Source organism: Coffea arabica, chromosome 7e (genome assembly GCF_036785885.1).
Source record: "Coffea arabica cultivar ET-39 chromosome 7e, Coffea Arabica ET-39 HiFi, whole genome shotgun sequence".
Lineage (NCBI taxonomy): Eukaryota > Viridiplantae > Streptophyta > Magnoliopsida > Gentianales > Rubiaceae > Coffea > Coffea arabica.
In genome coordinates, this window is record NC_092323.1 from 10,142,093 (window position 1) to 10,263,938 (window position 121,846).

Here is a 121,846-nt window from a genome sequence, read left to right on the forward strand (position 1 = left end):
TCCCCTGGGCTACAGACTTGATTGTCTCCTATTGCTCCTCTTCATTTTGCATGTTATCACTTTATTCCAATTATGCCATTTGGTGCTGGCTTCTTTGTAATTTTGGCTGTCAATTTTGTACTTTGTGGTCTTTAGGCCATCATCTCTCTTTCGCATTGTTTCTTTGCTTTCATTTGTTGCATCTTCAATTCCCTGATGCCAGCGAATCTTTTGTGTCTTAATCCTATACCGTCAATGACTATTCACAGGACTGGTGGCAACAGTTTGAAGAGGCTGATCAATTTCATGTGGTAAAAGGCGCGGTATGAGCAGCTACTAATGTTTCGTGCAATATTACTTCAAGATTCCACGCCTTTGTCACAAGTGGTTAAAAATTAAAACGGGGAAGGGAATATATTCCCATAATTTGCCGCAAATAACCCCAAAAAAAAAAAAAACTGGCAAGCACATTAAGATATATTTCTATCCTTTTTTCTTTTATATAGTACTATTAAACGATCACGACCAAATAATTGTCACTGTTTTTACGAATATAACTTTTCATACTTTATATAATCCTGATTTTTGAAAAAACAAGAAAGAAATAAAAAAGCGAAATGAATGAATAGAACTGAACCAAAGTAACCCACCATACTTTCTTCATTTCTGACACTTCTTTTATTTTACATTTTAATAAAATGAAGATGAAGATATGCATAATCCCCTCAACTTTAGAAGAATAAAATGTTAAGAAAGAACAAGTTGTCAACAAATCAAGCACAATCTTCTCGGGGACCAATGTATCCCTTCGGACATGGACCATTAATTTTGTCAACCAGAAACTTCTCACCAATACCCTTCAGCTCACGCACAAAACCCTCTTTTTCTTATTCCTTTTTCATTCTTCTTCCAAAATATTGGGAAAAGAATCGGGGGATGATTGATTTACCAAAAAACCCAACCTTCTTAATCCTTGTGAAATTATTGGCTGTTGTATATTTTACATTTGCTTTCCTAGTCTTTGAAGGTTGCAAACAAACAAATATTGATTCCTCAACAACATCTCACATTGATAAATAGAAATTCGAGAAATCTGAATTAATTAAATATTACATAATTTTTTAGATAAAATTTATTCTAAAAAATAAGTAATAAGTAATTTAAATATATTATATTTAGTATTTCATAATTTAATGAATTCAAAATTATTAATTATTAATTATAGTTTTTTGACGTGAATTTTATCAAACGCATCATCCATTGTCTACATCATTCTTTTTTTTCTCCTCAAATTTTATCTTCCCAGCTTTTTACCTTTACCCATGGACTTTAAGGGGCCTTGATTCTTTTCGTTGTCGGGCGGATTTTGGATTTTGTCATTTTTTAAATTCAGATATCAATTGATTCATATTTTGACCACTTTAATTTGTTACTACTAGTATTTAACTACTAATTAAAACAAACTATTCATGCCCTAAAATAATAATTTATTAGTTATATATATATATATTTTTTATATAGTGCGCATTTAATAATTCTACCCATTTCGCCACACCCTTTATTTTCTTCCTTTCTTCTCCCCCGGCCCCTTCCCTTTCGACAAATTAGACTCTCTCTCTCTCTTTCAATCCCCCAATTTGTACGTTTGAATCGAGCTAGGGTTTTCGATTCGATCTGTAATTCAATTCCAGTTCCTAGTTTCTTCTTTTTTCTGTTTACATATTATATTCGGCGATTCTTTTTTTATATTTTATATTTTATTTTTTGGGAGCTAAATTTGGGACCTCCCGTAGTGGTGGTTGGGGAGGGATTAAAAACTATGGGCGGCGGAGATGCTAGTAGTGCTGCGGCGAACAACAGCGGGGATGAGAAGAATAATAGCAACGAGGACGTTGTTATTAGCGGCTCCGGCGCGGGCAGCGACGGAGTGACGGTCAACGTCCGCTGTTCGAATGGTTCGAAATTCTCGGTGCAGGTCAGCCTTGAGTCGACCGTCGGATCTTTCAAGTCGGTTCTGGCGCAGAACTGTGAAATCCCTGCCGAACTGCAGAGACTGATCTACAAAGGCAGGATCTTAAAGGACGATCAAACCTTACAAAGCTACGGTACATATCTCAATCAACACTGTTGACTAATTTTTTTGCCTGATTAACATGTAGATTAATAAGACAGATATTGGGGATTGTGTTTATTTAGGATTTTGGTTATCTGTGTAATTATGTGGTTGAATTTCGTAGGTTTCGAGATTTCGATTTGTAGAAATGATAAATTGATGCGGTATCTGTAAAGGAAAAGGAGCAAATGAATTGATTTCGGGAGCTTGGGGAAGTTCCGCAGCTGTAAGAAAGAATTAGCATGGGAGAAAATTTAAATATAGGAGCGTGATGGGTGCAGGTTTGTTTTTTGAGGTTGAAACTCAAGTAAAAGACTTTCAGCAATGGAGATCTTTAGGGCAGGGGCTGACTGGGTATATAAGATCAGCTATATCGAGATAAGGTCCGGTATTTGTTGACAGTTAAGGATACTAAATTGCGGTCTGCCTTCTCTTGTAGAAGGCTGTTAAGAAGTTTTGTGGACAGGTTGTGTTAAATAGTTTGATATTTGGATAGACAATATGGTCATTAAAATGGTCGTTTCCAGGTATCAAACTTCAGTCTTAAAGGAATTTGTTGTTGGGAGATGTAATGTACTACCTGGATGATAGAGTAGCTAGTGGTTTATTAAGATACTTTATTTATAGCATGATAAATGCTATTTTTGGTGCTTGTACATTAGTAACCTCGAGTCTTCTGTCTAGTGCTCGTATAATGCCTTTACATAACTAGAATATGTAAATGAACATGTTTTCATATTACACGCTCTCTGAGCTGTCATTTGGGGACCTTCAGAAAATCAGTTATCCTTAATCCATTTCCAAAGCATGATGTTGTTTTGTTGCTTTTGTTTATTCTTACTTTTTCTTTTTTCTTTTTGGTTGATGATAGGTCTCGAGGCTGATCACACTGTTCACTTGGTTCGTGGGTTTGCCGCAGCTGCTGCTGCTGCTGCAAATGCTTCAGCTGCAGGTAATAATGGGGCTACAAATGCTAACCCAAATGCTAACCCTAGTGCACCAAGGGATGCTGCTTCTGCTGCAGGTGAGCCATTTGGTGGATCTGGTTTAGGAGCTTCATTATTTCCTGGACTTGGGTTGAATGGGTTGGGAAGTGGTGGCGCCGGTGGAGGATTATTTGGAGCTGGACTTCCAGAGTTTGAACAAGTGCAGCAACAATTAACTCAAAATCCGAATATGATGAGAGATATTCTGAATATGCCTCTTGTCCAGAATCTAATGAACAACCCAGACATTATACGCAATTTGATCATGAACAATCCTCAGATGCGTGAGATCATGGATCGCAATCCAGAACTTGCACATATACTAAATGATCCTGCTACTCTCCGGCAGACCATGGAGGCTGCACGGAACCCTGAGCTCATGCGTGAGATGATGCGCAATACGGACAGGGCAATGAGCAACATTGAGTCATCTCCTGAGGGGTTTAACATGCTCAGACGCATGTATGAAAATGTCCAAGAGTCTTTTCTTAATGCTACAGCCATGGGTGGAGATAACAGAAATAATTTGGCTTCAAACCCTTTTGCTGCTCTTCTTGGCACCCAAGGTGGGGCCCCAAGCGGAGATCAGTCGACTAATCCTACCACAACGGCTCCTGATTCAACAACAAATGCACCTGCTCCAAATACAAATCCTCTTCCTAATCCCTGGGCATCTGGTGGTGGTGGTGGTGGTGGTAAGCTTTGGTTCTTCTTAGTTCCTGCTTTTCTTTAGTTGTCTAGTTTCCTATTTGCATTTGTTTGTTTGATAATTGTGTAAACATCTTCCCTTGAGTCCTTTGTTTTGCCTGGTTGTTGTGTGGGTAATTCATTTAGCTTTTGCTAAAATCATGTTGGTTCTTTGCTCCAAGTTTTTGTCTGCAAGATGATCTCAAGGATCCTTCAAGAATGACAACAAAGCATGGCTTTGATTCAACAGACTCCATATATGGCATTTTTTAAAATTAAGAATCTAGTATTTGTCTTTGAAATTTTCTGTTTATATCAGTGCATTTCTTCAGGGTCTAAGTGGATGAAATGGTGTTACCATTCAGATAATGATGAGTTTTTGCAAAATGATGAGTTTATGCAGACCTGTGGATTCAAGTGTATTTGGATACCATTTATTGAGCAATTATCTTGTGAAACTGCAAAAATCTGATTATGTTTCCTGCATTTTGCTGTCATTTTGCTTAGCTGAAAAGAGTTTTGTTGACCACATGTGGCTTACTAGCTAATGATTAAAGTACAAAGATCTGGAAAAGCCAAAAACAATTCTGCAGCTGTTTTTGTGTTTAGCTGGAAGAAGGGGAAATAAGGGCAAAAAAAAAAAAAAAAAAAAGATAAGAAGCAGCTGCACCGACACTAGCCAGAAAGAAAAGGATCTGATTAAGTTATTTTCTTTCGAAATAACTTAATATACAGTTGATGCCATGTTATCTTTCAACAAGAATGAGCTATTGTTTCGCTGGTACTTATCAACTGTATTTTTTTTTCTTCCTATTGATTTTGTATATGGAGTAGCTCAAACAAACAGTGCTCCAAGGTCAAATCCTGCTGCGGATGATAGGGCACCACCGCTTGGTGATTTGAATGGTGTTGGTTTTCCAGATTTTGAGCGAATGCTAGGTAGTATGCCTGACCCCAGCTCATTGAGTCAAATGATGCAAAACCCTGCTGTATCACAGATGATGCAAAGTCTCCTATCCAACCCTCAGTACATGAACCAGGTGATATTTCTTATTCTCATGATTTAATTGTGCTCGATCATTAACGCTCTCATGTTTGTTTCATGTCTTTCCTTCTTTGCCATTTGTAAGATCTTTTGATGCTTATATTTGATATGTCTTGACTTTCAGGTTCTTGGGCTTAATCCACAGCTGCGAGGCATGCTTGATTCCAACTCTCAGCTCAGAGAGATGTTACAAAATCCTGATTTTATTCGACAATTGACTTCTCCAGAGACAATGCAGGTAAATTACTGTAGCTGCCCCCCCCCCCCCCTATTTCTCTTTCTTTGTATGTGTATGTGTGTCTGTCTGTCTGTGTGGCAATCTATCTGACTTCATCCTATCTTTCTATCTGTGTATGTATGCTTTACTGTTTGAACAAATGTCACACATGCAGTTTGGCTTGTTCGTAGTCCCAATGATTGGACATTAATATGTTGAGCAACTTTTTCTTTCCCTCTTTTGGGTTGAGTTTAGTTTTGGGCTTGGTAGCGTTAGGGATTTGACATTGACTACAATAAGGTTTGTTGTTTTTGACTGAACTGACCTTTATTGTTTTTGACTGGACTGTGTATTGAAGCATTTTTACTCTTAGAACTGAGCTTGCATCATAACCTTCACAAACAGCGGCCTAGAGTTAGTATTGATACGTGCTTTGTTGTCATGGCACTTGTGGTATATAACTATACCTTTAGTTTCTACGAATTATATCGTCATGGTATCTTTTAACAAATTGTTGGGCAATTGGTTCTCTTCCGGCAGGGACAACTATAGGGCAAAGAGCCATGGCTCCTTGACTTTTGAAGAACTTTTTTAACTCTTACTCTCTTGTTGCCAAGCAGAGAAAATACTTTTAGACATGAATCGTTGTATTCTTGTATTGGGGAAAACAGGCTAGTCATGGTTCCTTTTACATATGGTTCTTTCTAGCCACTTGGTAGAGCAAATTAATTTAATATTGTGTGGACATATTATATCTCTTTATATATAAAGCATGAGCACCCTTTGGTGTTAAAATTTTCTGCCATTTAATAGACTTCCTAATATACCCTTCATCTTTTATACTTTTACAACGCACTTCCTCTTCTTTCTCTTGCCCATTCTCCTTTCTTTTTCTCAATGGTATTTAGTATAACTTCCTCCAAACTACCACTAACTCATGACACTCATATAATATTTCAAAAAAATGATAACTGTAAGTTGGATAAAATTTTCTCAGCATTTGTTCCTCTAATTAATTTGATGTTCTCTGTCTTTTAAAATTTATTTATTCATTATTTTCTTCTTAATATGCACACACGTGTGCCTTACTCATTAGCATCAAGAATGGAAAGTGCGAATATGGTCGAATGGTAAAATTTCTCTTTGCCAAGGAGAAGACGCGGGTTCGATTTGTTCTTTCTAGCCACTTGGTAGAGCAAATTAGTCCTGGCTATAATATTTGTTGCACAAATTTTGGATCAATTCATCTTTGTCATCCTACTGTCTTTGCCCATCTCTGAGTTTAATTTGTGTACTTCAATGTTGGAAACCAACAAAGTAGGCTTCATGAGTATTTAATTGTTAAATTTTTAATGATTCACAAATTGAATTGGTAAATTCTCATATTGTTTCTTGTCTTCCACATCTTTCCTAATTCTGTATTGTTTTGCTTTACTTTCAGCAACTTATGACATTTCAGCAGTCACTTTTGTCTCAACTTGGTCGGCAACAGAATACCCAGTAAGTTCAGATGCCCTTTATTGTTTCTCTCCCCAACCCCCCCCCCCCCCCAAAAAAAAAAGAAAAAAAAGAAATGGGACATCTTGCAGCCTGTTACTAATACATAAATGACTCGTGTCTGAATTTTTGGATCTTCGAATGATGTTTTGGGTCATCTCTCATCCTTCCCTAGTTCTTGATATTTCCTGATGGATTCGTCTTTTGATGTGCAGAGAATCAGGTCGGAATGCTGGAGGAGGAGGAGGTATTTATTGTTTCAGAAATTCTTTCTTTTCTTCTTTGGAACTGGAATAAAGCCGATACTTATCTACCATGTCCAAGTTTTAGGAGCTTATATCTTATGTTTGTTAGTTGGATCTTTTAACCTTCTAGAATAGCTAGATAGTTGGCTCAGTTGGGGCCAAGGTATATGTGCATCTCTTTTATTTGCTAAATCAGTTACGAACATTTCATTGCATAGAGCACTTGGGTAGATTGTTAGGAACCTGGGTTCTCTATATAGTGTGTTCTCCGCATAAAGCAATAAATTAATTGAATGGCTTCAATTTGAAAGCAAAAAGAATGTTATGACATGTATTACTGGAGCTCAGTGAACTGAAATTTGTGTGGCAGTGATCTCGCATGCATACCGTTGTTTATATGTATAACAATGTCTTCAGCGATAGATGCGATTCTCAACATCTTTAAGAATGATGCATATCCTCTGTCTACTGCAGTTGAATACTTAAATTTCCAGCTCAATTCGTCCTATAGCAACTTGGATTACTAAAACTTAATTCAAGTGTCATACTTAAAGGAAACAAAACAAATACCCGTGTTTCTTTCCTCACACTTTTGTTTGCCCATTATAGCCACAGGAACACTTGACAACACAGGATTGGAGATGCTAATGAGCATGTTTGGTGGACTTGGGACTGGAGGCCTGACTGTTCCGAATAGATCCAATGGTAGCTAATTTTCCAATCTCATTTGTGCTTCTTTTCTTTGGGTTTGACAGTTCTTTGTATTTGATGGTATTGATGTTATTTTGTAGTGCCACCAGAAGAGCTTTATGCAACTCAACTGTCACAGCTACAAGAAATGGGTTTCTTTGATACTCAAGAAAACATCCGGGCACTGGTTGCCACTGCTGGCAATGTTCATGCTGCGGTTGAACGACTATTAGGAAATTCTGGCCAGTAGAATATGAAGGTGAAGGTATTCTACTTGTGACCGTATGGTTTTCACCAGAGGCAGAATCTGGACGTTCGGACCCTGAGGAATCTTTGTTCTGAAATAAGCTATTAGGATCTGATTATTTGATATTTCCTCCCCTTCTTATTTCGCTGGGCCAGAAGGGAAATAGAGAAGAACAACAGGATCTTGAGTGCCTTGTACATACAATATCATTGGTATTCAGAATTACTTTGCATATACAATTTGTTGAATTTTGGTTCATCTTTGTACTGTTATCCGTGTTAAAAGATTTGCATTCGACTCAGATAAGTGATCTAGTTTAGCATAGAGATACACTGTTGTTGTCTTGTTTCTATTCGTGCCTATTGCGCCATCGAGTTGAATTCATGTTGGAACTTGGAAGTTGCTAGTTTAAACAAGATTCGTTTATGAAAGAGAGAGAAGCGTGAAGAGAAAAGACACGTGACCTGAAGACTCTTGATGAAAAATATGATGGTCGTGGTTATGGTTCCTGAGCTAATTAACCAGTATATTGAACAAGCATAATAAATACATTTGGACGGAGGGACTGGTTCTCTGTGCAAATAAATGTGTGAGAAGTCTTGATTCGGGGTACTACATACAGGCTTGAAGATTGTCTAAAAGTAAACTCCACGTCATCTTTCAAGTTGTTGAAGTTCTGTTGCGTGTTGATTCAGTTAACTGGTATCTTACTGGGAGAGATGGGCACCTCGGATGTGCGGCAGACTATGGATTATAGGAGGTAGAATGCACGGGCGATATGCCGTAGGGCGTGAAAAGAGAGACGATGGGGCTTTAATGTTTCCGTAACCAAAAGGGTTATGCTCATCACTGCAGGATGCACAATGTCGCAATACTCTCTCGCTTTTAAATAGACGATGCAGCCTTTACAAGTCGTCCTATTAAAATTTTTCTTGGTTGGAAATTGGAATGGTGTGGGAGAAGGAGAAGACTGTTGTCCTTGGTCAGTGGCCTCTCTCCTTCATACGCTTCGATTATAGCACAAAATGAGATCTTTCTTCCTGGTGTTAAGGATAAGGAGGGCAAAATGACCTCTTTCTACGTAATTAACTATTGCGCGGTTCGCCTTACTAACTTTATATTCTTTGCCTATGTTGCACTAGAACGTAAAATATCGAGTATCTGCGGTACATTTTTGTCTACAACAGGAAAAAGGAATGAAAGGACGAACAAGCTTGTATAATACAACAGATTCTTGAACTTAATACTTCATTTACCTACTACATTAGAATGTAGAAATTTCGAATTGAGAATTGAGCATTACTTCGGATTCAACGAGCAAGTGTAATCAATGAAAACAATTTTCGCAAGTATGGTTTAGAATTCTACTCGAATTTCTTTCTACAAATTTTTTTTTTTTTTTTTTTGGTGGGTAAGATTTTATTAATATCTAAGAAAGACACAAAATACAAGGGATATACTTCAAGCACAACGTACCCAATCAACAAAATTACAGACTTCTCAACAAAACACCCATCAAAGGTAAAAACATCCAGTACCAACAAACATAAACATCCTATATAGTAGCAAATAGACTCGCTCATATAACATCCTACTTCACTGTTGACAAATCATTTACAAAACACTATCCAATTTTTTTAGCTGCTCATTTGAGTTTGTTCTCTTCACGTTCGTAGGGACAATAATTTACATCTTACCAATTCTGCAAGTTGTTTGTTAGCAGGGCCTTAAGTATAATCTAATGCAACTCAAAACAAGTGCAATTCTTGAGCAGCTCTAAGAAGGGGCAAATTTGAGCTCATGTATCATGATAGAACCATCCTACTAAATCGAATAATTTTTCAAAAAGCAAATGCATGTAGGATTCGCAGTATACATACATATATATATATATATATATATATATATATATATATATATGTATATATGTATGTATGTATATGTCTATATTTGCGTGTCAAGGAGATGGCGAATAAAAAGTTATTTTGAAAGATAAAGATCAGAATAGCAGCAAGATGTTTTGCATAATAGGCCAAAATTTTCAAGATTGGGGCATTAATTGATGACAACTTGATGTTGGCCCTCATTTGCTTCGACAACATACTCCGCACTTTCAAGATTAGTTGAATTCACAACAATGGTACGCTCATTCCAAAAGAAGTCTATATCTAGTTTTTACATTGAAGGACTGGAAAAAATCAAAATTTTGACTGAACCCTCTTACCAACTATTATCTTCCACTCTAAATGCAATACCTTGAGATTTGTTAAAACAATCAAATCCGGGACATCCCAATCCTCAAATGCTGCATCAGATTTTGGGCAGGTGAATAGTTGATTGCACAATGCAACAATAACTTCTGGTAAAAATATCAAGTTGTTGGACTTGGCATAGAAGTGCAGTTGATATCATAAAGTCTAGCGATGACCCAAAACTTTCATAGACGAACCAAACAGACAGTTCAAATCTTCTCACTGGAGCTCCATTTCTTCTACAAGTTGTCAATTAGCAAACTACGTAAAGCCCATAAGTAAAATCTAATAGAACTCAATTAAAAAAAAAAAAACAGTCAATCCACGTGCAATTCATGAGCAAATTCCAAGAAGGGGCATAATTGAGTTCATAAATACTCCCTCTGATTCATTTTGATAGTCCTAATTTTTTTTTCCACACAGTTTAAGAAAAAGTAGTTAATTTTGTTGGAAAAATAAATTTAGATTGCTATTTTCCTAAAATACCTTACATTAAATAAAGTATAACTTTATAGTAATTATTCATGGAAACTTGAATTGATAGTTAAGAAAGAGTCAATCCTCATTTTACATTAAATGGGGTAGGTTCTATTCAATAACAATCTATATTAAATAAGGTAGTTTATAGTAATAACAACCTACATTGAATAAGGGTATTTTAGAGAAATTAAAAGATAACTATATTTTTCAATTGAGAAGTGGACTACAATCTGGAACAGACGAAAAAGGAAAACAAGACTATCAAAATGGAACAGAAGGAGTAATGATTTTTAGTTTCTAGGGAAAGTAAAGTAAAAACAAAGAAATTACCATCCTACTAAATCAATTTATTGTTATTTTTTTTTAGAAATCAATGTACATAGGATTCAAAACTTTTTGGTTGTACGTTTTGTTCATTATTACAACGTGTCGAAGAGAAGGTGAAGAATTAGAATGTTAAAATTCATTCTGAAATTGCCCTTTTCAGTGTAATTGCTGGTGAAGTGCACTACGTGCAATGGTTTTTCTTAGGTTTCATATGCCAATTGGGTTTGAAAAATCTAGTGGAAGTATTGAAATAACTAGAAGATCGAAGTTCTTTGTTTTGCATGCTTTCTTTTGGTTTCGATCAGTTGTTAACTGTTGTTGTTATTATTTTCTTTTCTTCGTCTTTTCTTTTTGGTATTCCAATTAGAAAAACTTGTGTTGTCTAAAATGTATAAGACATTCCTCTCAAAAGTCTTATAGTCTAATGCAATTATTTTGGTTTCGAATGATTTGATCTCTTTTGCTTCACTTATTTTCTGTATTTTCTTCTTTTTTTATGGTGTTTTACTTGATTACGTGTTGCTTATGACATTTTCAAATCTCTATTAATGTTCATTCTGTAAAGGAAAGTGGTATCGTTGTAGAAGGAAATTGTAGTATAATTCTAGCTAGGATGGGCTGGGAAAAAGAAAAAAAAAAAAGCAATTATGGGTAAAGTCCTTGGAACTTGAACAAGATTGAATCTATAAATTGCCCATAAATCATGTTCTTAGTGTATTTTTTCTTTAACAAAACATTTTTTCTTTCAGAATGATATGGCACAATTTAATCAAATGGAATTACTGCAGTTATCCTAATGTGTGATTAAAGATGAGTTCAATTTTTTGGTGCCAATTAACTAGACACAGCTATTCCAATTTTTTTTTCTCTTTTTAAAGCCATTTTGCTTTCCAATTTCCGCTCGTATACATCTTCTTCACCTTTCATCAGGGTTCGCGTCACTTCTTTTTTTTTTTTTGTTTTTGCTGTTTATTCCATTAATTTCTTTATTTTTTGAGAATAATTTTTAGCTAGTAATACACTAGAAGCTCAGGTTCTACCTTTGGTGTACAATATGGACGTGCAAATTGGGTGTACAAATTTTAATTATCTGAAGTTGGCATCAACAAATAATTTTAGTATCTCAACATATATAGAGCTCAACTCACTCCTTCATTATTTACAAGTACTCCCGACGAGTAAGAGCAAGGAATAACTTACCACAAAGTCTCAAAATAAAAGAAATTATTAGTTTGACATGTTTCCCATACCAATCAACTAAATCCCTTCTTTCGCCTGTGTTATCAAAACCTGATTGACTCATCTGAAGCTACATTTGGGTGGAGGAAGAGAAAACCTTTTCTTGGTTACAGGATTACAAATGTAATACTCTGCATAATAGCTATAATATTACTTACAATTGTTCCCCATACTTCCGGAGAACTAGGTACAGGAAGTATATACTTATTATCAAAATAATCAAACATTTTAGAGCCCATAAGGTTCGCATTGCAAGGAAGAATAATGGCCAGTGGGGGGGGGGTGAATTCTTAGTTTATGATGAAAAAAAAAAATCATTCTACAACTGGGGCAGTTTTTGCAGATTTTTCTACAAATGGGGTGTTCGCATTCCGGGAATGCGAGGTCTCTTACAATGATGAGGCTGGAGCAATATAATACCAAGGAAAATTAAGAAGGATCAGAGATCACCGCCAGCAATTCATTTGAACCTAAAAACACATTTAACAGGAATCCCATTAGAGCATTTCTATCAAGAACCATTCTGGCAAATCACCAATATCTCTAAATCCCATCGACGGCAATGTCCCATTTCCGCATTTTCTTGCTTTAAAATTCATTTCCATCTGCGAGAAATGAAGAGCATTAATAGTTAGATTTAAACTTAGACTTTGGTAGCTCTCAAAGCCTTTATACATCTCAAAACAAAAAGAACAAGAAAGACAAGACAAAGTCTAGTTTGTACGTATCCTATCTCGTTTGCCCACATGCATAATTGTCACTTCGTCACATTTTGCAATATCATGCAATACAAAAATTTATGTAGTTCGTATCTTTATGTTGGAATGGCTAGTGAAGCCTGCGTGATATGCCATAAACAATCCTTGAGTGAACTAGCACGGGAAGTGCACGTAACAGGAATTTCTTATATTTTGCTGATCAAATTTATGCATATTGTTGCTAGTTGATTTTAAAATTTTGGAGTAGGAAAATTCCAAGTAACAGTACATTTGAGTCTGTAATTCAACCATGTAAAATATTTGCTCATTATCCACAAGAAATATTGCACTAGGCGATGATTTAAAATCTAGGCAAATTTCCATCTTGACTACATATTGGCAAATGTGGTAATTTATTAACTACCAATTTAGCTTGTATCACTCCAAATTCTCGACTATAAAAAATAAGCCTCAAGGGATACGTTGGTTGTATCACTCACAAACTCACTCCTTCACCATGGAGAATACCCCAACAAACTCTGTTGCTCAAAAACAACCCTTCTCAACCAAAAATTCCACCCAGGGATACTGAAAGTAGCCCTGTTGCTAGTGACCAGCAACCTCCAACTGGTGATCAGGTGGATTTGCCGGCTGATAACGTCCCAATCCAAGTCCCTGATCACCCCGCTGGAGCCCTCGACCAAGAGGGAAACTTCCCTTGCTATTTCTGTTTTAGTTCGTTTACAACACAAAGAGCCCTTCTCAAGCACTTAAGGATTAACCCACCTCCTCCAGTGTACTCTAGGGAAGAATTGATGCGTCTCGGATTACTGCACAATCCTGAGGCGGATGATGACGATGAGGAAGTTGCAGCAGACGTTGGTGGTGCAGGGGAGCTGTCTGAGGAGGTTCCACCAGATCAGGCAACAGCAGAAGCTGACCAAGGAGCTAGAGCTACTACTAGAGCTCCTCTTGGGATTGATCTCAATGTAGAACCACCGCCTGAGCTGCCTGATTTGAACCTTTCTCCTCCTTCAAATGATGGCAACAACTAGAAGAAGTTCTTTCTTTTTTCTCCTTTTTTTTTTTTGGTTTGAGTTATTGAGTGTGTTATTGTCGTCGTCGTTGTTTTTCATGTTTCTTTTTGGTATTTTAATCAGAAATACTCAATGTTGTCTTAATATTAGAACACATCTGCCTCAAAATCTTATTCTAATATTTCGGTTTCGAATGTATTGATTTCTTTTGTTTCAGGTATCTTTTTCTAAAAGATTAACGGGATCAATTTTACCCGAAGTGCTAATGAAAGATAAAAACTTTGTCTTCAAAAATGTTCTCCAAAATATGGACAATAATTAAGATCCACGCAAACCGCACGAGGTGGTATTTCGTCCATTTCTGAAACAAATGTGCTTTGCCATTATAAAAGCTGTTGATGAGAAAGAACAATATCTGCAGACTTCTTGTGTAATAGAAAAAAAAGGTGTTTTTACACACGTCTGTTGGGTTTCTAGGGGTGCTGACAAAAGCAGGGCAGCAGCTTAGAGAGAAAATGGTTAGTGTAGGCTGGATTAAGTTCTTTGCAATCACTGGTGTGATTGTAGTACGCTGGATTAAGCTCTTTGCAATCACAGGTGTGATTGCAGAAAACAATTCACTGTAGGAGATAAATAAATTTGAATTTGGATGATTATGACTAAATTTTAGACACAATTTTTAAAAAAGCGATAATATTTGTTGTGTTGTTACATATAATTACTAGTTTTAGCACTTACATTTACTATTTTAATGTCTGTATTCCTTGTATTAATGTGTATATTGCACGGTAGAATTGTCACTGATAATTGTAGAAGTCTAGAACCCAAAAATGGGGATATTCATCTGCTACGGACGTGGGCTTCTTTCTTGTAGCTTTGTGGGTACTGAGTTGAGTCCTATTCATTCTCCAGATATCGTCAACGTCTATTTGAATACCCTTTTCCTTGTGTCACTAAATTGAAATCATCATGATTTTTAGATCCAAGGCAAGATACATAGTTTTGGAAGACGAGATTCTTTGACATCCATGAAATGAAATATCAAAATGAATTATAGACATATACTTTGAGAATTTAAGTAAATTGCAACTTCGGAAAATGAAAAGGACGAGTTTAAATGCAAAATAAGAGATTAGTTTCAGCAAATAATCTAATCAAAGACCAAAATTTTTAGCCCTCAAAAGTGTTCCACAGAACAACGATAGTAAGATCCACGCCAACTGCACGACATTGTATTTAGTCCATTTCAGAAGCAGTTGCGAGGAGAAAAACTTGGAAAAGAGCCGTAGACTTGATATATTATGGATCATAAGCTCACAAGAAGTGAACCCCAGATGAGCTCCATATGACATGAGATATCAAATTGAAGCCATGGTGCCTGTAAAAAGATGATCCTAATGATTTCTAAGCACATTTGGCATGTCGAAATCAAGAAAGAAACAAGGGCAATTTGTTTTCAGCATTTGTAATTTGAGTTGTTAATTGAGAAACTAGTTTTAAAAATTATGAACAAGTTTAGCCACAAGAAGTTCGTTTTTCTATTTTACATTGATTCCTCTATTTCATCCTAATCTTCTTTGACCATAGAAGAATACTTGGGGCTACACATAAGAAAATTAGTTAAGGGCTAATTCCATTAACAAAATATAAATTTCGTTTCTTATTCTTATTTAGTTTCAGAAAAAAATTTCACAAAAAGGTTGATTACTAATTCTTTTGTTTTTCATTTAGTCCAATATACTATGTTTCATCTATAAAGTGACAAAAATGCCTCTACAAATGTAGTGTGAGATCACGTGTCATGAATAACCGAGCAAGATCGAATGATCCAATTAATCACTTTTAGGAGCTTAGTTAGTAGGGGTGCATTCGAATCGAGTTGAATTTGAGTAGTGTATTACTCGAGTTCAACTCGAGATAAAATAATTGAGCTCGAATTCGACTTCAATTTACATTACTCGAGCTTGAACTCAAACTCGAGTTTAATTAAATCTAATCAAGTCAAAACAAACTCAATCGAACCTATTCGAGTTCAATTGAGCCTATTCAAGTCTAATAAAACTCACGCAATAGAAATTAATATTTTATATATAATTTTAAATAAAAGATATTATCGATATTTCACAATAATAAATATAAAAAATTTTAAAATATATATTGTAAAAAGCTCGATTAGGCTCATCAAGCCTTCGAGTACAAAATATTGGAATTCAAACTCGACTTATGAGTTTAAACAAGTAATCCAACTAGTGTTCGAGCTTGGTCAAAACAAGCTCGAGTCGAATTATTGACTGAGTAGCTCGCGAGCTTGAGTCGAACTACTTGGTTCAGTATCACCTCTATAAAATAGTATAGTAAACTAGATGAAATTTTGAAAACATTTGGTGAACGATGGTGCAATTTATTCTTTGATTCACACATATAATCTTCTTTTAATGCTTTCTTCAGCTCAATTTTTTTATTTTTGAAAAGTTGTCAATATAAACTTTTTTATAAATTTCATAAGCTATACAACTAACACAATTTGGTCATACTTCACTAAAAAATCCAATGATATCTTACTATCCGCACCAAAAATACTGTGTTTTTTTTCTCAAATTTTATAGCTAGAGCAATAGTTAGAATTACTAAAGTATTTTGTTCCCAAAGAATTATAAACAAAAAAGAAAGTAATTTTAAACCCTATTTAACTGATATTGAATAGGTAAATGAGCTTATCTTCAAGCTTGGATTAGTTATAGAATTCAGACCAAAAAATTTAACAAGGTCCAACTTTGACTTTGTTATCCCCCTATGATTTTCGTTTTTACAAGGAAAAAAATCTAAGCACATTAATTTCAAATCTTGACAATAAATGTCATGCAAACCCTTAAGATTTTGAGTATTGATTCAAATTTGAAGGACTAATTCCATTGTGCATTCACCTAATAACTTATACTCAATTCTAATTTTGCATCTTAAATTTCAATTTTGAACATATTGCGCTATAAACTCTTGGATCTAACCCATTTGAATCCAGTCTAAAGAGTTTCTTATGTTGCCAATGTCATAATTTGAGCAATAATTCAATTTGCCAAAGTTTTTTAAATTAAGCTTGTTAATTATTGGATCAAACTCAAATATACTTTTATCAATTCAAACTTGAGTAGCCTGAAATTTTTTACGCAAATCTCAAATTAGCATAAGGTTGAGTTGAATTTAAAAATTTACACACTCAAAATGCTATTCATTTCGGTTTGATTAGTTAGTGATCCTCTGAAATGAACTCTTATTGAACCGTACTCAATTTGAATATCAAATAAATTGATTTTCTCTTTCAACCCTAAGTTTAAATACGTATAGGCTCCAAATGGAAAGCATTAATAAGCTCCAATAATGACTTTCTTGGTCTTTATTAATTTCGTTCTTACAAGGAAATAAATCTAGGCCCATTAATTTCAAAATGCGACCATAAATGCATGCCATGCATGCAAACCCTCCAGAATTAGTCAACTTGAATGAAAAGCACTAAGCAGTATCATTTACATCTTAACTACATATTGGCAGATCTGGTAGTAATTTAATAACTACCAATTTAGCAAATCTCCGTCCAATTTTTTGACTATAAATAAGCCTCGAGGGATACGTTGGTTGTATCACTTACAAAATCACTGCTCCATCATGGAGAATAGCCCTACAAACTCTGTTGCTCAAAACAACCCTTGTCAACCAAAAATTCCACCGAGGGATACTGAAAGTAGCCCTGTTGCTAGTGACCAGCAACCTCCAACTGGTGATCAGGTGGATTTGCCGGCTGATAACGTCCCAATCCAAGTCCCTGATCACTCCGCTGGAGCCCTCGACCAAGAGGGAAACTTCCCTTGCTATTTCTGTTTTAGTTCGTTTACAACACAAAGAGCCCTTCTCGAGCACTTGAGGATTAATCCTCCTCCTCCAGTGTACTCTAGGGAAGAATTGATGCATCTCGGATTACTGCAGAATCCTGAGACGGATGATGACGATGAGGAAGTTGCAGCAGACGTTGGTGGTGGAGGGGAGCTGTCTGGGGAGGCTCCACCAGATCATGCAACAGCTGAAGCTGACCAAGGAGCTAGAGCTACAACTAGAGCTCCTCTTGGGATTGATCTCAATGTGGAACCCCTGCCGGAGCTGCCTGATTTGAACCTTTCTCCTCCACCAAATGATGGCAATGACTAGAAGATCAAAGTTCTTTGTTTTGCATGCTTTCTTTTGGTTTCGATCAGTTGTTCTCTGTTGTTGTTGTTGTTGTTGCGGTGTTGTTATTATTTTCTATTCTTCTTGTTTTTTTTTTTCTTTTCGGTATTCCAATTAGAAAAAGACTCATGTTGTCCAAAATGTATAACACATTTCTCTCAAAGTCTTTAGTCTGTAATGCAATTATTCTGGTTTCGAATGATTTGATCTCTTTAGCTTCACGTCTTTTTTGTTTTGTTTTTCCTTTTTGTTTAATTTTTTTGGTGTTTTACTTGATTACATGTTGTATATAATATTTTCAAATCTCTATTAATGTTAATTTTGTAAAGCGAAGTAGTATTTTGGTGGAAGGAAACTAGTATAACTCTATCCAGGATGGGTTCCAAAAAAAAAGCTATTATCAATAAAGTCTTTGGAACTTTTTTTTTTTGCAGCGTAAATTGGGTGCGTTTGATAAAACTGAAATCTGAAAACTGAAGTCTAAAATCTTAGTGCATTATGTTTTTTTTTAACAAACCATTTTTTTTTTCAGAATGATATGGCACAATTTAATCAAATGGAATCACTGAAATTATGTATGTAATGCTCAATAATATTCTTTTGGACTCTAGACCTAATACACTACCATTTGATTGAAGGTGGGTTCAATTTCTTTGGTGCCAATCAATGAGGTATTATATACTACCATACGTGCATGGCATGGCATTCAAATGCAACGTGTAGGTTAGTAAGCTGGACTGTTGCTGGGAAACTCTACTTAGAATATGCTCTAAACCTCTATATAAGGTACAAAATGGACATTGCAAAATCAGTCTTTCACTTGTATGCACGTGCCCCAATTCCCTTCATTTCCCCCATTACACCATAATTCTTAAGCAATAAATTGCTGCAGAATAATACGAGACAAAATAGATAATGGACCAAATGTGCTGGCTGCTCTGAATTTTTTTTGAAAACTTATCCATGTCAAGATTAATGGTATTCACATAATATATTTTGTGGACCTAACTTTCCAGTTATTTTTCCTCAAAAATTCCAGCCTCAAAACTTCTTAAAGCTTTCCCTTAATTTTGGCTAACTTTCTGTAGCCTCAAATTTTGAAGTGTTATCTATAGAGTAGCCGTGGCGTCATTTTTACCGAAAAATTTGCCTATCTGAGTCCAGACAAGAGAATTATAATCTCCTACTCTAGTTGCACAAACACCCATTCCACTTTGGATTCATCGAGCCATAGATAACTCTTTCCATTTTTTTGTGTCAATTTGCTCAGAAAATTATTCTACGTGTACTAAATTGTGTATTTTCTTTTTATTTATGGCTTTGATTATTATATGTTATGTCATTTTTTCTATTAACTAAAGGTAATGTTATCACTCTGAAATATGCGTTTTCAAAAGAGGTAGTATTTTTTTCTTTAGATTTTATTGAAAATATTGAGTGTTATAAAGTTTGAGAAACAACTTCTAATTAAAATAATCAAAACAAGAATAAGAAGCTCGAAGAATACATATTCAATAATTTCCATCCAATTCCAATGGAAGAAATTCCGAAGATACATTTACTAAACTAATCGGTTTGGCGTATCAGTTGCACTGATAATAACATTAACCCAAACACCTGAAAATCCCCACCAATCTGCTATTCTTATAAGGGAAAATGATCAGTTTCATCCTTCACATTTCACAAAAATATTCTTTTCATCCTTCACTTTTAAAAGGAAGCAATTTCCTCCTTGACATTTAAAAACTGAAGTTCTTACATCCCTGAACCCAAATTTCAATTTGAATCAAACCACCAATCAACTTGATTACAAATTTTGGGGGTCTAATTGATAAATCACTTAGTTAACTCAACTTGATATTCATGTAAAATTTAATGAACCCAAAAATAAAAAATAAAAAATTATAACATAAAAAAGAAAGATTAATCTTTCCTATATTATCATTGTATACACTGACGATTTTATGTATCGCATATCATTTCAATTTAAATTTAAACATCAAATTTTGTATTTATGATACACATCTAGATTCGCAAGTCGATATACTAACGGTGTATGAAAAGATTTACCAAAAAAAAAACTCTACTATTCCAAGACAAAGAATGGTCTTTTATGTTATAATTTTTATTTTTTTGATTTAATAAATGTCATGTGAATATGATGAAATTGATCGAGTTATCTATCAATTCTATTTCCTAAATTTATTACTGGGTTATTGAATGGTTTGATTCAGATTGAAAATTTGGTTCAGGGATGTAATAACTTTAATTTTTAAATGTCAGGGACGAATTTGTTTTATTTTAAAATTAAGAGACAAAAAGAATATTTTTGTGAAATGTGAAGGACGAAACATATCATTTTCCCTTCTTATAAGCCTAATCCTTGATCATGGCTTACTAAAATCAAAGGGTCCATCAGATCCAACGGTCTGTGGACTTTTCTAGGCGTAAGGGTTGTTCCAGAGAAACTTAACTACCATCGACGAAGAATATAAACGGGCCGTGTGCCATTCCCTCCTCGTAGTTCGTACTCAAACACTTAGAGCCCAAAATTCCTCTGTATCTTCTTTTCTTCAACTAAAAGGGTCATCAATGGATCCTTACAAGGTACAGAATTTCATTCAATAATGCTTCAAAAATGTTTCTTTTCAAGTTTTCTCAGTTGGGTCTTCAGTTTAAGTACAAAAATTTTATTGTTTTAAGCATCTTTGAGGCTGGAAAACTAGAAATAGTGATTCGTTTCTTTAAATGTGTAGTATACTATTTTATATTGCCTTTAGTTTCCAATATTTTTGGTGAGTGGCTGTGGCATTTGGATGTTTTTGTGAAAATTTTCTCAGTAGTGATTATGCTTTTCTTCATGATGTGGTGCAGTTTCGTCCATCAAGTGCATACAACTCTACATTCTTTACTACAAACTCCGGGGCTCCTGTTTGGAACAATAACTCATCTCTGACAGTTGGATCAAGAGGTAAGTCTTATGCTTCATATGGTTTTGCATGGTCTTTGTGCTTGTGGACTTCATGTCATTCATTTTGCGGCTTTATGAAGAGTAATTCTTTCTGAACTTTAGTGTTCCACCAAAATTGGTTAATTAATGCAGCAAAGTTTTTCAGACTTCTAAGAGAAAAGAAATGATACATGGAATCATCCTCATAGCGTGCAGACTCTTCCGTCTATCATCCTGTAATGAAAGACCTGCAAATAGGGAGGAAGAGCTAAAACAAGCAAAGAAAATAAATGAGGAAAGGCCAAAATTGAGGCTGATATAAGCTGATTTTTCTTAATAAACATACCTATTATCAACTTAGAGTATGTAATCAACAAACCTTATTCTGCATTTATATAATTATTTGAGTAGCTAAAGAATCTTAAGTGAGGTATATGTTTGTACGTTTTATTATAGAGGCTTCCAAGTTCCGCTTTTGGTCTTCAGCAAGATATATCTTGATCTGACTCGTTGAAACATTTTTTCCATGAGAAGAGGGTTGCTTATATTGAACTGAGCTCATTTATGCATTGATGTTAATTCTTAATTCATGTGATATGCAGTCTATGTAACGTTTCATTTCAAATTTTGACATTGACGCCCCATATATTACTGTCTCATTTATGTTCATGCTTGAAGAAGTGCATAACTCATGAATATTAGATTTATTATAAGAAATAAAATGATAAAGTTGATAAGCTCATCTAACTGCACTTAATTTTGTTTCTTTCACATACAACCAATGATTCGAAAACAAGTGATGCATTGAATTTTTCTCAAAATTTTTCCAGGTCCAGTTCTTCTGGAAGATTACCATTTGGTGGAGAAACTTGCCAATTTTGACAGGGAACGGATCCCAGAACGTGTTGTTCATGCCCGAGGGGCTAGTGCCAAAGGGTTCTTTGAGGTCACACATGATATATCTCAGCTTACTTGTGCTGATTTCCTTCGTACCCCTGGTGTCCAGACCCCTGTCATCGTGAGGTTTTCAACTGTTATACATGAAAGGGGCAGTCCTGAAACTTTAAGGGATCCTCGAGGTTTTGCAGTGAAGTTCTACACCAGAGAGGTGTGACATATAGTAAATTGCGAATGGCTTTTCTCTTATACAATCTTCATTTTTCTCCAACTTTTTGTCTTTTGTGGGTCAAATATAAAGGTCTCTACAAGGATACCAAATCAGTATTTTGGCTCGGAGGCATGAATGCCAGGAGCTTGCTGGTGCGAGACACTAGCACACAATCACTAATCCTATTTTAAGTGGTTGTCAGCTTTGCTTGATTTTGTGTCAGAGACAGATTTCAGGCTGTTCTTTGGGTGTTTACTGATGCATGTGTAGCTCCAATTCTAAACATATTTCTATTTTCTGATTCGATGCAAGAAAGAGATTTTCCCCCTTTTTGATTGACAAGCACGAACACGTACTGTACTTTTGGAGCTACAGTATTTCTTTGTGATAATATGATGTATTAACAGAATGACAACTGCTTCTTTCATCAGTATGCATGCAATAAATTATGTATTTAAGGAACTAGTTTTACTTTCCTTGGTAAGCATGCCTACGCGATACATACTAGTATATTATCTTCTTGCCTGGTAAACATGCATAACAGTATAGATTAACTCTATTCTCCTTAATTTGCATGTTTGTTAACAATGAACAGTTTCATTGATGTTGACTTTAATAAGCCTCTACATGGTACTATGCCATTGTTATTCTGAGGAATGAATGCTTGGGTTACCAGAGTGTTAGCTTCTTAGTTTATGACTAGCACACTCCATTCAGACCTGTTTTTATATGCTTTAGTTTATCAGACTTGCTGCAGTGTATTAGCTGTCTTACTGATTCAGGCAGTATTGATATTTTGAATCATGCAGCAGATACACAGCTTGTGCTGTTTCTGTTTGCATGAACCTACGAGTTTCTGCATGCTTAGAATTTTGCTTCACGTTGTCTATAATCAAGAGGAATCTTTAAGTTGTTCATTTAATACTATCCATTCATGATGCTGTAGTCATTATGGAATAGATGTTTATGCACTTAATACATATGGACCCGTAATGTTTTTCTCATTAAGCATGTGTGTTTTATACACACACCAGCTGGTATCTTTTCCCAGATAAGCATGTCAAAACATTTTTAGGCAATGTGTGGTTGTTCATCAATTGTTAATTCAACTGAAACCCTGTTATTCAACGAGTGTTCCATCATGATATTAAGCTTATCCATTTGATCTCATTTGAGTTTTCCAACTTCTGAGTGTGATTCTTCTTAATCAGGGAAATTTTGATCTGGTGGGGAACAATTTTCCTGTCTTTTTCATCCGTGATGGCATGAAGTTTCCTGACATGGTCCATTCTCTGAAACCAAATCCCAAGTCCCATATTCAGGAAAACTGGAGGATCGTTGACTTCTTTTCCCACCATCCTGAGAGTTTGCACATGTTCACTTTCCTCTTTGATGATATAGGTGTACCACAGGATTACAGGCACATGGATGGATCTGGTGTTAACACATATACATTGATCAATAAGGCAGGGAAAGCACATTATGTGAAGTTTCACTGGAAGCCCACTTGTGGAGTAAAGAGTTTGCTGGAGGAAGAGGCTATTAAGGTTGGTGGAGCAAATCATAGCCATGCTACTCAAGACCTCTACGACTCCATAGCAGCTGGAAACTACCCTGAGTGGAAGCTTTTCATCCAGACAATTGATCCTGATTATGAAGACAAATATGACTTTGACCCACTTGATGTGACTAAGACTTGGCCTGAGGATATCTTGCCCCTGCAGCCAGTAGGCCGTCTAGTTTTGAACAGAAACATTGATAATTTCTTTAATGAGAATGAGCAGCTGGCTTTCTGCCCTGCTATTGTGGTGCCAGGAATACACTATTCTGATGATAAGTTACTCCAAACCCGTATCTTCTCCTATGCTGACACACAGAGGCACCGTCTTGGACCCAATTATTTGCAGCTACCCGCCAACGCTCCCAAGTGTGCTCACCACAACAATCACCATGACGGTTTTATGAACTTCATGCACAGAGATGAGGAGGTTCTCTCTCTCTCTCTCTCTCTCTCTCTCCCCACAACAGATTGCACATTTTGTCCTTGTGTCACATTGTTTTACTTGCACTAGGTAAACAATAAATGATTTATTATTTTAGCATATCAACATCAATCTTAGTAGCAGAATGTTCATTATAGTAGCACTCAAAAGTTATCTGATATGTGCAATCTATATATGTTAATACTACCATTTTTACTCCCATCAGATCCTCATTTTGCAAGTTAGTTTGTTTGTGTTAGGTAATCTGATGTGATATCAATTTACAGGTGGACTACTTCCCCTCGCGGTATGATCCTGTCAGGCATGCTGAGATGCACCCAATTCCTTCTGCAGTTCTCACTGGAAGACGTGAGAAGGTACATTCCTTTTGCTGGTGCTCCTTATAGATGAGAAGCTGAACTGGAATATGGTTTATATTGCATTGTGCAATCTTCATCCTTTTCTAGAACTTGTTTCTCTGTAATTCATTTTTGGGCCTTTATGTGGTCTTGTAACACTTAGCTGCAATATTTTTATATGTTTATGCCAAATAAAGTCGTTGCATTTTTCTTCTTCATAGGATTTTTAAAACCTGCTTGTTACAATTCATTCCTGAGAGTGAAATGGGGTGATTAAATTTAAGCATCTACTCTGTTGTCTAAATGCTTATTGCTCTTATCTCAGACTATAATTCCAAAAGAAAACAATTTCAAACAACCTGGTGAGCGCTACCGTTCATTTGCACCAGACAGGTTTGTTCTTTATTCATGTCCATTGGGTGTGTTATCAAGTGATCTCTTGTTTTCTGCCTGATACAATCTAATTGTCTTTGCAGACAAGAACGCTTTATCTGTCGCTGGGTTGATGCCTTATCTGACCCAAGGGTCACTTACGAGATACGCAGTATTTGGATCTCATACTGGTCTCAGGTAAACCATCTCTTTCTTTTCCTCTTTCAATGCGTCACATATGTTTTTTGCGTCATTCTTGTTCTCTCGACTTTTGCAATGTGCTTTGCTGGGAACTTGTAATTTCTTCATGACACCAGCCTTGTCATGGAAAATGCAATACTTGCTTGATGTGAAAAGTGACTACAAATATGTTACATGCTGCAGGCTGACAAATCTCTAGGTCAGAAGCTTGCTTCTCGCCTCAGTATCAGACCAAGCATATAAAAACGTTACTGCAACCTGCGCCATTCCCTTCTCGAGAAGGTGCTGCAGAAAAAAGAGGGAAAATGGTAGTTTTTGTATGATGGTCATCCTGGTTGACAGAACCTGCAGTAAAGACAGTATTCATTCGGGTGCTGAAATAATTTCTTTTGTTGCTAGTCCAATTAGGTACAAGATTAACGGATATTTTTACTGTTCGATGCCTTATATCGATGTATCATTGTTCGTTCATTTGGTTGGTTGATATACTGATTTACAGCCACCCAATTTTCTGAAAGTATAATGTTAACAATGATGCAGGTGTATAAGCAGTATCATTTCAAGGTTTTACTGCTTATATTGCCAGTGTAATACCTTATCCTGCCAAAGTTTTAGCCTACAAGGCAAACATTAAGCTGCTATAATCCAGCAAACTGGCTGCTTGTCAACCAAATTTATTGTGTTAATTACTTAATTTGGTTGATCGTTAATTAATGAGACTGCACAGTGAATTGAAACCTTGGCTAACTTGGTAATAACCTCAAATTCATGGCATTAAGCTTTTTAAAGATTTCAAACTTGATTATAGTTGAAACCAGTGTTGCCTAAACTGGACCGAATTAAGCAGTTATGTTAAATTCTTGGAAATTTAGCTAGCAAATCCTCTAGATGTGGATGAGACATTATTATAGTTCATAGAGTCACGGTTTCATGACTTTAAAGCTGATGTAGGTTATGACGTTGGAACTCATCTTGATTTAGTTCATGTTGGAATAGGTTTAGGCATCCCACTTTGTGTGAATATAACATTTTTATGGGTTCTATTTTTTTTGTAGTGGTGATTTAGAAAAGTACTAAAAGAAAAGAAAAAGAATAGTACTATTTTTTCTTTGTTTTTTAGAGCAGGGAAAGTGTGGAATATAAGAAGTGGGGAGAGAAATATGAACCCAAAACTTCTAATTTCCGAAATTTCAACCTTTAACTACCCACAGAAAAAAAGATTGATGTATCGAAACTTTTCTTTTTTTCGCATTGCATTTGCTCCTCTCTGGCTTTTTTTAAGTAGCATATTTCAATGGCAATTCCTACCTTTTTACCAAATAACAACATCTACCTCAATTTTCTTCAAACTCTGAATTGAGACTAACAATTATGCATCGATTCAATCTTTGTATCCAACTTTAAACTAAGTTACTCTGCTCTGTAACCAATGACCAATTAGAAGGAATTGGAATTTTTTACAGAAAGTGAAGATTCTGCCGTGACTAAATTGAGCATTAGTAGTTGTGTGAGGTAGAGTTTTCGGGCAGTTGTTTGTAGTATGTGTTGAAACTTTTGTAAATCTAATTGTAAAATTATATTGGACAAATTACATTTTACCCCCCGTGATTTAGTTTTTTTACATAACTCCCCTATGATTTCAAAAGTTATACATAATCCCTTCATAGTTTGGATTAAAGTGTCAAAGTGAAGGAAATAGTCATTCGTAACGAAATTTCTAAAAATGTCGAAATTATCCTTATCAATACATGACACACTAATCTCGTATGATTTTTATATTTTACCGTATAATCCCCTTATGATTTAATACTTTACCATATAAGCCCCTTATAATTTTCAAAATATACACATAACCCCCTTTGGTTAATAAATAACTTTCAACTTTACATAAGGACATTTTTTACGTTTTAGGTGACTCCGTTACGAATGATCATTTCCGTCACTTTGATACTTTAATCCAAATCATGAGGGGGTTATGTATAACTTTTGAAACTATAGGGGGATTATGTAAAAAACACTAAATTATTGGGGATAAAGTGAAATTTGCCCAATTATATTCAATAGGTTGAACAGATTTCCAACTAGGTTATCCATTTTTCAAGATTCATTGTGATCCGCCAATTTGTGATTATTTTCAACGAATAATAGATGACCATCACCAGTTCCCGGTATGGCATTGTTCTTGCTTAAGCTTTGAAAAGCAAAGGAATTTTAGCACCAAAAACCAAGCAAAATAAAGAAGAAAAAGGAAAAAAAGAGTAAAACTTAAGCTAGACAACTGGTAGATATAGCATTTGTAAGTTTTGTTCTTGTTTAAGTAAGGAAAAACTTAGCACCAAAAAACAATCAAAATAAAAAGAGAAAAAAGTAAAACTTAAGCTTAACAACTTGTGTGCGTATGTATGTATATGTATATATATAAACAGAGGTTCAATGATAGTAAAAGAAAAATCTTTTTGAACGATTATAAATCATATATTGACATTTTTATTAGTTTACAATGATGTACAAATCATGTACTATTCTAACACGATCAATTGATATGTTTAGAACGTTAATTGCTCATAAGCAATTATTATAAATGGTTAATAAGCGGAATGAGGAGATTCAAATACAATTAAAAAATAATGTACGAGTTTGGCAATCTCACATTTGAGCAGAATTAATTCGAATGGTGCCCATATTGAAAAAAAAATCTCGGTTTAATTTTTAGACCCTTTTCTCGTAAATGAGGATATTTACGTTTCCAAAATAAAACACACAAAAAAATAAAGGAAAAAAGGAATCCCTCAAAGTGGATAGGCACGACGACAAGTGGTGGCCTACTCAAACAACAGTGATGGATTACTGGCCGGCTGGTCCTTTCAAAACAGCACTGCAATCTAATCATTCATTTTTTATTTTTATTTTGCTATTCTTGCAATATTTACCTTGCTTAGTGCTTCGGGTTCGAGATCCATGGTGGTAGTATTTGGTCCGGTATTCCGTAACAAGAAAGCGTTTTTAGCGTTCAAATTCTTCAACTGCTTCTTTCTTTGTGCTTAAAAACTTCTCCCTCGCTTTCCTCCCTCCTTTCTGACTGTTTCCTAATTCCAAGAGTTTGGATTGGATCTCTTTCTCTCTCTCTCTCTCTCTCTCTCGTTCTTGAGAGGCCTCACTTCTCCACTCAGGTACTCATTTTTTTTCTTTATCTTTTTAATTTTGATCTGCGGATATTAGTCAATTGACGTGATCAATTTGCAATTTGGCTTTTCTCGATGCATTTTGCATCTGGGTTGTTGCTATTTTCTGTTTTTTCTCCATTAAAGTATGCTCTTTGGCTCTTGCCCAACCCGGGATGCCACTGTGTGTACAAAGCGGGCTACTGCCAGTAGTCGGATAAGCTGAATTTTTGCATGGTTAGATTGTTGGCGCCTAAAAGGAAGATGGGTAATTTTAAAGAATAACCCGTTTGTTTTAAGCCTGACTTGTCTACTTGGGCACTGAATTTGATTCCTTAGTTTCGAGCTTGGATGCTTAATTGTTGTGATCAATCTGGTATTTCTTGATCCATTTTCATTTGAGTTCGAGGTATATTTTCATTCTTTCTGGGAAATAATTTGAATGATGTTGGCCTGCCCGGGGAAAGGGGATGCGTATATAGCTTTGAACTTTAAAACATGCTAAAGAATATGCTGACCTTTTGCATGGTATTGTTTAGTTGTTGACGCCTCAAGTATCCTGTTTACTTTAGATGCTAAATGCTTTATATCCATTTGGGATTTTCTCTTGATTTATTTTCAGCTGGGTTTCCACTTTTATTAGGAGTAAATATTTGCCAATGCTGTAGCAGGTAGGCTAAACTTTTGCAATGTATGGTTTGCAGCTTCTTAAGAAAAGTTTCTAATTTAAAGGATCATTATCAGTTATTTAGATACCGAGCAACTGACAGTTTGAATTCTGTATTTATTTTATAGTGATTGAATTCTCAATAATGATGGAGAAGGCAGACCCTGCACAGAAGCTCTACACGAGGTTGCGGCTCTGGGAGTTTCCGGACGAATATGTTATTGAGCCCACTGATGGTTCTTCTGGTTCCTCCTTGTCCATCAGTCGTGTGGATGGATCTATAAAGCTCATTGGTTGGTTAATTCATGCTGCTGTAGTCTGCAAGGATATTCTCTTTCTGTTAAGTTTTAAGTTTTTATATTGTCTAGCAGCTGGAGTTCGGCATCTTAAAAAGTGTTGATTTGTTTCTTCCAGATGACATACCACAGTGCACTTCACTTCGTGTTCCTAAAATACAGACCATTTTTGGTGTAGTCGGGCTGTTAAAGCTTCTCGCAGGCAGGTTTTTCTTATCCAAAACCTAATATTTTGAAGAAATTTCGGATGTGTTTTTATCTTTATGTGATTGTTTATCTAGTATAGCTGCATGGCCATTTATAGTTTTGATAACGAGGCAAATCAGCATTTTTTTTAAACATATGGAACATTGTCTTTAGTTCTTTTGTTTGTTTATGCCTCCCTAGCATAGAAGAGACTATTGGGGACGACCATTTAAACATTGTGTGGGTAGTAGATTAGTTTTGTATGGTTAAATTCTTGTGGAAGTTTGTATATTCAAGATGTTGGATTTAATTGAGCTCACATGTCATCCTGGAGTCAGTGTGTCAGAACTGTTGTTCATATTGTGATATGGAATGTTTGAAGGCTGCTATTGTTTTTAATTTAGTAGTTGATGATCCTGGAGTAGTACAATCATTACTATAGTGCTTGTTATTAATTTTTTTTTGTTGATAACTTTGTGTGCTTTTAGGGTCGTATTTATTGGTTATAACTGAACGTGAATGTGTTGGATCTTACCTGGGGCATCCAATCTTCAAGGTCTCATCAATGAAGGTTTTTCCTTGTGACCATTCTCTCAAAAACTCTCCAGCTGAGCAGGTCTATTCTCAATCTTCTTTTGCCTTATATACTTTGATTTCAGTTAGCGTCCGTTGTTCTTGAGCAAATAGTAATATGTGAAGTATTTGGCAGAAGAAGATGGAAACTGAGTTTTCTGGACTTCTTAGTGTTGCAGAAAAGACTCCTGGTTTGTATTTCTCTTACGATGTCAACATCACGCTCAGGTAATTCTTGTTTTGATTTCTTTGTTTCATTTTGAACCTAGAACTGCAATTGAATGAGATTGTCTAGTGGTTTGTTAATGAAAAAAAAAATATTCAGACATACCATTGTTTTCAAATTTTGAGCAATAAACAGAAATAATCATTTTTCTGCCACATGAAGTCAGAAATCATGTTATGCTTCAGAACTCTTTTGGTTTTTCGTTGATACAGGGAACCTTGCTATACTGTGTGGTGGTCTTCATCAGTCTAGATATGGTTCTTTTTCTAATGTTGTATGCATGTCTCTGGGTAGAAAGTTGAAGCCTAATGATGAGAAAAATCTTCTTCTTTGAAGATTTAAGATGCCAAATTTTTAATGTTCTCATTAAGCTATGCACATGTGTCTTGCTCTAGTGCATTAAATCATTGTTTTTCTAATTTAAAGGTAGAAATGTCTATGAGGAAAGTGTATTGGAGAAAAGCTTTGTTTGAGATCTTTCTTTTGCTGTACTCTTTCTTTCAGTCCTCACATGAGATTTGAAGGCAAGGAGTTGAGTGTCCCATCTAATGGATCTAGTGTGTTTATTCTACAAGTGCCTTTCTAGTCTCTAGGATTTGTACAAGAAATTTCTGTTTATTTTGCAATCTAAAATCATTTTGAATCATGAAGACACTGTTTAATTTGTATTGCAGCGCACAAAGATTACATGATTTAGGTGATGAATCAAAGCTACTCCCTTTATGGAGACAAGTAAGCTAACTTGATTTTAATGTTGCTTCAAAACATTTGCTTAGAAAACAAAGGTTGATGTTATCACTACCAAACCTGAGTTTTGTTTTAGTTGGTTGGGCTGAGTACAAGCATTTATGTCTCTGACATCACCTTACGCATTCATCACAAACATTTTATTCTTCAGGCAGATCCTCGATTTCTTTGGAACAATTATATGTTGGAAGTGCTTATAGATCACAAGGTTAGAAATTTCCTAGACTAGTGATGTCAATTCTTAACTCATTCTCTTAAAGTTTCTTAGACATTTCTGTCTTATGTAACATGTGCAGCTTGATCCTTACTTGCTTCCTCTGGTTCAAGGGAGTATCCTCCTTTGTTAATTTGTAAAATTTGGATTTCTGAGCTTTAAATTTAGTTGATATACTTGAGCTGGTTCGCTCTGAAAAGAGGTTTTATGTATCAATCCATGTTGCCAAAACCTTAACTTCCTTTTTTGTTTATTTGTAAAATGTGGATTTCTGAGCTTTAAATTTAGTTGATATGCTTGAGCTGGTTCGCTATGAAAGAGGTTTTGTATATCAGTCCATGTTGCAAAAACCTTAACTTACCATCAGGTTTCAATCACTTTCAAGCTGCTATTGGAAAGGACATCATTGATGTTACACTGATTGCTCGGAGATGCACCAGGAGAACTGGTATTGAAAATTCTGGCCGTTAACTTTTATTACTCTTTTGTCCTTTTTCTAATTTAGTCTTTGCATAGAAACAAATGTCCGAAGATATTAAAAATTTGAGGAACCGAAAAATGAGAAAAGAGGAGCTAAGTTATGGAAGATACGGTGGGAAGTTTTCATGTACCACTTCCAGTTTGAGTTTCAGATCTGATCATGATGTATATACTTGGAATTGGCTAGAACCCAAATTCTTTGTCTTTCTACCCAGCCTGCTCTTCAATTGGATGTGATTGTTCAATCCTGGAGTATGTGCTCTCAGTTGCATCTGATGCTTGATAAGTGGTATTGTAAAAAATGCTTGGCAGAAAAGTTGCTTGAAAATTGAAAGGTTGTTCTTGTAATTAAAGCTCTGAGAATTTAAAAAATATATATATGGAATAAATCGTAAAAAATAATATATGAAAAGGCATTTGTGTCATTTCAAGCTACATTTTGCTGAAAAGAAATTGGATGAGGTTAGTTCAGTCAATTAAGAAGTTGTCTCTAATTGTTTCTTACAATTACTTCTTTCCAGTTACACTACCCAACGAAAATGATCTCTTATATAGCTTCATTTTGTATCTTACCTGCATTGTCTTCGGTACTGCTTAATTTTGTTGCTCCCACATTATTGACCCTGCGGCTGGATACCATTCAACTTTGTGTTGCTTTGACACTATTGTTGCAACCGAGCATGGATAATGTCAACATATTGAACCACCCATGTACTCAAAAAAGAAAAGAAAGGAAAAGTTTCTTTGTGGTGTGATACTCTTCATTATTCAATTTTCTTGGCTGCCCTCTCAACTAATGCTGATAATGTTTGAAGGTACAAGAATGTGGAGAAGAGGAGCTGATTCTGATGGTTTTGTGGCAAACTTTGTGGAAAGTGAACAGATTGTACAGTTGAATGGCCATACAGCATCTTTTGTTCAGGTTCAAGTCTTCATTTTCTCTCTTCTAATCATTTCTAGTTTTTTTTCACATGCCATTTTTGTTAGTTGAACTGCTTTTGGTTTTATGAACATAGATGACTAAACTTATTAGTGGAAGAGCCAGGAAAATATCAGTGGAAGCACAAATATATATGCATCATTTTTTAGTTCTATGGTATGGAACAATAGTGATATTCACACAGAAAGTGATAACAATTAGCAAAATAAATAATCAGTAAATTTTATGCTTGGATGCTGCTCTATTTTCTTGTGTGATATCTAGCCTTGACGCTGCTGTATCTTCTTGTCTGATATCTAGCCTTGACGCTGCTGTATTTTCTTGTCTGATCTCCATAACCTTGATGGATAAACAGCTAATAAGTCTGATAAGTCTAATATTGCTCCAGCTAGAAACTAATGCTTCCTGTTGTAAGGAAGATGAGGTCCTTTTCAGGATCTGACAAAATCTTGAGTTGCAGACATGCCAGTTCTGCATAAGTCTTTTACTTAACTTTTCAATTAAATTCTTCCATTGATGTTTTTCTTATCAGCTGCTACTGTCACTGGAAACTTTTCCATGTCACAATCATCTTTGTGGTGAGTTTAGCTAATTTAATTGAAGAAATCTGTTCAGAAACCAAATATTTTAAAAAGACTTGTCCTTGAACATGATGGAATGCAAGCTTTTGTAGTATATAGTAGTGATGTCAAATTCTTGATTGAAGATACATTTTAGTAGCATCAGTTTTATCTTAAATATAATTATTCTGATAATGTTTCTGTTTTCAGGTCCGAGGTTCAATTCCATTAATGTGGGACCAGATTGTTGATTTGACATATAAGCCTAAGTTTGAGATTGTGAGGCTTGAGGAAGCTGTAAGTGGCAAAGCTCTGTAATTCTAGATTTGCTTCCAAAACCTGTGCCCTTCATTCTTTTAATGAATCATGTAAAATGCTGCAGCCTCGAGTAGCTGAGCGCCACATTTTGGATCTGAGAAAGAAATATGGAAACGTTCTAGCAGTAGATCTTGTTAATAAGGTACACTTTTGCTTTTATCATCCCAATTCAGATTTATTTCTATGGAATTAGTTGGGACATTTCTGCTGGAAGTTACCTTGAAATGTTTTATAGGGATGCCAGCACCTGTAATTACTTGTACAATTTTGAGATATCATATGCCAAATTATAGCTTTCGATAAGCTGAATGAACGAGAATCAACTGGACATGTTGATAAATGTAGTAATGCTTTTGATTGGTGTCAGAGTACGTGTTTACTCGTTCATAACATCGATATAATTTTGATCTGATGATGGCATGAGTTAATTCAAATCAGGTGGTTGAACATAGATTTTGGTCGTAAGTTTTCTGGAAAGAAGAGATAGATTTACTGGTTCAATTTAGGAAAAATACATTATGACTCTGATGATTGTTTGCAATAAAGCAAAAGAATTGATGCAAAGTTTGTGTGACTTGTCTAAGTAATTTGATAGCTGGGTTGTTCATAATATAGATGAAGTTTTAAGCTGGTGGAGCATTCTGAACCATACTTCTGCCTCCTTTGTCTTCCCCCTTTTTTTTTTGGGAATGATAAGCTTCTTGACGTATGTGCATGCATGAGAATATACATGCAATAATGTCTGAATTCTTTGTTCTTAGCGTTTCTAATATCTTTACCAGCATGGAGGTGAGGGTCGCTTGTGTGAAAAGTTTGCCAATGCAATGCAGCATGTTGTTAGTGATGATGTGAGGTATAATCATTTCCACATAAGGCTATTTGTCAATTGAATGTTAAGTGAACTATAATTTTTGTTTTAATATCTTCTGAGTGTTGCAGATACCTGCACTTCGATTTTCACCAAATATGCGGGCATGTTCACTTCGAGCGCCTCTCTATCTTATATGATCAAATTGAAAATTTCCTCATAAAGAATCGGTATGGATTAAAAGTTCATCTGCTGGATTCAATATTTAGTCTTGTTAGACTGATTGATCATCATTGATATCACATACTAATATTGCTTCTTAACATAATTTTGTTCATAGAGTTTATCGTTTCTTCTTGTTGGCCTTTCCTATTGAATGGCAAAATATTAGGACTATAATATAGCATTTGTGAGTTAAAATGTGGAAGGAAATATCTATTGAAAATTATGTAAAATCTGGAGTGGCCCAATTTGCTTTAATTGGTGGGGTTGACAATTTCAGGCATTGAGGATCATTTTGGGGGTGTCACTTAATATTGATACTTTTCAATCCATTGTCCATCATCCAGCGTTTGTAGTGCCTTACGCTTTTTCAATCAGATTCATACTTATGCTTTTGAGATTGTAGGTACTTTTTGTTAAATGAAAAAGGTGAGAAAGTTGAGGTGCAACTTGGAGTTGTGAGGACCAATTGCATTGATTGCTTAGACCGCACAAATGTTACCCAGGTACATTTCTCCTCCTATAATGGTGATGTTCGTTAATGTTTAAAGGTAATTTGCTGCCCCTCCTGTTCCTGTACTTTATTTATGGTTGTTCAACTCTCCGAAAAAGTAATGAGCCAATCACCCTCATTTTGAATACTTGTGTCCTTTGTTTGTGTAGGAGCAGGTTGGATGAATTTTGATACCTCTTCTTAATTTATATCTATAGCAACATGTTAGAATGGGTTGTTTTGTGTCATATTTGCTATATAGTTGATGTGGAAAAACCAATTTAAGTGGTATGATCACCCTCTACCTCCTTGAGGTTGATGTGAGCATATGCATGTTAATGTTGAGGTTAATGTTGCATAGATGATTTTGTAGAGACATCTTACTTGAGTTTCAGTTTTGGTGAATTTTATAAAAGCAACTCCCTCTCTTAAAAATTGAATGCGTGTTCTTTACTTTTTCCAGTTAAGCTGTTGTCTCCTAGAGGTGCATCTGTTTGATCTTTTTAAGCAGAAATACTTAAAAAGCATTAAATAATTGGGAGATATGTTTGTGTGGAATGACTTGAGAAAATTCTACTATGCGGGAATTTGGCTTTCAGAAAAGTGTAATTTAAGGATTCTGATACTTTAAGGAACTGACCACTATCTGATCAAGTAAAATCGGGTAGTAGATTTCAGACTAAGTAATAGACTCTGAGTACTTCTGTGGAATAATTTGAACGAGGACAATTCTGCCCATGCTTTGATTAAAGCCAGGGTTTAAGATTAAGTTAATTTTCTTTGCCACTTTTTTCTAGTTATACTAATTTCTTCTCATGATGGTTTTGGTTACAGAGCATGCTTGGTCGAAAAATGTTGGAATTTCAACTTAGAAGACTTGGTATTTTTGATGCTGAAGAAACTATCAGCACACATCCAAACTTTGATGAAAGTTTCAAAATTTGTGCGTATCTCATTGTAGTCTGTTACAATGAACCTCTGCTGACTTGGTTCTACTGAGTCTTTTGTTATGCTTGATGTGTACTTGTTAACTTTGGTTTTTATGATTCTCTTTACGACTCTGGCTTGTTTTAAACCTTATTTTTTCTGTCCTTTCCTTACTTATGCCTTTGTTGTCCTTATTTCTTCCAGTGTGGGCTAACCATGGTGATGACATAAGCATCCAGTATTCTGGTACTCCAGCTCTAAAAGGAGATTTTGTCAGGTACCCTTTTATGATCTTCCTTGATTGCATTTTCTGCATCCCATAGAAGATATTAGTCAAGGGCAATGTCCCAAGATACATATGTTTGAGCTTCTAGTCAAGTGTTTTAAGTTGATATCCTTTTGGGAGCATAGAGACTCTTGTATATAGAAATGGTTCAATTATGTAGGTGAACCCTTTTGTGTACGCCAAGGTAGCCAGCAAAGAAACAAATCATCAGTAAACACTATCATGGCACCGGAATTTTGTACTAAGAATTCTGTTTTTTTTTTTTTTTTTTTTTGGAAGCATCAGTTGTACTTCCTTTTTCTTTCACTTGTTATCTGGAGAAGAGAGGACCAAAAAGCTGGAGAATAATAAAGGAAAAATGAATTACATATCCAAATACTTGTGTTACTATAAGACTATTGAGTATGTGTTTCATTAGAAGAGAAGAAGGGACTGGAGAAAACAAACAAAAGACAGCAGTCTAGCTTACCTTGTTCTGGTGAGATTTGATACACAAGGCACTTTTCTGTGGGCTTCGCGGAAAGGAGTCTAGTTGCTGCCTCCATGGTGTTATTTCAACAGAGTTTTCCTTGTGGAAATAAATGTTTTGTGGGAAAAGCCAAAATGAATTTCTTTTCTGCCTCATTAGCGTGATGAACTTGCAATGTTCAAATATTCATCAAATTTGTCTTCTGGTCACTTTGTAGATACGGTCAGCGCACAATCCAAGGAATCCTGAAAGATGGCTGGAATGCTCTTATGCGCTATTACTTGAACAACTTTTGTGACGGTACAAAACAGGTTTGTACACTTCAGCACATATGCCTAAGACGACATTATGATACATAAATCAGTTCCATTAAATTTTATGTTCTTTCTAACATGACACATTGAGATTTTTGCTTATTGTGTAAGAGGTGAAGAGTCAAGCCTCTTTTTGTATATGAATGTTTCACTGGCATCATTGATGTTGAATATTGGAAATCTTGATTGTTAGTGAAGCTGCGGATCTGTTTTCTTTTCTGTCTTTGGATATAGCAGATATAGCTTTTTGAATGAATTGCAGTTTCTTTCTTTGTAAACTTAAGAGAAAAATTTGGGTTGGCGTGCAGTAAGATTCTCATTGTTCCACTGTTTTGGTAATAGTTTTTTCCTTACCGTCTTCTTCCTCTTTTGCGTGCTTTTGAAGGATGCAATTGATCTGCTACAAGGACATTTCATTGTTTCTGTCTCTCGAGATATGACTCCCACATCTCAAAAGGGAGGAATTGAGGCTATAGCGGTGAGCATGAATTCCTTGCATTTTCTGATTTGTTCTGGATGCTACATTTTAATACTAATTTAACACTTTAACACAATTCTATTTCTCTCCTCTGGTTTTACTAAAAGAACGCTAAGCAAATTTTTGTACCAAAAGATCATCATTAACCTTTCTTTCTTGTTTTGCAGTCCTTCCCATTAGCGTTATCTGTGATAATGACTGGATTCTTTTTTGCACTCATGTCACTAAGGCGAGGTGAGTTCACATATATATCAACAAATTTCTTTTCTTCTTATTCACAGCAATTATGTTGTGTTTTTTTTCCTCCCAATTGTTTTCATGAGTTTTTCCCTTTCCAGCTTTAGCCCTCACGCTCAAACGCATAATATGCCTTTGGATCTAGAATTTTTAGAGAAAAAGCATATGTAAATTAATATTAAAATTGACTGGACAATCACTTGTAATTATCCTTATGAATGAAAGAAGTCAGTCTTTACACTTGAAATTCGTTTTGAAGCATTATTCAAACAAAAAGGACCTTGCCAGATAGACAGACGAGTCATGGCTATTCGACTGTAATTCTAAGAGGAACTGTTGACCTTTGAAAAGGAATTCTTTTGAAGGCATTCAAGACAAATCCTTTTCTGCAATGCAATATACAGTGCTTCCCTAGGGATATAGACCCATAAAGAGAATGTCTTATTTGCTCATTTTCATCTCGACGGAGCGTTTAAGATTGGTAACCCCTGTTGATTGAGCAGCAGCATTTTACCATCAGTCAGTTGTAGACAATGCTCTGCATCGCATCTAGTAAGATGTTGTTGTGAAACCTAGCAAGATGCTTTTGTCCCATTTTAGTCATAGACAATTCTGCGTCGTACTTATTTTTCAACTCTCAATAGCTTTTTCTCTATACTAAATCTTTGCACATAATTGCTTTTTTTGTTTTCCCCTCTCGGAACAGTTCGAAGTGATTTCTGGCAATTGTTATTCTCAATTTTGTGGGCGGGTGGAAGTTTGGCAATAGCAGCTTTTGTGAAGGCAAATGGTCGAGTTTTCTGTAACCGACCTCGTCTGCACCAACCTCGACGTTGATTCTGGATCGAGGGAGGACACCGAGCATTTTGATGTTTATCAGTGAATTTACAGCATAAGATCTTCTTCATATGTATGCTCAGACTAATTCTTTGCATTTATATGGTTTCGCACATCGCGTTTTTGGTTACACGAGTCTTTCTGTTGCGCAAACTGACGCACCATTGGCGCCTTCAACTGCCAAAATTCATTTGCTCAGAGCCATTTTTGGTTAGACAAATTGCTCTGTAAATCGAGTACTTTTTGTCCAGTTATATCAATTGGGTAAACTAAATCAAATTTTCAATTTGTTGAATCTTTGAAAGGATGGCATCCTCTCAAGTCACAGGTGCCGCTAAGGTCCTCCTACTTCTTCAGGTGGATTCCGAGAAAGATGAGCTGACAATTTTTACTTTTTTTTTTCTTTTAAATACCAAGATGCGACCGTCGAGAAAGACAAGAAAAAGAAATCTCAGAAAGAAGGATGCAACCTTCAACTACCAACCCTGCAGTTTTGAGGGATTAGGTTGTAGTAGTCATTCGTTATTATTGCTGCAAGTATCTGGGGTGGATAATTGAAATGACAAGAATCAATAATTTCCAGATCGAATTCGGAGTAGCATTCTTGTCCCATCATTACCTGTGAATTTGTATGAACTCCGGACGAAAAGCAGAAGATGCAGCTTAGGTTGCTTGAAGCTTTTCAAAATTGCTTCTTTCTCTTCTCAAAAAGTGGATGAGCTCTCTGGAAATTCAGTATAGCCCAGACAAGGTGCTCCAAACCAACCTCGGGCCAAAGAGCCTTTGGTGAATACAACAGGCCATTCCATGTCTGCCAGAGAAGGAAATTGCTAAGCCGAGTTTCCCCTGAAGATCTTACCAGAATATCCACATCAGGTGCCACTCCCATGTACATGTTCCTCTCAATATCTGATAGCTTTATATTTGGTTGAACCTCCTTCATTTCTTTGACAAAACCCTTCTGCTCTTCTTCACTCTTCTCCTCCAGCTTTCCATTGCTCAACTCCTGTTTTTCTTCACTTGCATTCTCCAGCTTTTCCCCGTTGGGGAAATCCCCCTGCTTTTCTTTGCCCAATTCCTCGTGCTTTTCTTCTTCGCTCGGTTCCTTGCTCTTTTCTACACTTTTATCCTCCTGCATTTCGCCATTTGCCTCCCCTTGCTCCTTTTCTTCAGGTTTCTCCTCCTCCTTTCCATTCATTATCTCGCTTATCTTCCCAAATGGAGCTCCACTTAGCTTTTTTTTCGCTATCTCGTTTACCTTCCCAAATGGAGTTCCACTTAGCTTTTCTTTTGCTATCTCGTTTATCTTCCCAAATGGAGCTCCACTTGGTTTCAGTGCTTGCAATTCATTGCCCAGCTGTTCAGAAGATTCTTGAGCAGCATGCACCATCTCATGCAATTCCTCGCTTATCTTACCAAATGGAGCTCCACTTGGTTTTAGTGCTTGCAATTCATCGCTTATCTTCCCAAATGGAGCCTCACTTGGTTTTAGTGCTTGCAATTCATCGCACAGCTGTTCACAAGATTCTTGAGCAGCATGCACTATCTCATCAGTCGAAGTATAAGCAACGCAGATGAGGAGAATGCTCCTGCTGTTCTTCGCTGTGGCTTTCATTGCCTGTTCAGCTGCATGCCTGACATTATCATCCAGAAGTTTCAAGTCCCCTATAAAGTACACCCTCACCCCATATTCTTCCACTATAGTCCTTTCCTTGAGCATCCCTTCAATCTTCTCCAGCATCAAATCCATCAAACACTTGACCTCATGAGGCTTTCTTTTGAAATTATCAATGCTGAATGCATAAATGGAGATGTACTTGATCTGCAACTCATAGCAATACTTGATCAAGGACATGAGGGAGAGAAATCCAGCTCTATGTCCCATTCCTTCTCCCAACTTCCATTTCCTAGCATACCTTCTGTTTCCATCCAAAATGAAGGCAACATGGTTGGGGATTGGACCAGCAGACAGAACATCAAACAGAAATCTTCTCATGTGGCTAATTGAGCTGCCACATAACCTCCCAACAAGGCTGTGCTTTTGAGGCTCCATTTCCTGCCTAAAGCTAAGCCACAAGATTGCTGCAAGGTGAAGTGGAAGTTAAGCACATTTACACCGACAGGGCAGAAATGGAAAAAGGCAACGCCGACATAAAAGAGGAACATTATTGTTTTTCAAATTCATCACTGATTAATCACAGAACTTGCATGCAAATAAACTGAAAAGTCCAGATGAGAATAAATAACTCATCCTATACATCACAAGATAAGACTAGTAAACTCTAGAAATACACACACCTTGCAAGAACACTGTTAAGACTCGTTGTAAAGCGGCAGAAACTAAAGGTCCGATTCTGAACTGGAATATTCTTGAGATACAAAAACAAATGAAAGCCCCAAAGGAAGTGAACAGAACACTCCCGAAAGTGGGATTTACCGTTTTCCCCTGCAAATTCTTGCAACTACAGCCCACTTCATATTAAGATTAGATTTGTGTGTATCAAATTATTAGACTTTGTTTACCTTCCAAAGAGAGATTAAATCATTAAACTAGCACTAAAGCACGAATTTAGAATCGTAGGTAGAACTGTAGAAGCGAGAGCAGCCTAGACATTAACCTGTATGCAGAATCCCCGGTAAAAGAAGTCGTATACCAGTTCAGAGCTTGCACCAACATATAATCAAATACACTGGCAACTACAGTGACGGGACTTCCAACAACCAGATCTACGCTGATTTGTTACCATCTTTTGGTTTCAGAACTAAAAATAATTTTCATGTTGCCATCAATCACTGTTCTTGGTTAAGTGCCTTACTTTCAAAAGCTAACAGCTGTTCTTAATTCGTTCTGTTTGTTTTCCACTTCATTGGCACCTAAGACATAAGAACGACAAAAAAATGGAATAAAACTAAACCAACTCTTAGTTAGTTCAAAAGCTCTTGTTTTCTTTCATTCACATCCAAGCCAGGACACGGAAAACACATGCAGATCAAAGTCAAGCCCAGGAAACAGAAGAACAACAAAGTCAACAAATGAAACTTCATCACATTCACTGAAAGAGCTCGAAAACAACGAAGAGTACATCCGAGTTCCCTTGATGGATGAAATGGAAGTATCAAAAACCCTTTATATTCCAACAAGAATATAACCAATTACTTCAAAATGTAGTAAAAGAAACCAGATGAAAACGTGAAAATAATTATAACTTCTCACCTAGAAGACAAGAAGCAGAGTGGAGTGAGCAGCAGAAACTATAAGCTATGGGAACTGGTAAGGAATATGGTACTACAATATATTGTTGTTAATGGCTTGTCTTAAAAAGTCTTGAAACGCACCAGCGTTTGGAAACTTAATGGCCTGGGCTTGGGTAGTACCGGGAATATCTACTTATAGGCCAAGCACAAGCAGTACGTACCACAATGGTTTATATGTTGAACGAAAAATCAATCCGAATTTATGGTTCAAAGACTGGGCCGAGTCATCATCAGGGCGCTCCGAGATTGTTTCTAGAGATTTTCTTTAATAAATTTTTTTTTTACTATTTTTGTTTAGCATTTTTTAAAATAATTATTTACAATTTTTAAAATAATAAATGCTGTAAAATATGCATGTCGTTGAAACATAACTGATATGTCGAGATTGATTTGAAATGAGACAGATCTAAGAGCTCAAGGTTATTGAGAATCACACAGATTTTGTGTGTTTCAGAATTTTCTTCATGCAATCCCATGTCTGTTGAATTCTTCCTTAATTTGTTTGTTGTATAAAGCGTTCGATAGCGTAGAAATAATGCAATGGTCCCGTGTTCTCATTTCTCACTTCATAAAAAAGGGAAGAACACCCCAAAAGTGACGCTTCCTTTCTATCTGGCTTTTTGTGGATGTAGATTTTTGTGATCCATAATTCAAGCTTACCTCTGAGTTTGCGCAGTAGAATTTATGATGATAAAGCTAGCTTTTCTTTTCCCTTCCCTGCCAAAACCAAAAGGTAGAAATTATTAGTAGAATCTTGAAGTAGTAAAAAATAAAACAAATAAATAAAAGAGTGATTCGTCTTTTGACTCTCTGGAGATACTTTTTGGGGCAGAAACTTTTTGGTGTCTACATTTATTTTTTTTTAATCTGAGTGCTCAAATGATTGTCAGATTGGTGGGACTGGAAAGCATTCAAGTAAATCTACTGTAACCTGACACGTGATTTTTGTGCCCTATGAATTGTATGTACGTACCCTTTTGCTTGCGTTATTGCCATGTGTGACCGGAGCAGTTAGGTTAGGTGGTGTAGAATAATACTAGGCTAGGCCGGGTTTCGTTACTAGAAACTGCATAATGATGATCGGATGATTAATTTCTTTAGAAGTGGTCAGTCAATCTTGAGGATACTTTTCCACTAGAAAAAGAAAAATGGTTCGGAAATGTCCTTTAAGATGTTGGGATTTCTTTCTAATTGTTTTGGCCTCTCAATTTTCTCATGATTTTTATCTATCCCCTTTGGGGATGGGAGGTCGCTTGGAAAAAAAAAAATATATATATATATATATAGGACCTTCCCCTTGTTTTTTTCCTTTTTTTTTCTGTGACTTTAGATTTTTTTTGTTTATTCCAAGATAAAAACCTAGGATTTTCTAGATGCTGGTTTTTGTTTCTTCTTTCATGTTTTCATTATTTTCAGATGGTAGTATTATGTGTTGTTGCGAGATCATGACCTCTATAAATTTGGTGAATTTGCGCCGCCCATGCATGCTCTGATACGGACGAATGAAGAATCTTGTATGGTTTTAAAATTTCTTCGTGTACCAATAAAATATAACTTATCTATTCCCCAATTTGATCAACCCTGGCGGTCACTAATACCCCTCCAAGAAACATCACACCAAGTTTTTCTTTTAAACTAAAAATATTAAAATTGAAATTAATATATTTGTCCAAAATTTTTTTATTGTTTAGCACATAAATTGGATTTATCTACAAGAGTTGGATGCCAGACACCGCACCAGTCGATGTCAAGACCACGTTGGCAGGATTGCGGTCATACGGCATTGTCTCGTGGCATCAATTTCCAGTGGAAACCAACAAGCAGTAGGGCAGACAACCAACCTCCCCCACCACCTCTCCCTCCCCCTGCCGGAAGTTGCAATAGCATAAACTAAAAAAAAATTATTTATTTTTCCTCTCTCCTCCTCTCCTCCCCTTCCCCCTCCCCCACCACCTCTCTCTCTCTGCCGCCGGAAGTTGCAACAGCAGAAACAGAACAAAAAAAAAAATTTCTCTCTCCCCCTTTCTCTCCATCTCCTCCCTCTCTCCCTTGTATAGGCTAAATTAAGAATAGAATAGATGTTGCCGTTTGATAAAAAAAAAAAAAAAATACCAGTAGGGCATATACTTTAACACAAAACAACCAGTAAAGCATATATTTTACCTTCTTCACAGGGATTTTCTGAAAATTTCACCGGTGAGTGCACATGCATCCATTTGATCCGATGATAGTTCAATTCTCTTTCTCGTGACATAAGATAGAAGTAGATGCAGAATAAAAATTATTATATATACACACTCTTTAGTACAGTGGACAAAAGCTTTAATTGCAAAGGACAAAGACGTGACCAGAAGCACTCCTCTTTTCAAGTTCAATCTTTTTTTATTTTATGCCTGCGAGTGAATAGGATCATAAATAATTGTGGGACGTCCATTTAAAGGTTCCGCTGTATTCAAAGATGAGTGTGCGGATTTATGCGATCTCGTGCTCTTTCAAAAGGCGAGCCTGGATCTGCATGGGGTCTTGTCTGTGTCTTGACTTTTGTGCTGGGCGGACAATCTAACCATGATGAGAGGAGGAACCCCTGAACGTGGGGAATAAAAAAACCCCCTATCAATGGGGGCACGTAGCACTCTTTAACACGACACAGTGCTTGCTTACATTTATTATGAATTCTCTAGCAAATTCTTATATAAAAGGGTAAACACTTTTTGTCTGTGCTGTTGGGTAGCAGCAAAAGGTTAATAATGATTTCAAAATAAGTACTGGATGGAACAAGATCGGTAAACCTAATGGTGCATCAATTATGAGATGAATTTCTTTTATTCAACGGCAACAATAATCTGCCCTACTCCTCGACTGCTCCTATCCTATACTGGGGGAGCTGAATCGGGTTCACTGCACCTATAGAAGAACTTTTCTTTTTTGTTGCCCTTTTTGGGTTGGTGGGGGGACATTTCGTGGTAATTTCTGAATTGTATCACAGTTTGTACTTTGTACTGGCTGATCGAATCAACGCAGGAATCCAGATCGATGCATGCCCGATTGGTGGATCAATCATAAATGTTTTTGACCTCACGTCCAATTCATATCCGAGACATTGCTAAATCACAACAACCACCCTCCTCGTGAATCATATGTTGCTGGGGTCACCTAAGGAGAATGATATTAGCACTAGAAAAAAAAAAAAAAAACTCTAGCACTTCATACCCTTTTTTATGCTTCTAATAAAGAAAGGATGGAACGGAACGTTAGCGGTCTTTTATTAAGTGCCAATGACATATCCCATAACAACCAGAGCTTAGCTCAGCGGCCACTAGGAGGGACTTGGACTGTAGGTAGCAAAAAAAATCTAAGAATAGTATCATAGCACTTTCTCTTGATCTAGTTGAGTCTGTTCCGTATATCCACTAGTTCCTAATATACAATTTTCCTTAAACTCCTCCTCCCCATAGAATAGATTATACGATGTATTTTTGCTGGAAAAAAAAAAAAAAAAGACATATCCCATAGCAACTGCGCCTCACGTGTTTATCGTGGTTGGTTGGGAATTGGGATGCGTGAACCGAAACCCCAAAATTCAATTCCGCAAACGCAATGCTAAGACCACACTCTAGTCTCGTGCGATCAAGCCATTGACTTCAATCGTTCATTTACTGTCAGGAAACATGTGCACGCTAGCCAGTTCAATGGAATTGGCCCCCTGATTTTGCACCCCACCAATCCGTGACTAACACTTGTTTTCTAGTCAGGACAACACCAAGAAATAATCTTGTGACAGACTGCCAGACCCATTTATCGTGGTTTGTTTTTTACCCGTTGTTCTTACCTTAATGATGATGGTATTGGCAGTTTTTGTGCTTTCGTCTTCTCCTGGGAAGAAGTTGGGCAACCAGAACACAGGAATTGGTTTGTACGTTTTGATGACGGTCTAAATTTTTTTATTTTATTTTTGGGTCATTCAAAGAACATATATTATTATTATTATTATTATTAATCTAATCTCATTAAAGTACAATATTTGCCACATCTACATAGCTACTTGCAATTAACCTGGCATTCTATCACACGATACAGAAAAAATCATGGTTTCTTTTTCTCACATTACAACACATTCTCTACTATAAAAACAAAAGATGAAGGAATAAACCAAAATTGGCAAAAAGAATTGACTACATGGCAGAAAAAAAATTGACAAAAGTTGTGAGTGATCAAAATTTGCTGCTACACATTTCAGGTAAGAACAGACAAATTGACACCTTGCACTGTAGTGTCAACTTCCAGCTCCAAACCCAGGCCCATGGTGGCTTGGATGATAGGGAGATCGCCGATGACTGGAAAGAAGGTCGCGATGAGAAAATGAAGAGTGCGAGGAATTAGAACGGACAGACCCACTTTTGGATTCTTTGGGCTTCTCTTTGATAGCCTCAATCTGTTCCAGTATTTCTATCACTTCTTTCATGGATGGCCTCTTTTTGGGCTCTGCTTCTAGGCATCTTAGAGCAAGTTGAGCAGCCTGCAAAGCTGCTTTCGAAGAATACTGCCCTTCAATCCTAGCATCCATAATGGTCTTCAGCTTTCGTTTATGAGAAATCAGCGGCTTTGCATAATCCACCAAATTATGCTGCCCGCTAGGCCTTCTAGTATCTAGTGCTCTTAGGCCTGTCAGCATTTCAAGCAGCACAACCCCAAACCCATACACATCACTCTTCACGTATAAATGACCTGGTGTTTTAGGAAACGAGGTCAGAATTTAACAAGACAAGTTTGTCACAAAAAAACATCATCATTGAGATCAGTTGAAGCAGCAGTGAGAAAGGCTCCTAACGCTATGAAGGCTCCCGCGAGTTATGTTACGCAGCCAGTAATGCTAGATTAAAGAGATGCGAGTTGCTCATACATGTTGGTACCAACCTATCATTCGCACATCACAGTTACTCGTCCTGAAACCCCAAATTTGCTGCTTTGGCAAAGTACATATATTCTAAATGACTTTCAAGTGCAAGGAAAACCATCCAAAAGTAACTTCCAATGCCCTCATTCTCAAGCAATGACAAAAGCCAAACTAAGGCTCTCATGGCTAAAATTGCACCAGCTGGGGCAGGATTCCCTTCTAAAGATTCCTCCACTAAAGTTACAAGACTATTTGTCCTACCTAGAACGTTTGCTACAAGAGAGCCATCTCCAGCATCAAATTATGCTAATAACAGTATAGCATTTCCCACAATCCACTCCTATATGCCCGCTTGCACTAGCGCCGTCAAAATGCACCTCTTTCCATTGTCAGACACCTCAACATTGGCCACTTCCCCAAATCAGCCACCAATTGCAATGTACTTTCATCAGGAAGAAAAACCACTATGACCAAAAAATTACCAGAATTGCCCATCACAAAACCCTCAATTAGCTTGCATAAAATCTATCCACAACCACCACATCAATAGCAACTATACGCATCCTTCCATTATTTCACCAGTCATTTCATTGTGTGTGTGTGTGTGTTTGAGAGAGAGAGAGAGAGGGAGAGAGAGAGAGTCATATTAATATTGCATATCAAGATGAGAAGAAAGGTTTTGGTGCACTTTTTGGGTTACTTCTAATCCAGTAGAGATGAGGTACTGGCAGTATAATGTTCGTGGACATTATACATAATCCAGGTGGTTGAAGGTTTGCATAAGGGTAAGGTTTGGTGGGTATTCAACTTCAGCATATGTAGGTCAAGTTTTAGTCTAGTCAACATGGATTTTATTATCCCTAGCAACCACAAGGATTTTACTATCCCTAGCAACCACAAGGATTTTACTTTTCTACATCTAAGCAATTATAGGTAAACGGTTTCATTCCCTTCCCTTGATTATGGTGCCAAAATAATGCTAATTGAAACTTAATATGAGACCCAAGTAAGATTCCCTTCTTTGTTTAGTGCACAAAGCAAAATGCACAAATTAGCTTAATTATTCTACCCTTTCCTGTATATTCTCTTATCCAGCTCCCAATCAGTAGCCACCTTAATAAACTCCTGCTTCAATACGCAACTTGCAACCACGAGTATCTATAATCACTGCTTCCATAGATTTCAAAAACATCTTTTTCACTTGAAACAAATGCCTACCTGTTGCAATGTATTCAGGAGCAGCATAACCATATGTGCCCATAACTCGTGTTGTCACATGGCTCATTCCACCTGAAGGCCCCAGTTTTGCTAAGCCAAAATCAGCTAATTTTGCATTATAATTCTGCAAGCAACAAAGCAAATCTAAATCTGTAACATAGAAAAAGTTTCCTTTACCCTAACTCCACAATTATGACAGGGAAGAAATTTTCATAAGCAAATTACGCTATAACACAAAGGCATGAGTTGCAGAAACTTACCCCGTCAAGCAATATATTAGAAGCCTTAAAGTCCCTATAAATGACTTGCTTTTCCGAAGAATGCAGAAAAGCAAGGCCACGTGCTGCTCCTATGGCAATTTTCAACCGTGTATCCCAAGAGAGTGGTTCGACAGCTGAGCTTCCTGCATAACAAAAGTAAGCCAGGGATCAAAACTATGTATCAGAAAATATTTCACACACCCCCTCCCAACTCCTTCAAGGGTTTTAGTTCAGAATGAGTTCTTACTCCTAAAAAGATGGTTTTCCAGGCTTCCCCTCTGCATAAATTCATACACAAGCAGCAGTTCTTTATCTTCCCAACAGTATCCTAACAGCTTAACTAAGTTGGGATGTGAAAGTCTTCCCAAGAAGTTAACTTCTGACTGCACTTTCAAACAAAGAGACCTATAATTAGCCACAAAGGAAATGTTTAACTAGTGATAACATTAAATACAAAAACCAGTAAAACAAATAGTACTACAATTTACGGGAAAGATTGAAGTGTACAACAATAAAAGTCCACTTGTCATCATTTCAAATTGAATAATCAAGAGTAAACTTGTAAGTTGATTCCCCAAAAGTGAGGTTCATCAGTATCCAAAAAGTATGCACCCCCAGTGACAACACAAAAGCATAAAAAAAAGATCATGTAACCAAGTCCAGAATTTAGCTAATGATCTACAAGCTATCAGATGAGAAAAGGATGCATAGAAGACATATGTAGGAAACATCAATCTTTCCAAGGAATACATCAAACGGACCTGGTAACAATCTATATATAGCTCCACTAAGAATTCTTAATGCTGCCCAAAAATAAGATTCTAGAAGATCAGAATCTTAATAAAAGCATTTGGCCCGTTAACAGAGAAAACTCACAGCAAATCAACAAAATAGGTCAAAGTAACAAAGACTCAGGTATTTGTTGCAGGAAGATGTCACAAACTAAAAGCAATTGAAATGTAAACAGTTAGACTCTGCCAAGGGACAAAGATCAGATCATTACAAGTGTTGTAGATGTATAGTGTTAGATTATTGCTTGTAAAAACATCTAGACATTTGATAAAAATAGACTTCACCATATATATGCTCAGGCACTCATTAAAATTCCCATAACCAATTCCAAAAATTAAATGTATCTGTAACAGGGCAAGTTAGTTTTTAATATTTCAGGGGCCATTCAGGTGACCAATAGTATAAAGGGGTCAAATTGTCAAGAAATTAACTTCATACTTCACAAACAAAACCACTGGACCATTTAATTTAGATCATACTGAATCCAATTTCCATAGAAGCAGTTTCCCTAGCCTAAATACCAGCTAAATAAACTATTTCTCAGCCCCTTAAAACCACAAAAAAATTCCATGATTTGATTTGGGTTAGTATTTCGGGAGGAAGCTACTTTGGCATTGCCTAGTCTAGACACATATTGTCAAACATATAGCCTACGACCATATTATCAATTTGGTGTACTAATTCATTCCCAAAATGCCGATCTTTTGACTGCAACCACCACATGAATGACATTTCAGAAGAATATTTGTTTCTTAAATAATCTATTCAACCACATCTACTATGGGAATCTGAAAACGGTAATTGACAACAATGCTAAGCCACTAAAACAGTAAACAGACAATTTAAGGTGTAGTACCTGCCATTCTTCAAAGCCTTGCATACTCTCAGGATTTAGTTTCTTAATAGCAACAATCATCCCACTACCAAATTTAGCAGGTGCAAGAGTCTTTTCATCAACCCATCCCTTAAATACAGTCCCAAAACCTCCCACTCCCAACACTGTATCGGACCGGAAATTCCTTGTGGCACTCTTCAAATCAGCAAAACTATACATCTTCAAATTTGGAGTGGGCAATATTTCACCTGGCGACAAAGGTTCCTCGCTTATTGCTGCCGAAAATCGGCTTTGGCCAGCACTGCTGCTTGTGGCAGAAAGACCACCACCATTGCTGTAATAATTTGATGTTCCTATAATCACAGATCAAAAGTCAACTCCAAGTATCCTTACTCCCACCTATTATGCAAATAACTACATTACCACAAAAGGGGTAACAAAATCCGGCTCTGGACAAATTTGATATGCCAATTACAGCATTATGTTCGAATAAAATCGAAACTTTAACATAACCCCGTGGATGATCTTGCAAGAATAATAAATTTCAACCAAAAAGATCACAAATTTACAAGAACATGCACTAGAACAGTGTCAAAGCACTTGATTTCAACTTTCGAAAATGACCTAAAAAGTTAATAAAGGGGGAAAAATCAAGAAACACGTGAAAACAATAAAAGCCCAGAAAAAGCAAAGACCATAAATGTAAGAATTTGGGGTCATTTCAGAAAATTACCAACACTAGAAGGCTTGGTTAAGTTGCTGGAGTTGATAGTGCTAGGGCTTGTACTAACTGATTTTGATCCAAAGCAGTTTCCCATTAATCGCAACCCCCAGATTATGCTTCTCAGATCTTCCTCTGTAGCTTTAGCAGTAGCATAACTAAGAATCTCCACCAACCAAAAATGCAGAATAAAATTAATTAAAAAAATAAGTGGCCAGGAAACAAGAAGGCAAAAAACAAGAAAAGAGAAATGGGGTTTGGCTTGTTCTTTACTGACAGAAATTCCAGGTTTGTTTATTAATGACTTTCTAGGTTGGACTTTGGACGCCTTCAACAGTTAGTTATTTTCTAGGGAGTGATGATGTTGTTTCTCTCTGATTTTTCTTTTTTGTGTGGATGGCAACAATATGTATATATATACGGGTACAAAACACTTTTTTCTTTGCGCCATTTTTTGGTACTGTATTCGTTTTATCTTCTTGATAGCCGCTAATTCTTGCAGTGATAGAATTTTTGCAGTCAACGGAGCCGTGTTAATGTTTTGAGTCATGTGCGCCAAAAAATGGGCTTGGACCTTTTGGGCACTCGGGTCTTAGTTGAGATTTTCATGATTACATATTTTTTTCTCCACAAACAAAAAGTTATACAAGTTGTAATACAGTTAATTTAAACAATGATGTTACATATGAAGTGACATAAATACATTTAAGTAGAAAGATATCTTTTTTAAAAAAGTTCAAATATATCTAAGATAACATGGAACCCATAATAAATTTACAAAAATTAAAAGATAAAACTGAAATTTGAATCTATTAAATTGATGAATTATTAAAGTACTAAAATCCTAATATATTGAGCATATTCTGCATTAAATAATAAGTCAGCAGCATATCACTTATTTGTCCCGAGTAAAATTTTAAGTTATATTTTTTATTATCAAATACGTTTGAACATATTAAAATCTAAATTCGTTAAATTTAAATATTGAATTTAGTTATCAAACAGGATTAGTCATTCACACCGTATTAGTAAAACATAACAATCGAAAATCTGAAATTTCAAATTTTAAATTATATATATCACCAAGAACTCTGGTCTAATCTAAATCAAAAGGTATGACAAATAAACTAATAACCGGATTTTGAGTAGTGGAGGTTGATAGTAACTTGAATGAGAAGTATAAAATGATTAAGTGAATCTTGAACATTTGAATGTGTGAAAATGATAGGACATTACGCGCACCTTCCTTAATGGTCAGAAGGATGTTAAGCAATGAGGAGGAGGAGTAATGATTTGTCAAGGAGGTTTGACAGTTAAAAAACTGTGAAATGATTTATGCGTTGAGAGAGACTAAAATGATTTATTGAGGAGGTTTGGTAGGTTAAAAAACACTTAAACTATGGGAGAAAAAAACAGTTGTTGACATGATTATTAAAGATTTTTGTTCAATGAGACTTCACCAGACGAGAAGCGTAAGAAGGATCTGACTAGAAAGTCATTCGGACTTGATGGAAAAACTAATGTCGAATGAAGCAAAGAGTTGACTGTAAACAAATATTTATTAGTTTGAAAGGCTTGTTGAATTAATTCTTTTAGAATTATGGATTTCAACAAGAGGAGATTTCAGGTAATCGACAAAAACGCAAGAATTTAAAAGGCGAATTAGTCATAGAGAAGTAAGCATTTACATCTTGATAGTATACAAAGATTTTATAGTTTCTCCTGAAAACCATAATCTCAAGTTTTCTACCGTTTGTAGACATATATTTATAGCATTTCAACTTCTATTTTTTCCTCTTCTCAAACTTGGAAGACTGCGAACAGATTGAGGGCCAAACAAAATCAACCTCATGTCTAGAGAACAAAGCGACATTTCTAATCTTTTTTTTATTTTAAAATACGGGTGAAAGATTTCAAATCGAAAACTTCTCACTTATACTTCTTCCTCCCTCTGTACCACCTAATTCATCTCTCTCCCCACAACATTTTTAATCCTAATCCAACCTTAAACTCTTGTAATCATCTGCCCTTCTTCTTCCACTCACGCAACTCCCTCCTATGAGCTTGTTCCACGACATATATGTGTTGGAAGGACAAATTCTGTCAACTCAAGGCGAGGCTTTAAAAAGAAAAAAAAAAGTCAAAAAGAGGATGCAATATTTTCTTCAGTCAAAGCCTAACTTCAGTGACAAAATTATTTCTAGAAAGCTAGTATAAATTTTTATACCAAACTCTGCATGATTTTTCTATCTCTCCCTGCTAATACTAATTTAAAATGGAAAATTTTCAATCAAAAAAACAGATGACTAAGAGTATATGTGTCAACGGGTCGGATTCGAGTCAGAATTGAAAATTTCGGACCCGTTTTTATGTAGCAGACCCCCACCCAACCAGTATACCCGACGAGTCTCGACCTTATAGTCCAGAAACCGGGTCTGATAGGTCCCGAGTCGGGTCCAAGTCTACCCAAAAAGAAAAGATCCAAATTTAAACATTCCAAAATTAAATCCAAGACCAATCTCCAAACTTAAACAAATTAAATTACAAAGCTAAATCACAAATAATTCGCAATATTCAATCCAAAACTAATCACAAATCAATCTATAAATTGGGGCTCTAAATTATTATACATTCATTATGCTCCTCAATGATTTAAAAATTATTGCCGATTTGATCCCCAAATTTATTCATAATTTAACACATTACTCTTGTTCTAATCATTTTGTATTTTAATTGGTATTCATTTGATCACTTATACCTAGTTATATCTTGAATCCTTAATCAATGATTTAAGGAACAAATAAAAATTGATTAATTTAAACTAGAATACACCTTAGACTGTAAAATGATTAGTTATAATTTACAAATTTATAATTTACAATGATTAGTAATAAGTGACATTAGTTACAAACTTATAATTTACAATAATTAGTGATAAGTTACTAAGTTACAAACTTATAATTTATTTCAAATAAAAATACAACTTACTTACTTACTTATGTTGTTGTGTAGTTGTATACACAATGTCACTTATTTGCTTATAAATTACAAATTATGTAATGCATTACACTTACATTTATTCTTATTTCTTATATAACTTTTTTGGAAAAATTTGCAAATGACTTAATTGCTTTTAATAGTGAAAACCAATATACTAATATGTTGATGTGCAATTCATATGCATTCACTTAGACTGTTTAGTTGTCTTGTCTATGCTTAAATCCTTGAAATTAGTGAATAGAGAATATGAATTTTCATATTAAATATGTAATGTAATTTTAGAGCACACCAATACTTGTAAGTTATAAGTTACGCATTCAAATATTCAATAATTCAAACATGAATGATGTACCAAACTACCAATATCTAAATTCTAATTATATTTATTATTTAATATTTAGTATTATACCTATACTTATTAATTATTATCTAATTTTAGTCATGTATAAAATGATAAGTATTATAGTCATGTTATGTATTGTTATATATTTGTATTATTATAGTCATATAACAATTAACAAATACTAAAATAGTATAATGTACATCATTATATATTATTATTATCATAAGTACATGATAATACCATATACTAACTATTATTAATAGCATTTACCTATATATTATATAATTTTATAAATTAATTTGATATTCGAACGCGGTAATACGTATTCTATTTCATTTTATCGAATTTAAATTCGAAATCGATTATTAACAAATTCATAATTTCATTACCTATTTCATACCATATTAGAATTCGATAAATTTACTAAATACCGCTTTTGTACCAAATTACCAAATATACTATTTTAAATTACCAAATTGAATTTGAACTCAAGTATGAATTCGGTTTCGTACCGAATTTGCTCACCCCTACCTTAACTAGGTGGAATTGCCATGAAAATTGAAATTGTTTTCCTTGAATCTTCCATTAGATGAGAAAAGAAAGTGGCGTAGTACGCAGTAGAATATACTCCAAAACGATGTTGACTCGAGTGTGGAAGCACGATGCGTCCTACGTGTGGGCGCTTGTTTGGTTATTCGGGCATTTGCAGTTTAAGTGAAGTACGGTACAGTTATTTCGGCCGGCTTTTTATATGCGGATCAGAAATGCTTCCTTATTTGGATATTTCATCTCTCTGTCTCAATTGAGGGTTGGTGGTACGAAAAAGGACGATGACTAGTTCGTAATTTTTTTTTTTTTTTTTTTTGCGCAGTAGGGCATCTGGGTCCATGGACTGGTAATACCGTACGGCCCAACTAATCCTACTGCGGGCTGGGAGAGGCCTGCCCCAAGCGTCACCAGCCTGAATAATGCGGGGACTCGATCCCTGGACGTGGCTCTCCCCCAACTGGGACTACAACCACGGAACCGAACCCGAAGGGCTATGACTAGTTCGTAATTAAAGTCAATTTTGTGAATGAATACTGTTCTCATGTAGCTGAATTTTGGAAACATCATTATTATTTCCACTGATGCATTTCTTGCTTGTATTCTCCATTTTTTTCCCCATAATAAAGGAATATTTTGAGATAAAAAGTTAAAACAAATTTTGATGATCAAAGAAACAACTGCCGAAAAATTGCAACAACAAGCTTTTCGCTTTTTTTTTTTTTGGCTATAAATAAAATAGTGTAAAAAGATTATTCCGAGCATCTTATATATACCTAAAAAGACCAAAAAGTGAAAGTATTCTCTTATGAAAGTCATTAGGGCACACCAAGAATGAGGTCGGGGTTCAATTATTACTCATCCCAAGTTGTGAAAATTTTTAACCTGAAAATCTAAAACTTTTGCAGGCAAATTAATCTGGAAATCATCTTTCATCAAAAGAGCATGGAATAGAGAAACCCAAAATTAAATTGAACCTTGTAATTTTCTTGAAATAAAAACTATCAATAGGTGGGCTTGTCTCGTTCTTTTAAGTTGTTAGGAACGAGAACGAGCAGTGTATCATTTTCTCATAAATCTCAATATACTTAAAAGCTTAAGCGAGTCTTAATAATCCAAGTTCACTAACCAAACAATGCCTAAATCCATGTGAAATTATTCCATGACGGGATATTTTTTCAATCGAGTAAAAGAACCATTAAATTATCTTCATCCAATCTATTGCCGGGTCGAGAGAATTGCCACGGTTATAACACGTAATGAAAGCCATTGAAAGTGACAATTAGAAGACTTTGGTTAGATGCATCTTCCCTGTTTCTTCCTGCCGAGACTCGCATGCATGGAGATGGAGCCCCCTCCTTCACTCGTTTTCCAAGACCGGCGGGACTTTGTTGAATTTCTGGTCAATTGGATCCATCCTTTTCGTGATATGAATGGATAGAAAGTCTCTTTTTTCCTTCCAAAAAAAAAAAAAAAGATCCATCCTTTTCCAAGTCTAATAGTATAACGAAAAAGCTTACATTCCTTTGTCCCTACTTTTCCCAATCATGATTCATGAACTAAGCTGTAGTGTTATTCATTCATGAAAGCATATATATAAATGTCGCAACGGAATTCATGAACTCTACCGACCAGCTGCCATGTTCCAGACTACTCAGCTGTTATCCACTTTCTACATACGTGATTCGTGAAACACTGCACCAGTTCCCCTCGTGTGGCTTCTTTTAGATTCATCTGGATTGGGTGCGTAATGAATCCATATAATTTAATGATGATTTAATTCTCTTCGGTTTCTCATGACTCTCTGTTAGGTCATCTCCTAGAATAAGTTCATGCCCCTTTAAAAAAATAAAATAAAATGCTGTGCCAGGAGTTGGAATTTGACCTAAAGTGGGGATGTTGCTTGCTCCACAACCAACAGGGAGCCAGTTCTATTGGTCTATGTATTGTCTCTAGCACTACATCTTTCTTGCACTCTTGGCCAATGATAAGCACTTTTAATTCCTTCCTTCCTTCCTTCCTTACTTCCTGTGACCAAAAAAGGGGGGAAACGAGAAAAAGAAGCAAGCTGTGGTTGGTGAAAGAACACCTATTTTCTTGAAGGATTTAGCACAAGTACTAGTTAATTGGGCTCGACCTTTGATTGCTCGTTGGTTAACAAAATATTCAACCATAACCAGCAGAAGTTCCAAGTTTATATAATCAATCACCAAGGGCAACTCCTTAGAGCTACAAGCTCAAGTACAAGCTCAAGTGTGTTTTACAAGCTCAAGTGTGTTTTATATATATATATATATATATATATTTAAAGTTGTATTTAGTGTGTGCGTGATACTGCTAGAATCGAAAGTCTATTTTAGTTATTAAATCTAATTTCATTTGTATTTCCTGAATTACTAACCGGAAAATACTCAATTACGTGCACAAGCTTCGGTTGTTTATTGGAATTTGTTGATCATATACTCTACTCTCCATAAATATTAATGCAAAACGTCGTGATTATGAATTATGAATAATTCATTGGTCAAATAAATGACCGGCAATGTATCATTGTCAATTGACTAAGGCAGCATATGACCACTGACGAGGAGACCCAGTTAAACTAAGGGCCTGTTTGGCAAACAACTTTTTAGCCAAGTTTATCTGTTATAAGTTTTTTAATAACTTTAGTTACAGTAACTTTAAAAACTTTTCAAAGTTTTTAAATTATATATTTCAAAATATCCAAAAATTTATGCACTTTAAAAATTTTTCCTATAATTTCTACAGTAAGCTACAGTAAAATTTTAGACAAACATCCAAAAAATTTATTTGCCAAATGGGGCCTAAACTGAAGGTTGAAATATATTTTCCAGTGTGCTCCAGTGTTATGTCGCCAACATTAACTGCTGTCGTCAGCACAAGTGACGCTATCCTTTCCTTTGCTACCATTAGTTTTATTTTTCACCAAAAATTTAGTTGTATTAAAAAGGACAATTAGTTTTAAAATGAATCTATTGACTTCTAAAATGAAACTCCAATCTCCCTTCTTTGACCGTTGCCTGGGAAGCTGCCGGAAGAGGTGCCACTGGATTTTTGGTTAGAGGAATTGGACAGCAATTTCCAGGGAAAGAACACTACAAATATTTGTTGTTGTTTTTTTTTTTTTTTTAAATTCCCTTTTGGCTGCATAAGAACAGTAGAAATTCTGAAATTCATGCTATATTGGAAATGGCATCATTACGGTTAAATTATCTACTATTTGATCCACATGCCTTATGGGACGAATTAGACTCGATCCATTCAATTATGAAAATAACAGTTGGAGAAGTAACTGCCATAAAAATTTACAGGACAGTTTGCAATTTGCCTTATTTATTTATTGATAAATAAAAGTTTGATGCATTCGACTCCGATCACTATCAAGGATTAGTACATACTCATGAACTCATAAGTCGTAAGTCGTTTATAAAGGTTCTTACAGACTACTCATTAATACAGTTGTTATATTAGCAGAATTCGAACAAAATCGTCCTTAAACACAGCTCTCATATCAACAGCGAAATTCGAACACACACTACCTTTTTAAGCGGCCTTGTCTTTAATAATTAAGCCACCTTGTATTGATGCCCCTATTCCCAACTTTGGCCAGCACATAAGATAAGTATTAATACAGTTGTTACATTAGCAGAATTCGAACAAGATCGTCCTTGAACACAGCTCTCATATCAACAGCGAAATTCGAACACACACTACCTTTTTAAGCGGCCTTGTCTTTAATAATTAAGCCACACAACACAATCCCCCAATACACACAACAACCCAAGCCCACAACAAAGGGAGAGCCAAAGGTCCTTTGATTCTTTTTGCCAGATTTGGCCGGCCCAATTAAAGTGAAGCGAATGTTCATTCATTCATTCATTCTTCACACGACAAATTGTGTTCTGCAACAACTCATTCCATCGATCATATTTTCCGTTTCTCCAACTAATAATCGATAATGGCAGATTCCTAATGTTTGATCTTAGACATGATTTTGACAAGTTATAGTATTTGATGAAAGAAATCAAACAAAATATGACACAAAGTGCAACCTTCGTTGGAAAAGACCCCGCCCACTTTATACTGCTGAAACTGAAAAACCTATATCTCTTTTATCTATCTCGTGTTTTAGAGTAATGAAGTTTTGTAAAATAGCACGTTTTTAATAATAATTTTATTTTTAGTACACAAAACTGTCTATTAAAATCACTATATACATTTTCTTTTTTTTTTTCATTTACTTGTACAAGTATTTAAAACACTTTTTTATCACCTTTTTTTTTTTTTTATCTTTCCTATCATTAAAAGTGTTATAGTAATTGCCCTATACAATTTTTCCAAACACACTCAGCCTGTTTTGGATAATATTCCAATAAATATACAATCTCATTACACCACCTATTCCAATAAATACACAATCTCACTACACCACCTAGCTAAAGGTTTAGAGTAACAAACTTGCTTAATGTACATACAAGTATATGTATTAGAAAAAAGGTAAATATTGGGACAGAAAAGTGCAAACATTATATAAACCTTCAGCAAGTTGTCATCCATAACCTGCAAACAAGCCAATTCTCTCTTTCTGTATGGCCACATCTACATTGAGAACTTATAAATCACAGAAAATCATCCAACGAAGAGACAAAAAGGCAAATTTGGCGAATCATATAGGAACAAGATCATCAACTATATTCCAAAATGATCAAACTCTAAGATGGAATAAAAGTTTAAGTTAAGTTGAACCTTAGTATCAAAAAGCAGGGCATATGGTGAGAGATATTTTTACAGTTTCCATATGATGATTCCTTGTTGCTTTAATCCCTAATTGTATTTCATGCTCTAAAGCAAGGATAATGTTCGAGATTGGTTTTCAAGAGCTCTAGCCCTATGCCTTCTCTTAAAGATATCTTGCCTGAACTTTTTGGTTTCCCACTGTATGTCCAAGAAGGGCTTCTTCTCTATGCTTTCTTTTTCACTTTCTATCATTCGCTGCCTTTTTGCCACTGCCATTGCTGCAGCTTCATCCTCCTCCAGCTGCCTTTTCACCTCTCCCTGCAGATAATAACCATAGCTACCATTAATCATTCTACACGCGCACATGCAGTGCCACATGCAACCCTGAATTCATAATTGATTAGGTTGTTTGTATCTTTCAATACGATAAACTCTATTGACAGAAGTCCAAAAGTACCTGTAAAGACTGATTGTATGTGATTTCATTTTCCCAACCTTAAAAGCATTCACATAATTATTTTCAAATGCAACTTGAACCAAAAGTACTACCAAGGCAACAAACCCTTGGTAGGATAAATGCATTTGGGAAGCATAATGTGAATCATGATATGTATTGCACCTACGCTAACCTGCTCAAAAAGTGTTTAAAATACCAAAAAATCTGTGTTAATCAAGATTGTCCATTGTCTACTTCATTCTTCACTTTATACTAGACAGATTTGGTCTAGATCCTGAGGAATTTGTGGCTGCTTAGTCTCGACTCGCAAAAGACAGGGAGTTAGGCCAGACAATCCCCAAAGCACTCCAAACCTCTCACAGTTTCATTAGAATCCATTTGCAAGAAGGTGACTTCTGAAAATTGGAGTAGACTGCTGAAAGAAAGATCTATAAATATGGAAGAATTCTAATCAAATTACTTAGATCATTCCTAAATGAATGTAAACGCAACCGAAGATAACATTAACAAACAGAGGATCATAAACCTGGAGGTCCTGAATCAGACTATCAAGGGATTTGATCTTTCGATGTGGCCAACGAGGAATACCAAATTCTCTGCACTTCTTCTTGAGTACTGTAAGACCAACTTTAAGATTCTTTGAAGCTTCAATAATTGGAAGATCAAAGTACTTGGCAAGATCTTCCAATGCAAGTCTTGCTATATCTTTGGTTGCAGCCCTCTTTTGCTTCTTCTCTACTACACCTGCAATCTTCCATCTATTTATAAACCAGTAGACATTAACAGAAAACAAATTCCCACATGGAAAAACATTTAAAACTTATATCCAGTTATCTTCTATCGTTCTGGTGAAAATGGTAAAAGAAACCTTCAAGACAGACTTGTTTTCCAACATGCAAACTTTCTCAACTGGTCTACAGGTTTACATATATGCTGACACCATTTGCCTGTGATTAAGATCAAAATTGAGTTCTAGCTCTCATCCTGAAACCTTGCTAATAGCAACCTTCTTAGAACTCGTGACTTGAGCTCCTTCGGAATTATATCTCAACCATGAATATTATAAGGAAGTTAGGATTTTCCAGAATTTCAGTTTAGCAGGTTCGTTTGTGAAAAGAAATTGGATGATATGGAGTTCATGCCAAAGCATTCCAAAGAGGCGATAGAAGTTAGAATTCATTTCTGTCAACTCCTTCAGAGTTCTTATGTGTATCACATTCTGTAGAGGACCACAACTTCAATCGGATACCATTTAGAACAGATGTAGATGGAAAAAAATCTCTGACACCCTCCTTCAGCTTATTTTGGCGCATTAAGAAGGATAGTAATGCAAAGCAAAAATGTCTACATCCGACCATTTTCTCAATAGATAAACCATCACCTTTTATAATTCTTGGAGCTTGTCAAACCTCTTCTTTTCCATTCCATGGGTTTTAGAAGAAATTGATTTCTTTGAATAGTAAGAGACGTGTTTTTCTTAGTAGCATGAACATCAATTACAAAGCTCTAGTGACAGCTGATACTTGGACAAGTATGATTTTGTGTAACTTTTTGAAAGTGGAAAACAGATGTGCTACTTGCTAATACAAGTTATTCTTTTTTATCCTAAAACAGCTCATAAAGAATTGATTGGGTTTAATATAACAACCCTAAAAGCCTTTTCGCCAAATGACGAACCACAATGTGTGTCATTCCCATTCCTTCTCATGACACCATAGTCCAAATGAGAATGAAAGTGTAGCTTTCTAAGATGTAATTGGTTATATAGTTGAAGTAAAATATATGTAATTGGTTATATAGTTGAAGTAAAATAAACATTAAATCATTGAAATACGAGAGGTAAGTATTTTAAGAGAATTCCTTTCTTCATGCCTAAATGTCAAGAATCACATTTACAACAAACGACCGTGTGAAAATTTCAAGTCTCTAGTTCAAAGACCACCTGTCCACCACAAATGAGTGAGGGGTACCTAAAAACTATATTAAGCATAACATTTGTTTTTTAGGGTACATAAGTATATTGTTAAGGAAAAGGGTGGTGGGAGAGAGACAGGTAGGATGCTCAGCTTCAGGTTTTGGAGGACAACATTGATCATACACCTTAGACATTCTCTTTTCTTTTCAGAGACCACAGAAGTCGAGCGGCTCAGATAGTTGCATTTTGGTACATATTCATAGTATATATAATGACCACAATTCATGTATACTTGCGTTTTAAGTGTCACTCTCCATCTAAGGAAAGTAAGTCATTGTGATCTGAATTTATCTATTTCATTTAATATGTCAAGGCCACGTACTTTAGAAGCACACTTCCCACGTGGACAAGGCGTTCGGCTTCAATTCTGTGGATCACTGACGCAACAAGGAAAAACCAATGAAAACACTTCACTACGTCAGTCGTATTAGTGACCTCTACTAATCTACCCCACCCTTGAACTTTTTCCGTTTTCCTTGCGTAATGATAAACTTTATTCGTTTGTCATAGCAAATAAGTATATTCTGCGTTCACATAATACACATGGACTTTACTTCAGAATCACCGAAGACAAGCTTCCAAACTCACTGATCATCTTTTGTCATGGAGAAAGAAAATGACTTTCTCTTATTCATTTAAATAAAGAGTTTTGAAGTTTAACCTGCTGCATTCTGGTTATTCTCTTCATTATCAGATCCAGAACACGGAAGTGAGTTAAGATCCAACACAGGCACATGCTGAGCCCTTTGAGTAAGATGACCAACATCACTGTGAATTTCCTCTCCTTCCTTAGGTAAAACTTTTGATGGATCTCCACATTCTATTTTGTGTCCCAATTTGAAGATCATTTGAAGATCATTTGACAAGGACGGGATTGATGCCAGCTTAGGGTTTCTACATGACAATGGGCAGCAACAAAGCAAGTTAAAATGACCTTTAATGAAAGCAAGATAACAACTATCAAACTTGAGTGCAGAAGAAATCATTGTGTCTTTGGGAAGACATCAACGTCATGCTAACCTGAATTTGAATTTCTAACCCGTCTTGACTCTTGAAGAGTAAGCATATCACAATACATCATGATGTTTGATGTAATTGTCAGACAATTACAGAGCAGAAATCACTTCCACAAGGAGTAGGCCTTAGCCAAAAGTTAAATACTAGAGCTTAATTTGTGAATGTTCAACAAAAATTCAATTGTTAAATGGGAGAAGCTTCAATGACGTAGATGGAGATGTTTTGATTGGGGCCAAAGACAACTTTTAAGGCTCTTAGAATACGACTGGTGCCACAAATCAATACCAATTCTGGTTTATCGCCCACTAGTATCCTTTCAGAATCATCATGTAAAAGAAGCATTAATAACATGAAAGTTGAATTTTGAAGAATTCGTCCTGAAACAATCTTGAAAATAATTTTGTCATCAACTCTTATACATTCAAGCCATATCACTGGTGAAATGGATGAGGTATAGAAGAATCAAGTTCCAAGATATGGAACAACTTGGTGGATGTACCCTATATTTTCTTAGAAATACAAACACCTTAATCAATCAATTTAGCAAGTATACAGTAAATGTTCAGCCAGCTCACAAGGTTATGGAGCCATAAATGACATCAACAAGTTTTCCTACTGAATAAATCAGCCTTTTAGTTTCACTGTCTGCCTTTTACAGGAACAAACGTAAGGGGAAAAATGTGCATTTTTACCATGTTCAGTCACCCCTGTTGCTATTTTTCTCAATGTTAGTTTCATCAATTCATTAAATTTCTGAAGTCCCACATCCAAGAACCATTGCTAACAGCAGCGAATTGCACAGCGGGTCAAAATAAACAGTTCTTGTAAAATATAAATAATCAGAAAATTAATTAGACTTAATCAGGGATAAATATTATTAACAAAGAAAAAAATATAGGAGATGGAGAACTCAGTAAATTTGTGATACCTAGTAATTGACAAATCCTCCGGAATCATTTCCAGATTAGGCTGCTTGTCTAAGTCCATGTTAAACACATAAATGCAATCCCAAACACCATTAGCCATCCCTGCAAAATGTGCTGAGACATCAAATTTCTGCAGGGTGAAAACTTTGCCAAGGAACTTCATCTCCTCATATTCAAGATTCTCAAGAAACAGATACTCCCTCTCTACGACCTCCTCTGCCCCTCCCTCCAATTGGTACACATGAATACTCCTGATCAGCTCTGAGAGAAAAGTTCAAAATTTTCAAATAAAAAAGAAAAAGAAAAACATACATGCAACATGAAAAAGTTGGCAAACATATTTTATCTGCATATTTAAGGATATCCCAAATGGAATTTTTTTTTTTTTTAGTTAATCATGCAAAACAATTCAGAACCAATGAAATTGAATAACCGATGAAATCGAATAAAGAAAAAAAAATAAAGAGTGAAAATGAAAAAGACTAACCTTTGTGAATGCGGTTTCGAAAGACAACAAGTGCTTTGAGAGGCGGGGATGCTTGGAGTGAAGCCATGGAGAAGAGAGTGGGGAAGTGATATTAGTAACTGTTTTGGGAGAAATGAGAGAACAGAGAAGAAAAGAAAAAGATGAAGTAGTAGTAGTAGAAGAAGAAGAAGAGGAAGAGGCTTAAAGAGTTAAGAAGAGGCTTGCATGAGCCTCAGTTGTCACTTCCAAGAGGACAGAGAGAAGCAGAGTGGAGAAAGGTAGTCAACATATTTATTGCAACCTTTTTTCTTCTTTTTTTTTTTTTTCTGTGTGCTGTATTTTGTTTTCTTTTCTAACCTCTTTTGTCCCTTGGTGCAATGAAGGCATGGCATTGAAAGCTGATGAAGAGCTCATCTTTAAAACTACTTACTACCAAACACTGAATTTCACTGGATTTTGATCCCTTTTTACCCGTCTTTGCAAAGATTTTTCCCTTTTCGAGACTAAGGATACGAGTGAGGAGTATCTACTGCCTAATGCACAGAGTCAGGTTTTGATAAATGTGTGTCTGTGTGTTGTGCCGCCGCCCGCGCGGGGAGGGGGGGGGGGGGGGGGAGCTATTTGATTTTATTTATGGAACGTCTATAATAACATAAATCACAAGCAAAAATGTAGTTATCTTTTAATTTATCTAAAATACCCTTATTCAATGTAGGTTGTTATTAGTATAAATTACCTTATTTAATATAGATTGTTATTGAATATAACCTACCCTATTTAATGTAAAATGAGGATTGATTTTTTCTTGACCATCAATTCAAATTCTCATAAACTATTAATTCAAGTTCCCATGAATAATTAATATAAAGTTGTACTCTGTTTAATGTAAGAGTATTTTAGAAAAATAGTAATTTAAATTTATTTTTCCAACAAAGTTAATTTCTTTTTCTTAAATTGTGTGAAAAAAAAACTAGAACTATCAAAATGGGACAGAGGGAATAACATAAGCCACTAGCATATTACATTCAACTGGAACGTCTAAAAAGGATAATTAGCAGTACATTAATGAAATAGAAAAAAAATTAATTAAATACTAGAGCATTTATTAGTCAAAAAGCATATGGTAAAGATTTAATTTAGTCATGTATCCGTAACCTTATTTTTGGTGGAGGTTTCTTATGGTACGAAAGATGTGATTTCGAGAGTCATAATCACATATACAAATTTAAATTATGAGATTTTAAATAATTATTACATAATTGTCTATCTAATAAGAGGTGAATATGCCATCATTATTCTTGAGAGATTCAACATGTAATACCTGTCTACGTTAGTAATTTTCCCAGGAACGTTGGGAACTAATATCGAATTTCCTTTCCCACAAGTTGTAGTAGTTCAATAATGCATTTAAAGGCTTGCGGCTTTATGAGATTACTGCCTTCTCTAACAACGACGACCTTTAAAGGCGTGTTCTTGCACTAGTTTCCAGATTCTCATGCCTTGAAACCGTCTCTTGAAAGCTGCACTATTCCCAAATGTAAATTCTGAAGGCGCAGACTCTGGCCTCTAAGTATCGAGAGTCTTGATAGATTTGCCAACAAAGGCGTGCTTTCTCCGCTTCCCGCCTTTTTTTATTGAACTTTTCCCTGTTCGAAGGAAGGTTTTATCCAAGACCAAGTGTTAAATATTTCTTCATTCTGTTCCTCGGTCGAATTAATCCTCTTCATGTTTAGAGTAGAAAATGAACATCTCTGAAGATGTTCACATTTTCCTTTTTTTTTATTTAAAAAAAAACTGGCGTTGTTTGCATTTGCTTCCCTTTTGAGATGTGGATAGGCACGATGCTCTATCTGAAAAGATATCTAAATCAACGCAAATTCTTTATGTGTTATCGAGTAAAATTTTTATATTATCTAAAACCAATTAGTGGTGAGGAAACAAATGTCCAAGAGGGCAAAATCGATGCTTTTCTAATGTTCAAATGACTATCAACATTTTGCCGAATTCGGCAAAATATAGATAGATAGGAACACCCAATCCATTGTTTGGATAGGGTATTATTTGAAATAATTACTGTAGCACTTTTTGTGATGTGATGTATGTAAGATAAAAAGATGGTTGGAAATATAAAAAAGTGAATTGAAAAATGTGTTTATAATGCAAACGAAATATTATTTGGGATAAGTTAACTATTTTAGTAGATTATTAAATGGTTCTTGTAGAATGTGAATGAAAAAGAAAAGCTCAACTTCCCAAATGTGCATAGAGGAGTCCTAATCCCATCATTGACTTGAAAGATCGTAAAGATGAAAAATGACCCCTTGCACCAATGCACCAGCTTCAAAATCAGAACTTTTTAGCAGTTTCAGTTCTCCTATTACTGCCCTGTTTGGCACGTGAATTTTTTGCCAAGTTTGTCTGTTACAAGTTTTTTAAAAACTTTAGTTATAGTAATCTCAAAAAAATTTTAAAATTTTTAAACTATACACTTCAAAATATTTAAAAATTTATACACTTCAAAAAATTATTTTAAAACTTTTACAATAAGTTATAGTAAAATTTTAAGCAAACATCCAAAAAACTCACTTGCCTAACGGGGTGGTTTTCAAGGCTCGAAGGGCAGGGTCTGTTTCCTGGAAGTATTGTCCTTCCAATCCAAACAAATGGAAGATCATAAAGTCCTGGCCCAATAATCAAGAGCCTGGAACCAAAATGCCTAAGAGGGCTTTCTCACAAGCCAGTTCCAGACTTGCACGCAACATCACGGGGTTAGACCTTCCACTGTTGGTGCTGGATTAAATTTGACAGTCCGATGAGCAATCCTCTGCGCCTCTCATTATCAATTTTCTTTGTATTTGGTCAACAAGCGAACTCTTTTCTTTTGGGTCAATTCCAGTAATTTTCCCCTTGAATGTCTAATTAAATCAATTCACCTCAAATTTCTCAATCAGCTACTGCAGAGCCCAATTTCAGGCTAAATTTGAACATGTTCAGTTGACCATTTTCACGAGACAGTTTGGATAGCTGTTATTTGGTGCATCACATTTTCAATTTTCAACGCACTTTTTTATCTCACGTACATCATATCATAGAAAATGATATAATAATTATTTCAAATAATCTCAAATCCAAACACAAGTGTTGATACACTCGAATACTAGGCTACATTGTGTGCAGTGCGTAGCGAAACGTTTAGGCAGAAATGTCATCTCAATTATTATCGTACGTATCTTTTTTGTTCTGCCAAACTAGAAATGCGTTAAAATTTGATCGAGCCATTTGCTTCATTATACAAGAGACTAAAAATGGGCAGGTTGGGACTCACCTGCGCTAAGAATGAAGCCAGGTGACAAACTGCAAGAAAAAGGAAAACAAAATCATTGGCATTAAAGATGAAACCGTCCAATAGTACAAGTATAGATATAACTCCACAACTCAGGTGATTCAAATACGATGCCATACAAGATGTACATCAGGGGGACTTTTATCATCTCCCAGCTCCAACTAAGCGGGAAAGGACAAAATTTCGATAAGTAAAAGAACAAAACGGAGCAAAAATTACAACATTATGGTGCTTATCCTCCGGAGACGAGCATCAAAAATTACCCCGGGTAAACTAGGGAGGGAAGATCTTTGGTTTTTGTTTTCTCAGGATCCTCATTCTCGCTAGAAAAAGATCAAAACACCTAGGAGTCTAATTGCTCAAACGCGCCATCTTCTGCAACCTCAATGGATGAGGTCGCCTCTGGAAAAAATTCTTCGTTGGGATACATCTTGTGAAAAAGCTGCCATTAACAACACAAGTGTCCTACTTCAGTAAACATGTTAATGAGCAAAAGAAAGAATTCATCTTTAAGTGTCAAGATAGAAATATTAAAATGGCAGTTTTTCTAAATCTAAATAGAGCATCTTATACCTTAGTCGTAGCATCTAGAAGGTTGTTGTATTGTAGATTCCCATCAGGCATAAAGGTTGAACTCACACAACCAAATGCACCCTACAAATTACAAACAAATAAGGGCCATTTGCTCAAGAACTTAATGCACATTCTCAATCAAAATAATATAGGGATATGGAAACCAACAGAGAAGAACTGGAAAAACAAATGACAAATACTTCCAAGCATAACCATTAACACAATGAGAATCTCAACGAGTAGCATAGGAACAAAATACCAACCATTGTGAGCTCCTGTATATAAACTGTACTCCACAGTAAACTGGGTTTCAATCCTAACACTGTATTTTCACCATGAGAATCAGTAGAGTTTTCCTCGGGTTTCCCAGAAATAGGAATTGAAAACAAAGCATTCATTGCTTCATTTACTATCTTCTTCCCTTGTCCAACATCTTCGCATAGAGTCGATAGGTAAACAACAAACCTGAACCAGGGAAGGAAGAGCATCAATCAGTGCATTGCACTCAAAATCTCTGAAAGACTCATTAGAGGGCAAGGTAACCATGCAAGGGCTAAGTGAGACAAATTTATTCGGTAACTTACATGCCAGAGGGACAAGCAGCAACATTGCTACTCAATTGGAAAACTCGGACGGATGTCATCTGCTCTGCAAACAAAGCTGGAGACAGAAAGTTAAATGTAAGCTAGTTAACTAAAATCAAAAACAAGAAATGACAAGATAAATGCAGAACTCACATCGAGGGGGAAAGAACACCAGACAATTTGCAACATCCAGTTTTAGGGAACTTTTTGTGATGCATATTCCCCTAACCACCTTTACTTTTTCATCTAGCAGGCCAAAATCATGGCCACCATCTGGCTCAGGATACAAGTAAGAAGGAGCGAAACCTGATGGAAGAATGAATGAGGGATCAAGGATCAGCTTATGGCTGAATAATTCTTGACCAGAAAGCAACTTAACACCCTTATAATTCCCAACTTCCTGCAAAATGATGAATACAAATTCATACCTTTCTCATCATTTTTTAGACAACTATATATTCCAACAGGGGAAAAATATCAATTACCCAAAAATAACATAAAATTCAATTAGACCTTATCTGCTAGTAGACCAACCACAGGCATTCGCAGGACCTGCATGAAAATTTTGAAACTTGAGGTGAGCGTGGGATTTCAACAAAATAATAAGAACTCTATAAAACTCACAGCAATTAAGCCCTGAAACAGAATAGATTTAAATAAAAATAAAAAGTACAGAATGAAGTAGGATAAGAATAGTAGATACACTTTGGGAAATCTTTCTCCTGTCATTACGTTTTCTCTTCCTAAACTGATCTATTCTTTTCCCTTCCACTTTTGGTGACGAAAACCAAATAAAAAGAAATCTAGCACAAAATAAGCAAACCAGAGTTGCTCAAAAAATATGTTTAATCTATCAGGCAGTACTTACATGGATAGAACCTTTAACGGCAGCACGACGGCAAAATGCTTGTAGAAGTTCTCCTTGCCCGTAGAGTGGATATATCATGGCACCAGGTGCATTAGGAAACCTAAAAGCATAATACGAGCACAAAGCACCCATTAATGTGAACCTTAAGGAGCGCACAGAATCAGCACATAATATCTCTATTCTTGGTTGACAAGAAAAGAAAACTAGTTGCAATAAAAAGTTGAGACAACTTTGCTTCAAGACAGAAGCCAATCATTGCACCTAGCATTGTGGTAAATTCATACGATTAATCTTGATAAAGTAGAGGATGCTTATTGAAGTCAATGTCCTGTAAGCTCTCCACCTCCAATATTTCAACATGAAAGAATCTGTTCCTATCACCATATATAAGAAATGTCAAGCAAACAGGGTACACGAAATAACCTGCCTCCAGATTTATGATAGAGTATTAAAAGATCGATTCCGTCTTTCGTCTCGAGGACGTCCTTGCAGACTTCCAAGTTGTCTTGTTCATAATGTGCCATCGAAATTGCATACAAAATAATCCTAGACAAGCAGAAAGGTTGTGTAAAACATATGCTAGAAATGCAACTCAACTTTAAGTGAAGTGGGAAAATAAAAAGGGGAAGGAAAAGGCCTGGCAGAAAAAAAGAACAAAGATATAATTTAAGAACTTTTGAGCATTACAAAATGCAAAAAGGCATCAATAGTTACCACAGGAGGATCAAGCATAATCAGATCACGTAATAACAGCTTTTTAACAAATGGATCCAAGCATATGTCCAATCATTTCCAAATGAAGCTTATGAAAAACCAATATAACACACTCAAAGTTAAATCCTTTCCGGATCACAATTAGAACCAAAACAGCAACAAAAAGAAAAGGACAAAATTCCAGGATATAAGAAATGCAAATTAAAATTCAAGTTGGATTCGTAACTAGCCTAATATTTCGTAAGCATATGAAAGCATAATGAAAGTGTAAATAAACAAAGCGCTCTCACTAACAGAGAGAAAGAGCAAGTGCAAGAGCAAAAGGCGAATCGGATCAGTACGATTTTAGCTTCTGCGACAACCCAATCTTCCGGCTCAAAAACTCCACAAATGGACTCTTTAAATCTTCCTCAGAAATTTTCTTGCTTTCCTCGTCACTCCCATCACCAAAATGATCCTGAACAAGCTTGAAGAACCTCATCAACTGATTCTTCTCTGTAAAGCTCAAGCTCTTATCCTTGAATATGGCACTTCGCGAATCTGGTACATTCCGCAAATTCCCCTCCTCACCCTCACAAATAAAGCTAGCATCTACACTCTTGAACTCCATGCAGTGATTAATCTCCGTTTTCAAAATCAAGTCGATCATCTTATCGGCACAGAACAAGACCCTAGGCCCTGCTAAATCGAGGTTGAATTGGTTTGACTGCTGGAGAATTTCGGGGGAAAACACGCTAGTTTCGATGGAGGAGTAGACAGGGCTAGTGGTGAGGGGAAGAACGTTGAATTCGCCGGAGGAGCTGGGTTGGGTTTCGGGAGCGGAGGGTAGGGAGTGGGTCTGGAGGAATTCGGTGAAGTCGTGGAGATGTAGAGAGGCGAAGTGGCTGCCGTAGTAAGGGTTGGGGTCGAGGTGGAGGACGGTTTTGCCGGAGCTGGACGCAGCGGCGGCAAGGATGGATTCCGGGAGGCCTGTGCCGATGACGATTAGATCGAAGTTGGCGGGTTCTATAGGAGGATACGACATCGCTTCGTCCATGACAAAGGAGGGAAAAAATTTTATCACCAAACTAGCGAAGCGCCAGACTTTATGACTTTATTCCCTGGCATTTCTTTTTCTCTTTTTTTTTTTTTACTTGTGAATCAATTTTTCTTTTCCGCATATCATATATTTCTTTTATCCATCCTTCCATAAAAACATAAATCTGGATACTATTTTGTTTTGTTCCTTCTCCAATATAATTCTATCATTTAGTTTCTTTTTATTTTTTTTGTTCACACAAAATTATCTTCTTTGCTTTTATCTTCTTTTTGCTCCTAATCATTTCATCCGAAAATATACTTCATTCTTTTACATCTAAGAAAATTTTCCGAGGAGAATAGTGTATCCACAATTCGGGTACAGAATATTTTACTCTCATACCATCGGCAATCTTGCATCTAGTGACTAGTTTCCTTTTAGTGGAGATTTTTCTATGGCGATTCTTAAGACGGAAGCATTCCAGTTAGGAGTAAGGGCCGTAAACTTGCTTTATAGACCCTGTGAAATACTTCTCAAAAGTGAATAACTGGAAGTTGATTCAATTTGAGCTTTGTTGCTGCTTTCATTTGTTGTGAAGCAGTTATGTTGTACTTGTTGGAAGCACACGCTGTTCAGAGAAATGTAGATAGTAGTGTGTACTAATGTTAGTTCAACCGCGCTGCAGCAAAAGCGAAAAAATTCAACTGAACTTACACAACATTTAGCTTTTGATGTATTATAGAATTGGTTAGATCCCCAGTGTTTTATATTTGTTGTTTCCTCTGAATCCTCACTCGAGCAAAAATCCCAACACTTTCGCTCGGATGCACCATCTTCTATGACCTCATTCGATGAGGTTTCCTTTGAACGAATTCTTCATCACGATACATGCTCTGAAATAGCTGCCATGAAAAGTACAAAAGTCCCCATCGCAGTGAGAGTCTTAACATGCAACAGAAAAGGTGTCGAGATTGGCGAATAATACCAAGACAATTTTCGTTAAACTAACTAAAATATCATCTACCTTTTCTGATGCATCTACAAGATTGTTGTGTTGAAAATTTCCGTCAGGCGTAGAGGCTGAAATAACACCATCAAATACACCCTAAAAACCAAACAGAAATAAGGGCGATCAGCTGGAGAAGTCAGTGCATATATCAGACCAGGAAAAAAAAGACATGGAAACAAAGGGGAAAAATGTGAGAAACAAATGAATAGAGTAATTAGTTGCCAAAGTAAAGATGCGATGATTCAAAAAGTAAAAGAAGGAAAGCAGTAAGACACAAACCACAGTTTGCTCTTGTATATACACAGTACTCCAAAGCAAAGTGGGTTTTACTTTCACTACTGTATTGCACTCTGATGATCCTCAGAATCTTCCTCAGAGTTTCCAGAAACAGGAACAGAAAACAAATCATTTATGGCTGTAGTTAGTAATTCTTTCCCTTGAGCTGCATCTTCACAAATTGTTGATACATAAACGACAAACCTGTAGCATGGGAGCAACAAAACGAGATCAAATTTGACTCCACAGAGCAGAAACCTAGTTAAACCAACTTTCAAGATTCAAAAGGCTGAAGACTGATGAGACAAAATTTGTCATTAGGAATCTTTGCCCGACAGCCTAAACCATATTTTGGCACCTATTCAATGTGTCTTAGAAGATGAGTTGTAGAAAATCTTAATTGCATGTCATTTCTCTCTTTCTTTCCTTTCTTAATGGACACTGTGATTGGGCTTTTCATTTTCCCCCTTCATAAAATCAACAAACTAATGCACGAGTAGCTTACATGCCAGAAGGACAAACATTCATATCACTGCTCAAATGGAGGACTCGGATTGATGTCAGCCGCTCCGGGAACAAAGCTAGACACAGAAAGTTTGGTCATAACTACCATACAAAACCAAAGACACGTTAAAGGAAAAAAAAAAGAAAAAGATTGAATGCAGGGCAGACCTTGAGGGGGATATAGCAGCAGACAATTTGCTATATCTGGTTTTAAGGAACTTGCTGTGATGCATACTCCCCTAAGTACCTTGTCTTTGGCATCCTGCGGCCTAGAATCATGATTATAGGAGCTAATCCTGAGGGAAGATTAAACGAAGGAGCAAGGATGAGCTGGTGGCTGAATAATTCTTGACCACAAACCAACTTAACACCCTTATAATCCCCAACAACCTAAAATATAGGCAAAATGACAGATATAAGCACCTGTAGTTCTTATAACCAGATATGTTTACTGCAAAATCCAGAAGAGAAAAATAAAATACAACAAAAACAAGAAACTTGGTCAAACCTTGTCTGTAAGTAGACCAACCACAGACATCCCTTGACCCTGTTTGAACAATTGCAAACATAAGATAAGCATAAGGGTTCAACAAAATAACAAGCAATCCTCTAGATGACTCATAGAAATTCTGCCCATCAGCAAATTGGATTAAGAAAACAGAACAAACAAGAAATAATGGGAGTAGATGATATTTCTTCTCCGACAGTGATGTTTGTCTTTGCCTAGTTATCTTCCCTTTTCCCTTGTACATGGGGTAGACCATAGCCCAAACCAAAAAACTTAAGCTAACTGGTAACCGAAAAAATCCACCACAAATAAAAATGTAGCACAAGTCATCAACTAGAGTTGTCTAGATGAAATACTTAGCGTAAGTTTTAGCACTTACATCAAGACAATCCTTGTCAGCAGCATGAGCACGACAGAAAAATGCTAGAAGTGGAATTATGCCTTGCCGGCAAGGTGGATATATCATGCCACCAGGTGCATTAGGAAACCTTTACAAACGTTGATAGTACTATGACATGCCTTAAGTATCAACTTTCAAAATTGGAAAAGGAAAATATAAAATAAAAGTACTAAAACATAGGGCTTTCGTATCTATTGACAAGACAAGAACAATAAATGACAATTTTGCTTCAAGACAGAAGCTAATTACCAACAGATAACAGTGCCAAATTGATAGACAAATTAATCTCAAACAAATTCTGCTTGCGTGTAGATTAATTGGATATGAAAAGAACTGCATTTTACTGAGGAATCAATATATCAAATGTATATTAAACAGGGGAATGGATCTGTTCTAATATGGACATGCATCATGTATGTACAACAGTAAAAACATGCAAGAAACGAGGTAAAAAATATCCTGGCAACTGATGAATGACAAAGCATTAAGCGATCTATTCCATCTTTTGTTTTAAGAATGTATTTACAGTCTTCCACATTGTCTTGGTCATAATCTGCCATGGCAATTGCATACAGAATAATCCTAAACAGGTGAAAGAAACTGAAGTAAAAAATGCTGAATGCAGGTAAAATCAAAAGTTAAATAACTCAACAACAGTAGTGATTATAAAGATATGAAATTCTGAACTAACTGAGCAAAACATGAGCTACAGAGTATAAGTTTTAGCTTTGAGAAACCTAATTATTTTGTTATTCTTGAACATAATCTATAAAGAAAAGAGCAAGGGCTAAATGGGTATCAGTTTGTACGATTTTAGCTCCGAAAACGGACTCTCTAAGTCCTCCTCTGGAATTTTCCTATCTTCTTCGTCATTCCCATGTCCAAAATGCCCCTGAACCAGCTTGTAGAACCTCATCAGCTGATTCTTCTCTGCAAAAGTCAAGCTATTATCTATAAATATGGCGCTCCGCGAATAAGGCACAACATTCCACAAATTTTTACCGCCATCTTCATCAGTCCTACATATGAAGCTCGCATCCATTCCAGGCAATTGAACCTAATGAACTCGTCTATATCCACATTTAAAATCCTATCAGTTTTCAAAATCAATTCCATCATAGGATCAGCACAGAATAAAACCCTAGGCCCCGCTAAATCAACGCTGAATAGTCCATAATTGTCAATAATTTCTGGGGAATATACGCTAATTTCGACAGAGGAGTACATGGGGCGAGTGGTCAGAGGAAGGACGTTGAATTCGCCGGAGGAGGATCCGGGTTTGAGTTCGGGCTGCGGGCATGATTTTGAGTGGGTGTGGAGAAAATCAGTGAAGTCTTGCAGAGGGAGAGAGGCGAAGTGGCCACCGAAGAAAGGGTAATGGTCGACGATGAGGACGGTTTTGCCGGCGAGGGATGCCACGCAGGCGAGTATGGATTCTTCGAGGCCGGAACCGATCACAATTAAGTCGAAATTGGTAGGTTGGATGGAGGAAGGAAATTTTTGGGAAATCTGTTGAAAATTGCCGGGAAGGGGGAGGAGACCGTTAACTTGGGACGTTAAGGAAGATGTTGGATTTTGGAGGGAAAGTGTATATAAGTTAGGACTGGTTCTACACGACTACATGTGATATTATTGGATTACGAATCTCAGGGCATGTTTTGTTTGGTTAGGATTTTACAAAAACTAATTAGAATTAGTCAAAACCTATTTACAAAAAAAACTTTTTAGTAAATTATGAATTTTAGATTTTTTGACTTTTAAAAAATCTAAAATCTATCTACAAAAAAATCTAAATAAAAAAGAACATCAAGGGAAAAAAACTAATTATCCAATATCAAAATATATAGTTTGGTGAAATAATTGATTAAGAACAAGCGTTCCAATATCAAAATCAAGTAAAATAATCAACGGAAAACAAGCACTCTAATAGAGAAATTGGAAAAAGTATGCTCTATCTCATGAATTCTGATTTTTACCACCAAGGGAAAAAATATTCATGCAACCTTTCACTTTAACCTTATTTTATCTAAGGAGATAGCACAACTTTCATTCTATTTGCAATTATGCTAATTTAATTACTTTGTGCATATCATCTTTTTTTTTTTTTTTTTGGTCAATTGTCATCCCTACTCCTACTCCTACTCTATCTACGGGGAAGGCTCAACTGAGTCTATGGGGATCGATGGGACAAAACCACCACCGGACCAGACAGGTGTGTAGTGCACCCGTCTGGATTTGAAGCAGAGCCACAGGAGTGGCATTTTGTGCATATCATCATACTAGATACTACTAGAAAAGCCGTTCTTGACGAGAATATTAACTTTTTTTATATATATAAAATTCAAGATCTCTTAATTATTCATGCAACCTTTCACTTTAACCTTATTTTATCTAAGGAGATAGCACAACTTTCATTCTATTTGCAATTATGCTAATTTAATTACTTTGTGCATATCATCTTCTTTTTTTTTTTGTCAATTGTCATTCCTACTCCTACTCCTACTCTATCTACGGGGGAGGCTCAACTGAGTCTATGGGGATCGATGGGGACAAAACCACCACCGGACCAGACAGGTGTGTAGTGCACCCGTCTGGATTTGAAGCAGAGCCACAGGAGTGGCATTTTGTGCATATCATCATACTAGATACTACCAGAAAAGCCGTTCTTGACGAGAATATTAACTTTTTTTATATATATAAAATTCAAGATCTCTTAATTACAATTTTCCCCACTTCACCGCTTCGCGCATAACGTTTAGATTGTTTTCTTTTAAGCCAACGTCTACACTGCCTATGCGACGAATTGAGTGGAGGAAGCCATTTGCGTTAAGTTGATTGTGCTTCTCGCATAGACTTTTAGGCATCGGATATAGACTTGAGGAAGCAAAAGGACCTTTGGGAAATCTAGTGAACTTGGACTTGTTCTGTTTAAAATTTAAGTACTGGCAAACCCGTCTTAAAGGACCTCGTGGACTGCCTGAACCTTTGCAAACTCTTTGGTAGAAAGATTGCGATGAGGAAGACTTCCCAGTTCCGTCCTCCCATCCCAATCAATAATATATTTCCATTGGACGACAAACGACGACGTCTCTTTCGCTGAACTGACCCAAAAGCTTACGCTTTCACATCTTCTATTCGCTCCTGACGGATAAAGCTACCATTTAATTCTGATTCTATACTTACGATATCAATTTTGAAAAACAAATAAGTTTTTTTTTTACTACACGTCGACAGAAGAAACCTCATATTCTTTCTGTCATTGCTAAACCTAAACTCATCAACTTTTAAGTACGCTTTATAGATAAAATTGTGGTTCTTTCACAATTCCAAGGAAGATTATGGGAAATTCCTGAAATCGACGCTAGGTACGCTATTATATTCTCTTCCTAATTTTTCCTCATGCACACATCGCGCTACTGATCAGGTGTAAGCCTATGTTATTTTTTCACTGTCAGGGGTTTAGCATTCAAATCCTATAACCAGGAAATTGGATGTGAGAAAGGTGCGAGGAGGAGGGATGGAAAAGTATATAATAATAATAATAAAGTATGAGCCCATCCAAGGCCTCTACCAGCTCACAATAAATTGACACGTCTGTATCATAAGCTCACCGGGTGGGTGGAATTCCGGAAGATTTGACCGAAAAGAATGAATACAGAATCTCTTTATTATTAACAGTACAATGTGGCCAAAGTCAAGCAAGTAAAACAACCGAAGTTATATCTTTTGCTCCTCGCAGGAAAGAACACAACAAAGTCGCTGGACTGCCATCTATGAAAATTCAAATGTCGATGCTTACACTCAGGTGCGTGCCAACGAGAAAAGGGCCAAAGGGATCTTCTGACCAAAGGAGGCGGTAAGCTGCGGCTACTCGAATGATTTCACAAACTCTCTGATTACACCGCATCAGGTCAGGTCACATAGTTTAAACAGTTCAACGATGAAAAATTGAAACCAGGTTTAATGTGTTGTGTGACATACGCGTTAAATCAAAGCCCTCTTTTTCCTTCAAAAAAAAAAAAATTTAATCAAAGCCCCCCAAATAAAGTAGTACGACGACGACGCCTATAAATATATCCAGCATCAGCATTCACAGACGGTGCTAAACTAGGTGCCATTCTCTTTCTTTTCTTTTGCCTTCCGTTTGCAAGATTGCTCTGTCTTTTGATCAAATTCTTTCAATGGGTTCGTTTTTTTGAAGTCTTCGTAACCCAATGGCCGATCAAAACACCGGAACTTACTACCGGCAACTGTTCACAAGCTTCTCAGAAAACTTTATGGCTGCCTGGCGCAACATTTCCGACTTTCTCTCTGAATTTGAGCTCCCCGCAGCCATTTTCCCTAATGACATCTTCGTATCCACTATGACGGCTATCCTTGCACTTCTGCAGCTGAAATATCACCAGGACGGCTCAATAAATCCGTTTGAATCGCACCCCATAATTTCCGCGCTTGCCATTACTAGTTTGCTGCTATATGGCTTAGCATACAGCGCTGAAGTCAGGTTTTCATCCGATCATTCCGGGCGTTTCAGAAATGTAGTTCGCTTCAGCATGTGGCTCACTGGTTGCTTTTGTTTAGCTTCCATGGCATCGTTCCTGTTCCCTCAATCGGTCAGGCCTCTAGTATTTGCATTTTTCTTCATAATGCTGTCAGCTGAAATGCTGTATTGGTTTTATCAAAGATTTCATCAGGAACTTGGAACATTTCACGGAGGATGGAGGCGCATCCGACAGAGCTTCATGGGCATCTGGAGGCGCATCACTCAATGCTTTACTAATCGGGGCCCAATTCTTCCACTTTGACCACATTGATTGTTTGCTTACTTGGAGTGTTACAGCTACAGAGATCACATTTGTAATTTGTCATTGCTAGATGATCCATGTTTCTTTTTTTCTTTCATTGTTTACTTGAAGCGATTTTTACATCAGTGGCGATGGAGTGCCCGAAGAACGTAATTCCAGGCAATATTGCGACCATTGAGCCCCAAAAAAAATTGTAGGAACGCGAATCAGGCACTTAAAAAGTCTTTATAATTATCAAGCTTGTCATTAATGGGGGTGAGTCCGTTAATTGTAACTGGAAAACAAAATAATAATCATACTTTTTCTCTTTTGTGCAACACATGCACTACCACAGGCATTAAGAACCAGAAAGAAGAGACTGTTCTTCGAAAAGAACAAAAGAAAGGACACATGCATCACCGCTGATTGATTTTTCTACCCATGAATTCCTTCCTTTTTCTAAAAGAAAAAATAACAAAAGAAACCAAGTCATCAAACAGGCCTTTAAGGACCACATTACTTGTTTAAACAAGCGATTTAAAACTCACAAGACAGTTCCAAGTATTTAGTCCAAAAATGAAGTGTAAGACCTATAGATATTCAACCTGTAATCAACACAGAAATACTGTTCTTGCTTTTCATATCAAAGGTGTTTCACTGTTCTGGCTTTTCATATCACAAACCAGACCCAATAATTGTCACAGAGTACATCACAAAACCCAAGACAAGATACAGTTGTCATGGTAAAGAAACCCAAATGACCCATTGGAAGAGATGACAAAACTAACATATCAGCTATTTCTAAACATCATTTATCTTCACTGTCTTGATCTTGACTCTGCTCGTCTAGCTTCATCTGGCGTTGAAGGGAACAGCTCTATGTACCGTGTACCAATCAATTTGTTGTCCCTACACATGGCTTTCTTGGCCTCCTCAGCAGAACTAAACTCAACATATGCTTCTCCAGTAGCTTTTCCATCATGACGATACCCAATATGCACTTTGTCATCTGTCAGATTAAAGTCTCCAAAAAACTTCACAATATCTGACTTCTTCACAGAGTAAGGGAGGCCTCGCAACTTCAGCACCTCAGTATACTCCAACTTATCCTTGTCAAGAGATCTCTTTGGACGAGGAGGCGGCGTTCCATGATAGTCATCATAACCACCATCATAATGCATCTCAGCAGCTATAGCATGATAATAATCCTGCTTTTTGCACCTGAAAACTTCCACATATCTCCTTCCCATGTTCTGCCTATCTCTCTGAAGAGCAAATTCAGCCTGCACAGGAGAAGCAAAGACAACAAAAGCCTCCCCAGAAAACCGTCCACCTTTGCTTACCAGGAAAACATCCACAATGTCCAGCCCAGCAAAGAACTTGAAAATGTCAATATCTGTGCAGTCGAATGGAAGACCCCTCAGACGAACCACAGGAAACACAGAGGACTGATATCCACCGCCAAAGCCATAACCGCTTGAACCGCTGCCAACTGCGAAGTAGGGATTCGATTCCATCATTCTTGGTCTCTTTGAGCCGATCTCGTACCCGTCCGAAACCCCCCCGCTCCCCAACATTGCCCTTCAATTATTCATACCCAACAAAAAGGAGAAACCCCCACTCAACCTTGTTAATAAAACCAAACCCAACCCATGATGTTCCTAAAACCTAGAAGTCATACTCCTATTTTGCCTACAAACAATTTATTCATACTTAAAGCAACCCACCTTTGAACAAAAAAACACATACTCATATACACTTACCTATAAAAATAATAACACAAATACAACCAGAACAGGGAATATTTGAAATGAGAACGCAAACCTATATTAACCATGATTAGAATTGCATCTTTATGCAAAATAAGATCCCCGAAACATCTATTGATATGCCACATTACCAGGGCAAATGACAATTAGCTGACAACGTAACAGATTAGGCTAAATGTGAATCATTGTGCAGGGAGCTCGTGCAGGTAACTTAGTAACTAAAACCTGAATTTATTTTATACTTGCAAACCTGAAACACTTTTTTTTCTAAAATTTCATATAAAAATTAACTAAAGAAAGCAATCAGTTATTCACAAGTCAGGACCAAACAAGAAAAAAGAACAGCTTAAGAAGCTTCATGCATAGGAAATTGATTAATGATCTCCAAAAAAATCCCAAAGTTTGTTACAAAATTGACAACCACCCTAAATGCCCAAAGAATGTAACATATATAATTACATATATATTTTTCCTAATTCTAAACTAGCTAATGGGCCTGGGAAAATAGGGAAAACAAACAGCAGGTCATTTGTTTTATTGATTTCATTCAAAAGCTTTCGATACCTTTTGATTTAAAAACATGGAATCAAAACCAAACCCAGGACAAGCTGATAAAAATCAGAGAGGAAAAACCAACAATCAGATAAAAATCAAAGAGAAAAACCAACAAAGAAGAACCCCCCCCCCCCAAAAAAAACTTGTACCATACCACAAAAACAGGGCAAACATGATATATAAAACAATAAAATTTGACATTTTTTAATGTTTGTAGCAAGATTCTGAATAGGTTTTCCGTTTCCGTTACAACATAACTTTTATTCCCTAGCAGTCAATCCTAAGGAAAAGTCGAACTAAACCTAAATCAAGCAGCAAACAATTAAAGAATTAAACCTAAATCAAGCAGAATATACAGATAACCCAGAAATCAGATTCCATGACATACATCAATTATTAATCCCTTCGTAAACCAAAAAAAGAAAGAAGCAAAGCAGCCCACTACATAACGATTTTAATCCACAATCACTGACATAACACATAAAATATCCAGAATGAACCAAAAATCTGGCTTAGAAGCTTACCCCCTTGATCCGTACATGGCTACAGAATCTTCTTGCGAAGTCCTCCTCCGGAGAGAGCAAAAAAAACCCTAGAGAGAACAATCACGCGCGATGACACTGATCGTAATGTAGAAGTATGCCCAGCTGGCGAATGTGATACTGTCATAAATACCTGTTCCCGTTGATTCTCTGGTCATTTACATAAATACCCTTATAGCTATAACACATAATTTAACACATAAGGGTAATTTAGGAAGTAAGTAAAGACTGGAGACAAGGTCTTTCTTCCGTCTCACGACACCGTTTTGAACGGTCAAATAAGGAAAGTAAATACCGTAGTTCATCAAACGTGTTAATTCTTGGAAACACAATCAACAAATCTTTCTGAGACTGAGTTACCCATTAAACTGAGACTGAGAAATCTTTCTGACCTCTCAAACTTGGCCCAGCAGTTTGCCTTTCACCCTACTATTGCTACATATAGATAGTACACTAATCAACAAATATTGCTCCGTCTTTTTTCAGTTGTAGTTTTGCTCTGCAGTCTCTCCTTTCTTGCGTGTAAGAAGAAATATCGTTGACAAGTAAGAACTAGAAAGAAGGCTTTCAACTTTCAAGGATGGTGGCAATGGCTACCAATTCAGGAGAGGAGAATCGGGGGAAGGAAGACAAGAAAAACAAGCGCATTCATCCTACCATGAGAGCCAAAAAGCAGAGTTTCAGGAAAAGAAAAGACTGTGTTCTGAAGAAAAGTATGGAACTCTCTGTTCTTTGTGATATCAAGGTTTGTGCTATTGTCATTGATGCAAACGGGAAGGTTGAAACTTGGCCAGAAAACAAAGATGATCTGATGAAAATTGCTAAGTTGTACAAGGATTCTCTTGATAGGAAAGATGGCTGTGATAAGAAGAGGGTTGTTGAAATTGAATGCGGGCAGGAGGCTACCTCAGAAGCTGCTGATCAGCATCAGATCATTTTGCATCCGCGGCATGAATGGGAAGATACTGAAAGTTGGATTGAGGGATTATTAGGACCATCAGAGAACGGATTCTTGACTGACATAAATGATCCTATGAACGATGATATGCCTGCCTGCTGCCCTGTATCAGGATTCTTGTGATGGAAAAGATGGGAAGGAGGCTAACTCAGAAGTTGCCGGTCGTCAGCTTATTTCACATTCCCAGCACGAACCAGAAGAAATTGATAGTTCCATCGAGGGATCATCAGCGGACGAATTCTTGAGTGACATCAATGACCCAATGAATGATAACATGCCTGCTGCACTGGTTGCGCGTGACGACGAACAAGCAATGGAACCAGGAATTATGGATGATCAGATCAATCCCTGGTATTCCAATCCTTTGATGATCGGCAAAACATTGACGAGTGGCTCAACGCACTGCTAAACTGGAACAGTTTTGAACAGGATGCTCTAGTGCTTGATACACTTGATACAAGATTTTTGGTGTAATACTACCATCTGATTTGCATGTATCACATTAAAAATTTTTGTTGCTTCAGATTATTTGTTTCAGGTTATTAGTCATAATCTAACTTTTCCTTTGACTTTTAAATTTGGATTTTTTTTTTTTTGGGGGCTTCTGCTTATTGCTTCCAAGAGTAGTATCTTATCTTATGCATTCAGGAACTTTATTAATTAAATAAATAAAAATATATTCAACTAATTGTGACCAACATGAATTTAAAAAACATGACATTGGGTGAAACTTTCTCGCAAAATTCAAGAATAAACGCTTCATGCTTTAGTTTTAATTCAAGATTATTTACGCACATTTGTTCTTTACTAAGAATAAACACTTCCTTCAGGTGAGATGTTTCCGAGTTTCTTGTTTTTGTAAATATAAGATTAATTAGAGAAAGAAAATAAATATAAAGATGGTAGGTAAGATTAAATATAAAAAAGCATATAAATACAAGAGAGGGATAATTGTCAATATATATATATATATATGAACAGGTCAAAGCAGATTTTGTTTGGTTGACAATTAAACTACATCAACTTAAGTACTATTTATGATCAGTGGGGAGAATCTTAAAAAAAAAAAAAAAATCAAAGTGCGGGGAGAAGGCTATGGAGTATATATATCGTCTCCCGTAAATAATTAAACTAAGTTTCCGAACTTGCTTCAATTTGATATCTACAATACCAAACAAGATTTAGAAGAACTTCGTCCGAAGCAATTTACCAATACACTGAATTGTGGATACGCATAACGGTGAAAAAAGAAATACACAACAAACTCAAATTTCTCAAAATAAGCTTTGTATCTATAACCAATTTCCTGCTCTGCTTTAGAACCTGAGACCTTGCCCGGCCGCCTGCTCAGCAATTCTACTTGAATACTTTTCGGCTGATAATCTTGCTAACCCTGGAAGAAACTATTAGCCAAGGTATAATCCCAACCTGAAGTTGTAATAGACAAGTAATCAGAAACCTCATAAAGGTAAAAACCTAACTGCATTCATGGACTAAACAATAATTTTCATTTCCACAACCCTCTGTAACCTGCCTGCCCAACCCAGGAGGAAAGACTGGAAGTTAAAGATGCAAAGAAATGACATCGAACAGAAGTGTGACAAAGAATGAAAAGACTAAATCGAGCTGCAGGTGTAATTAAGGATTGAGTTGATGACTTATAATACAGGATCGAGTATAACTCAAAAAGCACAGGAAAAAGTTGAAGTATATGTGACAGGCTGGTAACCCTATGGCGAGGCAGCAAGCATCTTGATCAACACGCAGCCAGATAAAATTTATGATTCTAATAGACCATGCTTCGAACAATATACTGTTAGTCTAACGGCCATAGATGGAGAAATTAATTGCTCCCATGGTCACAAGAGTTTTATGCATATACAACTATCCACTCTTTGCATGCCCTCCTAATGCCTTGGAAAAAGTGTTCCCCACAACCTTGACAGGGTTCAACTCAAGACAGTAAACCGTGAACTTAAAGCATGCATCAGACACTAATGCAATTCTACTTTCCAGAGATTGTACTGTATTTTAAGGCCACAATATGAAAATTACTCTATTTACCATGACATTGTCGTTTACAGAACCTCCAGCCCTCCATGACAAAATTTTACCTGAAAGGAAAAGAAGTATTTCACCAAATCAACGTTGCACTTAATTCATCAACCAATAAATGGATGTTATTGTCTAAATATTCAAACATGTAGGAGCAAATTAATTCTTTTTGAACAAAAGAGGTGATCAGCACATTTCAAATGCCATTTGGGTGTAAATTGCAAATGCTATAAAAAAAAATCGGCATAAGAGTATTTACCAAAAGGTTGCACAAGTCTCTCAGATATGGCAGCTACAGGGATCCTCCAAAACCAAATAATCAACACAGCATATGCAAAAACCTGTAACAGTTAACTGGTTACCAAAAATTTAAGACCTCTTAGGCATCAAATTCTTCATCTATGAAGTATTACCTTTACCATCTTCAGGACCTTTGCGTGTGAGTCGTATGACGATTTCATTACATTGCTATGCATTTCTTGAACTGCATACCACATAAAGCAACACATCAGCTTCCCATTACTCAAGGAACATCATATCCGTGCGTCCTTTAAAAAATAAGCAATGCAGGCTACATTCTAAGTAAAGGAAAAATAACGACTAAAGTAGCCCATAAATATAAAAACAACAACCAACTAGAAGAAAGAACTCAGGATGTGATTAATTCAATGAGATTACTTGGAAACTGGTTATGCAAGAGAACAGAGGCAAAGAAAGGACGAACAAGTTAGTCTCATCATTGGCCTACTGACACCTGAACAATTTTCCCTAGGCCTACCGTGTGTTTCATTGGTTAGTCCCAAGATACCATATCAGAAACATTCAAAAACTTCATTCTAACAATTTCAGGTTCATAATATATATTTGGAGAACCAGCAGAAGAATGAGAAGTAAATGTGTTGGTGAAAACCTCAGAATAAACCTCGAAAAGTGACTTCTGGTCAAAAGGCTGACTTTAAAAGCCTAAGGTTCCGATGTAACACTTACACCTACCCCCCTTTCCTCCAACTTAAAAGAAACACTGGACCTACTCCATAGCAGAGACATAGATAGAATTGTAACTTGTGCTGCAATCCTAGCCAAAGCCTAGTAGGCCACATTGTCAAAGGTTCCATGAGTCCCAGGTAGTATTTAACCAAGAAAGCTTAAAAAGATTTGTATAAACGAGTCCCCCATAATCAGGTGATGTTTTGCAGTGAATTAGAAGGCTCTCAAAACCTGCTTCTGACTTCAGGGTGTACTGAAATATCAGATATTTCACCAAGAAAGGCACCTTCTTTGGAAAGAAAAAGAAAAATAAGCAGAGCTCAAGTTAAGAGGCAGACTCTTTTGAAGAGAATGTTGTAGAAATTCTGGAGTATTGTCCACCTTAAAAACATCTGATTTTGAAAACTGATAAAGTAATTCCTTATTGCCCATAAGAAGTGACAAGAAACCATCTGTGTATCTCTGCATTTTTCAGAAGTTCAAAAATCAGTTTATATATGTTTGTTATTTTCTACCCAACTGGAAGAAAACAATTAAAAGACAGATGCCTGGGGATCTATAAAGCAGGACCACAGAAGCAAGATAAGTCAATTGTCTATCTCTGTTGTATCTCTACTTCAAAGGGAAAAGGATTAAATAAGAACATAGCTGACAGACATATAAAGTTCAACCAATTGCATACCTTTCGTTAGCTCCTTCTCCTTAGCTGCTGCCATCCTCCTGAGTTTTGCAGCTTGTGCAAATGTTGAAGGCCTGAAATAAACATAAAATAAGAGTTCCACCTTGTTATAAGTACAAGGAATGAGCACCCAATACAAAACAACTTCTACAGGACACAAACGCCAAAGAAACCAAAAAGACCGAAAAAGGGAACATGTGCAATAACCCTGGAGAAGTGAGGGATTCACCCACCACATGGAAAAGAAATTAAAATTTATTAGTTATCAGAACCATAAGAGTCTTGAACCTCCAACTGCGACCATCTGTGGCAGTAATATTAATGATAGAATGTGCATTAAATTTCAAACAGAAACCATGCGTTCTAGTGTGCATTAAATTTCAAACAGAAACCATGCATTCTAGAGTTTCTGTTGCCAAGCTTTTTATAAGCAAAAGTTGGTCAGATAAAACTATTCTTCTAAGGACCTACACTTTTTCAATAGAAGTAAATGGGTTCAACGATCCTTTAGCAAACTAAACTTTCATGCATTAAATTTGAATTATCATATGCATCATTTCATACTTAGGACAATAGGTCTAAAAACTCAAAAGAGAAGGGCATTAGAAACACAATGAACTTAAACCAACTGAGCCTGCTTGCAAAGCAGACTCATGATACAAAATAAGCACTTACTAGGTAGTTAACCACAAGAAAATAAAGATAAGTGCGATCAAAGGCCTGTTAAAGAACTCCTAATACAAAAGCAAGGTTAGAAGCCGACCACACTGGGAAAGAACTCATTGTACCAAACTGAAAGGAAGCAGTAAGCAATACTAAACCACATGGGCAACTATCAGGGACAGGCAGCAATAGAAATGATAGATTTATGAAGGTGAATGAATAAAACTGAAGTAGCAGAACGCACTGATGGTAACCCACCATCAAGTTCACATAACAAAAATCTCATGTACGTTTATGGGTGACTGCAACAGTTTCTCCATGCTATCCCGCAAAGCAATCAAGCTAAGATATAAATCATAAACAATCAACTTGAGTCTCAAAATGCCTATAATCAAATATCTAATCACACTTGCAAAACAAAATACAACCTCAAAATTTTGAAACTAAATATTTCTTCACAAAAATTCACACACCAAAAATGCCGAAATTAATCAACCCTATAGAACTATTAAACTAGCAGTACAGCATCTTAATGAAAAAGCAGCCCTCACCCTGAATAGGAATTAGCTTCCTTCAATAGCTTCTTAATCTCTTCCCGCAGCTGAAGCTCTTCATCAGGCTTAATTCCTTTCTGGATACCAATATTTTTGGGAAAAAATGATAGCATGATCAGGAAAAATTTTAAATTAAAAGTGTCAATTTAGCATAAATTTCTTCATAGCTTAACACGTAAAGCATAAGGTCATTATCAATAGCAATACGAATAATATCATCCCTAATTCATGGTCTCAACTTTTGAGAAAAGAAGACAGTATATTAATTTGCCAGCAGTTAATGCTTACCCAAAACAATAGAATTCGTAAACTTGATTTGCTAGAAAATCACTAAAATTGCATACCTTCTTGTTGAGTTCGAGATATCTGGAGAGCAGCTGGAAAACCACAACAATGAGGAAAACCAACGGAGCTGCCAGAGATTTTCCATGTTCTTCCAATCCTTCCGCCATTTCTCTTTCGAATCTATTTATTACCCCAAAAAAACGCCTAGATTTTTAGTATATTATAAATAATTATTCTGGTTTTGCTTACTCGATCAATTACCATGACGATCAGGATCCAGGAAGACGGAATTTCTCGGTTCCTTTTTTCCCCCCCTTCAACAATTCCTTTTGATACCGGGGCTGGGTTTACCTACAACTACAAGGCCGAGGACCATGAATTGGACCAATCGACGCGGAGGTTCGACCGCTCTGGCCCAAAGAGGAGCTTCAATCCCTTGAACAAGAGAGTAATAATTAAGAAATTTTTTTAAAATAATTCAAATGAATTAATATTTTATACACCAACTATGTACAATAATAAGATTATAATGCACATCATATATATATATAGTTTATATTTTAACTTCAAATTATGATTAGTTATCATATATTAAAAACTGACACTATAACATTAATTATAATTTAAATTGCATTATATGTTTTTTGCTCACTAATATGAACCATTTTCCATAAATTTATGAGAAAAAAAAAGAAGAAGAAACTCCTGAACAGGTGACTAATTTTTTTGGAAAATTTCTATACTAAGCCACAATATGACTTAAGACAAAAATAAATTAAAGAAATAATTTTAGATGCCTCCCCCGAAGTTTCTCACAGTATCACTCAGTTCTCCTAAAGTTTTAAAAATTCACTTGCCTCCCTTGGATTAATATATCATGTAACATTTTAATTCCTTCGGAGGAAATACATGAAAGGTAAAAAACTTTATTCCAATACTACTCGTATGTTATTCTACTTATAAAATTTATAACAACAATAACAAATAAAATAAGGTGTAAATTTTATAAGGTGTAAATTTCTCGATGTAAATTATTTAATTTAGCTATATTGGAACAAAAGCAAAATTTACACCTTGAAAAATTCACACATATGAAGATATTACTTTAGTTTTCAATACAACTTAAACTACACTATTAATTAAAACATATTTCCCCCAAAAAAATCTTGACTTTCTTAATTATAAATGTGCATGAAATTTTTTAAATGTTAATTACTTACATTAATCCGGCTAAATGGTTGATTTTGATTAGATTTAATTTATCTATGCCATTTGTTGTCCTACCATGACCCTAATGTAAAAAAATATGGACCATTATTAGCTAGCGATCTTTTTTTTTTTTTGCATTTTTTGGTTAAATAGTTATTAAGAGCAAGGTAATGTTGTCAAATTGTGACATTTGATAGGAATATTTAGTCTTATCAAAGTTGACAAATGAGATAAGTGAGATTTTAAAAATTTTAAGGGAGTTTAGTGATAATTTGACAAACCTCATGAGACATATATAAAATTATCCCTATATTAAAATATGGCTCAACTCCTTAATTTTAGAAATTCCATATTTATGCCTATCATTCAAAAATATTGTGATTTTAAATCATTTTTTATAAGTAAACTCTTTGTTGCACACGCATGCATGGTTAGTGGGTAGGTTTTGTTATTGGAATTTTGCTACAAGGAATTATGCTCTGTAGTTTTTTTTTTTCTAAGAAACAATTAGGCCCTTACATCATTTGCATACGCACTAGTCAAGCAACTTAATTGCTAGTGATAAAAAAAAAAAACCCTATTAAATAACACTATGCTAATATGCGTTTACCTATGGAACATTTTAGTTGGAATAGTTAAACCTAGCTTTATTAGGACTTGAAGTACGTGGCCCCGAGTTTTTTTATTTTAGTAATATTTTATTCTCTGTGTCACTCCGGTAACTTTGGCAAGCCGCTGGTTTTATGGTTATTTATTCAGGGAGCCTTAGAACATCAGGGCAGGCCACTGTTTGAGATTTGTACACATATTTATTTTTGTAATTGCCAAATCTTGAGATTCTTTACAAAATTTGTTTTGTTTGATCCGATTTGATCTAGCATCAGCATAGACACTGTTTAAAAATTATAAGATCCAGTAATGCATCGATTTGTACGTTATTTGTTAGAGTTTGGCTAATTATTTCAATATCAATTACTTTTTTTTTATTTTTGAGTTTTACGTGTTCCGGCTCATCATTCCAAATACTTTTTGCTGATCATTTATCACTCCATGTGAAAATTCTTCGACTCTGTCAATAAATTTTTATATATAAAAAAAAACTTGGTAGAAAACGCATAAGAGCTGTTATTTGATAGGAGGTTATTTGAAATATTTATTTGAGATAATTACTGTAGCATTTTTTGTGATGTAATGTATGTGAAATAAAAAGATGGTTGAAAATTGTGTTTATAATGTAAGTGAAAAAAATTTTGAAATTTTGTTTGCAAATCTTCCTATCCAAACAAACTCTCGAAACAATAGACTTGAAAAAAAAAAAGCTCCGCTACTTCTTTTTACCACTTGAAGAGTAACTTTAGCTTTTTAAAATAATAATAACAATACTAATGGGCTTGTTTGGTACGTGAGGTTTTTCCACGAGTTTTTCTTATGCAAACTCTTTAACCAATCTAACTACCGTAATTTCAAAAAAAAAATCAAAATTTTTAAAATACACACCTCAACTACTCAAAAAACAAACCAAAAAAAAATTATTTCTTAAAAAACTCACCACCCAAATAGATCTTTCTTTTTTTTTTCTTTTTCCTTCTCGTACCTTAGTTTCACGATTAGCACATAAGGGGGAGAGAGAAGGGGTCCAATGAAGCGGGAACGGTAGATGAGAAAATAGAAGAGGGAGGGAGGGAAAAAAGAAAGATAGGGACTCATCGGCGTTGAGGACCGGGAGGAATGGGGTGGTGGCAGGTTGGGGGGATTATAAAGGAAAGGAATAAGAAAAGGAATAGGTAGAGGCAGATAAAAAACAAAAACAATCCTTTTTTCAATCCTTAAAAAGTTTTTCTACATTTTTTGCACTAAACTATAGTAAAATTTTTAACAAACACAAAAAAAAAAATCGCATGCCAAATAAGTTGCATTGATAGAAGATTATTTGAAATAATGTTGTGTTGTGAAAAATCTAAATCGTAAGTCATTTTTCAACAAAATAAGTCGCATGGCGAGATTTAACAATCAAAAAATATATGATTTGTTAAGTCAAAGGACGGGGACGGAATGTAACCGTAAAATGCTACGTGACATTATTATTGAATATGCAGCACCCCATAAAAATAATTATCCCCACTTTTTTATTAAAAAAATAAAGATTCAAAATTCAAATACTAGTAACATTTTTGAGTTATAAGTATATCATATTGTAAATGGCTTTAACAGATGTTGGTTGCCACTTACAGATGCTAAAGGTTTTTTTTTTTCCACAACGATAACATTTTTATAACCGATTCTATTGTATTTTAAGAGGAAAATAAACCTAATTGACAAGCCACGAAAAGTAACTAATGGGAGGCCACCCTTAACATCCCACACACAACCAAAATTTGAAGTTTTGGTGGTGACCAACAGAGATCAAATGGCGATTGGCACATATGCTCAAGGCCAGTTTTCATACACTTGAGAGTGAGATCAATTGAGTTAAACTTTCTACAGTTAATGCATGCTATGATTAATCATATACATATTCATTTCAAAATGCAACTTTACCATATTTCAGATTAAGAAATATGTACTGATTTTGTTAGACAACAACAAGTGCCTTTGCCTTCTGGATGACATTTTTAATTATGATGTCTTAGGTTTGGTACATTAGTACTGTGTACCTGTGTGTGTGGTAAGCGTCAAGTGACTTAGAAGTTGCGATGACACCAAGTACATTTCAAGCTTAACATAACAAGCAATTGCAAAGTTTAACTTAATACTATGAGATAAACATAACAAGCAATTTCTGTCTTTAAAAGCTTTAATCATTTTTTGCATAAGAGGCGGTATGAACTGTTAATCCTATCATTTAAGATTGTGATTAACTGACTAGTATGTTGTAGTAATCGTTTTAATTGAGAAAAAGGTACTATTATTGGCGTACAAATAATGCATAGAGGTTCTTGTACGCCGAAGGATAAATGCGGGATTAATTGACTCTACCAAAACTTGGTACGACACCAATCTTGTTTGTATCACCTAATCTACACACGGTCACATATTAGATACAAAGCTCGCTTTAACCAGCAGATTACCCTAATATGTTGAAAACTTGTTTGTTAAAATTTTTGGACTTCCTTAATCAATCAAATAAAATTCAATCATTATGTAATCTTTTATTGGAAGGGATTTCAACCTTGTAAGTGAGAAAGTTAAAGTTTGTTTGGATTGTTATTTTCTAATGTTTTTGTAGAAAATTATGCTATAACTATTTGACGTATATGAAATAAAAATATAATTTAAAAATGTAAAATTTTTGTGGAAAAAGTGTGTTTGGATATCTCATTTTTTCAAATAAAATATTTCACTTGTATCATAAACACATATTTCAACTTATTTTTTGACATTTCTAATATATTTTTTTATCTCAAATACATTGCATCCAAAAAAGTGTTACAGTAATTATTCTTGTTTGGATTAGCTGTTTTTTGAGATATTTGTTAAAAAAATTACTGTAGTAATGTATATAAAAAAATTTTTATTATAAATTTTTTTTGAAATATTTGATATTTTATATGGATGAGATGTTTTTTGAGTTATGTGTATTACTGTAACATTATATTTCAAAATTTTATTTTTGAAAAAATGACCAACCCAAATAGAGCTACTGTACCCAAACAATTCTACATAGAAAATGTAGAAAAATACTTTTGATCTACCCATATAATGCAACTACAATTACTAATACTTTTGTTATACATAGAAAGTGTCGAGGAAAAATTTAAAAATAGCAAAACAGAAGAACCAAGATGAAGAATATCACAACAACACACAAAATGACAAAAATGTCCCTAGAAGTCACTAACGCGGATTTCAATCATTTCATATATATCGAGAATTCTTTAATAGGGCCACAACGACCCCGACTGAACCGTCATAACCCAAAAGAAGGGCTAATTCCGTCATTTCACAGCCAAACTACGACACGTATGGATCAATTACCAAAAACCCCTCAAGAGATCCCATCCCTCCAGGTGTCCGCTCTGTTCCGCCAGCGATCCATCGGAAGGCCATTATCCTTCCCCAAAGAAGCACAGAGAAAACACAGAGCCAAGCGACCCCCAACGAAGCAATTCCACAGGGGCTTACCTCCAATAGAATCAATTCACTCGGATCGATGACGTGGCCGGAGATTTTTGAAATCCCGCCCAAACCAGACCGCGGACTTGAAATCGTTTCTGTGATTCAATTTTCTCTCACAAAAATAACACTACTCTAACTAGTCACACACACTAGTTTCTCTCTCTATCCCCCTCCTTCAAACCCCTTCTTATCTCTCCCTTTCGCAACGCAGCCCACGCACACAACACAACACGCATTACCAAAGGGCTAAAGCATATCCCTTTGCTTCCTCTCTCTTTCTCTTCTTCTTATCTCTCTCTTTCTCTACCTCGAGGTATGACTCGGTCGCCTGCCTCCGCTCACTCGCCCGGTTCGCACCGGTTTTAACCGATTCCTGAACGATTCTCACTGGTTTTCGTGGTTTTCTTGCAGGTTTCGTCATGAAGGGAGGAAAATCGAAGGCTAAGGCTGATACCAAGTGAGTTTTGTGGCTTTTCGTTTGTTTTCAGTATTCAATTTTTTTAGATCTATTGCGTCTGTTGTTCGTGTTTTTTTTTGTTGTCTTCGTCGTATCATTTATCTGATCGTTTCTATTTTTTTTATTGAATTTCTTGCAGGCTTTCTGTGAAGAAAGGTGCTGCCGCCGGGAAGAAGCCGGTGAAGAAGGGAAAGGCTGCCAAGGATCCTAACAAGCCTAAGAGGCCTGCTAGCGCTTTCTTCGTTTTCATGTAAAACATTCCTCGCCTTCTGTTTTTCGATTTTTTTTGGCCTATTCTGATTTTTTTTTTTGGATCTGTAAGCGATTGATATGTATTTGATTATTTGAATAGCTGTTATTTCCTTTTATTTTTTTAATTTTTAGTACGTTTTTTTGTCGAATTAAATAGGGAGGAGTTTAGGAAACAGTACAAGGAAAAGCATCCAAATAACAAATCTGTGGCAGCTGTAAGTTCATTTTCTGTAATTTCGATAGTGTTTTACCGTTAGATCCAAAAATCGCGCTATTTCTGTTGATGAGCCTTTTGACCTTTTGACCTGTTATAAAAGCTTTTTTTAATTTTAAATTCATTTTGAATTTAGGTTGGTAAAGCTGGTGGAGACAAGTGGAAGTCCATGTCCGACGCTGTGCGTAATTTTTCTAAATCTGAAGTAGATTATCCCTGTTTGTCAAAAATTTACTGTTTCTAAATCGACCGTTTCTCTTGTTGTTTTCCTTGTCGATTTTAGGAAAAAGCTCCATACATAGCTAAGGCTGATAAGAGGAAGGTTGAATATGAGAAGAATCTTCAGGCTTACAACAAGAGACTGGTATCTACTTTTAACGTTTGAATTCAAAACCATAATTATGTCTGTTCTGATTTATTTTGTCGTTTCTGTAGATGTTAATGCTTTGAAAATATATTATTTCAATACAGGCTGATGGACCTGGAGCCGAGGAGGAGGAATCTGACAAATCTAGGTCCGAGGTTAACGATGATGAGGAGGATGATGAGGAAGGAAGTGGAGAGGTCCTGTGAATTAACAATTAACTACAGTTCTTATTTTATTGGTCAGAAGATAATTATTTATGCTGATGTTTTCATTGATCTATATGTTGCTTACAATAGAATTTAATGTTTGTTTACAGGAGGAGGATGATGATGAGTAAAGGGACTGTGGGGGGCCAGAAGTTTAGGATGTGAAGAAAAATGTCATGACCTCTACCTTTTGATTAGTAGTATCCTAAGATGAATAGTTTCTTTTTTACCTTTTATGGTTTTTAATTTTTTTTTGAAGAGGTTAGTTGAAGAAGAAAAGAAAAAATTAGTTTTCAGTAGCCAGGCAGTTGCTTAAGCTGCGTCCATGGCTTTGTACTTTTATCCTTTTCTATTATGCTTAATGATAATGTAGTTAGAATTTGTCTTCGTTTGGCTCGCATTTTGTTCTTTGAATTCTTATCCTAAGCTTTAGCCTTGAGCCCTGATTCACATTAATTGAGTGTATGTTTTATTGATGTGGAAGAGGTATGAATCCGTGATAATTGTTGGAGGAGGTTGCTTTCTTTGCCTTTATAATTTTGGGACCAATTTGTTATTGGCTGTGTAAACGCCAGCAATTTGCTAGGTGCCTGCCGATACAAGGAAAAGATGCACGATAAGACCAGAGACAGCTAACTGTGCACAAAAAAATATCTTCGTGAGATATTTGGTCAAAACCTAATCAAGTGTTAACCTGTGAAATGGCTGCTTCTATTTGTATGACTTGGCCTTTAAATAGGAGTTTAGGGAATTACGTTTTCCATTGACGAATAATAATAGGAGCAAGAAATTACTTAGGACTTGAATGAATGCCTGTCGATAGTGATCATATTAATGGAATTTCACGGGATTTCGAGCTTCGTATTCTTTTCTCAACCTGTTACATTGGCCAATTCCTCTTGCAAGTTACATTGAGAGGATACTATAAAAAATAATTACACGTTAATGCATAAAAAGATAATTTTAAAAAATTAAAATTGTTGTAATGTTTTTGTAAATTGAGAGTTTATGTTTGTTTGCATCCTTTCAAAATCAGAAGTACTTGTACACTGCTGCTTAATTCTCTGCGTTCGAGTTGCCTTTGCTTGTTTTTTTTTTATTCCTATATTGCTTTTGTTAGGATCACGTCCCCTGGTCTGGCAATTCAATTTTCTAACTGTAATGCCAGCAATATTTTGTATTTCAATTCCAATTGCCCTTACTTTTTAGTGCTGTAGCGTACCTATTTGTCCTTTTCAATTTAATAAAGATTCGGGTTTGCCCAGTACGGCGTTTAACCTGGAAAACCTTGCACGCAACGAAATTCTATGGGCTCTCATGAAAAATCCGTTTGATAAAGAAAAGTCTGAAAAGTCAATTGGTTTTCACCACTTGGGGCGAAAAGATATTCATTGGCCAATGGGAAGATATTGAACGCCAGGCCCCTTGGCAAATTCAACGATTGGATGACAAATATCTTTGGCATATTGTACTGTTGGGTCCATGTGCCTTTCATATTTTATTTTTTTTTTCTGTATGTTCATTAATTGGAGTATTATTCCTTCTCCCTCTCCGCAGTGGTGAGGTTGAGGCTCAAGAATGGATCTGTGTTTTTGTGTGCATCATCGTCTACATTTTGGCACATGGAAGATGGAACCATTATTGTTAATTTCTCTATTTATTTTTCTGTTCAGTAATTGATTGCCAAGTTCTTCTCCTTTGCCGTGCACTTGTATAAGTGGCATCTTTCCCATATCCCACGAAGCTTCTTTTCACCATAATTATTTTCACTTTTCTTAGTCAAGAAACAGAGAGAAAACAGCCGTTTTACTAATTAGTCTCATCTTCAAATTAGATTTTTCTTAGCAATATATCTATCATGTGTTTTCTGGAAAAGGGTTAGATTGAGTCGTAAAGTGTGAGGAGTTATTTGATTTAAAACTCCCTGTTGATAAAAAAAAAACAAAATCTCTTATTCTTTGGTGCATTAATAAGTTATGTTTCACAATAAAAAGTTATACTAGCACTTATCATCAAATTAAAGTACTATGAGTTTACATATACTCCCATACAATATTCATTTCGACCGAGTTTAGTTAATTAATTTTTTTTGGAAAAGATTTTCGTTAATTAAGTTGATCACACTTGAAACTTCTCGAGCCAAAACTCTAGCCCACAATATGTATAAAGTCCGCACCCAGCTAGCAACTAGGCTCGAGTATTCGAAAAGAGCGCCAAAACTACGTCGTTGGTCTAAATTTCGCTTCAAAAAGTAGAGTGAGAGAGTTTTAAAAACCTGCGAGAGCGAAGAGGAAGAAAGAGAGTAGTGAGGCAGCGTCGGAGGAGAAGAGGAGATATGGCAGCGGCTGCTCCGGCGAAATGTTTTCTCGTTACCGGTCCTCCGGTAGTTTATACTCATTTCCAAAGCTCTCAATGCTTTTTTTTTTTTTTTCTAGATAAGTTTTATGATGTTGAATAATTGGTGAATTTTTGTCCGCAGGGCGTAGGGAAGACGACACTCATAATTCGAGTGTTGGAAAGCCTAAAAACTGCTTACCCAAACTTGAAGGTTCAAGGTTTCTATACTCGTAAGCGCTCTTTCTCTATCTATATTTCTTATTCTTATTTCGAGGGAAAAACGTAGCATTTGAAAAACCTAGTCGAAATGAATATTTGAATTGAAAAAAGGTGAAATAAGAGAAGGAAGTGAGAGAGTAGGCTTTGAAGTGGTGACAGTCGATGGACGTACTGGTCCTCTCGCTTCCAACAAAATCTCCAGGTATTATTTCGTCATTTTTTTTTCTCGTTTTTGTTTTTACTGCTTAGTTACCGTGACATTTTCTCGTCATTGTTTGAGATGAACCGTATGTCATATTTGATTTTTTCTCTGAAGTGGAGAGAAGCAGTTGATCAGGCTCATTGCTATGTTTTTGTTTTGTCTGCATCAATTGTTATGCTCGATTAGTTGAATTCTTTGAATAAGTAATGCGAGCTTCTGGATAAAATTAGTGTAAGATACTTCATTACTTCTGTATTAGCATGAATATTGTTTTAAATTCTTATTAGCTCGAAGTTTTTGTTAAATTTAGAAATTTAAATTGAGTAGGTGACCTTGTTTAGCTCCTTCTTCTATTTCTTCTGATTTTGGCTGAGAATTTGTTGTTTATTCCTATGAAGAGGTGTGTGCAGGTGATTGAGAATTGTATTGTGTTTGCTCAAACAAGACATGTTTAGTAAGTTTTGGAAACATTCAAGTGATGCGGCTGTTAATTTCACTGTTTCTTTCTCTCTGTGGCTCTTTGGTTGTGGTTTGAGACTTTGTCCAATGTTCGCGAATTTTTAAGTAGTGAAGTAATGCTGACTTCCAATCTTCTTAAAGTGGATTCAAGGGAAGAATGGTAGAGAACCTGATAGGTTACTGAAGATTGTTTCTCTAGTTATATCTTTTGACTGACTCTGGCATTAGATGGATCTGCAGTTTGGCTTTGTCATTTTCAACTCTGTTCCGCATTTTCTTTTGAATTAGCTGTCTTTGGTTAGATGATCAAGCCATTTGTTTTCCTGCTTTGTCTTTTGGAATGTTGTCATGTTTCTGACGTGGAGTGGGTGGTAATGGTGATTTGAATTTTTTTTGGCATTCTTTTGTCCTTATTTTTCCATGGCAGCGCTGAGTCTCTTAGATGGCCTACCGTAGGGAGGTACAGAGTAGATGTGGCTTCCTTTGAATCACTAGCGTTGCCAGAGTTGCAGGTGGCTTAAATAACTGTCAAATCCAGATTTAAACTTGTATTTATTTTTTCATTAGATCTTTAGGTTTGATTCATTTGTTAAGTTTGCTTGCATTCTAAAAAACTCTGTTTACTAATTGATGGAATTTTTATGACGATGATTTTTGTTTCATAGGTCAAGGAAGATACTGAACTTTTTATCATTGATGAAGTTGGTAAGATGGAGCTGTGCAGTTCCTTTTTCTTTCCTGCTGTACTAAGAGTCCTGCAGTCAAATATTCCACTCTTGGCTTCTATTCCCATACCAAAATCTGGCAGAGATATACCTGGAGGTTTGTGTTTGTGGACCTCTAACTATTTTACTATAGTTGCATGCACCACCTATTTGGAGCTCATTGCTGGAATCAATTATCTATTGATTTTAATCATACTTGAAGCCCAAATATTGGTGCTATTTTTCTTCAGATGATAAACCTAATAGGCATATTGAATGGGCTTAGAATCTGTAAAACCGTAAGACGAGTCTTTCCATCTTTCATCTTAAAAAATTAAAAAGGTGGGAAAGAAATAGTAGCACTTTTTGGCCAGAACTAAATTGATTAATGCATCTCTTTGTTATTGAAGCATAACTATGCTGTCTGTAAATTTACAGTTGCAAGGTTGAGAAATGAACCTGGTGCTACTGTTTTTACGTTGAGTAAAAATAACAGAGATGCCATGAAAGAGCAGATCTATTCCCATCTGACAGACTTGCTACCTAAGCTGTAGATGTCTTGACATTACGGTACTCATACTGCCAGTACACACTTAAAATTTTGAAGATATTTTCTTTAGCTGCTTCTTTTGTTTTGGAATTATTTCTTTGTGTGGAGTATGACAGAAGCATTCACTTAGCTGATAAAGCAATTTTATGCCTTAAATTATTCCATCTGCATTAAATGCATAAACCATATTGTGTGCTGGATACTCTTCCAATGTGCTTCCTGCCTCGAGGGTCTTTTGTTTGAGATAGCCATGTATGTGGTTGCTGAAAATGCATAAGCCAACTGTTGTCCTGGGAAAATTTTTATAAAATTTTTCAGATGTGATTCTGTAGTAATTAATTGAGGTTCATTCAGTTTTTATTGCCTTGCATACTATCTTCTTCTTAGAAAAGCTTTATGTAAGATCAAACTGGTATCTATTTTTGTAAAGTATTGGAAAAATGGAAGTATCAGCAACTGCCAAGTTTTCGTAAAAGTATGCGGATGCTTTTCTTTGTACTTCTACTCCGTGTAGTAGTTTGACTCGGAGAGCAACTTTCTGGTGTGTTGGTGGAGATTGGAATTACTAGTTCAAGTATCCTTCTCTCTTTTTGAGGGAGTGTAACTAGTTTCTGCTGTTGTTTTTCTTGCTGTTTTACTATTACTGCTAAGAAACCTTTTAGAAAGCTTGGGTATAGGAAAGCCTTTGTCAGTTTGAATCAGAAATGGGAGAGGTGAGAAAGCGTTCCTTTTTGCTTTTTGTTCATTTGGCACTTGATTTCAAGTTTGACTTGCCTTTTCTATAATTTATTTTGGTATCTTTGTGTCACTCACTTGGGCCTGAAATCGCCTTTTCTCTTTAAGCATAATTGTCATCATACCGTCACCAAAACTATAGCTTTTTGGCGTTCTAGCTGTAATTTGGCATTGGAGCCGAACAAAGTTTGATTGCTTTAAGAGGTACCCCGCCATTCGAGAAACTACATCAGTACAGCATGTCTTTTGACATATATGCCTGGCATGTCGTTATTTGATGATTGACTGATTAAGGAACCCATTGGAGCCCAGCAATTTCATTTTCAATACCACAGCCACAATAGGTGCCCATGGGCTTGAAATGATTTGAGTTCATATGAAAGCTGAGAGATGTTAAAAAACAATTCTAAAGAAGGGAAGTAATGAAATTTGAGGATTTAGCGTATTTTGGCTGGTATGGTTCTTCAGGGTAGACCAAATGGTCCAAATAAAGTTCAGTTTACGTGACAAAACAGTGAACCTTTAGAAAGTAAAAAAGAAAAATATAATCCTCATTAATTTACAGGAAAAAGATATTCATTTCTGTAGAAAAAAATGCATATAAATACAATTGACCCAAAAATCTACCTAGGTAAACCATTTCAACAAATACAAGCAGCGCACTCCTTGGTCAGGGTTTTTAACAAATTAGAATGGCTGTACAAGCAAAAGAACTAGTGAAAAACAAATGGAAGGTTGGAAAATAGAAAAAATAATCCAACACTTTGGTAAAATATATTTACCAAATGATTAGAAAGGATCAACTTCGTTTGTCATTTTCAGTAAATCGCAAAACTTCTTTGGCCATAGAGGAAAACGATCTGGCGGTGTCCTGCATCTCGGAAGATTTCAAACCTATCCCCTGCATGATAAAACAAATTTGTCTTAGTTTCTGGTTAAATCCTAGATGCTTGCGTTAAACAGGTTTCAGATTGTTGGGATTAAAGGTGACCTGTTTTGGCACCAAACCATTCTATTGAAACTAAGCTTGTAATATCTTCATTTGTCAACAGTTCTCCATAATCTAAATCATCTAAAAATTATTTGGTATAAGGGAAGATGATCCTTTAAAGGTTCTCTTGGCAGAAAGGTATAGTCAGGAATATCTCATCTGAGACTGTTTTAGGAATTCCGCAAGAGAAGATTTAGTGATATAAGTAATGCTACCAATTTCGATATATTGATGTTTAAGGAAATATAACGACCTGAATTTATGAGAAGAGTCCATTACTAAAGAATTTGAGCAATTTGCAAAAGCTCGAGAATTATTTACTATAATGTGCTTTTAGTGCAACATTTATAATGAAAAGACTAGATATCTTTACGATTGAAATGTTTTTCTCTTGAGATAGATTAACGGAAAATAGAGAATGCCATTTTCTATTTTAAGCAACTTAAGGCCTGTCTATGTAAGAACTAACTTGTATTACTAAACAATAGTCTCTTTGCTTTTTCATAGGAATCGGTTAACCATGAAAGGCTCGCAGGCTAGCTCAGCCTTCATTTGATCCTCTCTACAATCTAGTAAAGGCCTGTGTGAATATTGAAAGGAGGGACAGTGAGACAATACCTGCAACTTCTTCAAATTCTCAGTCAGCTTTGTTTTCGCAACAGTTGCAACACACGGTTCCTGCACAGAAAGAAGGAAAGAGAACGTTTTAGGTTTTGATGCACCTTTTTTGGTACTTCGAAAATAGCTATATGCAGCTTATTGTCCCAAGGCAAGAAAATTCTTCTACTTTCTTCAATCATTTTCACCTTGGTGAAAATCAAATTTCAGCTTATACAAAAATCTGTGATTTATTAGCAGTTGAAGGCCCCATGATTCTAGTATTCTTCATTGTCATTATCATCCAAAATCTAAGTATCTGACAATGACAAGTTTATCAAGCATCATTATTTAGCAGCATATTTTAACTATGGATACTTACACCAGTGGATGTGTATCCATACTTTTTCTTTATCTGGTCAACAGAATCACCCTTCTCGTCTTGCATCACTTCATTTGTTGACTTTTTATCGGTCTTTACCTTCATATGTTTAAATCTGCCTGCAAATTGAAGATAATGAACGCCATTGTCTTACTAGAAATATATACAAAAGTTAACACTCATCTGCGACAACAATAGGATGGCAAACTGGACAGATTAAAAAGGGAATTCACTCAGAAGTGATGTGAGATGTACTTTAACCTTGTAGGCTACAATCTTGGAATAAAAGTCCTTACAATCCTAGATGACTATAGTCGTGACATAATGCATGAAACTAAGAAAAAAGCAACAAGTAAAGAAAGACGTTCATCCTGAAATCACAGGCAGACTAACCTTTAAATGTCTGAAACGTATCTGCCAAATTCTGTTTGTTTAGAGCTGCCATTACTCCATATCCTTTCTGCTTCTCACCAGGATCTTCAATGTCAATATCATCTTTTCAAGCGCAAAACATGTGATTATGGTTGGTTGCGTTAATGACTCAGTGTAACAAAACATGCACACAACAAAGAGCAAACTAGATGTTCATAAAGGACAAAATTGTGAATAAGGCACAGCAGAAATAAACTCAAAAGCACCAGTGTCGAACTAATGTATTCAACAGCCGCTGGTGTTGGTACAAATTAGCTTTTTCCTTGAGAAGAGGCATATTAATAAAATAGTTTAAAGGAAGTACCTATGTCCAGATCAGTGTCATCTTTGCCCGCACTCTTTTCTTCACTATCTACTTCTTCCAGAAAGTTAGCAACTGAGAAGATAGTAGACAATGCTTCAATACTTTCTTTTGCATCTTCAACTTCAACATCTGTCTCGCTCTTTGCTTTAGTCCCCTTAATATCTTTAATAACAGATCCGAATAAACCCTGTTGCTCCAAGTTTGACAGACAGTGGTTCAGTTTCTACACTTAACAGTCTTGGGGCAGTTCAGGTAGTTTCAAAATGTGTACCTTCTTCTTTTCTTTATGAATGATGTGCGAGGATTCTTGTACAACCGTTAGGTCATGTGAATGGACTTGGGAAGCATCATCCAGAAACCTAGATAGCAGATGAGATCATCACAAAGGAAAATCACCACAGATCAGCCTGTTTGATTTCCCCACATTTTATACATGGGAGGTCAGAAAGTACTTCCTCCTACTGCCATACGGAATCATTCCCATATTCTAACAGTGTGGAGGTTAGATTAAAGCGAACAGAATAGGCATTAGTAATCATTCCCGGAGTCAGTAATGCCTTTTACCTGTAGATATCCTTTTGGAGTGATACTGAGATAAAAAATGCTTCCTGATCACCTTCCACCTGCAAAATTGTGGCGTTATAAGCTTGAATGAGGTATAGAATATCAAACAACTGAAGCAGCTTAGAGATATTAATATACCAAAATCATGTCACCGTTGACTGAGAAGCACACTAAAGTGTTAGAAATTGAGTTCTGCTTTGGAATTGAAGGTCTGACGCCTCTCACAGAAGTTTCCTTTAGAAGAGATAATTCTGGCAAGGATCTGAATTTAAGTACATAAGTATTTCGTGATCTAGACATGTCAATCAGAACTTGGAAAACATTACAAATTCATATATGCAATTTAGTAGAAACCACTCTTTTCCTTCTCATACGTGTACAACTATTTCCAAAAGTAACAATTAGAGCAACAAAATAACTTATCCTAGCAGCAAAATTGATACATCCTCTCTCAATCAACTGCAAGTATTCAATATTGCAGGTAAAGTTCATAGCCATTATGCCAACTGACTGTGGAACAAGGATGGTATTCATGTACACAACTAATGTAACTAGAGTAATTGATGGAGCAGAATTAGAAAGAAGAAACACCTGATCTCGATCTTTCCACTCGAAAATAGAAGAATCAACCCTGAACCAGGACTTTCAAGAATTGATGCCCAGCAACAAGAAGAGGAATGGAACTTCTTCTTATTGTGCACCTTCTTAATACCCTAAACAAACAAAAACAACATTTGCCAAAGATCAGAGGAAAGCAGATCAAGTACCTTCTCCATGCGTTACATGTACCTAATGATGACATGTTTTCTAACCTGTAGAATGTGAACCAAGGAGTAGACATAAACAGCTTTCTCAGAGCAAACCACCACTACTTGTTGCTTTGATTGTAGACTGTCAAAATTCCCCTTGATAGTTTCTGTTCTTTCTGATGTGTTAGGACACCTACCAGATACCTCCAGTCCATCTGTAAAGATTTCACAGGGAAGGAAAGAGATAAAACTTGACTGATTTTAAATGCTGCCATGAGCTGAGCAACATCTCAAGGAAAACAGGAACAAAAGAAAGAAAAAACTTAATAACAAATTACCCAAAATCTGCATGTACAAAGCTCTAGAAGGTTTCTTAGGACGTATCATGTTAGTGTTGAGAGTATTTCCTGATTCAGTCTCGAGTGCTACCACAGAAGAATCCTTAGTTGCAGCAACCAAAACATTCTTTTCAAAACCATGCAAGCTGCAAGTTACAGATTGCAAAGAGATTATTCCTGTACTGAGTTCACTTGCAAAATGTCTCTCATACAACAAAGTCGGTCCCTCAAGATTAATCAGGCAAACCTGTATAAGACGTTAAAACCAAAAAAAAAGAAGAAAAGTTAGCATCTTCATTTACATAGTTAAAAAATAATGACAAAAATATATCTGAATTAATCAAAATCTTTCCTAATCATTATGCATTAAATGAGTAAAAGTATACAGTACATTCTTCCTGATAGTGTTATTTGTCTAAAGGGTGGTCACTGTTACTAGCACACCCAAGTCCAGTGCACCGTTCATATTCTAAGTCAGAAAGTCTCAAACTTATCCCCGTTATCATCCATCATGCAACTCCTCCTCACACATTTACCATACAAAATAAGTAAACCATACTCTTTATCCATTCATAAATTCTGAGGAACTATAGACAACAATGTAAATATTCAAAATTAGATGCCAATAATCTGAATATAGGAGAGGAAAGCATACATATCCTTGATCTGTCCCAACTGCAAGATATTTAGCATTCTGGCTTGAGTTTATGAAAAGTACAGCTCCATTAACCTGCAGAAGTTTAATACTCTGGATGACGCTTCCCTTCTTTGAAACTCCTGGCAATGAGCACATGCAAAATCGTTAGAAGATATGTGTGATTTTTGGAAGCTCAAGTACAGTTGGAGTGAGCATGAATGAAGACGAATTTGACTAAATATACAGCTTATGGATCAAATAAACTCATGGGCCTAGTAAAAAAACTGTTAGGTAGAATTTGCCATTTCTGTTGAAATTTTTTCCAGCATGCAATTTACAAATTAGAATCTTTAACAAGCAACTTAGATTTGATGACATAATGGCTCCTAGGCCATTGTGAAGGAAGCTGCTTTGTGGTAAATGTTTGGGACGTGTAGACTGATGTTTTCTTCTACTGAGGTATATTAGAATGGTTTCTCTAGTTCAAACCTACAATGTATGACATGACAAAAGATTCAGCTAAAAATATTCCCAGCAACATCTCTAATACCTTGCAGGGACAAGAAACTGGTTTCTGGGGCAAAAAGCTCAGGTTTAAATTTATACATCCGTATCTGCATAAAGTGCATGATGAAAGCTTAGAATCAACATGAAAACAAAAGTGGATATCTTTCTTTTGTCAATTTCATGAACAAAAAGACTTTACCAGTCCACCTTGATCGCCAGAAACAAAGATCTGCAAATCACTAGTGCAATACAGTGCTGTCAGTGGTACACCACTTAGAGAAGTATCTTCCTCACTCTGCATATGATCAGTCGCTTTGGAATTAAGAAAAGCTAGAGGAGAGAGGAGATGAAATACATTATAATGTTGAAAGAAGAAAAAAGTAAAGCAGTCCGACGTTCTCAGCAGTTACATGTCAAGCCCATCTGCAGATGTTAAACATGATGATTCATTGAAGTTTAGTAGAAAAACTTCTTCTATGATTGAAATTTGGAGGGCACACCCTTCTGTAAGGCATATAGAATAAAGAGATACAAACTCTTTGTCATAACAGGAATTGTCAAATAGCACTTCATAGTTGAGGGAACAAGTGAGGAATGTCGGAGGTTTGGCTCCTCCTGCCAACTAAGGGTTATTTCTCAAACTGATCCATCAACTTACTGCTTCCCCAGAAGGGGAAAGGAAAACAAGAGGGGCACTTGACTATCTTCTTGAAGGAATCTAAACTGAAAGCAGAAGTATCATATACTGTATGAAATTACCTGCTGAGTTACTGATAGAATTGGACGCATGAGTGGGCAAGAAACATCCCATATTCTTATGGCTCCATTGTCATGTCCAGTTATATATAAGTTCTTCGCCTTTGAAAGCCCCCTAGGTTGTGTTGAGTTTGAGCTCGTTCCATCTTTTTGTGTTGTCTCAAATGGAAAAAGTGGTAATATGTCTTTTGCTAGTGAATCATAGTCCTAAACATTTTCAAAGAAGTCAAATTGTTGAAAATTAAGCAAGGAGGAGAAAAAGAAGTAACATAACTCAGTCACTACCTGATCCTTCAAGTATAGGAGATGTGGGTTATCTTGCACGAATCTTGCGACTGTGATACTTGTATCAGCAAATGGCAATTTCACCTTTATCTCCTTTGGAAGTGATGGGGAGGACTTGGATTGGCACTGTAATAGGTACCTTTCAATGAGGTAATCGTCATAGGTGTATATATGACCTGACTTTCCAAGCAAAAGGAGAGAGTTGTTCTTTTGCTTGCATTGTGGATTAAAGCTCGATACTATCTCCAGATCAATAGGAGATTCGTGGGTATGGAGCCCCAATTTGATTGTACGGGATTCAATAGTATCATTGAGTAGAACTACCTGCAGATTAGCACCAAGTTAGTTCAAAAATTAAATAAAATCAACTAACAGGAGAGCTAACATAATCATCAAATGAGTCCAGAATTAGAGAATCCTTCAGAACAAAAGTTGTGGGTTCAACATGGTTCACTGACTCTCATAGTTAACTTTGGGATAACAAGATGCCTTACTATTATATTGACAAGCACCCTCCACAACAGGTGTGGAGAAATTTATGCTTTTAATCAACAGAAATATTGAAATTAGTACGACTTGTCATTGACTAGTGTTGTCCCATATTGACAACTGAGAGTGCAGTAGATTAATTCGAAAGCTAAATAGTCTGATGAACTGAAAATGTTTTTGCATGACTTCCCTGCTGTCACAATGGAAGTCACATTTTTGTTTACTGGTAACAACATGAGCACTTAAGAAGAAATCCTATATTCAAGATCACGCAATGGCAGCATCCCCGTGCTTTAAATTTGCTATTAATGAAAACTCAAGTATACACCTTTATGAGTAAGACAAAGACTCTTATAATAACTTGTGAAATCACAATTTTCAGAAAGGACATTGGATACCCCAAAAAAAAGAAAAAAAAAATGAAAGAAAAGGAAATGTTACTTGTAGCAAGTTTGCTGAAGCATAGTCAGAGCTTCCTATAACATATAATCGACTTGCTTTTCCATCTGCATGATCCCACCTTAACTTTGCAATAGGTATTTTGTCCAGTTTGTATCCAAGATTTAGTTTAATAAGTGGACCATTTTGAGCATAAGGGTCCTTCTCTTTTGTTTGTTCAACTTTTGAGTGCAAAGGAGCTGGAATACTCCACATGAAAATCTCTCCATTGCTGTATCCCACAACTACTTTGCTTCCAAATGGGCAAGCCCAAGTTGCTGCAGTCACTTTCTTTGTTTCATGGGATGTTGCTTGCAATGTTGTCCCACCAGCCGTGAAAATGGCTTTGCTATCTTGGATGTCCCATAATGTCATAAAACCATCAGTATAAATGATAAGAACCCTGCATCAAAATCAAATTGTTGGGGAAAAAAGCCCACAGAGAAGTTGACAAAATAATGAGAGTCCAAGAGTAAAGTAAATCAGTTTGTCTATTTCCATATCAAATTCTACTTCTTACAGCTACTTGTGTTTCTGGTGAAATAACCTTACCTGATATACAATTTAGAAAGGAATTATACAAATGGATGCAGATAACGATAATTGCGGAAAGAGCACTCACAGTGAAGGATGATGTTAACTCTCTTTGTTTTTTCTATTCTGAATTTTATGATTAGATGCTGCCTTATGCATGTAAGTAATTACTTTGCTACGGCATTTGAACGAACAAAATGGTACCTCTTACTTTCCGCTGTAGGTTGAGGCAGTATATGAATGACGGCAATATCAGCAGGAACTTGACCTGAATTCCCTGTAGGAAGGTTAGTCATCAGGATTTGTGCATGATAGATGCTGTTGCATCTTCTCTTACTACAAGGTATTGTTAATTCCTCTATGTAGCCGACTAAATTAATTGTTGATTACTTTGTTTTCCCACTCTCAGGTAGTCTTTTTCCTCCACTGGCCAATCTCAAATATTCATAACCACAAAACCAAAAAAAAAATATATGTATACATATGACTATAACACTGTAAAAATCTGAGAAAGTAGACAAAAAAGTATGTAGTACTATATCAAAGAAACTGTTATTCTCTCACCGTGGGATGCTGAGAGTGGTATATGGTACTTCATCTGCTCTATAATAGTTGTCTCTTGATTAACCTTGAAAACGGAAACATTACCAGCAGAATCTCCAAAATACCTGCCATATACTTTATAATCTTTAGATCAACTAGAGTCTTAAGCTATTGATAAGGTATGCTATTAACTACTGAGTTGCATCGAACGTTGTATAACTTACATGTATGGAGCATGAAACATGGATGTACAAGAGGTGATTTCCTTTTTGAAGTCATGAATATAAGACAAGCACCTCTTTTCTAGATCCCAGACCTACATAGTGCTTAAACTAGTAAAGACTACGTACTGCTTAAACTAGTAAAGATTGCAAGTTACTATCAACAAAGGAAATACAGGAAAAGAAACAGCCTACAAGCAGAACCAAAGTTTCTCCTGACTTGATAATCTCTTAAAGCTTTACCAGACAAAAGCAAAACAACTTGTAAAGGATCTCAAAATTGGTCAACTTGCCTCAATGTGATTATTGGAATTTGTGTTTACAAGGATTTCTTGGTTCTCGATGAACTGCAGGACAAGAAATATAGGTCAAAATAAGTTGCAACACTTTCCAAACCAGGGGAAAGGATCGGTTCATGTAAATTATCACATGAAGTAGAACACATGCTGGAGGGCCAATAGATATACATACTCATGGTTCTAATAGCAACGTCAATGATCAATATCTCTCACCACAGTCGGAAAAAATTATGAAAGCTGAAAAGCACGCTATAGGTGGACTACCTGCAGAAATTTGCTTGGCAACAATTCAGGAGATTCCAACAAGGCCTGGCTGCCATTTTTCCCAAATAATTTAATCCGACCATCCCTGCAAATATTATGACAATTGATTTAATTAGTAACAGACTCAGACGTGACAAGTCAAGCATCACTATAATGGGCTAATGGTGCAATTTGGGATCTTCTAGCCTAATGCTGGACATCAAATGTCAAGTACAAGAAAAGATGAACTCTTCAGAATAACGAGGTTTGCAAGGATAATATCATGCGGAAATCTGCAAATCCATTGTCCCACATAAACTTATTATAGTACTAAATCAAACGCATTTGTGTATTTTCACACTCAAAATGTTTAAAAAGTAAAAGCATTAGTAGATTTAATCGGTCAGTAAATGAATGACACATTCGAGAAACACAGGTGAACCATGACGGTGAAATTCTGTCAAGTAGAAAGAACAGAAGCTAAATTTCCATGAGTGGTCTAAATGATTGATTCATCTCATCATTGTAACAGAGACTCACCCAACTGAAATAGCTAAAATCTTTTTAGTATTATTGTAAGCAAACAAATTAGCTCCTGATGGGATGCCATAATGGAAAATCAAGCGGGGATCTACATCTTCAGGTTTCAAACCATCTGTCCCTCCAGGCTGCAACAAGCATAAAAAAGATCAAAACAAGATAACTGGTATATTTCCTACCTTAGAAGTCGCTACTAGGCAAAAGTGAACTGGGCATCTATACTAAACATTCATAACTGTCAGATGATAGAGAATTTCATGGATCTCTAACTTTTTATTCTTCACCAAATAATAAAAAGAATTACTACCTGGTACCACAATAGCATATATTATGACAATTTCTTTCTCAAAATTCATATGCAATCACAACGAGACTATAAAGAGAAAGGAAAAACCTAAAATTCAAAATGCAAAAGCATCCATTATTACTTTTATTATCAATCCTTTGCTCTACTTTAGCACTACCAGAAATAGTGGCTAATTGTTCCATTATGCTATTCAAGAAATATGCATCTACAGAATTTGTCAAGAATAGTTTTTTTGTACTTGAACATCATGACCAAAAAATGGATCATTGAGAATACAAAATAGAAAGTGGTAAAAAAAAAAACGTACTTTTAGGTTCCTACTTTATACATCATTCAATTTGAAATTGCATAGTTTGCATTGTCATACGGAAAAGCATCCTCAAATCAAATGCTAGATTAATTCCCAAGTTAATTTGCTTGATTGCTAGAATTGCAATTCAATATCATGCAGATCCGAAAGTTATCTATGTAATCATGCTCCTATTGATTTGCTAAAGGCTAAATACCTGGTGCCCCTAAGTGGGGGGCAGCTATCCTTTTCTATTTCGAGTGATTACCAGCAGCAATAATATTCCATACATATCACCAATAATTGGACATCACTTAGTATTCTTAATGAATATGTTGCCACGGTATTTGCCTTTCTTCTACATACGACTCACGTGACTAAACTTCATACTAAATGGATTACCATTTACTAATCCAATAATTCCTAAGGAAACTGTTGGCTTAGTTCATCTGGGTCTTGAGTCTTGCGTATGGGCTTAACAGCACAAGGGGACCACGGCAGACCCGAATTGGTGATTGTGGAGCCTCTTAAACATACCGGTGGTCTTAGGATACAATTTGCACGTTGGTGGCTTTAATTTCTTCCACCGTCCATCACATGCTCACGGAACCGAAGGAAGATTTCTCTATAAAATTTATTATTCTCAGCTTGGTGCAGCTGTCATGTGTACTTGATCCAAAAAAACAAAAATCATTCATTCTCACCAAAAGCATTGGGTTACTAAGGAAAAGAGGACGAAAGAAAGTATAGTAATATGGAATATTTAATGCCTTGACCACGAAAATTCTTTTTCTTGGTTTTTCTCAACTTTATCCCAGTTGGCCAAAAAAAATCATTTATTCTCACCAAAAGCATTGGGTTAGTAAGGAAAAGAAGACGAAAGCAAGTAGAAGCCAAAGAGAGAAAAACAGTTACGACGATCTCTTTATGAAGACCCATATAGTAATCTGGAATATTTAATACCTTGACCACAAAAATTCTTTTTCTTGTTTTTTCTTAACTTTATCCCAGTTGGCCAACTTATGGTTTCGACTATTCCAAGTTGTTTTATTTACAATTGCCCACACTCCCTGCTAAGTGGGCAAGTGCATGCTTAAATTCTAACTCCTATTGCTGATTTTTGGCTACGAGAAAGAAACAATTTGACGGTGAAATCACTTTTAACATAACATGCAGGGATAAATTAACGCATAAAAGAAAACAACTCTTCCCCTATAGCATCACTCTTATCACTCATAATTACCGGCATCCCATGCTTTTGCCGCTTCACTCCATCTACCGGCCCCTCCCCACATAGAATCCCATCTTAAACAACAATGACAAGCATATGTAGAAGTTGTCAACATGAGATGTCAATAACGGCCAAATACAGCTTTGACCCAATGTTTACCTCCAATAATTGATCACATCCGGCATAAAAAAAACAATATTATATATGCTTGTTCATTTCCTCCTTGTTCTTTCGGTCAAGGGGAAACAAACAAGGACGTATGCCTCAAAAAACTTTAAGACGGAACCAAGGTAAGCCAAGTAAGTTAAACACGTGGAATTGTTGAGGTCATTTATTCCAATGGTTAAGGTAGGACTTTAAAGGTGCTTTCTATTGTCAAATTCAGGATTAAAATGTGGAAAGGAGAGGGGGAGGGTGAAAAAAAAAAAAGTTAAAAACATTGGGGCCGGATGTCTTTGGATAATTATCCTAGTCCAGTAGCTTCAAAAGTAACACGTAGCAGAGATTAAGATGTAAACGACTTTTAACTTCCCAATCGTCTTTACACGGTCAAAAAATAATACAACCAATTGATTGTCACCATAAAGCGAGCAAATTAGTTGAAAAAAGAAGAAGGCACCAAAAATTAAACAATGTAAATTCTATATCTTGCCTTAGTGTCGCATATCAAAACAAAAGGTCGTGATGACATTTCATTTAGTAAACTTTACAGTCAGCACCGGGCACACAAACCTTTATCTTAACCGAAATGGATAATACACGTCTTTACGTGACTACATACTTTTAACTTTAACTGCCCAAATTGCTAAATTAAAAAAAATGCACTAAAACAACTAAATTCGCAATTCTCAGGTTGTTTTCGTGGTTTGTGCTTTTTCACGCCCATCATTATCCTGGACACCTAAGTGTTCGTTAATCACATTGAAAGTTGCAGTTCAATTTATGTATTTTAATGAGATACTTAATATCTTGTCACCGTCATAGGATGCGCACATCACTGTCATGTGATCAAAGCCTTGAATAAATCGTACCCAAAAAAAAAAAATCTATAGTAATTTAAACCTATTTAATCCCGAATCGGTAACTTCAATATGAAGATGATTCTTTTCCACAAACACGTTATGATAGGTCCAGCCAAAAAGCTACCGAGTATGAACAAGATCATGAGCGGATTCTCAGTCTATATATAATTCGTGATCTGGAATGTCCAGAAGAGCTCAATTTCAGGCATATTGAAACCATTTTATAGTAACTACTTTACACTTTTTTTGTACTACTACGGTTCAAACAAGCTAATGTATTGGGACCTTCTAAATAAACAATTCATTACAAAATTCAGAATTATCGAAGAGTGATCACACCGTAGCTTTTATTGGTTTCAGTATTCAACAAATATATAATGATAATTAAAATTAAACATACAAATCAACAGAGAAGCAGAATGACCGGAATTCAAACTCAAGCATACGATTCCGAGCTCCTCGAAAACAGAGCATTCTGATGGAAAACTACTCCAGTGAGTAACACAAATAAAAAAACAACATAGGCACTCCAAACTATGAAACGACGTCATTTTGCAGTTTGCAGAGACGAAAGTTTCAAATCACTGTACTAGCAGTTGCAGAATGCTGATTAAAGTTCAAAAATTAGCATTCAAATTCGCCTAAAATAGCTCCAGCAAAATATCCTTTATTATTAAAACTTTTTGCAGTTTCTACAAATGAAAAATGTCAAATCCTCCAAATATCAGATAATTTGCATATAAATTAGGAAATGAAGCAAAAACTTACCTTCTTCACGAAAGAAGCCTTCTCCACAAGCTTCTTCACAAACATGTCTACAAATAAATATATCTATCAGGATGAAACGGAAATATTAACGATGAAGATAAGCTTGATAAATTTACGAAGTTAGGAAATTGAAGCCTCCGCTTTTTTTTTTTTTTGGTCTCTCTTAACTTGGACTTGGAGAATGGAGAGAAACCGCCGAGGAAATGAAAGTTTGAGAGAAGGAGAGCGTGAGAAGAGAGTGAGGGAGAAAGACGATTTAATACAGTTTCAGCTTTGGTTATTTGTTTCTTTTATTTAAGTAGACAAGCGGACAGCCTAATTGATCAAAGATGGTTTTGGATTGGGACACGTGGCTGATGATTGAGTTTGTCCGATACTTGCGAGAGAGAAAGAGAGAGGCACATAGATTTGGACGGTGCGATTTCATGTTTCTTTTCTTACCAACCGCTGTTGGAAACGACAAAAGAAGAAGGTAAACTAAGGCAGCGTTTGTTTGAAGGGAAAAGTGTGGGAAAGTGAAGGATAGTCTTGCTCATAGATTGCCTTTTTCCTCAAAAATTTTTACCCATTTTGTGAATTTATTTTGTGAATTACTTTTTTTATCTTATGTACATCAAATCATATAATACATTTTTTATAAAATTTTAAAAAAATCCAAGTGGGCTTACCTTTTATCTTTATATGTTTTGGTTGGTACGAATGTTGAATTTTTATTTTTTTTGGCATTTTCCTACTTTCCTCTATTTTGTGCCTTAAAAAATTGTATGATTTTGAAGGAAAATAGCTGGTTACCCACACAAATTTCAATAACTACTACTAATTGTCACTAATAGAGGTGGCAATTTGTCCCAAGTCCTAATGGGTTACCCATGCCCATAGGGGCTTTGGGCGGGATGGGTATTGAAATTTGATATTGGGTTTAAAATGGGACAAATCCCAATTGTACCCATTAATTGATGGAAAATTTTGGGAAATACTTGGGTACCCATTGGGCTCAAATAGCAAGGGCTCAGTTTGGATTAGCTATTTTTTGGGGGGTATTTTTGAAATATTTTATTGTAATAGTATATATGAAAAAATTTTACTATAAAATTTTTTTGAAATATTTGATATACTAATATGGATGGGATGTTTTTTGAGTTATTGTATATTACTGTAACATTGTATTTGAAAAACTTATTTTTTGAAAAAATAGCCAATCCAAACGGAGTCTTAGATTCAAAAATTATCTTTAACAATTTTTATAGGCATACCAGCAAATATAATCTAGTAGTCTTCCTAGTCATTATCCACAAGAATTTCCAACATTTCAATCAGTTTAAACCTGTCATCCTTGAACAATGACGAGAATATATATTCAACACTCTAAGTACCTTGGCCATCTTGATAGATGTTGGAATATGGCTGTATATCTATCTTTTCCTTTATTTGTTAATCCAATTTTTGTTGGGAATCCTGAGTATAAAGCACTTGCATGTTTATTTAATAAAACTAAAAAAAAATTAATAAATCAAAAATATTAAAATTATATAAAAAATGAATTAAGGGAAAAAAATATGTAGAAAATAGATTTGGGTATTGGGCGGAATCAATCTAAACCCATCCCAAAGTGATCCCGCCCAAATTAGTCCCAAAACACATATGGGTAAGGTTGGACCCAAACTCATATGACTCGGTTCCATCTCAAACCCAAGCAAATCCCGCCCATCCGCCCATTTTGCCACCTCTAGTCACTAACTTTCTATACTTTCTCAATATTTTTCTTAGTAACCAAAAGAGTGTATGGAAAACTTTCCTTATTCAAATTGGATTAAAAACCCCATAATGATTAAGATTTAAAGACGCTGAGATGTTGGAAAACTCCCAGTGATTTGATAAAAGTTTAGAGGAAGATGAGACTCATTCTATTCCAAAACCTTCACGCTGAAGGTGGTTATATAAAATTTTCTGCCAACGGCCCTTCAACTAGCAAAAGAACACGAGCATTGCTCCTACCACAAAGGCCAAGTCTTCACAAACTAGATTTATATTTTTTCATTCTGCGTATTACTAATAAGATGCTGGTTTAGAGGTTAGGCAGGAAAAATTGATTAACTAAACATCCCCTGTTGAAGATTGTTCCATACTCCTTCACAAAAAAGCAAAAAAAAAAAAAAAAAAGATTGTTCCATACTTCCATTTCATTTGAATTGTTTTATTGAATTACACTTCCAAAGAGTTGTCTCCATTATTGTAATTTTCTTTTGTCCTTGGGCTAACCCCATATATCATACTGTATAAACCAGATATTTTACTTAAAGATTGTTTTACTTTTCTTGAGTATTCTTTTATTAATGGCGCAATCATCCATATCCATATCCATATCATATCATATCAGATATCCTATCCTCCCTCTTCCAAAATTACTGCTTTCATGGGCAAATGAGAATCTTGCTTTCACCTGTTGAAGCTTTATCTTTTCGCAAATCACAACCATTTTAAGAACCTTGCTTTCACCTATTTAAAAAGTCATGTTGTTTCCCTAGCTTCTTTCCATATAGTACTCATGTTTGACATAAAAAATATTAACTCACTTGTACCTTGTCTATTTGCTCTTTTCATTTTATTTTGACAATTGCTTATAGAAAGTCTAGCATTTTTCACAATTTTTAATCACCTTTTTTGTAATCAATCGATAGAAATGATCACTTGTTAGCTATACAATTTCAAATAATGAATCCAGATTTTAACAAGGCCGATCCTAAAAATCCAAATAACAAGAAACCATGCCGAAAAATGTTGGGGTACGGACAGAAGAAGCCAAGAAAATCATGGTTGTACATTATGAAGGTCTAAATCTACGTAACATGGCAAAAATGACATCTGTAAAATGACAATGGGTTCAATCATCCGTATTTTGGCACATATAGATATGTGGCAAGCAACCAACGGTCCTTTGTACGGCTCGTCATCACCAAAGACTTTAAATCTTAATAAAGGATGAAAGATTAAGAATTCAAATCTTATTTTTTATTAATATACTACTATACATAGTTTCTTCTAAATCTATAACGGTGCATGGTATATTCGTATGATCAATCGGTTTCTCTAAACTATGTTGGGTATCTGCCTTCCCTCCCAACGTAGGTTAGAGCAGAAGTAGAAATAGGTTAAACTAGCTGCTGTTGGCGTCTGATTATAAAAAAAGAAGAAGATACGTGGCAGGCAGCTGTGGGCTGGCCTTACCAAACGTTTGGCCAGTCCCTGGAGAGTGGACCACCCAGTCAAAATTATTTCTGCAGCTGGATAGAGCCGCAGGTTATTCTTCAATGATTCTACATTGTACAAATTAGAGAGCAGCAGGTGGACTCTAATTACTACCAGCTTTCTCTCTCTTCTTTCGAAGGAAAAATCGTCACAAGTACGTTAAACTCGTTTTTTTTTAATTTTATTTTATAACTTCGGCCTTGAGTGCTGAGGAAAATTTCAACTTGCTAGTGAGGAGAGGTTGTGCTGGTGTCTTCCTTATGGGCCTCAAAAGATGATTGGGCTTCGTTTACGGAAGGAGCGAAGTGTTGCCTTGAGTATGCCGGACTGGCAAGCGTGGAGAAACGTCCGGGAGGTTGGGCTTGCAGAAACTTAAATTTAGTTCACGGACAGATGTAGCATGCGGCCCAACAAGGGAAACCATTTCTCTATGTTTTGGTTAAAGCTTTGATTTAGTCACCAGTAATCAAACTACCGACTACATATTCAAGTTCATAGGCTACCGGTTGCGAGAGATCAAGATGAAATTTTGAGACCAACAGTTCTCACATTCAAGTTCAATTTTGTCACTTTGGGTTTGGGCCTATTTAATTTCTTTGTATAGGGAATTATATATCTCCACCTGTATGCTCAAAAATGTTGCTCACTATTTCTTATTGAGAAAAAAAAAATAGAGATCAGAGTATTGGGTCTATTGGAAGTCATTGTAGTATTTGACCTGTGAGGCAAACAATTTAGGCTTCAACTTCACAATATTGAAGTGGAAATAGATCCTCCTGAATCAGTGAGAAATATATTGGGAACTTCTCGTCTGACACGGACAGAATCTTGATTATCTTTTTAGCATTAAGGAGATCTTCTGATGAGAAGCACAAGTCTGTGAGTTTGCATGTGATTCATAAACTTGACTAGTCAGTAGTAGCTTTACCACTCTCATCATATCCCAACCGAACTGAATCATTAAGAGACTGGGAGTAGCTCATGAATTTTTCAGCCCAGCTTTGTTTGGATTGCTTTTTTCTGAACTTTTTGTTGAAGAATTACTGTAGCGATTTGATATATGTGAGGTAAAAAAGTATTTGAAAAATGTGTTCACGGAAAACGTAATAATTTTTCTTTGAAAATCTGCAATCTAAACACAAAATCATATATGTGTGCATGTCTACACGCACGCATATATATATATATATATATATATATATAAATGAAAAATAACAATTGATTTGGGTTTTTTTTTTAAATCATGGTTACTTTTCCTTATGAAACCGAAGTCAATTTTCTTTCTCTTTTAAAAGAATTCTTTTGGGTTATTAGGAATTTTATTGAGTCATGTTTTCTCCCATAAACTACAAATTCTATTCATCAAAGAAGAAAAGGGATAAAAACCCCTACTACAATTTGTATCCAAAAGAAAGATGGGAAACGATCTTTTTGGTCCCTTATGTATGGGGTATTAGTCAATTTGATCCCTTATCTTACTAATTTAATCCCTTAATTAAGCCCCTGTAGAAAACATTTAACGACAAATTGGAAAAATTCGAATGAAAATAAAATTTGATTTTCTTTCTCTTGTACAACAACTCTTTTAGGGTATTCCATACATTAGAACCTTTCTCGATTCATTTTTCCCCCCCTTAAAACTATAAATTTGGACTTTTAAGAAAGGGATACAAGCAAACCTATAACTTGTATCTAAAAGAAAGATGAACAAAAATGTATTTATGAGCCTATTACCATTAGTGTTGATAATGATATTCATTCTCTAGGTAGCTTAGTATCGATTTATTTGGTCCCCATTTGATGGTCCATTGACACGACCCCGTATTAATGGGATTTCGCTCACTAAGCTGTAAGCTCTCACTCAAATCTCATGCTTCCAGATTTCCAGTTTCATGCACATGACGCACGCATTCTCCATCATTTGATGGGCTTTTGCTTTTACAACTTCAAAGCCCCACCATACATAGCCATCATCTTCATGAGTTGTAAGGGCATAGCCTTTGCTTTTCACCAAGCCTCTACCTATAGACGCATATGTGTTAAGGTAGGAGCAGCTTTTATACACTACTTGCATAAAAGGGAATAAGAATAATGGCAACCCTTTAATTTAAGGTTGATTGGGTCCTCGATTGAGTCTATACATGCATGTGTGATCTGTCTGCTTGTTCCTCACTTTTACTCCGCCAAACTTTCCCCTCACTTTCTGTGTATAATACATGCATCTTGGAAAGAGAAAGTTGGCAGCTCCATGTTAGAGTCCGGCTCCTAATAAATAATAATATTATTGCTAATAATTAACTCATTAGTAGTAGGTTTTTTTTTTTTTTGTTTTGGAGGATATGAAGGTAAGCACTGAGTGAACAGACGCAAATGCTTGCTTTTCCTATCACGGACCTCACAATTTTTTTTTTTTTGTCCAGTTCAAATCGGCTCGTATAATTCTTACAATTTTTTTTGTGTAAATTTGTATAATTTGAGTGTAAATTTAAAATTGTGTACAAGCTAACTGAGTAGTTAATTATGTGTTCTTCAAGAAAGGAATTGCCATTATACTATCCTATGTGGTTGCTTAATTATGTAAAGTAGTTAACCTTTAAAATATTAATTTGTGAAATATTGAAATTTTAGATTATATATGAAATATTGACTTATAGAATTTGGGTTGAAATCTCCCTTCTCCCTCTTCGCTATTTAAATCCCACATTTCTCCTGCTAAAATATAAAAAAAAGGACATTTCATTTTATTGTTGATACTTAATTTTTTTAATATAAGTGAGAGGTTTTGAATTCGAAAACTCTCATTTACACTCTCTTTCTAGGTACCATCCCTCCTTCTTTGTTGATACTTAACTTTCTTCATATGTATTATTTATATGTTTCAATAAAACTTGAAAAGAACTTCTAATAATTACAGTGAAAACTCCAAACCTTAGAAATTTTGGGTTCATATCCTTTTTTCCCTTTCCCCTTTCTTGCTTCTTAAATCCTACCATTTTTTTGCTAAAATACATTTAAAGAAAAAAAAAGCGCCTATATGGTAACTATTTTTTGGAGTGTTATTGAAAAATTTTACTGTAGCAGAGTTTTTAGAGTATATTTTAAAATATTTTTAGAAAATATTTTAAAATATTTAAGAGTAGTATAGTTTTTAAAATATATTTTGGGATATTTTTTGGATATTAAAAAAAATTTAGAGGACTTTTTAAAGTATCGTTTAGAGTACTTTTTAAAAATTTTATTGAAAAACTAGTGAATCCAAATAGAGAGACAAATTTTAGTGCACGAAAACCAACTACTACCATTAACCAATGGGTTTGTTTGTAGCACTTTTTGTGATGTGATGTGTGTGAGATAAAAAGGTAATTGGGAAGATAAAAAGGTGTATTGAAAATTGTAATGATGATGTAAGCAGATAAAATTGGGGAAATAAAACACAATCCAAACAAACCAATATTTCTCTTTTTCCACACAACTTCAACTTCATATGACAATACATTATTCAAACTTTGATCACCATCTCCTACAAACGAAAATGGAGGATCCCATCCCTCGTTCTGACACCTTAAATACTACTAACAAGAAAGGAATTTCACAAAAAATGTCTTAATTATAGGAAAGCTCTTGAAAAGTAATTAGAAGTCATGATCACTCAATAAAGCAAAACTGCAAGTTAAAAGTTCCGGCTAGACTAATTAATACAACCAATAATTATACAATATCAAATGTGAAGTTAAGAGCATTATGAGCTGCAACTTTTAAGTAACATAAGCGAAATCACATTTATTGCTGATCGTGCGGGCTTGTGTAGACAGATTAGGATGTCTCTTGTCCCGTTGTCCGTGTGTCAATCTTGTGCCTGTTTGACATTTGAATTATATACGCTGGTTTCTTATTAGTCTCCAACTCACCGTAGAATGGCAGAAATATCAAATAGAAGAACTCTAGCTAGGCGTGCCTCTCGAATTCCTACTTTCTTCACAACCCTGTTTGATATTTTTGAAATCAGCGACTAAAAAGAAAAGTAAATTTATTTTTAAGTGTCTACAACATTTCTAGGGATAATGAAAAAGTACTCTTCGATCTTTATATCATTTATCATTCACTCGTCTAATGCGCTTATTAAAAACATTTGTTTAAACTTAGTTTGATTTTTAGCATAATAGAAATTGCTACTCTAAAATATTATCTTCATTCTCTTACAAATTCTCTGATCCAGACTATGTTGGAGGGATGGAACTTAAGAAAGAAGTAACAAGAGAGAAAGGAATTTGAACACATAATCTATTTTTTCAAGTTTGAACCTTAATTATTAATCAATCTATGCAAAAAAAAAAACTTAATTATTAGATTAAAGCCGATTCTACGGGAAAAATTCTAGTTGGTCCTTGATAAGAAAATATAAGGCCAAGTTTGGATTCCCTATTACTTTTTTTACTCACATACATCAAATCGCTACAGTAATTTTTCTACAAAAAAAATCCAAGAAAATGCAATCCAAACAAGGCCTAAGTTTGTAGAAAGTCAATTAGGTCTGTGTTTTTTTTATTGGTTGCTTGTTCATTTATTGCATTATCTATAGGAAAACAAAGACGTGGAGCCAAGAGCAACTTAAGAGCCTTTTAATATGGCGCCAAATGGAGGCCGTCGTACGTAAAAGTAACTGTTTCGGACGTCTGAGCTGCTTATTCTTTTTTATCTCAGTGTTAAAATCATTCCCTTGCAAGCAACAACTTAGTCGGATGACAGCAAAATTGTCAATTCAGGCAGGTCAATGACAGCGACAGCCTAACGTACTCCGTTAATTGACGGCATTATCACTATCCGGGGGATGTGGGAGAGCAAATCAGGTGTTTTTCAACACACCACAGGTCTACAACTGCTCTTGAACTTCTACCAATTGGGAGCAAATCATGGCTGACAATTTGGGATCAATTTTTTTTACAGGTTTGACTTTTCTTTTATCATTAGCAGTCTAACTAATCCATTTGCACTTGTCCACTAACCTGATAATTTATGAATTGTTTTTCCATGTTCTAATTTGATCAACAAAATATTGTTAATTTTATGACTCGACACTCAACATTTTAGTTTAAAATCAATCGCGGTTAATTATCTAACCCCTGCATGCAAATGTGCATCCCATTTCAAATGGGATTGCTTTATAGATCTAATGCATTTTTGCATCTAGTCGTCTACTTTTTGAGTCCTCCCATTGCAGCTTAATAAATTTTTCCTTTTTTTTTGACAATTTAATGATAAAGTCCGTGATTCAGTATAATAAAACTCTGTTCAAAAGTGGAGTCTAAAATACAAGCATGTTCGTTTGTTTTTAAAACGACAAAAACAAGCAAAGGATCACAACTTGAAATTAATCCAATTTTTTATGATTTGTCAAAGACAATTATAATTAGGCTTGTGATCTCAACTATTTTCTCAATTTCACAAAGTATATAAGATGCAAACGAATAAGAATTTAACATTAACTTTTTATACACTGACAATATATATATTTTTATCATTAGATGCACGACACATAATCTGAATTTGAATTTGAAATCCAAATTTTGCATATGTATCGTGCATCCAACCGTAATAATGTATACATTGTCAGTTTATATAAGAATTATTCTAAAATTTACCCCACCAACCTT

The 121,846-nt window shown here is 35.7% G+C and overlaps 13 protein-coding genes across 29 annotated transcripts; 5 read left to right on the forward strand and 8 right to left on the reverse strand.

The window, feature by feature from the left end:
• The first annotated feature begins 1,503 nt into the window (after window positions 1-1,503).
• On the forward strand, window positions 1,504-7,964 carry LOC113701242 (ubiquitin domain-containing protein DSK2a). 3 transcript variants are annotated; one of them, XM_027221794.2, is made up of 8 exons: window positions 1,504-2,084; window positions 2,964-3,773; window positions 4,600-4,805; window positions 4,935-5,048; window positions 6,469-6,527; window positions 6,740-6,771; window positions 7,379-7,474; window positions 7,561-7,964. In XM_027221794.2, the coding sequence occupies exons 1-8, from the start codon at window positions 1,799-1,801 to the stop codon at window positions 7,707-7,709; spliced, it is 1,752 nt and encodes a 583-aa protein (XP_027077595.2). In that variant the 5' UTR covers window positions 1,504-1,798; the 3' UTR covers window positions 7,710-7,964. The 3 variants fall into 3 exon arrangements, with proteins under 3 accessions (XP_027077595.2, XP_071914711.1, XP_071914712.1); XM_072058610.1 differs by having other exon boundaries at window positions 1,623-2,084; window positions 2,964-3,770; XM_072058611.1 differs by having other exon boundaries at window positions 1,623-2,084; window positions 2,964-3,767.
• A 12,389-nt stretch (window positions 7,965-20,353) lies between these two features.
• On the forward strand, window positions 20,354-25,599 carry LOC113701308 (catalase isozyme 1). The gene is made up of 8 exons (XM_027221894.2): window positions 20,354-20,561; window positions 20,829-20,925; window positions 21,735-22,012; window positions 23,224-24,000; window positions 24,282-24,371; window positions 24,679-24,746; window positions 24,830-24,923; window positions 25,110-25,599. Exons 1-8 carry the CDS (start codon window positions 20,547-20,549, stop codon window positions 25,167-25,169), a joined length of 1,479 nt encoding a protein of 492 aa, XP_027077695.1. The 5' UTR covers window positions 20,354-20,546; the 3' UTR covers window positions 25,170-25,599.
• A 2,179-nt stretch (window positions 25,600-27,778) lies between these two features.
• On the forward strand, window positions 27,779-38,660 carry LOC113700389 (phosphoinositide phosphatase SAC7). Its single transcript, XM_027220826.2, has 21 exons — window positions 27,779-28,096; window positions 28,883-29,047; window positions 29,169-29,252; window positions 29,725-29,852; window positions 29,946-30,037; window positions 30,710-30,767; window positions 30,934-30,990; window positions 31,079-31,112; window positions 31,364-31,444; window positions 32,292-32,398; window positions 33,187-33,273; window positions 33,359-33,436; window positions 34,077-34,147; window positions 34,234-34,332; window positions 34,731-34,830; window positions 35,652-35,760; window positions 35,949-36,021; window positions 36,717-36,810; window positions 37,199-37,291; window positions 37,459-37,525; window positions 38,235-38,660. The coding sequence occupies exons 2-21, from the start codon at window positions 28,900-28,902 to the stop codon at window positions 38,363-38,365; spliced, it is 1,791 nt and encodes a 596-aa protein (XP_027076627.1). The 5' UTR covers window positions 27,779-28,096; window positions 28,883-28,899; the 3' UTR covers window positions 38,366-38,660.
• A 154-nt stretch (window positions 38,661-38,814) lies between these two features.
• LOC113700390 (dehydrodolichyl diphosphate synthase 6-like) lies at window positions 38,815-41,779 on the reverse strand. 2 transcript variants are annotated; one of them, XM_027220827.2, is made up of 2 exons: window positions 41,580-41,779; window positions 38,815-40,447 (listed from the first exon to the last, which is right to left on the reverse strand). In XM_027220827.2, exon 2 carries the CDS (start codon window positions 40,416-40,418, stop codon window positions 39,048-39,050), a length of 1,371 nt encoding a protein of 456 aa, XP_027076628.1. In that variant the 5' UTR covers window positions 40,419-40,447; window positions 41,580-41,779; the 3' UTR covers window positions 38,815-39,047. The 2 variants fall into 2 exon arrangements, with proteins under 2 accessions (XP_027076628.1, XP_027076629.1); XM_027220828.2 differs by lacking the exon at window positions 41,580-41,779 and adding an exon at window positions 40,984-41,448.
• Window positions 41,780-45,659: 3,880 nt separating this feature from the next.
• LOC113702324 (probable serine/threonine-protein kinase PIX13) lies at window positions 45,660-50,820 on the reverse strand. The gene is made up of 6 exons (XM_027223464.2): window positions 50,353-50,820; window positions 49,641-49,972; window positions 48,240-48,375; window positions 47,993-48,135; window positions 47,733-47,856; window positions 45,660-46,345 (listed from the first exon to the last, which is right to left on the reverse strand). The coding sequence occupies exons 1-6, from the start codon at window positions 50,435-50,437 to the stop codon at window positions 45,894-45,896; spliced, it is 1,272 nt and encodes a 423-aa protein (XP_027079265.1). The 5' UTR covers window positions 50,438-50,820; the 3' UTR covers window positions 45,660-45,893.
• Window positions 50,821-58,754: 7,934 nt separating this feature from the next.
• Window positions 58,755-64,078, reverse strand: LOC113700408 (protein RKD5). 4 transcript variants are annotated; one of them, XR_011818082.1, is made up of 6 exons: window positions 63,850-64,078; window positions 63,365-63,623; window positions 62,081-62,313; window positions 59,971-60,188; window positions 59,641-59,872; window positions 59,169-59,305 (listed from the first exon to the last, which is right to left on the reverse strand). XR_011818082.1 is itself a non-coding variant. In XM_027220845.2 (5 exons), the coding sequence occupies exons 1-5, from the start codon at window positions 63,914-63,916 to the stop codon at window positions 59,093-59,095; spliced, it is 990 nt and encodes a 329-aa protein (XP_027076646.1). In that variant the 5' UTR covers window positions 63,917-64,078; the 3' UTR covers window positions 58,755-59,092. The 4 variants fall into 4 exon arrangements, 1 of the variants encoding a protein (XP_027076646.1); XR_011818083.1 differs by having other exon boundaries at window positions 59,175-59,305; window positions 59,617-59,856; XR_011818081.1 differs by having other exon boundaries at window positions 59,175-59,305; window positions 59,617-59,872.
• Window positions 64,079-67,189: 3,111 nt separating this feature from the next.
• LOC113702093 (rab escort protein 1-like) lies at window positions 67,190-71,006 on the reverse strand. Its single transcript, XM_027223078.2, has 9 exons — window positions 70,252-71,006; window positions 69,620-69,742; window positions 69,197-69,296; window positions 68,842-68,880; window positions 68,482-68,728; window positions 68,329-68,404; window positions 68,008-68,209; window positions 67,745-67,825; window positions 67,190-67,613 (listed from the first exon to the last, which is right to left on the reverse strand). Exons 1-9 carry the CDS (start codon window positions 70,944-70,946, stop codon window positions 67,515-67,517), a joined length of 1,662 nt encoding a protein of 553 aa, XP_027078879.1. The 5' UTR covers window positions 70,947-71,006; the 3' UTR covers window positions 67,190-67,514.
• Window positions 71,007-71,482: 476 nt separating this feature from the next.
• On the reverse strand, window positions 71,483-77,976 carry LOC113701638 (rab escort protein 1). The gene is given in 9 exon segments (XM_072059983.1): window positions 71,483-71,830; window positions 71,953-72,033; window positions 72,217-72,417; window positions 72,719-72,794; window positions 72,886-73,107; window positions 73,226-73,264; window positions 74,435-74,670; window positions 74,673-75,234; window positions 77,870-77,976. Coding segments are annotated over 5 exon segments (1,044 nt in total). The 3' UTR covers window positions 71,483-71,830; window positions 71,953-72,033; window positions 72,217-72,417; window positions 72,719-72,794; window positions 72,886-73,007.
• A 1,041-nt stretch (window positions 77,977-79,017) lies between these two features.
• On the reverse strand, window positions 79,018-81,390 carry LOC113702059 (uncharacterized). Of its 2 annotated transcripts, none has more exons than XM_027223018.2 (2): window positions 81,258-81,390; window positions 79,018-80,101 (listed from the first exon to the last, which is right to left on the reverse strand). In XM_027223018.2, the coding sequence occupies exon 2, from the start codon at window positions 79,984-79,986 to the stop codon at window positions 79,228-79,230; it is 759 nt and encodes a 252-aa protein (XP_027078819.1). In that variant the 5' UTR covers window positions 79,987-80,101; window positions 81,258-81,390; the 3' UTR covers window positions 79,018-79,227. The 2 variants fall into 2 exon arrangements, with proteins under 2 accessions (XP_027078819.1, XP_027078818.1); XM_027223017.2 differs by having other exon boundaries at window positions 79,018-79,990; window positions 81,258-81,367.
• A 1,923-nt stretch (window positions 81,391-83,313) lies between these two features.
• Window positions 83,314-87,880, reverse strand: LOC113701040 (protein GET1). Its single transcript, XM_027221490.1, has 7 exons — window positions 87,516-87,880; window positions 87,169-87,248; window positions 85,958-86,028; window positions 84,702-84,772; window positions 84,548-84,629; window positions 84,298-84,347; window positions 83,314-83,661 (listed from the first exon to the last, which is right to left on the reverse strand). The coding sequence occupies exons 1-7, from the start codon at window positions 87,621-87,623 to the stop codon at window positions 83,590-83,592; spliced, it is 534 nt and encodes a 177-aa protein (XP_027077291.1). The 5' UTR covers window positions 87,624-87,880; the 3' UTR covers window positions 83,314-83,589.
• Window positions 87,881-92,883: 5,003 nt separating this feature from the next.
• LOC113702001 (high mobility group B protein 3-like) lies at window positions 92,884-94,664 on the forward strand. Its single transcript, XM_027222928.2, has 8 exons — window positions 92,884-93,094; window positions 93,193-93,238; window positions 93,378-93,488; window positions 93,648-93,705; window positions 93,841-93,885; window positions 93,988-94,068; window positions 94,176-94,268; window positions 94,388-94,664. The coding sequence occupies exons 2-8, from the start codon at window positions 93,201-93,203 to the stop codon at window positions 94,406-94,408; spliced, it is 447 nt and encodes a 148-aa protein (XP_027078729.1). The 5' UTR covers window positions 92,884-93,094; window positions 93,193-93,200; the 3' UTR covers window positions 94,409-94,664.
• A 1,755-nt stretch (window positions 94,665-96,419) lies between these two features.
• LOC113702142 (uncharacterized) lies at window positions 96,420-108,049 on the forward strand. Of its 5 annotated transcripts, XR_011818408.1 has the most exons (9): window positions 96,433-96,660; window positions 96,757-96,844; window positions 96,945-97,035; window positions 97,922-98,006; window positions 98,160-98,316; window positions 98,637-98,768; window positions 100,982-101,243; window positions 107,710-107,773; window positions 107,896-108,049. XR_011818408.1 is itself a non-coding variant. In XM_027223163.2 (7 exons), the coding sequence occupies exons 1-6, from the start codon at window positions 96,613-96,615 to the stop codon at window positions 98,750-98,752; spliced, it is 585 nt and encodes a 194-aa protein (XP_027078964.1). In that variant the 5' UTR covers window positions 96,430-96,612; the 3' UTR covers window positions 98,753-98,768; window positions 107,710-107,888. The 5 variants fall into 5 exon arrangements, 3 of the variants coding, with proteins under 3 accessions (XP_071915684.1, XP_027078964.1, XP_027078965.1); XR_003451066.2 differs by lacking the exon at window positions 100,982-101,243 and having other exon boundaries at window positions 96,430-96,660; XM_027223163.2 differs by lacking the exons at window positions 100,982-101,243; window positions 107,896-108,049 and having other exon boundaries at window positions 96,430-96,660; window positions 107,710-107,888.
• LOC113702140 (uncharacterized) lies at window positions 100,014-113,201 on the reverse strand. 6 transcript variants are annotated; one of them, XM_027223158.2, is made up of 25 exons: window positions 112,950-113,199; window positions 109,333-109,460; window positions 108,814-108,898; window positions 108,544-108,597; window positions 108,254-108,345; window positions 108,051-108,154; window positions 107,691-107,763; window positions 106,956-107,355; window positions 106,026-106,349; window positions 105,744-105,947; window positions 105,184-105,279; window positions 105,028-105,091; window positions 104,496-104,617; window positions 103,841-104,087; window positions 103,566-103,717; window positions 103,345-103,466; window positions 102,892-103,015; window positions 102,754-102,812; window positions 102,461-102,548; window positions 102,190-102,376; window positions 101,847-101,948; window positions 101,454-101,572; window positions 101,093-101,152; window positions 100,266-100,384; window positions 100,014-100,179 (listed from the first exon to the last, which is right to left on the reverse strand). In XM_027223158.2, the coding sequence occupies exons 1-24, from the start codon at window positions 112,992-112,994 to the stop codon at window positions 100,283-100,285; spliced, it is 3,153 nt and encodes a 1,050-aa protein (XP_027078959.1). In that variant the 5' UTR covers window positions 112,995-113,199; the 3' UTR covers window positions 100,014-100,179; window positions 100,266-100,282. The 6 variants fall into 6 exon arrangements, with proteins under 6 accessions (XP_027078959.1, XP_027078958.1, XP_071915681.1 ...); XM_027223157.2 differs by having other exon boundaries at window positions 100,014-100,384; XM_072059580.1 differs by lacking the exon at window positions 100,014-100,179 and having other exon boundaries at window positions 100,299-101,152; window positions 112,950-112,996; window positions 113,118-113,201.
• Between the last annotated feature and the right edge of the window lie 8,645 nt (window positions 113,202-121,846).

What these genes read in the sequence shown, in the direction of transcription:
- LOC113701242 (XM_027221794.2), top strand. Translation starts at nt 1,799, where the DNA reads ATGGGCGGCGGAGATGCTAGTAGTGCTGCGGCGAACAACAGCGGGGAT. An exon ending in CTTCTCCAGAGACAATGCAG is followed by an intron (nt 5,049 to 6,468) that starts GTAAATTACTGT and finishes CTTTACTTTCAG; the next exon opens with CAACTTATGACATTTCAGCA. An exon ending in TGTTCCGAATAGATCCAATG is followed by an intron (nt 7,475 to 7,560) that starts GTAGCTAATTTT and finishes GTTATTTTGTAG; the next exon opens with TGCCACCAGAAGAGCTTTAT.
- LOC113700408 (XM_027220845.2), bottom strand. Translation starts at nt 63,916, where the DNA reads ATGGCTTCACTCCAAGCATCCCCGCCTCTCAAAGCACTTGTTGTCTTT. An exon ending in TCGAAACCGCATTCACAAAG is followed by an intron (nt 63,624 to 63,849) that starts GTTAGTCTTTTT and finishes CTTTTCTCTCAG; the next exon opens with AGCTGATCAGGAGTATTCAT. An exon ending in GAATAACCAGAATGCAGCAG is followed by an intron (nt 60,189 to 62,080) that starts GTTAAACTTCAA and finishes GGAAGATTGCAG; the next exon opens with GTGTAGTAGAGAAGAAGCAA.
- LOC113701040 (XM_027221490.1), bottom strand. Translation starts at nt 87,623, where the DNA reads ATGGCGGAAGGATTGGAAGAACATGGAAAATCTCTGGCAGCTCCGTTG. An exon ending in GGAGAAGGAGCTAACGAAAG is followed by an intron (nt 84,773 to 85,957) that starts GTATGCAATTGG and finishes TGTGGTATGCAG; the next exon opens with TTCAAGAAATGCATAGCAAT. An exon ending in CTGTAAACGACAATGTCATG is followed by an intron (nt 83,662 to 84,297) that starts GTAAATAGAGTA and finishes TTACAACTTCAG; the next exon opens with GTTGGGATTATACCTTGGCT.
- LOC113702142 (XM_027223163.2), top strand. Translation starts at nt 96,613, where the DNA reads ATGGCAGCGGCTGCTCCGGCGAAATGTTTTCTCGTTACCGGTCCTCCG. An exon ending in TTCTCGTTACCGGTCCTCCG is followed by an intron (nt 96,661 to 96,756) that starts GTAGTTTATACT and finishes TTTTGTCCGCAG; the next exon opens with GGCGTAGGGAAGACGACACT. An exon ending in GGTTCAAGGTTTCTATACTC is followed by an intron (nt 96,845 to 96,944) that starts GTAAGCGCTCTT and finishes AATTGAAAAAAG; the next exon opens with GTGAAATAAGAGAAGGAAGT.
- LOC113702140 (XM_072059580.1), bottom strand. Translation starts at nt 112,994, where the DNA reads ATGTTTGTGAAGAAGCTTGTGGAGAAGGCTTCTTTCGTGAAGAAG. An exon ending in CTGGCGATCAAGGTGGACTG is followed by an intron (nt 105,092 to 105,183) that starts GTAAAGTCTTTT and finishes CACTTTATGCAG; the next exon opens with ATACGGATGTATAAATTTAA. An exon ending in ATGGATACACATCCACTGGT is followed by an intron (nt 101,153 to 101,453) that starts GTAAGTATCCAT and finishes CTTTCTGTGCAG; the next exon opens with GAACCGTGTGTTGCAACTGT.
- LOC113702324 (XM_027223464.2), bottom strand. Translation starts at nt 50,437, where the DNA reads ATGGGAAACTGCTTTGGATCAAAATCAGTTAGTACAAGCCCTAGCACT. An exon ending in AACCAAGCCTTCTAGTGTTG is followed by an intron (nt 49,973 to 50,352) that starts GTAATTTTCTGA and finishes CTGTGATTATAG; the next exon opens with GAACATCAAATTATTACAGC. An exon ending in AAGGCTTTGAAGAATGGCAG is followed by an intron (nt 48,376 to 49,640) that starts GTACTACACCTT and finishes TTGAAAGTGCAG; the next exon opens with TCAGAAGTTAACTTCTTGGG.
- LOC113702001 (XM_027222928.2), top strand. Translation starts at nt 93,201, where the DNA reads ATGAAGGGAGGAAAATCGAAGGCTAAGGCTGATACCAA. An exon ending in AAGGCTAAGGCTGATACCAA is followed by an intron (nt 93,239 to 93,377) that starts GTGAGTTTTGTG and finishes AATTTCTTGCAG; the next exon opens with GCTTTCTGTGAAGAAAGGTG. An exon ending in GGAAGTCCATGTCCGACGCT is followed by an intron (nt 93,886 to 93,987) that starts GTGCGTAATTTT and finishes TGTCGATTTTAG; the next exon opens with GAAAAAGCTCCATACATAGC.
- LOC113700390 (XM_027220827.2), bottom strand. Translation starts at nt 40,418, where the DNA reads ATGGAGCCTCAAAAGCACAGCCTTGTTGGGAGGTTATGTGGCAGCTCA.
- LOC113701308 (XM_027221894.2), top strand. An exon ending in CGTTCATTTGCACCAGACAG is followed by an intron (nt 24,747 to 24,829) that starts GTTTGTTCTTTA and finishes TTGTCTTTGCAG; the next exon opens with ACAAGAACGCTTTATCTGTC. An exon ending in GGATCTCATACTGGTCTCAG is followed by an intron (nt 24,924 to 25,109) that starts GTAAACCATCTC and finishes TACATGCTGCAG; the next exon opens with GCTGACAAATCTCTAGGTCA.
- LOC113700389 (XM_027220826.2), top strand. Translation starts at nt 28,900, where the DNA reads ATGATGGAGAAGGCAGACCCTGCACAGAAGCTCTACACGAGGTTGCGG. An exon ending in AAAACTCTCCAGCTGAGCAG is followed by an intron (nt 29,853 to 29,945) that starts GTCTATTCTCAA and finishes AGTATTTGGCAG; the next exon opens with AAGAAGATGGAAACTGAGTT. An exon ending in ATACAGCATCTTTTGTTCAG is followed by an intron (nt 32,399 to 33,186) that starts GTTCAAGTCTTC and finishes TTCTGTTTTCAG; the next exon opens with GTCCGAGGTTCAATTCCATT.
- LOC113702093 (XM_027223078.2), bottom strand. Translation starts at nt 70,946, where the DNA reads ATGGACGAAGCGATGTCGTATCCTCCTATAGAACCCGCCAACTTCGAT. An exon ending in TTGTCGCAGAAGCTAAAATC is followed by an intron (nt 69,743 to 70,251) that starts GTACTGATCCGA and finishes CTGCTTGTCTAG; the next exon opens with GATTATTTTGTATGCAATTT. An exon ending in CCGTTAAAGGTTCTATCCAT is followed by an intron (nt 68,881 to 69,196) that starts GTAAGTACTGCC and finishes ATTTTCATGCAG; the next exon opens with GTCCTGCGAATGCCTGTGGT.